Genomic DNA, 144,179 nt, shown 5'->3' with positions numbered 1-144,179 from the left:
GTGTGTGTGTGTGTGTGTGTGTGTGTGTGTGTGTGTGTGTGTTTTCAAGTGTTATTCCCATTCCTCAGAGGCCAGTCACCTTGTTTGAGACAGGGCCTCTCACTGCCCTGAAGCTTGTGAAGTAGGCAAGGTTGACTGGCTGATAACCCCAGGGATATGCCTGGCTCTGCCTCCCCAGCTCTGGGATTATAAACACAGGCTACGTGCTCTGCTATTTACGTGTATGTTGGGAATTTGTCATGCTCTTTACCAACTGCGTCATTTACTCAGCCTGTTTCCAGGCACTTCCTGTGAATCTCCTCTTCTCAGGTTTGCAGGCTAAGGCGGTTCTTGGGACGAGACAACTCAACATCTAGTGAAATAGAATCTACATTGTCTTATTTACAGATTGGGAGAAGCAGCCTTGCGTGAGGAGATAGTACAGCTGGCAAAGTGCCTGCTTTACAAGCATGAGAACCTGAGAGTGGATGCACTTTCATTTAAAAAAAAAAAAAAAAAAAAAGCTGGGCATGGTGGCGAGTACCTAGTACCAAGAGGCACGAGGTGAAGGTTGTGGGAAGGGAGACAGGTGGATCTGCAGAACTGTATGGTTTACAAGCTGATGAGTTGGAGGTTCATTAAGAGACATTGGAATCACATACACACAGGCAGCTCTAAGAGGATTCAGTGAGATAAAAAAGGGATGCAACTTGGGCATGGTGGTGCACGCCTTTAATCTCAGCACTCACGATCCTTGTGAGTTCGAGGCCAGCCTGGTCTACAAAGTGAGTCCAGGACAGCCAAAGCTTCACAGAGAAATCCTGTCTTGAAACCAAACCAAACCACACCCCTCCAAAAAAAATGTGAATAAAGTTGGGAGGAAAAATGAGAGGTTCATACATGTATGAACTTCTCAAACAATTAAAAGAAAACCAAGGTAGAGGGGACATAAAAGAAGATACCTGATGTCAATGTTTGGCCTTTACATACACATGCACACTTACTTACCACACTCACCACACTCACCACTCTCCCTCCCTCCTTCTCTCTCTCTCTCCCTCCCTCTCTCCCCCTCCTCACACACACACACACACACACACACACACACACACACACACACACACACACACACACACGACAGTCTCACATATAGGCCACAGGATATAGATAGAGCTGCTTTCAGCCTGTTTCTGAGTGCAGTTTTCCTTTGCTGGAGAACACTAGAAGTGAAGGAGAGAAACAAATGCTCCCGAAGCAGCTTCCATGACCCATTTCAGCTACTCACAGGGATCCAGACCTCAAGCATCTCACCAATGCACCTGAGTTATTACCAACACTTTCCAGTTGACAAAATTATTTCTTACCCTTATGTTTTACAGGTAAAGCAATAAAAATTATTGTCAAGGGTGTTATTCCAATTTTTAACGACTAATAGAATGATGCTGTTTGATAGAGGATTGGCAACAGAATGTACTCCCCACCACAGGCAGGGCCTCTTTATTTATTACCTCTGGGCTTTATGGCAATAAAGCCCATATTCAACTGTTGATTACCATTGTAGCAACTAATGGAAGCTCTTTTTGTTTGCTTTTAAGCCTTAGAATGCAATGTTGACCCACCAACAGTAAATTTTAATGTCCTTAAACCTTACCTTGAAGGACCAATAGCACAGAATTCTCCAGAGCCGCCATTGCTGATCTTTCAGCCGCTGGGTCTTTTTTGTCTCTTTCTCCAAGATCTGAATTTGTTGAAGGGGTTTGTTGGGGGCATGCCCCATTACAGAGACACTTGGGGGGGCCCCGCCTGAAGCTGGGGGGATTAAGGAACACATGGGAGATGAACAAGACTCTGGTTTTAACTGGGTTATTTGGTTTGTTGATGTCCAGTTTCTTGAGTTCTTTATCTATTTTGGATCTCAGCCCTCTGTTGGATGTGGCGTTGGTGAAAATCTTTAACTATTCTGTAGGCTGCCATTTTGACTTATTGACAGCGTCTTTTGCCTTTCAGTTTCTTGAGGTTCCATTTATTAATTGTTGATCTTAGTGCCTGTGCTGTTGGTATTCTGTTTAGGAAGCTGTCTCCTGTACCAATGTGTTCAGGCTCTTCCCTACTTTCCTTTCCAGCAGATCCAGTGTTTCTGTTTTTTTTTTAATTGAGGTCTTTGATATACTTGAACTTAAATTTTGTGCAGGGTGATAGATATAGATTTATTTTCATTCTTCTACATATCAATATTCAGTTAGACCAGCACCATTTGTTGAAAATGTTTTCCTTTTCCCATTGTATTTTTCTGAATTCTTTAACAAAAATCATGGGGCATTTCAGGAACAAGGCAGAAACCTAGTTCAATGGAAACTCCATGGAATCTATGAGGTGACACTAGCAAAGACTCCTAGCAATGGGGGACATGGAGCCTGAACCAGCCATCCTCTGTAACCAGGCAAGGCATCAAGTGGAGGGACTGGGACACTAACCCAGTCACAAACCTCTGACCTACAGTTTGTTCTGCCAGCAGAATGTGCTGGAATGGAACCTAGCATAATTGTCATCAGAGAGACTTCATCCAGCAAGTGATGGGGGAAGATGCAGAGTCCCACAGCCAAATGTTAGGCAGAGCTCAGTGAGTGATGCAGAGGAGAAGGAGGAGGAGGAAGAGGAAGAAGAGGAGGAAGAGGAGAAGGAAGAGGAGGAGGACACCACAATTCATGGCCCACAGAACCAGCTGACTAGGGCTCAAGTAGGCTCACAGAGACCAGGGTGCCTTATGGGTGTGACCTAGGTCTTCTGCATACATATTATGGCTTGTTCTTGTGGGATTTCTAACAGTGGGAATGTGGGCTGTCTCTGACTCCTTTGGCTGCCTTTGGGACCCTTTTTCTCCTACTGGGTTGCTTTGTCCAGCCTCCATGTGAGAATATGTGCCTGTTCTTATTGTAGCTTGTTATGCTGTGTTTGACTGATGTCCCTGGAAGGCCTGGTCTTTTTCTGAGGGGAGGTGAAGGTGGCAGAATGGGGAGGTGGAGGAAAAGATACTGGGAGGAGGAGAGGCAGGGCAAACTGAAGTCAGAATGTACTATATGAGAAAAGAATAAATAAAAGGAAAGCAAGCACAAAAACCAAGACTCTGGAGAGCAGCTTTGGAGCTACCCAAGAAGTGCAGGTATGAGTCCTAGCTTTCAAGAGTGTTCAGGGAAAAGTCCCCAACTGTTCTAAGGTTTTTATTTCTTCCAAAACAATTGGAAAACACTTTCACTGTTGTGTGCTAGGGTGAGGATTCAAACTGAGGGTGTTTACAACATGTGTGGGCAAACACCTTGTGCAGGGATTGCTCGAGAGCAAGCCAGTAAATAGCTTCCTCAATGGTCTCTGCTTCAGTTCCTGTCTTGAGTTTCTACCTTGTTTTCCCTCAGAAAATGGACTGTAACTCATAAGATGTAATAAACCCTCTTTTGTTATTTTACTTTGGTGTGTGCAAGCTAGGTGACCTGTGTGTATGACAAGGCCTTTTTTGTTATTTTGCTTTGGTATATGTCAAGCTAGCTGACCTGTGAGTTCACTGTGTGTATGATAGGACCTTTTTTGTTATTTTGCTTTGGTGTATGTAGCCTGCTGCTACACCAGGTCTTATGTAGATCCTGGTGATCTTAATTCAAGCCCTCAAGTTTGTGGGGCAACTATTTTACCCACTGAATATATCCCAAGCACAGAGACACTTCCCTTTTAGCTATGTAGGATACCTCAGAAAAGCCATTTAACCTGACTGGGTGAGATATGTTTTGGAAGGCTTCCTGAAGGAGGTGACTCATAAGCTGAGTCTGGAAGGATGGGTGACACGGAAAATATAGTAGTTAGTTTCTGTCGACTTAACACAAACTAGAGTCTCCTTGGAAGAGGGCCCTCCAATTGAGGAATTACCTTCATCAGATCGGCCTGTGGTCAAGTCAGAAAGAAAGCAGGCTGAGTATCCAGGAAGAGCAAGTAGGTGAAGAGTGTTGCTTCATGGTCTCTGCTTTCATTCTGGTCTTGAGCATCTGCTCTGGCTTCTTTTGATGTTGAGCTCTATCCTGGAAGATGTAGTACCCTCTGACCACCAGTTGCTTTTCTCATAATGTTTTATCACAGCAACAGAAAGCAAAGTACAACAAAAATTGGTATTAGGAACATGACTATTTCTGTGAGAGACCTAACCATGTTGTTTTAGGGAAGACTGGGGAAGTGTTGGAAACTGGAACTGGAAAAGCCATTGAGGCATGGAGCTTAGTGAGCTCTTCTGTGGGACCTTGAGAGATAATGTTAAGAGAAACACTGATAATGGAGGCCAGGCTTGTCAAGTTTAAGAGGGAAGCAAAGACTCTATCAGGGTCCTGTACTTGATATTATGGACTAAGGATCTTTGGAAGTGCAATCTTCACTTTGCTGGGACAGTGATGATTGTTAGCTTTAGCTGGGCCTCAAAAATAAGCTGGGATTAATACAAGACCAGAGCCATTCAAGACCAGAACCATTGAGGTGAAATCTTCTGGGAAGTATTTCCTCAGCACACACAGCTGTGGACCAGAAAAGGCCAAGTCTGCATCTCAAGCTGGCAGCCAAACTTAGTAATGTATGACTCTTCTATGTCACATTGGTTTTAGAGGTGGGAAAGATGCATGGCTGAAGGAGAGGACAGCTGAGGTTGGGCACTGTGAGAGACCAGGAGAAGCCACTGTTGAATTTACAGCCTCCGTTGTAGTAGTAGAGATGCCAGGAGTGAAGAGGTCAAAAAGAGAAACTGAGGCATGGCACCATGTGACAGGGTAGAGTCCCCAAAGAGCCCAGGAAAGGCCATTGATGAAAGTGTTGCAGTGGTGACCCCAACATAGTTGTGATGCCAGGGCCAGAGGAGAACCTCCAAGGACAGCAGCAGCTTTGAAGTGGACCTGGCCAAGGCTTTGGTTGTATGTGCTATGAAGGGCAGAGCTGGAGAGTGGGCCTGCCCAAGCCTATGGCTGTGTGTGCTATGAAGGGCAGAGATGCCTAAGCTCCCCGGATTTCAGAAAATCATGAATCAATTACTGACATCGAACACTTAGGTGTTTACTCCATTGGAGTTTGGTTTTGCTTAAGTGTTATTAATTTTATACCCTGCTTTGTCCTCTTTTGGCATCAGGGAATGTTTAACTTGTTTTTGACTTTACAAGAACTTACAGTTAAGAGACTTTGGATAGTTTAAACAGATTTCCAGAATCTTAAAGTGTTTGAAATTTTAAAACACTATGGGGCATTTAGAGTTATACTCTGTTTTATATTGCAATATTAATATGTGATTGTGGGGATAAACAAGAAAGGAAAGATTATGATTTAACAGTGATTTTTTTTTTTAATGTCAAGTTGCCAGGGGGTCAGTTGTGCTGCTTAGTTTTGACATATTGAAACAAGCAAGAGTCACCTAGGAAGAGGAAACCTCAATTGAGAAATTTCCCTCATCAGATTGGTCTGTGGGCATGTCTATGGGAACATTTTTCTTGATTAATAATTGATGTGGGAGGGCCCAGCTCACTGTGGGCTGTGCCATTCCTGGGCCTATGTTGTGTAAGAGAGTACGTTAGCAAGCCATGGAGAATATGCTGGTTTGAATGAGGATGGCCCTTATTGGCTCATTTATTTGAATGTTTGGTTTCTAGTGATGGGCTGTTAGAAAAGATTAGGAGGTGTGTCCTAGTTGGAGGAGTGTGAATTTGTTGAAGGAGGTGTGGCCTTGTTGGAGGAGGTGTGGCCTTGTTGGAGGAGGAGGTGTGGCCTTGTTGGAGGAGGTGTGGCCTTGTTGGAGGAAGTGTGTCACTGCCGTGGGCTTTGAGATTTCAAGAGCTCATGCCAAGTCTAATCTTGCTCTCTCTCTTGTGGATAAGGTGTAAGTTTCCAGCTTTTGCTCCAGTACCTGCATGTGTGCTGCCATGCTCCCCACCATGACGGTCACGAGCTAACACTCTGAAAGTGTAAGGAAGCCCTCAATTAAATGCTATGTTTATTAAGTTGTCTTGTCCAGGGGTCTCCTCACAAGAACAGAACAGTAACTAAGACAGAGAGTGAGCCAGTTAGCAGCACTCTCCATGGTTTCTGTTTCAGTTCCCACCTGAACTCAGGTTCATCCTGAGGTTTCTCTCAATGATGGACTCTAACCTGTAATGAGTAACAAACTCTTTCCTCCATCTGTTGTTTTTGATCATGGTGGTTATCATAGCAACAGAAGGCAGAGAAGAACAGCCAACTAAAGAGGAAAAAGCGTAAGAATTTCCAGTTTGGAGACAAGCAAGGACAAACATAATAAAGCCAGGTAGAGTTTGTGCCCAATGATGGGAGAATAGATCAACAGATAAGGGGCAGGCCATTTCCACGGGGTAAGTGATCCCATCAGAGGACTGTGTGACTTTCAGCAACTCCCTACACTCTTTCCTTCTCAATGTGTGAAAATTCATTAATCATAACACACGAAGCTTGGAGAGCCTGCAGGCTGTCTTGGATGAAAGAGAGCATTATCATATTAGCTAATTACATGCATTAAAATAAATTAATTTTAAAACTGGCTTAATGAGATTAGTGCATTTGTTGCTTAATTACCCATCACCACCGCGATAATAATAATGGATTTTGAACTTAGGACAGGTGACAAGTCTGTCAGTAAACTATAGAATTGAAAACCACAAGGGGTCATGTAGGGCAGAGGATCTTGGAATGCCTCTGGCCTCTCAACTTTTTGCAGTGAGAAAGGCCCAATGGGGCCACAGGGCATGTGCTCAGTTCTCTCTCAGGTGACTTTAGGGAGTGGAGTTGGAGGGAGTAGACCTTAGTGGGCTTCATCAACATTGAAATTAGACACCTAAGTCTGAGTTCTCCTTAAAGTAAAGCCTGAGTGGAAGCTGCTGTCCTTGTGGAACTCATCCAGCTGGGCTTTGGCAACGAAGTGCTGCTACCTAGCTCTTTGAGTTCCCAGCCTCACTGACACTGGACATCCTGTGTCCACAGCAGCATCTCCCACCCTTAACTTCCCTTCTCTCCTGTTTATACCCTTTATTTTCACTTCTCTTTTTTGGGGCCACATTCCCACATAAGATGCCCACACACAGACCCTTGGTGGAATGCAGGTGGAGACACTGGATGCTGGCAATGGTCCTAAAGAGCGATCCTTAGGATGGCATGATGATGGCTTGCTGAGGATACCTGCCTCATGTTCTGGAAGGCGCAGGCTCATCGCTTTGCACTTACTCTGCCTCCGCAGTGTCCCACTCCAGGAACTTGCTCATGTTACATAACGAAGCCAGATAACCTGCCTCTCTCAGCCTCTGCCCAAGTGCCATGCCAGCCAGTTCTAGCAGTTTTACATCACCCATTGTGCAATGTTTTTTTCTTCTTTCCTTTTATCTTTGTGCTCTGTGTGCAGATGTCTAAAGGCCAGAGAGGGATCTCTGGTGTCATTTCTTAGATTTCATCAACCTTCTTTTTTAGGGCTGGAACTCACCAAGTAGGCTAATCTGTTTGGCTAGCAGCAAATCTTCCTGTCTGCTTCCACAGCCCCAGGCTGCTGTGAGTACTGGAGTATTTGCTACCTCACTCACCTTTTTGCTTGGGTAATTAAGCAGTTTATGTCATCATATTTGTAAAGCAGGAACTTTACAGCTTGAGCTGTCTCCCTCACCTACACTGTAGAACATCTTTATACATGAGGAGTGTTAAGGAACCATTTCAACAGAATTAGCATGGGTACAGAGTGTCCTTTCAGGGACATATTTCAAGTGAGTGTCTTCATGTTGCTAATTTTTCCTTTTGAATCCTTTTCACTGATCAGGACCCATCGGGTGATAATAAGCTAGTATTTGCAACTCCTTCCTTGGGAGTATTACTTCAGCTAAGAGCATATTTCATTGTCCTGCTGTTTCATTATTAATCTGAAGGCAACGAGGCATCTTAGGGCAGACATTAAGTATCAATGAGTGAGACACAGGCCCTAGGAAAGCTCTTTGCAGGGTCCCTGAGTGAAAGGATGCCCCAGTCCTTTATAAAAGGGCAAAGGAATATCCTATAGTCTAGAGCATTCAGAGAAATATGGGTTAAATATTCTCGAGGTACTTTATCTAAGTATCCCTTTTGTGGGCCGTAGGGTCTCACTGATTTTCTCTGAGGTCTCTGATTACCAGAAAAGACTGAGGCTATGTGTTCGGTGACCTCTGTAATAGTTTAATGACTACAATTAGATCTCAGGCCTGATTTTCAGCATGATCTGCTGCAAACAGTGAGGGTACCCTTAGATAAACATAGGTGGAGCATAACTCTGTTATGAACTGGTAGTTGGCTCTGGGCATACCAATTTGTTGCTTTCAAGGTTTCTCAAGTGGTTAAAGAAGGACATCCTATACCACAATCTCTGTAATTATTACCCTAGACTGGTCCAGAGTCACCATTATTCACATTCTAAATCTCACTGCCTGTATTTTTATTCTGGTCAGAATTTTATCCTTGTCAGCCATTAGGTTACCACTGAATTGCAGGCATTATTTGTACTTCTGAAACATTATTCTTCATAACTACTTTGTAAGGCCACTTGTGGTATCCAGTGTCCTCATCTGTGTCCCCCCGCCCGGCCCCCCCGCCAAAGGCTTATTTGTTATTTGAGAATGTCATTCTAGAGAGGCAGTGTGAGGATTGATGAGAATCAACATAGAGGATGGGAAGTTAGCACAAAGGTGTGCTATCCTTCCCCTGCATGCTTGACTGTCTCTAGGAGGACTAGAACCCTCTAGAAGCCTTCTGGATTATATTTTAGAATCAGAAGGAAAGAAAGAAGAAATAGCTGTCTGTTAGCGTCCATTTCCCACTGCTCAGAACTGTCCTGTATTTCCAATTTACACATTAATAGGTGCTAAATGAGCTTCCAGGTGGAGCCTTATTTATGACTCCATTATGAACCTCTCATTTCCTATCCAAAAAAAAAAAAAAAAAAACAAGAAACACCTTCCCCCACAAAATACACAAAAACAAAAATCAAAACAAACAAACAAAGACAAAACTAAACCAAACCAAACGAAATAAACCCAAAGCAAAGCAAAATGAAGCAAAAAGTACCCAGTGAGACTCCACTGGAGTCCTAATTAGATGTCCCATTACTGGGAAGACTTCAGAGGCTACAGGCCAAAAATCTCTTCTTAAGAAAGACAGTTAAGAGTCCTGTTAGAACAGCTCAAACATTTGTAGAATGTGACCAGAGACCATCCAGAGGCCCTACACTCCCATCCCATTAGTATGTGAGCTAAACTATTTAAATATGCCAGTGGGTATCAACTAAAGATTGGTTCTTGTGTCTGCTTCCCCTTTCAGTTGGGCACCCTGTTTGCCTTGAACCTGCTGCAGTTCTTGTGCAGTTCTCCACAGTCTCTAGGAGTTCATACAGGCATCATCCTGTTGTGTCTGGAAGAAACTGTTTCCTCAGAGTCACCCATCCCCTCTGCCTCGCATACTCTTTCCACCTCCTCTTCCACAGAGATCCTTGAGCCATGAGGGGGAGGGGTTTGATGAAGACATCTTATTTAGGACTCAAACATTCCAAAGTCTCTCACTCTCTATGCACTGTTCAGTTGTGGGTTGTTCCTGCTAATTCAAACCTCTCTTTCACAGTAGTAGCTAGAACAGATTCAAGGCTTATACGATCTGAGATGATGTCTGATATGCTTCTCCTGGAACAAAGTAAGAACACAATTTAAAAGGCATTTATGAGTTTGTTATCCCCAGTTAGTTGCATTCAATAAATAATGAATGAATCAAAGGCAAGAAAAAGAGCTGGCTTTTCAGAAGTGGGTCTCATGCATATTTAAATAGTTTAGCTCATACACTAATGGGATGGGAGTATAGGGCCTCTGGGTGGTCTCTGGTCACATTCTACAAATGTTTGAGCTGTTCTAACAGGACTCTTAACAGTCTTTCTTAAGAAGAGGTTTCTGGCCTGCAGCCTCTGAAGTCTTCCCAGTAATGGGACATCTAATTAGGAGGGCAGTCCCCAGAGAGAAGTACATGCCAGTGTACTGCCCTCCTACTTTGGCTATGGTCATGTGCTCTGGGCCTCCAGTGCCTAGGTGGAATCCAGACTCTCTCTTATAAAAATGTGCATAGGTCATTTGCTTCCAAGAGATGGAACAGACACACCGTCCTTTGTTTCTACAACTGACAATGCTGAAGAATAAAGACGAAATAAACATATGACTATGAGAAGCAGGGAAAAAGCAGACAGGGGAGGAGCTCTGGGATCTGAGGAATGACGTAGTTCTGAGTTCCCTAGGAGATGCTACCTAGAGTCCTATGTCCCATGCAGTGTGCTTCTGGAATGAAGGGGCAGCCCACTCTCCTCAGGTAAAGGACAAAGGAAGTTCTCCAGTTTAAAAAAAAATTATTATTAATTGGAGCCAGGCAGGGTGGCACATGCCTTTAATCCCAGCACTCAGGAGGCAGAGGCAGGTGAATCACTGTGAGTTCAAGGCCAGCCTGGTCTACAAAGTGAGTCCAGGACAGACAAGGCTACACAGAGAAACCCTGTCTCGAAAAACCAAAAAAAAAAAAAATTTTTTTTAACTGTGTATGTGTGTGTGTGTGTGTGTGTGTGTGTGTGTGTGACAATTTGTGTGTGCATGTATGTGGGTGTGTATGTCTATGCTTGCACATCCTGAGGTCAGATGAGGACGTTAGGGGTGTTTCACTGTTGTTCTCTACCTTAAAGCAGGGTTTCTCACTAAAACTGAAGCTCACAGTTTTGACTGGGGGTGATATTCAATACACTCTGGTGATTCACCAGTCTCAGACCCTAGTGCTGGGGTCACAGGAACATGTGGCCATCCCTGGCTTCTATGTGGGTATTTGAGATTCAAACATAGGTCCTCACGCTGTGTCTTAAACACTCCTACTCACTGTGCCATCTCACTATCCCTGAGCATGTGTGTGTGTGTATGTGTGTGTGATGTGTGTGTGTGTGTGAAGTGTGTGTAAAAGGATGGTGTGGGGCAATCGTTATGGCTGCTCCAGGCCCTGACTGTCTATATCATCAGTGCTTCTTGGCTGTGACACTGTGCCATGGTTTTGTAAGATGTTGCTACTGGGGGGAATACAGGATACAGAGGGAACGCAGTCTCTCCTTCTCTCAAACAATGTCTCTTATATACCAGGTTGTCTTGCTTCAATTCCCCAAGTGCTCAGGTTATAAGTGGGCACCACTATGTGTGATGTTATGTAGTGCTGGGCTGGGGATCAACCTCAGGGTTTCATGTGTACAAGGCAACTACTCCGTGTCCAGCCTCCATATGGCATCTGTAAAAAATATTTATTTATTTATCATTTATTTTACGTCCCAAGCAAGTGAAGACTTGTATGAAAAAAAAAAAAAAAACTTCAAATCTCTGAAGAAAGAAATTGGAGATGTCAGAAGATGAAAAGATCTCCCATGCTCATGGATTGTAGGATTAACATAGTAAAATGGTTGTCTTACCAAAAGAGGTCTACAGATTAAGTGCAATTCCCATCAAAATGCCAGCATAATTCTTTACAGACATTGAAAGTACAATTCTTAATTTCATATGTAAAAACGAAAAACCCAGAATAAGTAAAATAATCCTGTATAATCAAAGATCTCTTGGAGGTATCTCTATCCCTGATCTTAAGCTGTACTATAGAGCAACAGTGATAAAAACTGCATGGTACTGGTGAGTCAATATAATCGAACTGAAAATCCAGAAATAAACCCACACACCTATGGGCACTTGATTTTTTACAAAGAAGCCAAATCTATTCAATGGAAAAAAGATTGCATCTTCAACAAATGGTGCTGGTCTAATTGGATGTCTACATGTAGAAAATGCAAATAGATCCATATTTATCACTATGCACAAAACTAAAGACCAAGTGGATTAAAGAAGTCAACATTAAACCGGAGACACTAAATCTGTCAGAAGAAAACGTGGGGAAGAGACTAGAACTCATTGGCACAGGAGACAACTTCCTGAACATATTGCCCATAGTTCAGGCTCTAAGATAAACAATTAATAAACGGGACCTAGTGAAACAGAGAAGCCTCTGTAGGGCAAAGTACACTGTCAACAGGACAAAACAACAGACTACAGACTATGAAAAAAATTTTCACTAACCCTACATCTGACAGAGGGCTAATATCCAAAATATATAAAGAACTCAAGAAATTAAACACTAACAAACCAAATAATCCAATTGAAAAATGAGGTACCAAGCTAAGTACAGAATTCCCAACAGAAGAATATAAAATGGCAGAGAAACACTTAAAGAAATGCTCAGCATCCTTAGTCATCATTAAAATGCAAATCAAAATAACTCTGAGATTGCATCTTACACTTATAAGAATGGATAAGACAAAAAAAAACCCTCAAGTGACAGTGCATGCTGGCGAGGGTGTGGAGAAAGGGGAACACTCCTCTGTTGCTGGTGGGAGTACAAACTTGCACAACCACATTGGAAATCAACCTGCCACTTTCTCAGAAATTGGAAATAGTGCTCTCTCAAGACCCATCTATACCCAAAAGACGCTCCATCATTCAACAAGGACATTTGCTTAGCTACCTTCATAGCAGCTTTATTCCTAATTGCCAGAATCTGGAAACAACCTAGATGTCCCTCAGCCAAAGAATAGGTAAAAAAAAAATCTGTGGTACATTTACACTATGAATACTACTCAACTATTGAAAATAAGGAAATCATGAAATTTGTAGACAAATGGATGGAACTAGAAATGATCATCCTGAGTGAGTTAACCCAGACCCAGAAAGACTCACATGGTATATACTCAACATATAAGTGGATATTAGCCATATAATATAGGATAACCATACTACAATCCACAGACCTAAAGAAGCTAAGTAACAAGGAGGACTCTAGGGAGGATGCTTAATTTTCATTCAGAAGGGCAAATAGAATAGACACAGGAAGCAGCTGAAGAGAAGGAACAGGATGGGAGCCTACCATAGATGTCCTCTGAAAGACTCCACCCAGCAGGAGATTCAAGTGGGAGCTGAGTCTCACAGCCAAACTTTGGACATAGCTCTGAGAGTCTTATGGAACAGTGAATGGATAGAAGGACCCAGAGGAGACAGGAGCTCCACAAGGAAACCAACAGAGCCAATAAACCTAGGCTCGGGGGTGGGGGTGGGGGCTGGAGGAGACTGATGCACCAACCAAGGACCATCCACGGAGAGGACCTAGAGCTTCTCAGATGTAGTCAACAGGCATCTCTGTCTCGATGTGGGTCCCCTAATTTGGAGAGCAGGGACTGTCTCTGCCATGGATTCTGTTGCTGCTTTTTGTTCCCTTCTCCCTGGTAGGACAGCCTTGCCAGGTCACAGAGGAAGAGGATGTGGGCAGTCCAGATGAGACTTGATAGGATGGGGTCAGATGGTAGGGAAGGAGGGCTCCCACTTTCTGAGGTCTAGGGGGGTAAGGGGAAAAGGGAAGGAGGGTGGGACTGGGAGGAGATGAGGGAGGGGTCTATAATCGGGATGTAAAGTAAATAAATTAAAAAATAAAAAATGATTTATTTGTTTAATCACTTTACATCCCAATTGTAGCCCCCTCCTTCCTACCCTGTCTCCCTCTTCCTCCTATCCCCTTTCCCCTACCCCTTGGAAAAGAGGAGTGCCTCCCAGGCCACCCCAGCACATCAAGTCATATCAAGGCTGAGGGTATCCTCTTTCATGGTGACCTGGAGTGGCATTTTATTTATCTCAGAATAATGTGAGCAGCAAAAGACCTCAAGCAAGTTAGACAAAGCTTATTATTTTGGCCTTAGATTTACGATCTGTGAAGTGGGGGCAGTTCAAGGATCCCCCAAAGCAAATGAGTGTTTAGGTAAGGAAAGAAAAAAAAAAAAAAAAAAAAAAAAAAAAAAAAAAAAAAAAAAAAACAAGGCAAGAGAATTACAGAGTGACACATGACGTCTGGTAGTTTTTATTGTTCACTTGAAACAACCTATAGTCAGCTAGGAATAGGAACCTCAATTGGAGACTTGCCTTGATCAGGCTGGTCTGTATGGCTGTGGCCATCACCATCCCTAATCAGGGAGGCCTGGGCTGTATAAGAAAAGTAGTTGAGCATGAGTGAACTGGAGAGCAAGCCAGAAAATAGCCGTCCTCCATGGTTCCTGCCTTTGTTCCTGCTTGAGTTCCTGCCCAGACTTCTCTCAGTCCTTTCTTCTCCAAGTTGACTTGGGCTGTATTGATCACAGCTACAGAGTGCAACCTAAAACATGAGGTCATTTTTCTCTGTCTCGACCTCGTGCTGCCAGCACTAAGAAGGGTTCCTCTACTGGGTGGCATGGCATTTTCAACGCACAACAGAATTTTCTCCTTTGACCCGACAGACCTGGGAGGCAGGTGCTTTCGGTATGGCTGTTTGTAGAACAGAAGCTGAACCTAGCAAGTTGTCCAAGGCCACACTATTAACAAGAGACATGCATGAGATTTGAACTCAGGTCTTTGCTCCTTCAGTTCCTGAAGCTTTTTTTTTCAAGACAGGGTCTCTCTGTGTTAGCCTTGGTTGTCCTGGACTTGCTTTGTAGACCAGGATGGCCTTGAACTCACAGCGATCTGCCTGCCTCTGCCTCCCGAGTGCTGGCATTAAAGGCATGTGCCACAACACCTGGCCTGAAGCGTTTTGTTACCTTGTCCAGATATTATTTCTTCTTCCAATAAGGAGTTACTTTTGTTTTTCTTCCTTTTACATACAGTGACTGCCGAGGCTGAGAGAATGGTCTCTGACTCTGAGTCATTCCTCATGTTCCAGTTCTCCAACACTGAGTGTCCAGAGCCTAAGAAGCATGGTGGGTAACAGCAGCTTGAAAGAGAATAAGATAATATGTGTGAAGGTGAGTGAGCCTCTGTCAAAGCAGGGAAAGCAAAGGAAGTAGGCCTAGGCTGGAAAAAGCACCCCCCCACCCCCGGCGCCCCCTACCCCTGCCACGGCACATTTTTTAGGCCGCTGATCCTCTGACCTCAGGGAGTGCCCTGACCTCTGCACTAGGACTTCACTGAGATAACAGGGTCAGTGCGGACGCCTCTGGAGACTAGAGGGTCCTACTGTTGGTACACAGTAGGGCTCTTCACATTTGTGGCTCATGTGGGAGCCTGGAAAGCCTGAGGCATGGGAGCTTCACTGCCTGTAAGAGGTTACGTCCTGTCCCTCAAGAAAGCCTCTTGGTCCATAGGTGGTGTTAAGGGTTTGCTATCTGGAGAGGGAAGAGTGAGCCCAGTTGCTCAGAAGGCCCCTTCCCCAGCAGAACTCAGAGAATCTAGCCATGTGGCCCAGGAAGGAGGGTTTCATCTTGACAGCAGCCGTGATAAAGCTGGCAGGCGCCTGGCACACTTAGCATGAGTAGCAGGCCACTTTATCAGCAGAACACTCAGCAGGGCTTCACTAATTAAAACCGCCCCAAAGTAAGCAGTTATTGATTTGCAAGGAGAGATTAAAACAGCTCCACGTAGAGGCACTTCTGTCCAGCCATGAGTCAGACTGTAGTCCTTGAGTTTACAATGGCTTTACTCCCAGGTGTTGGGACAGTGGCAGTGGTCAGAGTGGGGTGTCTTTGGGAGGCCCTGGAATCTTGTACTCCTGGACCAGAGGATGAAGGGATGAAGGTGACATGAAACCAGCTGTACTGATTGAGGCTTTGTTCCAATTAGGGCAGAAGGAAGCACACAAAGGGACAGTTATAGGTCACCCTGGGAAGGCAAAGAGGAGCTCACTCCTATTGGATCCAGGACCAGCAGATGGTAGCCTTTGCCTATACACTGTAGAAGACCATGATCAAGGGAATACAGGCTCAAACAACACTGGTGACTAACATGGGTAGAGTTGGGCAGTGAGAATGGGGCTTTGGCCTGGATATAAGTCTGAGAGTCTCCTGGAGTATTGGCTCGGGCACTCAGCCTGCTGCTCTTCCTTGCATTCATGGAGGGGTGGCCCTATGGCTCAGACAGTATGGTCTCTGAGAGAGGAGTGGATCTACAGATAATTCCTTTTCTCCTTCTACCTTTCCATTGGACTCTGGGGCTCAGGGCCTAGCAAGGTCCTGTGGGTGAGGATGGACCATTTCTAACCTGTACAGTCTCAGGGCCTGTTAAATGTGCATGTGTGTGCGCGCGCACGCACGCATGGTCTTTCCTAGGGATGCCCAGGATTCATTCTACTAGGTCATGACTGGCTGCTTTGATTTCCATGAGAATTTATTGGGGTGGAGTTGGTGGTCCTCACTATCTATGGTCTGCCTTCAGCTGGGTGATATATGTGGCTGTGGGCACCTGCTTCTCTGCATCTCATTCACAGCCTATGATGATAGCATAGGGCTCAAATGAATGCTGTGTCAAGCCAAGGCTTGTGGCAGGATGACGATGATGATGACAATGACAGGTGCCTGGGAGGCTGTGGGGGTCTGGAGGCTACTGTGCTAAAGGGTCCTCAGCCTGACATCTTATTTATGGGTTCATAGGGTCTGGTCAGCTTGCCTCCTCTGTGCTGTGACAATGCCACCTTATACAGAGAGCCTTCCTCCAGAGCCTCATTTCAGGCAGATGTTTTTATCTAGCAGCCATAAAGTAGGACCAAAGAAGTATTTACAATCTTGACTATAAAGTAATATCAGCAAAGGCAATATCACTGGGTTCAGGAAAAGGTGAGCCAGAAGTTCAGAAGTTCAAGACCTCCGGGCATTTCCTGGGTGGCTGATAACCCTCTCAGTGCTGAGATCTGCAGGCACCCAGCCCTATAGTCTTTGAGGCTGCAGAGGGCACCTGTTGACCCATTCAGTGGGGCTTGATGGGCCTCTATGGGCTCAAATGGTACCGCCTTAAACAGGGCCCTGGGTTGGAATGCTTCTGCCAAAGGCCTCACCTTGATGCTACGAGGGCAGGCGGATATGTGTCCCTGTTTGGGTACATGAAGGGAAGGGAGGGCATGATTATAGAATCTTCTGAAGGTGATGGAGATGGCTCAGTGGCTTAAAGCACTTGCTGCACAAACTTGATGACAACCTGAGGTCAGTCACTGGATACCATCGTTAATGGAGAGCATTAGCTCCTGAAAGTATTCTCTGACTCACACGTCCATACCATGGCTGCCACATGCATGGACGCTCTCTCTCACACCCACATCTCTCTCTCTCCCTCTCCCTCCCCCCCCCTCTCTCTCACACACACACACACTGACAACAAATAAAATGAAAAATTAAAAATAAGACTCAGCTGAGCTCTCAGTCCCTCACTGGCTGTCTGACCTTGGGCAAGTCTCTCTAGCTCTCTAAGTTCTCTCCCCGTTCGTGGAGAGGATACCGTTTCTGGAACTGAACTCTTTTTCTGACACAGAACAAGAAAGCAGCCTAGTGGCTTTCCTCTCTCACCCTCATCCTTTTTTACAGGGCCTCCTGTTCTCACGAGCGATCTGAAGGAGCCGTGGGATTAGTCTAGCATGTGAGAGGTAGGGACAGGAGCTTTGGCCTCCTAAGGCTGAAGAACTGTTTTCTAGACCTAGTCTGTGGTTCTAGGCTGTTAGGACCAGAGGCAACTTGCTTGACCTCTTTGAGCCCCGTCTCTCTCCACAGCACGGTAGGAGGAGCTTGCACTCATTTGAAGTCCTGTGCATAAATACCCAGTATTAGCAACGTCCTGTGGGAGGAGCAGCTGGGCTCACAGTTTCAGTCCACACTGCAGGGAAAGCCTCTGGAGCAGCTTGAGTCATGTGTGGATGGACCACAAATCAGAGAGCAACAGACACTTTCAGATGCCTGCTCCCACTGACCTGGTTCTGCCAGCTAGGAATGTGCCTTCTAAAGTTCACAGAACTTTGTGGTGTTGTTTTGGAAATAAGCAGCTGGGGATGAGGGCTTTAAACTCAAGCTTTTGGAGGACAGTCCTGATTCAAAACATCACAGAGTCTGTGCTTAGGGGCTCACTTATGTGCCCCCGTACAGGAAGCCGGGGAGAGACCCTGTCTCCAACAAGATGGGAGATGAGGATTAAGACAGGTTTCCCCTTTGATCTCCACAGGTTTGCTGGTGGGCATGCTCACATTACAGTCACATAGCCGAGCAAAGACACATATAATAAACAAACAAAGAAATAAGCTCAAAGACTGACTTCGTTTTAAATAAAGAAAAGCTACTAAATAATGTCCTTGTTTGGATGAAAGACGATTTTTTTTTCTTTCAATGATTATAAACCAGTTCCAAGAAACATCTATACAAGAAAATGACACTTTGAAGATGGGTGGCCTTGTCCCCTCCCCAACTTTCCCACTTTGCTGCGAGCGGTCGTGTTGTAGGATCGGGAAGCACGTTATTCAGAGTGTGCAGCTCTGTGATGAGTGACTGAACTGGGTGTCCAAACTTTTGACCTTTTGATGTGGTGTTAATGTGTGAAATGTGTTGGCCTCTGTTCACGGCTATTATGGCTGACACTCAGCCTATGTGCTGCCTGCTTCAAAATGACAACAGAACTCCAAAATGGCTCCTCAATCAGTTCACGACACATCTGGCAGTTTCCACACTCAGGAAAAGCAATGAAAGGCATACATTCTGCATGGGGAGCTCTGAAGTTCAGGGGATTATGATCAGAGACCACAGCAAACACTTCCCTAGAACACGTCTGTCCACTTAAGCACAGTAGCTATGACAACGATTGGCACTGACTATCAGAAATGCCAGGTGGCTGTGTTCCTAGCTCCCTGCCAGTGCTCCGAGAACACCAGTTCTCCTCCTGCCCCGGGAGGGGATTCCATGGCTTTTTATGAAGTGCTCACTTATCCAGACAGGATCTTTGAAAATAGCTTTGACTTGAAGTTGTTAGATGGGGAAACTGAGGCTGAGCTAACCTGTGTGTGACGTTGTCAGGGACTGAGCTTATTCAGCTCCATCAGGAAGCCCTTAAAACAAAAATGAATGGGTGTTCATTGCACATGCTCTGATAGCCCCATGTCAGAGCCTTTGCACGGGTGAGGTGGCATCCTGAGACACTGCCCTTACTCTCCTCAGGGCTGCCTTCTATCTGTCTCTTAGGCCTCAGTCTGGGGCCTCGACTCCACAGAGACTTCCTGGTCCTCCTGGCTCCCATCACTAACTGTTGTGTTTGAGTATGAAGTGTCTCCCACAGGCTCACAGATGTGAGACTTGGTCGCTAACTGGTAGGGCTATTTGGGAAGGCTGTGGAACCCCAGTACAAGGTGGAGCCCCAGTAGAGGAACTGAGTCATCAGGTTTTACAGCCCAGCCCCATTGCTGTCTACCCTCTGCTTCCTGACCGTGGACGTCATGTGACCAGCTGCCTTTGGCTCCTGCCACCACGCCTTCCTGGCTGCGGTGGACTCTCCCCCCAGGTCTGTGAGCCATAAGCTCTTCTTCTCTTAGGTCTCTGCTTGTATTTTTTTTTTCCCACAGCAGTGAGAAGAGTAATTCACACAATAGCCCATCACCCATGTCAAGGGAGGTGTCTCTTAATATTTGTAGTCTTCTGGTATCTTCTACCCACGAGAATATGGGCATCATAGTGGCACACTGACTTACCTGGCTTAGATAAGGCTTGGAATGTATAGCTGTACCAATGTTTGCTAACTGACCATGCGCTGCTCTCAGAGGACCTGCCCCACTCCACCTGTTGGGGCGCTCTCTGCTTCCTGTGGTGTTTGCTGAACTTCTTTCTATGTAATCAATGCTACCCCTTTTAATACCTTCAGAAAAATCCTCTCACCTTTGGAAGTAAGATCCCTAGGCCCTTCAGTTGGTGACCCCTGTTTTGACTTGTTTGATTTTTTAATTGTTTATTTCCTGTCTTTTCAGATCATCTCAAATGAGACATATAAATGGTGTGTCGTGTCCCTCCCCTTCATCTTCTAAAGGTGTCCCCAGCTGTGTGGCTAATCTCTGATGGCATATGTCCCCACCCTAAGATCGTGTGGGATCACATCTAGTCCAGTCTTAGTCCAAGGAACAGTGTGATGATCAGATCCACACGTCCCCAGCTTAGCTGTGTGTTCGTTGACTCTAGGTGGGAGGATGGTTCAATGGTCACAGTCAGAGACACCTGGATGTCACTGAGTTAAAATTTCCAAGGAGCCTGCTTTCTGTCCTATAGACCTCCAAAGAACCTGGGTCCCTTTCTTTAGGAGGAAGGGCCAGGTCACCCTCCCCACCCCCGCCATCTGTATTTACTTGGGTACCCTTCATCACACTCTACAAGTAGCCTGTATCTGACAGAGGGATCCAGATGCGTAAGAAGATAGAAGATGAAAAATATAGTATTAAGTAGGATAACTCAGGCTCAGAAAGGCAAATATCACATGTTCTCTTTCATATGCAGATCCTAGCTTCTGAGTTTCATACATGTGCATTTGTGTGGGAGTGTGTGTAGAGGATGGGAAGATAGAAGGGACCCATGAGGCTAGGGAGAGGGCTTCTGAGGAGTTGGGAGGGGACAATAGAGCTCACGTGGAATGAATGTGGAATGGAATAGTGCGGTCAGAAAGGTTCAAATGCACATGGGGATAAGGAGACAGGGAGAGTTGAGAGTGGAGGAATCAATCAAAACTAAGCATTAAAATGCCACAAAAGAACCAGCTCTTGCGCATGCCAATGAAGCATGAAGAAAACAAAGGAAGAATCTTGTTCCTAGGCTGTGGCCACCATCGTTTTTCTCCTGTGTGCCACTGCGGCCAGTATGCCCCACTTCAAACAACACCTTGGGATTCTTGGGGATAAGAATTGTTTGGAGCTGTAAATGACTTAAATTGGTTAGGATTTTAATTGCCTCGAAATGACTTTATTGCCTTCTGGTGATAAGAGGGCTGTAACCTCCCTCCCAGGAGGAGAACAGGTCCCCACCCAGGGGTCACCCAGCGGTCAGGGCCCTCCTGGGAGCTCTTGGAACAGCTCATCCTGCAGAGGTGACTACACTGACACCTGTGTAGTGTTCCCCCACCCCCACCATCCCATCAGCTTCTTGGGGCCATGGCAAGCCCCTGCCAGTCTGCAAGTTATGATCTGTCCCACATGGAATACCGGGGCTTGATTCAGTCTCTTTCTTCTAGTTGTGTAGAAAATCACAGTGGTGGGAGTCGGAGAGACAGGTGGTTGTAGGGTAGGAAGATGACTAATTACAGAACAGAACTCTGCCGTTCACCTAACATTTGCTGAACACTTTCTGTGTACTGAACATGGTACAAGAAAAGAAAAATCAGATAGAGCAAATACCAGGAGGCTACACATATATGGGAAATACGTAGATCACCACATACGCATTTATATTAGTATAGATACTGTACATAGTGTGTCTTCATTAATTATAAATCATATATATATATATATGTTAACTATATCAGTATAATTTTGTGTATGCAGTGGTTCCAAGCTTTGGCACCAGGTAGAAGTGAATTCTAAGTAGACTTTTGCTATGTGATACTGTGCAAGCCACATTGCCTCTCTGATGTAGTGAGCCTGTGTCATTGGATGGGTGTGAGAATCAAAGTGCTTAGCACAGGGTAGGACTTCAGAATCAGGGCCATATCATGACAGAGAAGGTTCACAGTGCTGTGGCAGTGAGAAGGAAGAACCGCCATAAAAGCTAAGGTAGAACATATCTGTGATTTCTATCTCTAAGGATAACGTTTTCCAAGCTACAGAATCACATGCAGATAACAGCGATTAGATGTTCTTTGATTGGGTCATGAACAAGATTTTCTAATTTTAGAGGACAGGAGGAGGATAGTGGGGATGTCCTTTGAGTGGAGACTTGACACAGAAGTGGAAAGGCATATCCTCAAAGAGGGGTAGGCATTCCTGGGTAAGGATGAGCAGGGCAAAGGGCAGAGATAGGAAGGCAGTCCAGGGGCCTCAGTGATGACAAGTTCCCAGTGCAGGGCTCTGAAAGGTGTTTCTTAGATAGATGGGGACAGTAAGGGCCTGTGGGAAACTTCTCCATCTTAAGCCTGCTATGCTTTACTTCCTGAATTGTCGCTGGCATCAGATATCTACATATCAGATATTCTCATTATAGTTCATAACAGTAACAAAACCACAATTACGAAATAGCAAAAAAATGGTTTTATGGTTGGGGGTTGCAACAACAGGAAGAATTGTATTAGAGTGTTGCAGCATTAGGAAGGTTGAGGACCATGCTCTAGATAGACATGCAGATGCTGGAGCTTGGCCTGGTGTCTCAGAATGACATCTGTTTTCTTTCCCAGCATCCCTAGCTTGGTTGTGTGACCCCAGAAATCTGGTTTTGAGAACTGTCTTTTCCACACCAGCTTTCCCTTTCTCCTTTCCTCCCTTCCTCCTTCCCTCCATCCCTCTTTTCTTTTCTCTCTTTCTTTTTTAAAAAAATTTTAACTAAGTGACTCCAGGGATGAGGACCTGGGCTTGATTCCCAGAATCCATGCAAGCTGGACTCTGTAGTGTACACCTGTAGTCCCAGTTTTCTTTCAGTGAGTTGGCAGAGAATTTCTGGAGACCTATAGGCTAGCCACCCCAGTGTGTGTATCTGTGGACAAGGGACCCGTGTCAAGCAAGGTGTAAGGTAAGGACTGACACATGAGGTTGTCTTATGGCCTCCATATGCACATGCGTACCTGCGTTCATACACATAAATGTGTACACACACATATCATGCATACACACAGATTAAAAAAAACTTATTGACTCTTGCATTCTCTTGTGGTCTTTATGCTAACATTGGAGCCTGTCAGAACACACCTGAACCTGTCTAAGTTCCTGATGACTATTTCCCCCGAGCCTCAGAGTTCTTGGAGAAGCTAGGCAAAGGAGGGGCCCCTTTCTCGGGGAAGAAAAAACACACTCATGATTTTGACCACTGTTTGAGGATTTTTTTGGCATTATAGATTATATATAAGGCCCCAAGTCAGAGTGGCTGCTCCAGGCAGCAGCTGAGGGGTTGAAAGGGTATTTGGGAAAATGACCCCTCACCCTACATGTTGGGTTCTTGCCATGTGCCAGAGGCTCTGACTGGAATTGTCACAGTCTCCCACAGAGGCAAGAAAGTTATTCAGAGGAGAAGCAGATGGAGAAACTTGTCTTTTGTTGCCCGAGGTTACATAGTTGGTAAGGATTTGGAAGTGATTCCTTTGTCCCATGGGTATAAGGTAAAGAAATAGAAAGTTCTTGGGAAGTGTGGGGGTTGTCCCCAAGGAGGAAGATGTGCCCCAGACTCAATGTTTCCTATATCGGTGAAACTGAGCAGCTCATGTTTCCAAGGCCGGCAAGATGTCTCAGAAGGCAACAGCGTTTGCTGTAAAGTTTATGACCTGAGTTCCAGGCCTGTGGGATTTGACAGCACATTTAAACTGGGAGTATCTACTGATATTCAATCTAGAAGCTTCCAGAACACATTTCTTGCTAAGAATGCAGGCAGTAAGTCCAGTGATAGGGAATTGATGAGAGTTACATTTGTATAATGGACTTCTGGCCATAAAGTGGGCACCTGTAACATGATTTTGAGCTTAGGTTGCTGACGGTGTGCTCCCTGCCCCCACCCCCTGACTTCAAACTCCTAGAGATCCACCTGCTTTGGCCTCCCAAGCTGGGATTAAAAACATGTACCACCACCAGCCTGCTTAAGGTATGCTTTTAAAGGGGATGCTAGGATCTTTTCCCTTCCTGCCTTTCTTTGCTTACTGGTGTCTATGAAGGGAACACCCTCCACTGTGATGTACTGTGCCACCACAGGCCCAAAGCAACAGGGCCAGCGGACTATGATCTTCAACCCCTGAAACCTTTCCTCCTTATAAAATGTTTATCTCAGGCATTTTGTCACATCGACACAACACAACAGGCTACCCAATTGCGCCTACTTGCCTTTTGTGTTAACTGCCTTTGCGTTTCTCCATCTGTTTCCAGCCTTCTCCTTTTCACCCAAAGTTATCTGGAGTCGGATTCCAATCCTCAAGGGCTCAGGGTGTCTGGGGACTTCTCAGTTGGAAGAAGTGTTCCACATCCCGTGAGCTGTGGTCTTAGTTCTAGTGTGCTGAGTGTTCTAGTGTCCCAGGGCAGGGCTGGTGTTGTGATCTTTAAGTTACAGATGGGGAAACCGAGGCCCAGAGACATGAAACCCTGGGGTCACAGAGCAAACTAGAGGGTAAGCAGAGCTGAAACCTAGGCTTCCCAATGCTTGGCTTAACTCCTGAGAAGGCCAGGAATCATTCAGATTTCAGGTGTTTTTGTATTCAGGACAATTTTTCTAGAACTTTCTCTGGAGCTCTACAGAGGTCAACTCCAACTGCCTAGCTGATGGAAGTGGCAAGGAGAAGTCTCTGAGATTTTTGGGAAGGAAGAAAGCCCATCAGAAGGCCTCCCTGGGAGTAGGAACCTGTTTGAGTTCTCAACGTCATTCCAGTGTCTGCCCCCCCCCTTCACGCCCCAGAGTCTCCTGGTTGTTCTTTACAATTGGTCAGGTGAGAACAACTGCTTCCATCTTAGAGACAAGAAGAGCCAGACTCAGCAGGACATGTGGTCTGCTTAGGGCAGTCGTTCTCAGCCTTCCTAATGCTGTGAACCTGTAATACAGTTCTTTATGTTGTGGAGATTCCCCAACCATATATTACTTCATTGCTACTTCATAACTGTAATTTTGCTACTTTATAAATTATAATGTAAATATTTGTAGAGATTGGCCAAAGGGGTCACAATCCACAGGTTGAGAGCCACTGGCCTAGAGTGTTTCTGCAAAGAAACATGAAACAGAAGAAAGGGTTTTTCCAGCACAGAGCGAAGCAGGCTAACTGGCCCTGTGTGCACAAAGAGCTCCACTGTCTTCTTTATCAATGATGCTGGTGAGGATGGACAGTTTCCCTTCCCAGCCCAGCAGAATGACAAAGACACCAAATTGTGTTTAAATTAAAAATGTTTTTTTCTATTTCTCTCCCATTCTGAGATTTTTTCATATCAAAGTCTTAAGAAATGTGCTAGATAAGGTCACCCACATGTTTGCAGGCAGAGGTCAGCATCACACGTCAGCTAACCTGGACAGAATCCGGTCTGTTCAGCTCCACGTTTGTTTTTGAGTGTACAATGCTCAGCGTTTGGTATTCAGTTATGAACGAGTGCACGGATGTGCAGCCCCTACTGGGTCTCCCCAAGCCTTGTGCTTCCCAGGCCTCATCTCTCCTAAGTAAGGGAGAAAGTGTCCTCAGACAGGTGTGTGGCTGGCAGCGGTTACAGATGAGGTCCAGAGGGATAAAGGAGAGCTGCTTACTCTGGTGCTCACATCCAGCCCTCAGGCAGCCAGGCTTCTGCACCAGGACGGTGACTTTGGCTGGTCAGACGTGTGCTGTCCTTTGTTGCCGTGGCCAGTGCAGTCTTCAGTGTCGAGCTCTGGGTGGCTTCCTGGGCTGTAGGCCATTGATGGATGATGGAGTGATTTTCTCCGAGGTCCAGGTCTGCCTGCCATCACTGAGAGAGGAGAGTAGCTTGTTCGGGAAGAGAGAAACCAGTATCTATGTTGAAGTGGCACAGATGCTGCCCCACTTTGGGTGTGGAGGTGGCAGGGCATGGGTAGGGACATAAGGCTGCCAGGTGAGAGGGCCAGGCAAGGGCTGCCGATCCCATGGGTGCCATGGGACAATGGTAATCTGGCCAGGGAACCAGCCTGAAGTGAGCTGAGTCTGAGGGAGTGAGCCGCACCCTGTGGGAGGCATCATCATGGGCAGAGCAGGGGGTGTCAGCACGCGACCCTGTCAGGAGAGACCAGAGGGGATTGGTGAGTCCTACCCTTTACCAAGGACTGTCTCTGCTGCCTGCCAGGTTCCCCCATGACTCAGGTAGCTGGTGATGGGCAATGTGACTAGCTTATCAGTCCATGCTTGGGACTGTCAACATCTTATGTGGCCCATGCAAACCTACCTGGGCCCAGTCCTCACAGGACGAATAGCAACCATCACCTCAGTCCTCAGGGCTCCACTTCTTCAGTAGCAGACCATGAATAGAATGTTCCAGATCTTAGACATTTTATCCTTGCCAAAACTTTAGTACTGACCTTTATGGAGCAAGGTGACTTTTTAACGACACACTGTGATGCGGGATTTGAGCTAAGACTGAAAACTGGACAGTCTACTTTGCAGCCGACTGGCCAACCCCTATGTTCTATGCTTTGCCCTGTGACTCTGTTTTGTGAACTGTGGAGTTTTGCACAAGTGATAAAACCACTCCCTCCTGTCACTCAAAGGGAAAGCCATCCAGCCACTTGCCCCAGATTCCATTTTCCAGTCATCTCCTTAACCTTCCTATTTCTAGAAGGATTTCCGTTGTGCTTGGGACCGTAGGCACCTCCCTCATGGTTTCCTCCTATCAGGGCCTGGTTGACATGCTCCCTGATGACTTAAGGACTGGGCCACTCACAGGCATGTCCACGTTTGAGGGCAGAGCCAGGCTAGCCTCACTGGGCTGTTGCGAGGCACTGAGGTTTCCAATCTTCTCCTGCTTCCTCCACTTGGCTCTCTGGTTCTGGAACCAAATCTGTGGTCAGGGAAAGAAAATGGATGTGTGTAAAAGAAATACATTCCAGCCAATACCTCTCCTATCTGGTATCTTTGCCCCAAACGCAGAACATTGCAGTCCCCCCAAAGAACAAGCCCCTCACAGTTTATAAAGACACATCACAGGAGGGAAGTTTGCGTGCGAGGTCTGGAGACTTCAGGGAAGAGACCAGAGCTATACTCTTCAGGATGGAAATGGGGAGGGGAATATGTGTGAGTGATAGCTGAGAAGGGCTGGGTAGGGGCTGCGGTGAACGGAGCGTGAAGAGGACTTAGATCCTGCTAACAGCTGCCACCGGAAACAGGAGCCAGCCGGTGTGTCGGACTCATCCAGTTTCCAACGTGAAAAATCTTGACTTAAAAAAAACAAAAAACAAAAAATGTGAACGCGTTTGAGTTTTTAAATGCTGTGTAGGCCAAATAAAACCCATCTGTGGCTGTTTTCCATCAGCAGGCCACCAGTTTGCAACCTCTGTGGGCCACTTGGCATCTATAGGTTGAGCATTGGCAGATCTCTGCATCCGTGGGCGCCCTGATGGTCTCTGACATGTGGCCATTTGTACTTGGAGATTCTGGGAGGCAGGTGTTGGATTCTAGACTTGATGGCAGGTGCAGGTGCTAAACACTCAGCTGGAGTACAGTTCCAAATGGGAGGAAAAGGGGAGCTGGCTTAGGCTGTACAGGGCTCTAGCCAGAAAGAGAGGAGGTTGAATAAAGAATGGCACCCTGGCCTGGATGGACCTCTGTTTTGTTTCTGAATGAGAACAAATGCACTGCATTTTTTTATTTTTTATTTTTTTACTTTTATTTTGTATTTGTAAAGGACTGATGTAGAAGCCTTTGTGTTCAGAGAGAGTGTCAACAGTCTTTTTGTTTTATTGTTGTTTTGGTTTTTTGAGACAGGGTCTCTCTGTGTAGCCCTGACTGTCCTGGACTTGCTTTGTAGACCAGGCTGGCCTTGAACTCACAGTGACCCACCTACCTCTGCCTCCCAAGTGCTAGGATTAAAGGCATGTGCCACGACGTCAGGCAAGTGTCAACAGTCTTACAGTTGAACATCACAGACCCTCTCATGCCAGCCTGGGACTTGTGAAACAGAATGTGCCTAAAGGGACCACCAGGTTTACCCTGGAGTTGACAAACAGCTACTATGCCTCCAAGCAGAGTAAAGAGATGATAAAGAGATGACAGATGTTAGATTAGGTTGGTAGTGCTGACACTATATCTGACCATAGATCCTTGGTCTGTTTACTACTGTTTCCACCAAGGGAATGTGGAAGCGTTCTATACCTAAGAGCGCCACCAGTACCCTGATAAACTACACCTGCCATTCCAAATGTTTGAGTAGCCCTCAAACTCACAGTGATTTGCACAGTTTGAAACATCATTGAGAAAAGAAACCAAAAGACTAATGATAATTGATAACACCTGCAAAATGTACAAAAAACAAATTTCAACCCTTGTAAATCAAGTTGTGTTGGAATGCCGCCATGCTTACCTCTTCCTGCCTTGGCCATGAATCCTCTCAGGCCACCGTGGCAGGAGAAATGGCCCTCTCTGACAGTGACTGTATGGCTAGCAAAACCCACGTTGGTCGACCCCAGTCCTCAACTGTTATGGCCGATAACATGAGTAACCTTTGGAAGCACATAAGCTAGGAGAGAGGGCATAGGGACATAGATGGACGGAAGTCACTGACGCCCACCCACTATGTTGCCACCCCAAAGGAGAGAGACTCATCATTAAATAATGCTAGTCTCATTTCTTGGAAAGTAACATTTGGCTGTGATGACTACCCACAAGATAAAACCAAAGGCAGTTTCAACGGGGGCAGTCCTGGAGGGCTGAGGGCCCAGCATGAGACTGGCTGGGAGGTGGGCGCTGTACCTGCACTCGAGCTTCGGGCAGGTTAATCCTGGAAGCCAGCTGGGTACGGACATGGATGTCGGGGTAGTGGGTGAAGTGGAAGAGCTTCTCCAGCTCCTGTAGCTGCTCCATGGTGAAAGTAGTGCGGACTCGCCGCTTACTCTTTCTTTCTTCTGTAGGAGAGAGCATGCAACTTGGGTCAGTGACCTTGATGACAGCCCCTTTGGGGGATGCTCATGATGCTTTGTTCTTTCTTCTCTGAGCCCATGGACACTGCCGACCTTGGAATTGGAGTTTAGCTACACTGTCTTATAGAACCCCCTCTAGGCAGATCCTCCTCTACATTGAAGTCAAGTTAACCTTCTAGAAAATTCTCTGATTCTGTACCTTTCTTTTGTTCAAATATCTTTAAGGCATACAGAAGATGGCCAACCATGGCCTGCAGACCAAATGCAGCCCATTGCATTTTTAAATAAAGTTTTATTGAAACATAGCTCTGCATGTTGCTTTTTGTATTATCTCTTCCTGCTTTTGCATTATAATGGTGGCATTGAGTCATTGGATCTGAGAGCATATGGCTATAAAGACTGAAATAATTACCATCTGGCCCTTTACAGAAAAAGTATGCCAACCTTGGCTTAAAAAGTATAGGCTGAGCATGGCAGCAGCAGGGACCCACCAATCTGTCTCCAATCCACCTGTCTAGCTTTAGTTCTATTCAGGTCTGGCTCTGCTGCTTGTGGGCCCCAACACAAAATGAAAATGCGAGGTCTCATGTTTAAAAAAGAATCAAGAGCCTTTTCCTTTATTTTCTAGATTGTTACTTTCTATCTGTTGTAAGACTGATCTATCTATCTATCTATCTATCTATCTATCTATCTATAAATGTGTATACATGCCTGTGTATGGCATGTGTGCCCATGCACACTCACACACAGAAGCCATGGGGGGGGGGGCAAAGGGTGCCCTCTGTCATATTCCATTGAGACAGGGTCTCCTGCTGAAGTTGGAGCTAAGTTGGTATGCAGCAAGCCCCAGTGATACTCCTGGCTCTGTCCCCAGGGGGTTACAGCTGTGCACGTATTATACCCTGCTTTTCTACATATGTGCTGGGGACTTGAACTCAGGGCCACATGCTTGTGCAGCTCTTGCCCACTGACTCATCTCAGCCCTTATGGTGGCCTTTCAATTTGCTATTTCATTTTGAGAGACAAATTGAGTGAGAAAACTTATTGGGTATGCTAGTCTTCCCAGGGACCTGGAGCATAAATATTCACCCCATCCTGTAACTTGGCACCTGACCTTGAATATCCTGGAAGTCCATACCTCAGCCAATCCCTTTCCAAGGTGGAAGTAGGTAGGGGCTTGGGACAAAGGAACAAGAGCCCATTCTATGGCAACAAGAGTGGGAAGGAGGCATTGATAGTGAGTGGAGGCTTCATGTTCTGATATCCTGGGATTTGCTTATGTCTCACTGGGCTTCTAAAACACAAATTCTCACACAAAATTGCTGAGAAGTTCAAGAGAGTGACCCTATATATTCAGCTCTCCTTGTGGGGCCTCTCGTTGGGTGCAGCCTTCAGTGGAACCATGGTGGGTACTCATTACTGGCATAGCCAGCTCTACCTCCATCTACCAACCTGCGCACCCATCCTTACTCAAGCTGCTCAGCTGCCTGACTTTGTAGCACACCTCATAGGCATTTCCCTCCAAACCAGCTCATGGATCTAGGGCAGACTGTTCACTTCCTTTATCCATAATTCTAATTTCTACAATTTCTTTGGGACATAAATTTAATCTTTAAAAAAAAAAAGACTTTAATATTTTATTCTTTGACCTTTACTTGACTTTGGGTGCATATGGTCCAAGGTTAGATATCAACTGATGGGCCTCAATCTATCAAGGACTCTAAGTAAATATTTTGTCTACAAAATATGATAGAAATAACATTCTGTAGTGACAATTAAAAAATTAGAGGTCCCTAAAAATTTTGTAACAGTTAATAACTACTGTCTATATTTCATGTACACACTCTCCTTCTTTCAGATGACAGAGCAAACCAGTGATAATACCTAAGCAAATGTTTGAAAAGATGAGCAATTAGAATGGGTTTATACATAGAGAAATGAAGTGGTACTACTTGCTATGATTCTGTGGCAGACAGAAAAGTAGTTGTTGGGGCTGGAGAGGTGGCTCAGTGGTTAAGACCAATTACTGCTCTGTCGCAAGGCCAGAGTTTGGATTCTGGGCATGCTCACACTGGGCAGCTCACAAATGCCTGTAGCTCTAGCTTCAAGGGATCTGACCCACCTTTGACCTCCATGGCATCATAGAGACTTGTGCACACACACACCCCAATTGTAAAAAAAAAAAAGAAAACAAGAAAAAGAAAAGCAGCCCATGAGCTTGCTCCTTCCAGGGAGTCCTTTCAAACTTGGCAAGCATTGACCATAGCTCCCCATGGAGCCAAGCAACATTGGATGTTGGTGGAATGACCAAACCGTGTGGTTTGTTTTCTGATCAGGGCTTTTGAAGACAGACCTCACATTTTCGCTAGTCTTAACTGGAACAATTACCAGAAGCTCTCAGCCCAAAATGTCTTCACTTTCAGATGATGATGGAGAGTCTGGCACCTCCCATCCAGGGAGGGCTCACACTCATGCTTGGAGGATGCAAATACAATGGGAAGGCAAACCACATTTATCTTTTTGGGCAGTGTGCCTCTCGAAGGCAGGAGTAAATCTTAGGCAACCAATACCTGGGAGAGTGTCATCAATATTTTCTCTAAATGAATAACTTGGTTTGAAACTCACAGGACAGAGAAGACACTTTGGAAACCATGCCTGAAGTTTTGTAGAACGTCTATTGTCATGTGTCAAGTAGATGGCTGGTGAGAGAGGAAGTGGACTAAAAGGAGAGGTGGCACCTGAATTCTGCAGAGGAACTGGGGTAGGCACGCCATGAAAAATGGTAGCCTAGTAACGGAAAAAAATCAACTAACATTCCTCTCTGTTTTGTGGGTTGCAGGTGTTGTCAGCAATCCAGCTCTCACTGCATGGTAGAAACTGCATCACAAGACCCGAGCTCGCTCTGCTCTTACTTACACAACTTGGACACACTTAGTTCACTCTCTGTGGTTGCTCTGGCCGTCTGTAGGGTGAGGTAGGAGAGGTGTTGAATGACAGACGACTAATGCTAAATCTACCCTGACCTTCTACAGTCCTTCTCTCCTGGGGTGTTCGCCTGGAGACCTTTCGCTGAGGAGGAAAAGGGCACACGGCAGGCGGGAGCACTTTTCCTTTTCAGAATCAGCCGTGTTGCCTCCCCCGTTTGTAGGAATGAGAGTGTGTGGTCTCACCTGTCCCTAGTGTCCCTAGTTTTATTGATAATCCACTTTTACAATCTCCTCAAAAGGCTTTTACTCCTTTTTGCTGGTTTCTAGAAGTTTTTGAGAATTCAGACGTTGAAGACTAAAGTTTCATCTCCCAATAACTTCTGTGCCACCTCTTACTGCATTTACTTATTTATTGTGTGTGTGAGTGTGAATTTGCTAAGGTGAGGATGTGGAGGTCAGAGGAAAACTTGTGGAAGAGAAGGTCTCTCAAAGATTACTGTATTTTTTTGGACTATAAGACGTACCTGAGCATAACATGCACCCAGGTTTTAGAGCTGTAAAACAGTACGAACAGCAATCAGATCATAAGGCACACCCTAATCTCCCCTCCACTTTAGGGAGCGGAAGTGTGTCTTATGGTCTGAAAAATACTGTAAACTTAGGTCACCAGACTTGGCACCAAGTGCTTTTGCTCACTGTCCCACCTTCTTAGCCATTGTGTCCCATCTCTGGTAGGAATCTCACTTTTGCCACTCCCTTTCTTTCCAAGTTTACCCTGGTTTTAAGTAGTAGTAGTAGTAGTAGTAATAATAATAATAATTTATTTATTTAAAATATTAAAAAATAAAATTATTATTATTTTGAGACAAGTTCTCATGTAGGCCAGACTGGATTCAAACCCCATTTGCAGAACATGGAGGGCTGTGGGTCTTCCTGCTCCATGTGGCCTGGGAGTAGAGGTGTGCACTGCCATACCCAGCTTATGCAGTGCTGGGAACTGAGCTCAGGCCTTCCTGCATGCTAGGAAAGCATGCTGCTCAGGTACTTCTGTGGTCCCAGGTTCATTTTTAAAAGATGTTATTCTTTGTTAGAACTGGTAGTGTGTTTAGTAACAACTGCTCCTTTTCCTGGGGAGATGTTAAGGAACATTTATTTATCCTAGATAAGAAGCCAGCCGAGAAAGGACTCCATCCAGGTTCAGCTTTGTGAGCTAGTAATGAGTTTGTTGGGGTTACTCAGGAGCGTGGATGAGTCTCAGGCCTCTGAGTCACTGGGAAATTGTACCCTTGAACATAGTTGGTTCATCTTGCAGCTGCATGATGAAGAACATATTCCCTATCCCCCATGTACAGTAGCACCCCGTAACACCATGTCTACAGGGAGGGTACTAGAATCATTGGTGACAGTGATGCCTCTCCCAGGAGAGGAGGGACTGGCACAGCCTCTTCATCACCAGTGTCCCAGCTGTCACTGTGTTCTACTTAACTTTGTTGACATGACTGTGGAACAAAGTATTCTTAGAACACCATAGCAGCTCTGCTGCATCATGGTGCTGGCCAGTCACACCCACAGGAAATGACTTTGTCATAGCATGAGCCAATGGGAACTGAGGTGGGATCAAAGGACAGGGTCACCACTGTGAGGAGCATGGTGGATAGCCCTGTGCCTAGCTTCTAACAGGCACCAAGGGCCAGTGTGTGGGTGAGGGACCCTAACTAGCCAGGTTCAACAGGATTATGTATGTCCATTCATTCACTCACTCACTCACTCACTCACTCATTCATTCATTCATTCATTCAGTCATCATAGAGATGATAAAGAAGAATTGTATAAAAACATTAAAAAAACAAAGGAGAAAATTTTAGACTGTCTGGGCAGCATGTCTTGCGAGTCTCTTGGGAATACACAGTTGTGGAGTAGAGGACATAGAAGTCAGTGTGGGGTGCAACACTAGAACACAAGAAACAAAACAACACGGAGATAGAAGGTAGGGTACCACAAAATGAGCAAATGCCTCCATTTTCCCAAAAACAAACAAACAAACAAACAAAAAACCCTTAGGCAATCAAATGCTTACTCTTAAGGGAATTCCTTAATAAAATATTTGATTCAAGTTTTTTTTTTTTTCCCAGGGATACTATTATTAAGGGATACACAGCTTTCCCCCCTCACTGCAGGACTTTGTGAGCATCTTTTGGAGGCTGGATGAAGAAGGGAAAGGATCTAAATCCAGTTCTGTTCAGTACTTGCCCTCTGCATGAAGAGGGACTGCCTGACTAGATATAGGGTGGCTGAAACACACTGTAGGTCTTGGTTTTGAACTGTATATGCTTGGCATGCATATCTGTTTCTGAGAGATGATAACGGTGATGGTGGCGGTATGAACATCTAACCACTCTAGTGATTCCTCTAAGAAACATGATGGCACCTAAAATTCACACTCAGGGGGAGATGGAGGCTGAGCTCCAAATGCACCAGCCTTCTTGGCTCAAGATGCCAAGGCTTTTCCCCCAAGACTGGACATGGGTCCTTGGGATATTGGAAGTGAATGCTGATTATTTTCTCCTTATAGCATGATTTTCTTTCTTTCTTTTTTCTTTTTTCTTTAAGTTTATTGTGTTTTTTCTTATAAAGTTTTTTTTAAAATAAAGACTATATCTTAATCATATTCTTTCCCTTTCTAATGTTGGTTTTTATTACACTTCCTTTCTTGGGAACAAACTGAAGCTAGAGAAACATCTGTGGTAGTGAGAGAAGTGCAGAGCTGAGGTCACTCCCAATGGCTGGGCTCCCAACCAAGGCCAACTCCAGTCTGGGGAGAGACAGATAGATTTGAGCCCTAGAGTCAGGGAAACACATTTAGGACCCGAGGCTGGACATCATGTGGAGAGGTCAAGTCCTTAGAGCTGTACTGTCCAAAACAACAGCTGCTAGCTCAGAGTGACTACTGAAACTAGCAGAATAGAAAGTCCAGTTCCTTAGCATGTGTCCACAGCAGGACAGCAAGTGTGGCGAGGGGCTACCATGCTGGACTGTGTGGCTGTTTCACAGCCACCCCTGTGCAATGTTCTGTAGGACAGCATTTCCTCATTTGGTTGCTTGCTGGATTCTTGAAAGAATCATGTTCTGAACCAAACTTTAAGTGTTTTTCACCATTACAGTGTCATTTAATTGTCACTAATCTACAGGAAAGAAAGTATGAGATAGGTATGGTGACAGTTTTCATGGCCTCATCAATCTGAAATATAGACCTTGACATTCTTTTCTTTTTGTCTGTGCCTAGGAAGGAGGAAGGTACCAGTGGTGGGGGCTGTGTTGAGACTCTCTGGAGGATTACTCGGAGTCGACCTCACCATGGACTTTGGGGCAGAGAGGCAAGTGCAGTCTCCAAAGGGACAGTTCAGAGGGGATGAAGGCCAGGCTGTAACTTCCCTACCATATGCTGACAGAGCTTGCCAGAGGCTAAGAAGCTTGATACCAGGTGACAGGTCCTAATGGAGCACAAGAGACAGACGCAGGTACCAGCGGAAGAGCAGTGTAAGTAGATTGTGGACAGAGAAGAAGCCGGAATGTGATGCAGGCTACGCACCTTTGAAACCTCAGGGATTTTGTACATCAAGACAATAACAATCTGAGCCCTCTGGGGAAGTTGGTCCAAGCCCAGAATGGAGCCCTTCATTGTAACAAGGGCCAGGGTGTTCTGTATCCCTGCTCAGAATGGACTAGGAAGCATCAGGCTCCATTTTCTCAAGCAGGATAGGTCACTGGGTGGAGAGTGAAGCCAGCATCTCCTTCCCAGGTTCCTGCTGAAGAAACCAGGAAGTGCAAGGCTCCATCTCTGCCCAGAAGACCATCTTCTGAGATTGACAAGAGCACCTGGAGTGGGGGTGGGGGGCAGGGAGAGGTGGATGAAGGCAGCAGGGATTGCCACCTCTTTCATGGCTTTTCTGGCCATTGTTAATTCTGGGAGCGGTGAATCATACTTGAGTGAGTCTTCAAAGAGAACGAGTCAGCAGAACTTAATTAAAGCTGAGCTGTTTAGCACATCGATCATAAGGAATACACAATTTATGCAGGTGATTAGGCCACCTAATTATAAACCGATGTTTCTGTACCCTGGACTCCCTCTCCCTGATTGCTCCTTCTCTGTGGGCTGCTAATTGGTGCTGGCTGTGCAGCTAAAGGCCCAGAGGGTCCTTTGCCTCTGGGGGAAGCCTTTGGGAATAGATCTGTCCTTGTCATCGAAGGCAACAAGTTCATCGAGAAGGAGATCTTGGGCAAATTTGCAGCCCTCCTATAGTCTGGAAATACCTGACACATTCAGGTGGGATACAGCCAGGAGACCCTCAGTGCTGGCCTGCACCACCCTCTTCTCAAGGACTTTCTATAGCTCTCTTTGTACCCACTGGATAGCTCAGATCTTCAGCCTGGAAATCAAGGCTCTTCCCACTCTACCTTTCTACCAATGGCTCCTTTCCCTAGTCCTTAATCCCAGGACTGCATCCATACCTGACCACATCTGGATGCCCCCCACCCCCACAGTTGTCCATAGGCTTTTGCCACCCCCCTCACCCCCAGTGCTTTTGTTACTTCTTTCCATGTCTGCATTACTTTGTCTAGCAAGCTCCTACGCATACCTCAAAGCACAAATCTGGCAAATGTTTCCTTCCCTCCCAGGCCTGCTGTAAATCACCCAGGAACAACACAACAGATTTGAAAAGAAACGAGTGCTAAGTTTCATCTTACAGCAAGCAGCCTTCATACTAAAAATTCTGTCTCGGTGTCTGGCACCTATCAAAATAATGACAGCAACCACAGCTGGATGGCTAGATGAAGCGCTATAGCTACATTTTCCTTCACGTTTTAATCAGTATTTCTGTTTTCTGCAATAAACACTTGTTTTTGTTAAGTAGACAAAAGAAAGGGGAAAGGACAGGGACAGGGATAAGGAGAAAGGACGTGGCAAGAGACAAGTGGGAGGAGACCTGGAGACGGCCACTAGAGATGGATTTGCTGATGGCTCCCAGTGGTGACAAGTGCAGTGACTCCTTCTAGACAGCATGCAACTGGGCGTCTTTCATACCTCCCTTTTATGACACTTTATATGTAGGAGTTCATCAGACATGTCCATACACAGATACAATACATAGACCACACACATATCATACAACACACATACAAATATACCATAAACACACATTTATCACATAAACCATGCACACATGTATGTACTCCACACATGTACCATGTGTACATTTATTTATACACACATGAATACATACACATATATACACATACCATACACACACACTCACCAGAAACACACACATACACACACACATCCTATACACCACACTCATATATCAAACACATATACACACCCCTCACACATTATACACATGCCACACACACAAAACACAACAATACAGCTTATACACATTCACACACATACGTGCACACCAGACACATACACTCACATATACCATACACACACTCACATAACCCCCAACACCATACATATAACACACATATACACATGCACATATACAACACACACGCATATAGACACACAGACACTCCCTTATGGCAGTTGTCCCCTACTGAAGTGTGTATGGCATACTGGGTGCCTTACCCAAAGCAGCTGTGTTCTTCCACTTTAGTGGAAGCCTAAGTTCTCCAAACATGGCTTTAAAAAATGCTGATGTGCATACTTAAAGGCCAAGGCTGGGTCCTCTTGGTGTGGTTGCTTGAATAGGTTTGGCCCCCATAGACTCATGTGTTTAAATGCTTGGCCTTAGGAAGTGGCACTATGGCCTTGTTGGAGTAGATGTGGCCTTATTGGAGGAAGTATGTCACTATGGAGGAGGGCTTTGAGGCTTCCTATGCTCAAGCTATGCCCAGTATGGCACACAATCTCCTTCTGCTGCCTGCAGATCAAGATGCAGAACTCTCAGCCCCAGCAAGATGTCTGTATGGATGCTTCCCACCATGATGATAGTGGACTAAATCTCTGAAACTGTAAGCCAGCCCCAATTAAATATTTTCTTTTATAAGAGTTGCAGTAGTCGGGTTGGGGAGATGGCTCAGAGGTTAAGAGCACTGTCTGCTCTTCCAAAGGTCCTGAGTTCAATTCCCAGCAACCACAGGGTGGCTCACAATCATCTATAATGAGATCTGGTCCCCTTTTCTGGCCTGCAGATGTACATGCAGGCAGAGCACTGTATACATAATATATAAATCTTAAAAAAAGAAAAAAAAGCTGGGCGTGGTGGTGCACGCCTTTAATCCCAGCACTCAGGAGGCAGAGGCAGGCAGATCGCTGAGAGTTCGAGGCCAGCCTGGTCTACAAAGTGAGTCCAGGATGGCCAAGGCTACACAGAGAAACCCTGTCTCGAAAAACCAAAAAAAAGAAAAGTTGCTGTAGTCATGGTGTCACCTCACAGCAATAAAATCCTAACCAAGACTCTTGGCTTTCAATCTGCTTTGTTCTTTTGTCTTCTGTGACTTTGGTGATATTTAGATAGGAGTCACACTGACTTTTGTTCTTCCTGAAAGAAACACACTTTCTTCTATTCCTGTGACTGCTCTGCAGGCTGTGGTCCTCGCCCTGCTTAGCACCATCTCGGGGTCATGTCCTCTCCGACTCCTTCTGTGAGTTCTGACATCTTTCGCCACACTCTCATTTTTGCTATATCATGGTGACCAACTGTCATGATGTTCTTAGGTCTGATGAGATGAAACAGAGGCTTCAGGGACAGAGTGACAGACAAGTTTCATGTGTTGTCATAATTCGACAACAATGCTTCTTGTTCTTGCTGAGAAGGTGTGTGTGTGCGTGTGTGCGTGAGTGTGTGGGTGCGTGCGTTTGTGTGTGTGTATCTACATTTCAAATGCTCCCACCACACAAACCTTGGGCCTTCCTCAACCAACTTGCACTTTGATGGTGCATGGAACAGCACATGTTGTGTGACCCAGAAAGTGACTTAGAACTTGTTTTTATTCTGTGAGGTCATCCACTTTTAGTTACCCTTTCTGCCAATAACAGAGGAACAAGCTAGGGATTCTTTCTACTAAAATCCAGCCTGATTGTGTAGTGACCAGTTAAATACGCCCAGAGTCACATGGCTCTCTAAACTGAGAGAGGAGCTGTTTTTGACCAATAAATGACTAACACCTGCCCCCTTTCCAGAAATGTTAGGATAAAATCCCCATAGGAATACACTGTTGAAAAGAAATTAGAAACTTCCATACACAGACACTACAAGCAACCTATGAATACTCACAAGAGCCTGAAGGCAGGAAGTCACCACCCTGGTGTAGAACAACAGTGTGATGGAGGAGACTCAGTAAGAAAAGGAGTCCACTCTATGCCCAAACACATGCACGTCCACTGGCCACAGCCTCACCTGACTGGTTTGAGGTGGCTATTTTATTGAAACTTTGCCAGTAGGGCCCTCCATGGGGCTTTTTAGACTTTGGACTGCCCCAAAGCCCTTTAAATCCCCCCAGAAACCTTCTGGAGATGGGGGGGGGGGCTTTTGCTACAGTTTGAATCCAGATCATCCCCAAAGGCTCACTTGCTGGAAGCTGGGAACCCCAGCCTATGGTGTTGTGAAGTTCTAAAACTGTAGGAATGGTGGCCAGTAGGTACACTGTTCGCTGGAGCTGTGCCCTGAATGGTAGGGGCAAATCCCAGCTCTTTTTCTCTCTCACCTTTGCTTCCCGGCTGTGAGGAGCATGGTTTTCCCTGCCACATGGCCCTGCTGTTATGGGCCATCATAGGCCCAGACCAATGGGGTCAAAAGATTATAGTCAGAAGCCCAGGAAATGCTGGACTAAAATAAACCATTTCTTTTCAAAGTTTGTGGTTGTAGTAGTGGTGATAGAGAGGTCGGATCCATGGGGTTCATGGGAGGCAGATAAGACCATGTGCCCCTTGGAGGAAGTACCCCCATCCAATACCACATTTACTATGCTTTGAATATGTTAGCTCATGCTTTGAACGGGTGATTAGTTTGTGGCTCAGCTCTAATACACACCTTTAATACAGGAATTTTCTGTTTAATGTAAACAGGCAATTATGTTGTGGCTCAGCCCTAGCATTTATAATCCAAGAGCTTTCTGCACACAGGGTTTAATAAAGTTAACCCTAGGTCAAGAGGTGAGCAAGAAACCAGCTGACAGGGATTGGGTAGATGGGAGGGACTTTGAGAGAAGGGTGTTTAAGACAGTGTGCAGAAGAATAAAGAGCTCTTTAGTGCTTTAAATTTTTGGATTTTAGCTCTTGGCCTTTTCCTCCTGGGCTATCAGCTGAGCTAGCAGGGTCTTTGGCTTATGGCTTTTCCTTCTGGGACATGAGCTGAATAGGAAAGTCAGCTGGGTGCTTTCTCTGACCCTCTGAGCTAGCAAGTTTTTACCCCAGCGTCTGACTCCTGAGACTTCATTGGTAAAATCGAACAATTTGGAATTCTCTTTGTTTATAAGATCAGGACAGAGAAGGGAGGAGAGGAGAAAAGGAAAGGAAGAGAAAAGAAAAAGGAAGGAGATTAAAATAAAGGGGTAGTAGTGGAAGTGAGAGACCTGTGATTAGGTGGGACACTGTTCCCCCTAAAATATGTCCAAGTTCAAGCTCTGTGTAATAGTGAATGAGACTCCCTGTAGATATAATTAAGTTAAGGCTCTCGAGATGTGATCACACTGGGCATAAATCCAATGACTGGTGTCCTTCAGAGGAGGAGGGAACCCACCCCCCATAATCAGAAGGGAGGGGAGACTCCTGTGAAGATGGGCACAGGCTGTCAGAACCACTGGCAGACAGGAAAGAGAGGCATGGATGGGATTTTCCCTTGTAGCTTCTAGAAGGAACTGACTTGCCTATACCTGCATTTCAAACTTCTGTCGTCTAGAATGAAGAGAGAATAAACATTTGTGCTTTGAAGAGATTGATGTTGTGGTGATTGGTTACAACAGCCATGGAAACTAACCAGAGGTGGGGGAGACCAAGAGGCAGAAAGAGAAAGGAGCATGGAAGAAGGCACATGGTGTTCAAAGAGTGAAGATGCAGGGCATCTGAAGGGAGAAGAGGGTTACAGGCACATACCTTGTGGGTAGAAAGGGAGGCTCTGAGAGAGTGATGGGATATTGATGCAGTCAAGTGGGGCAGATATGTATAGGACCTTGAATATCCCAGTGATAACATAAGGACCAAAGAGCCAACTATCTGCTTTTAAAAAATAGGTTTTTATCAGAACACAAATGTTCCTGTGCTTTTCACATTGTCTATAGGTACTTTCAATTTCCATGGCAGTGTAACTATCTTACTTAGAATTAGAATATTATCCTTTGCAGGAAGCAATATTGCTGACCCTCACTGTAGAATAGTTCTCAAACTCCCAGAATGCCACTCTGCCCCTAGCCAGTTCCATCAAACAAGATGGACAAGAACTCCATGGGACACTGCTCCATGGTGAATTTGGCAAGAACTTTCTAGGTTGTTGACCACAGGTTGCTATATGTGGGCAGCCATTGCCTCTGGCTTTAGTCACCATCACTTCCTTAGTTGCCTTCCTGCCCAGGGAATACACTCAGCACTTCTTCATGGAGGCAGTCAAATGAACAGCTTACAAGCAGGGGGAGGAATGTACGAGGACTTTTTAGTGGTTGGGCAATCCACACAGGCCTACGCCACTGACTAGTCTCTTCTGTACTCCCCCTTTCCCACTGGGGTTATGACTTCAGAGGTTTGCCAGTGGGCTAGCCAGAGATGACTTTGTCCTTTTGGGGCTCTGAGCCTCCAGTACTGAGAGAGGTTTTTCCTGACTAGCTCCCCCTTGACTTTGGAAGGTCCCTGGGTTTCTGGGGGCTTGCCCCTCACAAGAGGAGTAAATAGGCAGTTTGCCCCAGGCTTAGATGTTTCTACTGACTTGAGATCTGAGAGGGCCAAACTTATTAATTATGAGGGTCACCATGAGAATGAGAAGATGGAGAATGGATCTTACTCCTTCTTAGGAAATTCAAGGTGGGCAGCACCCAAGCTTAGCCTGAGGAGCCAGAATAGGCCTAGTTTTGGCTCTTCATGAACTTCAGATGTGAACATCCCCCCCACCCCTTGACCTCTCCGAGCCCCAGCTTCCTCATAGAATGCCCTGTACCACCAGGTCTGTCCTGGAAGAGAGACTGAACACAAAGAGCTAAAGGGCCAGCAGCAACACATCCTGTGTTGCACTTGGGGTCCTCAGATGACAGGGAGGCACAAGGGTGGCTGACAGGGTCTGCCCCTAGCCACCTTGTTCCCTTCCCACATGACATTGTGGCTAAACATCCTGCAGGGAGGATGTCTCCGCTAAGAAAAATTACATGGATCCTCTAAGGGTTTCCAACAACTAATTTATTGTTGCATCAGCCAAGGCATATCAGAGTTGGGAAGAACTTTATGGAGACCTAGCTCTGCTCTTTCGGTTACCACTGAGGACACTGAGGCTGAGATGGGGAAGTGATTTGTTTAAGGTCTTCCTGAACATTGGTGCCATGTCTGGGCTTAGAGGTCAGTTTTCTTGAGTCCCTCCCCTGCGTACCCAGCACGTCCCATGACTTCCGCAGGTTACCTTTGTACTTGCTGCCATATTGGCATCCTGTCTGCACTAGGGCTTGCTTCAGCTTTCCTCATCTTTACTTTTAATTTTGCATAAATACACACATTTGAAAAGAAATCCGTCAGTCTTGACCACTACAAGATAATCAGCATCGTTTGACACCATAGGAAGCTAGGGTGGCAGTAACTACAGAACTACTGTCAGTGGCTTTTCATTGGAAAGCCCCAAAGTCATAAACTGCCAAAGGGACCTGCCCCTTCTGTTAGCTGAGTTCTAACAGAAGGGCCATGTGGATTTAAACTGTGGCCAGAAATAACTTCACATGGACGGCCTTAGGCCTCCAGGGCTCCGTGTTATGCTAACTGCTCTTGCAGCTTTTGTACGTGAGTTTGGGTTTTCCTTTTCCAACGTGGGCTCACACGTATGACCGTGAGATAGAACAAGGCCTGTGAAAGTGTTGTGAGAGCCGTGGGGGCACCTTTCAATGCTATGGCTGTTATTTTGGCCAGAGCTTTCTCCTGTCTGCTCTGGGATTAGCAGAAACATACACTTGAAACATGCTAGAATCTTCAGTAGAGGTCTAGAAAATACAGCCTCTTTTTAGCCATCGGGAATCAGTGGCACCCCATCTCTCGCTATGATGGGGAGGGTAGTATTCATTTATTCAGCTGCAGGAGGAGAGACTCAGGTTAAAGCCCCTAGTGAACTGGCTTCTGGGAATCCTCAGTTGACTGGAAGACACCAGTGAATTTCTGAAAGCTGAGCCCAAGGCCTTTTTCTACCAGGGAACCAGCTAGCTCCCCTGACGGTGGTAACAATATCCCTCCTGGATCGTCTGTCCTCTTGCCTGCAGCTGAGCGCAGCAGGCCCCTACCCGCCCCCCCCAAATAAAGAACCTCTGTGGGAGACTGGCTAGGGGGAGGGCTGTATGGGGAGGCATGCTGTCAAGGGCTCCCAGCATTTTCTCAGATGAAAGGAGTGGAAAGGGGAAATACCTGGGTCTGGTGTGAGATACTCCAGGCTTGCAGACTCCTGAGATTCATAAACACCAACACCTGCTCCCACATTCCCTGAGCCGCTTCACAGAGTGAAGCTGAGATCAGATAGGACAGGGACTCCCCTAAAGTCATACAGCAGGCTAAGGCAGAACATAGACCTCCTCGTCCCCCAGCTCCCACAACTGGGAGCATCCAGTGCCCTGCCTGAACGCTGGCTTGAAGGAGAGCCTCACTTAGGTGCAGGCGCTCGGGTGGCTACAGCCTCGCGTGTGGGGAATCTGACGATAGACCCTGGCAAAGCTTCAGCTACTAGAAGCCATGTAGGCTGAGCTCAGCTCATGGGGAGAATGTACTAGAAGCGAGGGGTTTGGATACCATGCCCTGAATTCGGATTTTGTCCACTTCTTTCCTTATCAATCCAGTTATCATATTTTCTTTTTTTTTTTTTTCCCAAATGAAAAGAAAGTGCATGCCACCTTGTCAATGCACGGTGAATGCGACTGACAATTCCGAGCCATAGCCTCCTCATGAAAATGAGCTCCTACTCCGTGTGCTTCACAATGGCTTGAGCCTATGTGTATACCACAGGTCTGCGTTAGACTGAAAGGCTTAAAAAGCAGCTGGATTAGAACCTACGATCCCTTTGGATGTCACAGCCCCCTATTTTATTGACAGGGACCATTCCAGCCTTCCCAGAGAACAAAGGAAAATGACCAGAAATCACTTACCTTGGGGCTGATCCTGGGAGGGCCTCTCCAGCTTGGAACTTGGGGTAGCTGTCTGCCTGGAATCCTCTCCACCTCCACTTTGTGGTCTGGGCAGATTTCTTCTCTCCATGGGCCTCTTCAGGATTGCCTCAATGGAGAAGGACAGACCCAGCTTCTCTGGGGCCTCACGGTACCCTGAACTTTCTTCCTTCTCCATGGTCCTGGGGATCGTAGGGCCTGCTGTGGCCTGCCCTGAAGGCTGCGGGGCAGAACGCTCTGTGTGTGTCCAGGGTGATACCAGCAGAGGGTGGTGTGCTTTCCTCCTGGAGCGGCTCGGGACCCAGAGGGCACAAAGAGGTTGTGATGAGGAATCCTGATGCTGTGTGATTCAGGCACAATTCCTTGAACATAAGGACTTCCATGGACCTCGTACACTCCCAAAACTAGGAGGTGGCTTCCAGCAGAAGAGCTGGCAGGTGCTTGTCCTGTGCTCACAGGTCTATAATTGTTTCCAAATGAAGATTCAACTTTCCAGAGAGGGTCTTCCTGGAGGTAGTGGCTTTCACAGTCACCAGCTTTGACAAGGATCCTGGAGATCGCTGCTCAAGGGTAACAGAAAACAGAGTTGGTGGGATGAGGTCACTGCCTAGAGATTTGGAGCCAGCATCTGTCCACCTTTGTCCTCTCTCTGACTCATGTCCCCTTCTTTGCTGGCCTCAGACAGTCCCTGGGAGGTTAGGGTGCCACCTAGGGGCCCTAGGTGGCCAAGTGAGCCTTGATTCTCTCAGTGGCTTGAGAGGTCTTCTCAGACGCCTTTCTGGACTTCCTCAACTCAGCTTCCAGTCTCCAGACTTCCAGGGCTCCTATGCCTCTGCAGAGCTTCAGGTAGAGGTTAAAGGCAATGCTGAGTCACTACCAGACCTGTGCTTTCTTTCCCGGACCTCAGGCCTGTGATCTGACTTTCCCCCAGTGTTCTCTAGACTGGCGTTGGCTTTATTCTCCTCTCCTTGTCCCTGACTTCCAGTCACATACTGACTTCTTTAGCCACCTGTTTCTCCTTCTTTTGGGGGTCCTTTCTACTTTTTTCCTGTTTGGTCACTCTTTACCTGTTTCTGAGACAGCTCCAAAGACTCTCTGTTCAATAAGCCTCAGGCTTGGAGCTGACTGTCACTGTTCTCTATCTTGCCAGGAATTCTGTGTAACCAAGGAGGAGGGCAGGCTGATAAAGGAAATAAGTCCCCACTCCAGGAGACGAGATGAGTTGCAGGTGTTGGGGCAGAGAGTTTAGGGAAACAGCCTGGATTGGAGGATAGATACAGGATGCCTTGCAGAGGCGTGGTGCTGGAGAAATGGCCAGGTGGACGAGAAAAGCCGAAGGTGGGGGAGGAGTGGCCAGGCCCAGTAAAATGGGTTTGTTTATCAGTTAAGAGAATTTATGGGATTTGAGGAGTTTTAGAGGCTAAGCCAGGGTGTGGTGGGAGAAGGTCAGCCCCCGGGTAGTCCCTCACAGATGTGTGTTCCCTGCCTTGCCAATGTTAGAATAGGGAAGGCATTACAAACCTGTATGGGGCTTGTGGAGTAACCACAGCTCAAACCAAAGGGGTACAGGGGATGGGATAAGAGGAGGGGCTTAAGAACTCCCATAGACGGCCTCAGGCTGCTACAACACAGAGTGGCTAGTGCCCAGGCTGACTGTGAGTGTAAACCTCAGGCTTAGAATGGAGACCTCTCCATAGAGAGAGGTGGGGGTGGGCAAGGCTGCTCCCCTCTCCCTGAGGAGTAATAGTTAGAAGAGGGAGGACTTCCCTGAGCTGGGAGAGATGCGATTCGGCAGTTCTAATGAAGCAGGGTTTCCTAACAGTGATGGCACCATCTCCAGCTGCAGACTCCAAGGGAGGGGTGAGAGCAAAGTGAGGGGGTTAGAAACACAAGTGGTTTGTGGGATGGCAGCTGAGTCACATGACTGCTTCTTCTGATTGGATCCTGGTGCTTTTCTCAGAGCCAGAAAAAATTCACATGGACAGCAACCTCTCTGGTGCTCTTTTAAAAATGTTTATTTTTAAATAATTTATCCAGATCACATCCCGATTGCTATTCCCTCCCTCTTTCACCCTATTCCCCTCCCCTAGGCCTGTGACAGAAGGGGACCTCCTCCCCCATCACATGATCACAGTCTATGAGGCCTGCTTCCCCTTTCTCTGAGTGCCTCTGGTGCTCTTATATGTATTTATTTTTTGAGTTTGAAAACTTCGTTGGCATTTGGCTTCTCTCTCCTCATCTTGGATTTTTTAGGTGAGGTTTTACTTGGGTCAAGTAAAAGACTATTAAGGAGAGGTTAACAAACAGCAAGCTGGACAAATGGACAATTTGCTTACACAACAGCTAAATTTATGCACCTTGATCTAATTAAATCACAGAAAGCCAGTCCTGGGTACATTTCCATTGCTTTAGCTGGAACTGCAAGGTAGGTGTTGGGAAGACACATGCAGGTTGCTTCTCTAGGTCATCGTCTGTTACAGAGTTCAGCAAGTAATTGCCTCCAGTAAAACCTGGAAGCTGCCTTCAGACTTAGCACTTCTGGTTTCAAGGGAATGATACATTTTGTTGTGACTATGATTTTAGAAAACTATTTTAAAAAGTAACTATATTAAAAAAAAAAAAAAAAAAAAAAAAAACCCAGGCTGGGCAGAGGTGGTGTATGCCTTTAATCTCAGCACTCGGGAGGTAGAGGCAAGCAGATCACTGTGAGTTCGAGGCCAGCTGGTTTACAAAGTGAGTTCAGGACAGCCAAGGCTACACAGAGAAACCACGTCTGAAAAAAAAAATCCACAAAACCAACCAACCAAACATACAAACCAAAATAAAATCAATCAATCAATCAATCAATCAATCAATCAAATCAAATCGAATCCAGGGGCTATGGAGAAGGTTCAAGCTAAAGAAGATTTACTGCTTTGCAGAGGATCTGAGTTTGGTTCCTAGCATCCACATGGTGGCTAACCATATTTAAACTTTCAGCTTCCAGGGGATCTGATCTTTTTTAGGGATGCCCTCTTCTGGTTTCTGTCAGTACTGCATCCATACATACATGCAAGCATTCACATATACCATATAAAAACAAGTCTTAAGGAAGTCCATATGCAATACAAAATTATAAAAGACACCCTACAATACACAAATAGAACAGAGTGTTTGCAGTGGGAGAGTTTGTAACACATGTTTGAAGATACGCTTTCTTTCCATTTCACAATTAACACCCTCCTCCAAGCCCATCCTATCACTGCCTGAGGCAAGTGGGTATGATGGCCCCAAGGGCATGAGACCTGGAGAGCAGGCTTTGCCCTTTGCTGGCTGTGGCATTTGGGTGAGATATGGCACTTGAGTTAGCTGGGCAGTGCTGGAGAGCTGGTGGTGTGGGGGTGGGAGAGCGGGCAGGCCGACCAACTCAGCTATCACACAGACCCAGGGCTTTAAGCTGGCCCACCTCAACATCTATCTCTTCTATGAGCTGCTGGAGCACATGAAAGGGTTGGCCCTGCAGATCCAAAGCTGCAGGATCTGACACAGGGCAACAACGGAATATTCCAGAAAAGCCCTGGTGAGGATCCAGTATTAACAGTGTGGCAGAGGCCAGAGATCTGGAACTAGAGGACAAAAGGGTATACTGTGTGACTCACCACAGCTTCCACAGTGTGATGTTTTTGTTTTTGTTTTTCTTTTATTTTATTTTTGGGGGTGAGGTTACAAGGGCAGATATGATGGGACAGGGAGATGAGTGGGATTGGGGTGCATGATGTGAAATTCACAAAGAATCAACAAGAAGTTAAAACATGTCTTTGAAGGCACTGGTCAGTGCTCAGAGCAGTCCATGGGCTCGTACTAATAAGAAATCTTGTGTTTAGTCTCAACTGGATCTAACAAGTTAGTCCCTTAAATGCTTCAGCAAAGCCTCAGGAAATGCATCTTCTAATTTTTGGACTATGCATACAGTTATAACCACTTTGTTTTCAGTATTTAAAACTTTAAAAAAGCTGGGTGTGGTGGCCCACGCCTTTAATCCCAGCACTTGGGAGGCAGAGGCGGGTGGATCGCTGTGAGTTCAAGGCCAGCCTGGTCTCCAAAGAGAGTCCAGGATGGTCAAGATAACATAGAGAAACCCTGTCTCGAAAAACAAAACAAAACAAAAAACAAAACAACAAAAACTTTAAAAAAGTGGAAACAAGCCAGATCCATAAAGCAGTGCATAGGTTTAGAGTTTCCGTGGTGTTTGTATTTTAAAAAGAAACCGCAGCAGGCTACCAAGATGAGACTAGATAGATAGCCTATGACCATATAGCGGGGGAGGAGGTCCCCCTCGGTCATAGACCTAGGGGAGGGGAATAGGGTGAAAGCGGGAGGGAGGGAGGAACAGGTGGATATAGGTGAGGGGAAAACAACTGAGATATAATCTGAATAAATAATTAAATAATAAAAAATAGACAACAAAACAAAACAAAAAATAAAATAAAAAGAAACAGCTTCCTTATAGCGCCTCAAGTTCTGATGGAAGGCTTACAGAAACTGGGAATAAAGACCAGGAGAAGCAAGTGCAGAGTGCTGATGTCCTTTGGAAGCCAGTGTGTTCTTTGAAGACTAATGGTGGACAAGCTCCATTCAAGTGAGGTGGGCTGTTTCAAATACTTGGAGCTTCACATAAAACTTTTTGAAAAACAATTTCATTTATTTTTAAAAGGAGCTAAGTGAGGGGTGATGGTGGTGCACGTCTTTAACCCCAGCACTAGGGAGGCAGAGGCAGGCGGATCGTTGCGAGTTCGAGGCCGGCCTGGTCTATAAAGTTAGTCCAGGACAGCCAAGGCTACACAGAGAAGTCTTGTTTTGAAAAACAAAAAAAAAAAAAAAAAAAAAAAAAAAAAAAAAAAAAGGGCCCCACACCCGCTCACATGTTCCTCTCACTTGGTTGTCATTCCCAGAGTCAACCGGCTGCAACTCTCTCCTTTGATAGCAGAAGAGAGATAAGAGGTCAGTGTTGTTATACTTGTTGGCTTATTTCCCTCTTTGAATTCCTTTGATTTTGTTTTTCCATTCAGTGAACAAGGCCCATGGGCAAGTTAACAAAACACCCTTTTTGTTCTAAGTGTGGTGGTGAATGCCTTTAATGCCAGCACTCGGAAAGGCAGAGGCAGGCTGATCTCTGTGAGTTTGAGGTTGGCCTGTTCTACATAGTGAATTCCAGAACAGCCAGGACTACATAGAGAGACTCTGTTTTAAAAAAACCAAAAGCCAAAAACCAAACCAACCAAACAAAATGAAAAAGAGAAAGAAAAGACTCTTCTTTTGCATGTGCAAAAGTGGGTGAAGGTGTATGTGTGTATGTGTGTGCATATGGAGGCCAGACAGGGCCTCTCACCGAACCTAGAGCTCATTGGTTGGTTAGATTGGCAAGCCAGCAATCTCAGGCATCCTCCTGTCTCTGCCTGTGCTATGTGGGGATTGCGGACACCTCCAGCTTTCCACATGGGTACTGGACATCTGAACTCAGATGTTCATGCGTGCACAGCAAGCACTTTTTCAATGGAACTATCTCCCCAGCCTTCTGTGGTGTGGACCTGGATGCTGGCTCTTCCTCCAGACAATCTCTTGGCCCTAGTCCTGACCTCTGGACCTTTTATCGTTCACATGTGTATGTATATCAGCTAGCTCCCAAGTGTCTACACATGCCCAATGCTACCCAGCTATAGAGCCAATGAATGCCATCATTCTTTGGTGAATCTCCCTCTGACCTTTTTAAAAAATTTTTTTAGTTGACAGAAGAGTACAGGCAACATGGCCATCTGGATCAAGGACAGCTCTGAGGACCAGGAGAGGGAAAGAAAGGAGGTTACAATTGTTTGTAAGTCCCTCCCAGCTGTCTCAACTAGTCTGATCCAAACACACACAAGCAATAGGCCAGCCCTGTGCAGGACAGTGTCTTAGCCTCATTTTGTAGCGGAGCAATGAAGGTTCTGTTTTTCCTCCTATGTCTTTTGATATGCATGTGTATCTGCATGCATGTGTGTCAATTTATGGAGGCCAGCTAGCTCCTCAAGGTCTGTCTATCACAGCATCTCTCACTGGGGCATAGGGCTTGCTGGGCTGGCTAGCGAGCTCCAGGGATCCACCTGCCTCCACCTCCCCGGTGCTAGGATTACAAGTGCATACTACCGTGATTGGCTTTTTATGTGGGTTCTGGGCATGGAACTCATCTTCCTACTTATAAGGCAAGCACTTTGCCAGCTGAGCCATCTCTCCACTCCCACCTTCTGGGATTTTCTGTGACTCGGCCAGGGCCCTGGTGTTAGTCATGGGGCAAGCTGGACTTCCATGCTGAGTTCTGAAGCCCCACTCTGTGTCTCTAGTGCTTTCATGACCTTCCAAGGCAGGACTTGGAGTTGGTGTTGAATAGTGAGGAGGCCACACGTGGCAAGAGAGAGCCAGATGGAACCCTGAAGTAGGGATGTGTGCATTGCACATGGAACACTTGTTTCTGCTTTCACTGACGTGAAAGCAATTTTTGAGAGAGACTTATGAAGAACTTGACAGAAAGGTAGGTCTGAGCCATCTGTTCATTCATGCACTCAACAAATATATATATATATATATATATATATATATATATATATATATATATATATTTTTTTTTTTTTGGTTTTTCGAGACAGGGTTTCTCTGTGTAGCCTTGGCCATCCTGCACTCACTTTGTAGACCAGGCTGGCCTCGAACTCACAGCGATCCGCCTGCCTCTGCCTCCTGAGTGCTAGGATTAAAGGCGTGCGCCACCACGCCCGGCTCTCAACAAATATTTTTAAAGCATCCAGGGTTATGCGACAGACAGGAAAGGAGAGCAGAGAAAGAAATAATCACAGTGAAAAAAGATAAGTTCCCTGCTCTCAGGGAGGGAGTTGGCCTTGAGGAGAGAGGAACAACAAACAGGTAATAAATACATGGATGCCCAGTGTGACCTCTACAATGTTGAAAGATACACGGAGGCACAGTGGGACTCTGAAGAACTGTTCATGAGTTGAGCAGTTCCAAGCAGAAGTGGTTTGAGGTCCTGCTTCAAGCAGTGTAAAAGGTGGGATCGCCTAGTCATGAAACTCATAAATAACATGCTTGGTTGGTTCCAGTTATGAGCCTACCTTCTTCTGTTTATTTCATGGGGAAGCTCTTAGTTATATGATTGTGTTTGTCAATTGCTTCCTATGATTTTTGTCTTTTTATATTCCAGGCTTTTACAAGAAATAACTCCAAGTTGCATTTTTTCTTTTTGGCAGTCAGGAAGGTTAACGTCACTGGTGAGACTCACCTGGCTTTGCACCTCAAGCCAGCTCTGTTTGGATTTACTCCACCAGTAATAAAACTGCAGAGCAAAGCAGGGAGAGACACTGCACAGAGGCCCAGCCAGGACAAAGAGGGGCCTTAGCCCTTTGAGTTTTACCCCTGGCAGCACAGTGTTCTCGGTAGTATTGTGGGCAGGTGCTCTCACACCAACTGGACTGCAGGTAAAGGGGGTGGAGGGCACACAGACCTGCCACAAATGGATCCAGTCTATCTGGGGTGCATGTTGGGAGGCCGGGTGCCTCAGAGTGAGCTCTGTAAATGATCAAACTCCCACTCCCTAGAGGCTAAGCAAAGGCAGCTCACTAACTCACTGAGAGAAGTGTGCAGGTGGGTGGTGCAGGTTGGGGTCACCCAGGTGCAGGAACATGCAAAGGCCAGGGCTTTTACCTCCTCTCTTGCCACCCCCAGTATGATGATCTACTGTATCTAAATGAATTGAAGCATTTATTCAATTAAAAAAAAATCAAAATTGTGTATCTTTATGGCATATGCTTTGAAATATGTATGACGTGGAAAGGCTGAACTGAACTAATAGAAACAACTCACACACTTATCATTTTTCATTAATGTATTAATTTAATCTCTTTACAGCCTGATCTCAGCTCCCTCCCTCCTCTCCTCCCAGTCCTACCCTCACACCCCTCTCCACATTCCCCCTCTTTTCTTTCTCAGAGAAGGGGAGGACCCAAGGGGTATCTACCCACCCAGGCACCTCATGTCTTAGCAAGACTAAATGCATCCTCTCCCACTGGGCCTGACAAGGCAGTGGAGGCAACAGAGTCAGAGACAGCCTCTACTTGCATTGTGAGAGGACCCACAAGCTGCACATCCACTATATATGTAGGATGTGTAGGTCCAGCATGGTGGTTCAGTTTCTGTGAGCGCCCGTGGGTCCAGGTGAATTGACTCTGTAGCTTCTCTTGTATGGTACTTGATCCCTCCAGCTCCCTCTAGCCTTCCTCCCACTCTTCCACAGAACTCCCCAAGCAGGCTGTTGTTTGGCTGTGGGTCTCTGCGTCTGTTTCCATCTGCTGCCGGATGAAGCCTCTCAGCACACAGTTATGCTAGGCTCCTGTCTGCAAGCATAGTAGAGTATCATTAAAAGTGACAGGGGATTGGCTCTCTCCCATGGGGTGGGTCTTAAGTTGGGCCAGTCACTGGTTTGCCATTCCCTCAATCTCTGCTCCATCTTTATCCCTACACTTCTTGTAGCCAAGACAAATTTTGTATCTAAGGTTTTATGGGTGGTGTCCCCCTCCTTCCACTGGAAGTCCTACCTGGCTACAGGAGGTGGCAACTTTGGCTTTTTAACCCCCACTGCTAGAAGTCTCAGCTAGTGTCACCCACATAGACTCCCGAGAGCCTCCCCTGTCCCAGAGATGCCTTCCCAGTACCAATTTCCATTCTCTTTCCTGGTCCTGTCCGCTACCCCCAAGCCTCATTGGAGCACACTTAGCGTTTTTAAATAACTTATTATTTTTACTTTACGTGCATTGATGTTTTGCATCCATGCATGTCTGTGTGGGGGTGTCAGGTCTCCTGGAACTGGGGTTATAGACAGTTGAGAGCTGCCATGTGGGTGCTGGGAATTGAACCCAGATCCTTTGGAAGAGCAGCCAGTGCTCTTAACCTCTAAGCCATCTCTCTAGCCCCCACATTTAGCATTTTTATGCTAAGAACATTTAGAATTTATTTCTAGAGATTTTAAAGAATACAATACATCCTTGTAAGCCAAGGTATACTTTTAATTAGTATATACTTTTATACAAAACCAATTTATTTCAGTATATTTTCATACATGTATACAATGTACTTTGATTATATTTACTGCTTCCCCCCAATCGTCTGCCCCTCCTCCTGCTGCCTGCCTTTACTGATATAGTCTCCTTTCTATTTGAAGTCTAGATTCTATGGATGAATGGAACCATGTCATATTCATCTGAGTCTAGATTATTTTGCTTAACATGGTGATCTCCAGTTATACCCATTTTCCCATGAATGGCACAATTTCATTCTATTTTTTACATTTAATTTTATTTTATGTATATTGGTATGAGGGGGTCAGATCACGTGGAACTGGAGTTACAGACAGTTGTAAACTGCCATGTGGGTGCTGGGAATTGAACCTGGGTCCTTTGGAAGAGCAGACAGTGCTTTTAACCACTGAGCCATCTCTCCAGCTCCACAATTTCATTCTTTTACATGGTGGAATTATACTCCAATCTGTGTAGCTCAACACATTTTCTTTACCCACTCATCCACTGATGGACAGCTACCACTGAGTAGGGGTGTTGGCGGTTATGAATGGAGCCTTAGTAGTCATGGCTACACAGGTATTTTATTATGCAATAATATATAGATTGCCTATATCTATTTTTAGGTGTTTGAGTAAACTGATTTTCAGAATGGCTTTACTACTTTACATACCTATCAAAGTGTAGAGAGGTTTCTTCTTCCTTCTTACTCTTGTTTTCTTGATGATATAGCCATTCCAGCTCAGGTGACATAGGTTTGACCTAGGTGAGGCAGAGTTTTGATTGGCATTTCATTTTAGGGTAAAACCATTGAACACTCTTTCATGTACTTACTGGCTATTTCTACTTTTGAGAACTGTGTTCATTTTATGTGTTTACTTACTAGATGGAGAATTTATATTGTAGGTAGTTTAATTTTTTGAGTTCTTTATATATTTTGAACATTAGTCCTCTATTAGATAAATACCTGTGAACTGATTTTCTTCCCTTGTGTAGGCTATCTCTTCATTCTGTCAGTTGTTTCCTATGCTATGCAGTCTTTTTAATTTCACATAATCCCATCTGCCAGTTATTGAAAATATTTGAAGCTATTGAAGTCTTTTTCAGAAATTCATTGCCTATGCCTCTATCTAGAAGTATTTTCCCTTAGTAGTTTCAAAACTTCAGATCCAATACTGAAGTCTTTGTCCAGTTTGGGGCTGATTTTTGTACAGGGTGAGTATAGTAGTTGTCTTTAACTGTCAAATGACCCAGCCTCGGGATAATGGAGTCTCAGTTGAGGGACTATCTATATCAGATGAGTCTGTGGGTGGCACCATTCCCTGGGCTGTATAGGGAAGCTGCCTTAAGCAGGAGCCTGTGAGCAAGCAGCAAGTGACGTTGCTTTATGGCTTAAGGTTCCTGTTTGAGTTCTTACACTCACGTGCCTCAGTAATGGACAGTGACCTCAAAGTGTAAGCCAAACACACCCTTTCCTAAGTGGTTTTTGGTCAGAGTGTTTTATCACAGCAACAGAAGGGAAACTAGAATGGCCAGACATACAGATCTGGCTATATCTACTTGTGGATTTCCATTTCCCACAGCAGCATGGTTAAAGAAGCCATCTTTTCCCTAACGTATGTTTTTGGCATCTTTGTTAGGAAGCATATGGCTGTAAATGTCTGGGCTTATTTCTGCCTTTTCTATTTCTTGTTGGTCTGCATGTCTGTCTTGCTCTATTGCCCCGATGTTTTTGTTCTTCTGACTCTGCAGTATAGTTTGCCAACAGGTATTGTGATATTTCAGCACTGCTCTTTCTGCTTAGGATAGCTTTGACTCTTTGGGGTCTTTTGTGGTTCTATGTGAATTTTGGATTGTTTTCTCTCATTCTGTGAAGATTGCTATTGGAATTTTGATGGTGATTGCATTGCATCTGTAGATTTTTCTTAGAAACATAGCCATGTCACAGTAATATTCTGCTCAGCCACTGCTTGCAGAGGTCTTTCTATATTATCGTGCTTTCTTCAAGTTCATTCTGGGTTTTCATTGTAGAAGTCTTTCACTTCCTTGGTTAAGTATATTTCTAGCTATTTTATTTTATTCTTTTGAGGCTATGGCTGCTATAGTGTGCCAGCAAGCAATTCCTAAATCTTTAGTCCTTAAACAAAAGTGAAAAACACACAAAAAAATGGCATCAGTTTGGATTCTATGGCTTGGATCTGGTTTGTCTCCCAAAGGTTCATGTACTGGAGACTTGGACCCTAATATGGTGCAAGAGGTGTGATTTAGTGGGATTAGGTTACTGAAGTCACTATTCTTAAAGATTTATTTATTATTTATACAGTATTCTGCCTGTGTCTGAGCCATCAGGCCAGAAGAGGGCACCAGATCTCATTATAGATGGTTGTGAGCCACCATGTGGTTGCTGGGAATTGAACTCAGAACCTTTGGAAGAACAGCCAGTGCTCTTAACCTCTGAGCCATCTCTCCAGCTCCTGAAGTCAGTATTCTTAGAAAGGACTAGTGCTTGCTTCTCAGGACTGGATTAGGTACCATGAGAACAGATGACTATAAAAATGAGCTTGGTTCTCTTGTTGTGCATTTCTGCTTTCTCTATTGCCATATGATACTCTCTTTCTCTCTTCTTTTCTCTCTCTCTGTCTCTCTCATCACAGGACGCAGTTTGATGGCCCTCAGCTGAGGCCAACAAGATGAGGCATTTCAAATGTGATGTTTCTGTCTCCAAATCATTGATTCCCCAAAGTCTCTTCCATATAAATCCTCAGACTCAGAAATTCTGTTATAGCAGTACAAATATCAAATTAGGCATTGCCCACTGTACTCTATTTATACAAAAGATCCAAATATTACTATTTCAGTGTGTAATCAATGTAATTTTTACATTAAAATTATTTATCATTGAATGTATGTGTGAGTGTGCATGTGTGTGCTTGTGTGTGTGTGTGTGTGTGAGCCCACGTATGCAAGCACCCATGTGTACTATGCATGTGTATGGAGGGCAGAGAACAATTTTGTGGAGTTTGCTTTCTCCTTCCACCTTCACGTGGACTCAGTGATATGGTTTGCATCTCCTGGCAGGAAGTCCCTTTGCCCTCTGAGTCATTTTTCAGGCCTTCCATATAAAATTTTGAGTGGAATGTTTACTGTCTATTTTTTAGTGATACATTTGCAATCTGATGTGTAGTTTGCACTGAGCATGCCTTCACTTTCACCTGCCAAATTTCCAGAGTTGTGTTGCAATGTTGTTCATCTTCTCTAACTCTATAGCATTGTCTTGTGTGGATGTGCCCCACAGGTAGATAGTCCCATTTGTAAAGGGCTATTTTTCCATCCTCTACCACATATCACTTTACAAATGATAGACTCGCTGGGTTACTTGACATGCCAACTAAGTCTCCTGTCAATTTCCCCCTGCTTCAAATTGTAAGTCTGGACTTCGCAAGCTGATATTTTGTACAAGGAGCCCCTGGGTTTCAGGCACACTTATTCCACATGACAAACCTTTTCATTCATATCACTTGTTGCAAAACTTTGTCAGGAATGATATAAGAATTACAACAACCATGATGGATTTTGGCCTTTGAATCAATGGAGTGAAACTGATTATGGGTCAAGTTGCAGAAGCTGGGTTAGTCCCCATCTGGCCACAGGTGCTGATGTAGAGCTCCCACCTTAGCACAGTGTGAGGCCAGGGTGGCCAGAAACACATAACAATTACAAACTCAGCACCAGTCCCTGCCCCCTTTAGTGGGTGTTTTATGGCTTGAGAGGTTTTTGGATGAGCTGAATGAATAACTCTTTGCTATGGGGAACAGGAAACTAGAGGTCTTTTCTATGCAGATGACATGGTTTTATTGTCACAAACCAGGAATAGCCTCATTAGTCTAAAAGGAAATGTGGCTCATGATGAGTTGCTCTAAGCCCCCTGATTGCCGTTTTTGGCAGATGTCTTCCAACATTGACTTGGCTTTTATTCAACAACCTGTGATTGCCTTAACTCATGTAGCCATTTAGGCTACATTTTCCTCCTAAGCTGGTCAAGGGACTCACCAGGAAGCTATATTTGCTTAACATTAGGCATCTTACTGACGCAGTACTTGTGCTTTTCTAAGTCCTTCTTGGGAGATTAGTAAGCTGTACTTTGAAAAACATTTAAGCTGAAATTACTACGATTTGGCTTGATGGACTGCCACCTTGTTTCTTTGTGATCAAACCCGTCGTGATCATCTCAAGGAAATCAATTATCCACAGGCACCCACACATGCACTCTCATGGGTATTCCAGTAAGCATTCCTACAGGCAGTCCAATGGGTATTCTCAAAATCATGTCATGCCATGTGCGTTCTTGCAGATATCTCTCAAGGTACTTCACAAATACCCACACATATTCTCACAGATGTTGTAACATATTTCCACAATTATATTATTCTCACAGAAATTTTCATAGGCGTTCCCATAAGTATTCTCCCTCTCTCTCTCTCTCTCTGTCTCTCTCCTGTGCGCCCTCTCTGTATGACAAAGGAGGCCAGAGGTTGATGTTAAGTGTCTTCCTCAATCTCTCTCTACCTTGTATTTTGAGACAGGGCCTATCGCTGAACCTGGAGGTTATTGGTTTGACCAGACTAGGTGGCCAAAAAAAAAAAAAAAAAAACTCCAGCAATATTCCTATCTTTGCTTCCTCACTGTTAAAATCACAGACTTGTAACACCAAGCCTGGCTCTCTACATGGGTGTTGGGGGATCTGAACTCACACTTGTGATTATAGCCAACACATTACGGACCACGCCCCCAGCTCCACTCCCAATAACTGTTCTCACAGACATTCAGCAGGCTTTCCAACAAGAGTTTCTGCAGATCCTTTGCAGGTATCCGCACAGGATATTCGTGGTATTCTCACAGGAACTATGCACAGGTCTTTCCAAATAAATCGTTACCCATGTTTCCATACTTCCTTGAACATTTCCACAGGTATTCCTTAAGGTATGCTCATAGTGAGGTGGGTGTGTCTGCACGTGCCTGTACTCACAGTGCTGCTTGGCAGAGACAGGAGGCCCCCTGGGGGTTGCCAGAATCTTGAGAAAATGGAAACCTCCAGGTTTAATGAGAGACTCTGCCTCAAAAAAAAAAAAAACAAAACAAAACAAAAAACAAAAAAAAAAACCCAAAAAACAAAACAAAACAAAAAAACAAAACAAAACAAAAACCGAAGTGGAAAGTGACAGGAGATAACTAATGAGACTGGGCTTGGTCAGGGTGGTATGGCAGTAGGCAGAAGAAGGTACCTGTAGCCAGCCTCCGGCCTCCGTAAGCTGAGCTGTGTCATATTGACTCCCCTTTCCCCACCTTCACCATGATATTTATCAGTTTTTCTTCCTTTCAAAGATATGCTAGGTTGAATATATTAAAAGTCTTCTAGGTTTTTCAAAGATGAGGCAGGGGTGCAAGTAGATGCTGTGTAAAAAACTCAATGATTTATTTACCAAATTAAATGCCTAGTGAGTGTGGGATGCTGGGGCTAGGCCTCTTCACTGCCTGTCTGGAGTCTTTAGGAGGTGCTTTTCTCTGTGGGGAAGTAACACGTTCCTCCTCACACCTCTGCCTCTGGCTAAATTGTGACCACAGAGTTTCCCATAAATATTTTCTAGATGCAAGTTGATGAACTTGAGGGGCTGCAGTCCAGGTAAGGGAAAAACCACTTTGGTACATGTGAATGTGTGTGTGTGTGTGTGTGTGTGTGTGTGTGTGTGTGTGTGTGTGTGTGTGTGTGCATGTGTGTGTGCACTTGTGCATGTATGCATGTGTGTGTGTGCATGCTTTTCACTTGCTATCACTAAACCTTAGTTTTCTAGCTCTGTGAAATGGGCTTGTTTGAACCTGGGACCAAAAATGTACCATGATTACTAGTGTGGCCTACATGATAAGTAGCCCTAGGTTTGAATCCCAGCTTATCTGTGAAGCAAGAGGTAGGTTCTCTGTGAGCTCTTGCCACCTCATCTACAGAATGATGCACAAGGCAGTGACTGCCCAGATGATGCCTCTCATGGAAGCTGAGACAAAGCACAGCACCGACAGAGCCAGTGAGTGGCAGAGTCAGTGCATGACCCAGAGATGTGCTTCTTCCTCAGCCCCAGCTGAGCCTGGAAAGGCCATTGTGCCCAGCTGTCACCACTCTGACTCCAGACCTTCTTGCAGCTGTCTCCCTGGTGACAGTTGCTATGATTGTCTCAAAGGTTCAGCGGCTGCTACCCATCACATGGGAGCCCACACACTTTTCTGTCTGGAGTCCTTTTGACCTACAATTTATTAGGTTTGTTGTCTGTGATGAGTCCTCAAATGAGGCGTAAATTAAAAAAGATTATAAAGGATCCCTGGGGTCCGAGACGGATAAATCGTGCTGTGAGGTCCATTTATGGATCAATTATGATACACTGACATTTCCACCAGCACCACTGTGTAGTGACATGTGAACAGGTCTCTGATTCATACTCTGGAAGTAAAGGGAAATGCCAGCTGAGTGGCAGGTTATGTGGCTGTGATTACTTAGCCTCGTTTCTTATGTACCCACTAGCTGCCTCATCCCCAAAAGTATGACTTAAGCATAGCTCATGCCCCTTTGCCTTCTTCTGCATTCCAACAGTTTCCCTGGGTAGATGACATGTACACTCACTCACTCACTCATTCACTCACTCACTCACTCATTCACTCACTCACTCACTCACTCACTCACTCACTCACGCACTCACACTCTCTCTCATTCATTCATTCATTCATTCATTCATTCATTTCTATATTCCTTCCTTCTGTTCCACCCTTTTTGGATGCTTAATGAGATCCCATAGATCTTTGGGAAGGTGCCATAAAAAGGAAGAATTTTCTTGGCTGATTTTGATTTGTAGGTGTCAGCAAGTCTACCTTTTAGAGCTGATGACTGGGGTGTGCTAGTAGTAGAATACCTTTCTAAGATGAAATAGGGTAAGTGCCTTGTCCAGGCTCACAAAGCAAAGATGGTGTGTCTGTTTCTTCTCTTGTAAGATGAACTGTTGATGAAGGCTGCGTGACACAGGTTGGTCTCAGAACACCTTGGCAGAGCTTCTCATAGACGATAGTGCAACCTTTCTTTAAATGGATTCTAGAAGGGTTCTTTGGTCCTGCTGGACTGTTCTCAGAGTGGTAGCATTCAATAGAAGATCTGGAGGGGCCTTCTAGCCCACACAGGAATTGTAAGCCCCAGAAGAAACTTTGCCAAGGCCTAGGATCACCTCTGGAAAGGCCAAGATCCACAGCAACGGGGTCTGTCACCTCTGATTCTGCAACACAGACTGCCAGAATTGGGGGGGGGGGACCCTGAAGCCACCTCCCCTATAGAACAGACACACAGAGGGAAAACACCTGTTTGGCCATTGTGAAGGGCACAAGTGGTTCATGTGGGACAATCCCAGCTTCCTCTCTTGATCTTACCACTTGCTGGCTGTGTGAGGTGTTTTAAATAAAAAAAGAATTATTATTATTATTACTCATGACTCAGTTTTCCCTATGTCTTCAGTGGGATAATGAATTCCCAGGTCATAGACTTGCTGTGGTGATCTTATGTGCACATGAACATAGCACAGCCCTTGGGATGTACTGGAGCCCCACTGAAGCATTCAGTTAGTATATTTTTATGTCTCTGTGTGGTGGGCATCATGCTCACCTCATTGAGCCCTGGATTATTTGGGCAGCAGCCCTTAGTTCGCAGGCCTGAGCCTGGCTTGGTTTAAACACAAGATATTTGCATCAATCCCTGACTCCTTTCTTGTCACCCTCACACCTATCACTAGCAAATCCTTCTAGACCATCAGATTCACTTGGGCCTCACCCACCTCCTACCACCACAACAGTGGACTCTGCACCACCGTGTCACAGACAGCTGCAGTTTGTCTCCCCACTCTTCGTTTCCAGAAGGCAATATCTGGCTGCCTCTGCTCGAGAGCCACCCTGCTCCCATGAACCCAGATGATAGCTGATGGACCACCAGGCTCTGGGAACCCTTCTCTCCCAGGGCAGCCTTATGCTCCTGCTGTACTGTCCTCTTGGGTGTTCCTGTGTCTGGAATGCTTGTCCTGGAATAGTTGCAAGACTGCCAGCTTTTCCAGCTGCCACTTTCTCAGACAGACGTGCAGACTCACCCTGGCCCTGATACCCTAACATCTCCTTTTCTTTCCTCACTGAACTTCTCACCTACTTACTGAGCACGTCTGTGGCTTAGGGCTCATCCCCCATCCTCCCTCCCCAAATTGGACTGTAAGCCTACAAGAGTTGTTGTTGTTTTGGTTTGTTTGTTTTTGTATCCTCAGTGTATCGTTCTGCACAATAAAGACGTATGTATTCATCAAACAAAGAAATTTGGGCTGGGGACATGTGTCCATGAGTAAAGGGCTTTCTGTGTAAGCATGGGAGCTGAGTTCTAGTCCCAGAACCTATGTTAAAAGCCAGATGCGGTAGGCATGGACCTGTAATCCCAGCACTGGAAGACAGAGATGGGGGGGGGGGCCTGGAGTCTTCAGGCCAACCAGTCTAGTCTAATCGACTTCCAGTTTTAGTGATTGGCCCTGTCTCAAAATGTTAAGTGAAAAGTGACTAAGGAAGACACCTAGCATCAACCTCTGGCCTACATACTCACACACACAGAAGTAAACACATATACATATACCCACTCACACACTTGTTCACACACGAACTCACAAATGCACACACATACATTCACATACAGATACACACACATGCATACACACACACACAACCCACTCACACATATACACACATGCACACACACATATTCACACACACATGATCACATGCACAAACATACACACATGCATGCATGCACACACACACTCACACACATGCAATCCACATATACACAGCAACCTGAAGAGGCTGCTTCAGTTTTCCCTGGCCGGGGCCATCTCTTTGAGCACAGAGATATTTACGTATTTGTGCCATAAGCTTTGAATCCCCTATGTGAGTGAGAGTCCTGAGTGATCGATGTCAGCCCTTTCGGCCTCTCCTTATACTGGACCAGCTCACCTTATGCCCCAACTAGAAGCTGAACTTTATGCTGAAGTCCATTAATTATATCTTCTGTTCAATGGCATTTCATTTTAGTTAACTGCACTTGTTTTTTTTTTTTTTTTCAGAGTAGACAAAGACAAGATCCCGTTTTTTGTTTTTGTTTTTGTTTTTTTTTTTTTTCTGTTTCTGGCGGAAGTTTTTGACAAGATGGTATGATGCCATGTTAGGATAGACTTCCCTTATTAGATCATCACAGACCAAGCAGAAAGAGCGTTATTTTTGCAGGATGCTGAAGGACTTCATAAGTTTTCCTAAAGGCCTCTCTTAAAGCTTTGGTATTTAAATTATTCTCTTCTGAGGTACTTACTCATTATCCTCATTGATTCCTTCTGAGTTAATTACTGAGGGTCAGACCCTTCTACACAGCCACCAATGAATAAACAGCATTTTCTGGGTACTCACCATGGCCCATGCTCTCTATGACTGTTTACTATTTCTTTCAATGGCAACTGCACATGGAAGGAAACTGAGGCACAGAGAAAGGAAGTAACTTGTTCATGATGTCACATCACAAAAGGCACTTCAGGATTTGAACTGCGCTGAGATACACTCATATGCTGCATCCATCATCTCAACCACCTGCCATCCTTGGGAGATCAGCATCTTCAGCTGGAGTGAACGTACATTATGTGTGTGTGGCATCCTGGGAGGTTTGTGTCCCACCATGAATGCACCTGACTTGTGAGTGACCCAGTGATATCATGAGGTGTGTAGAGAGTGGGGCATTTGAGGGAGCTGGCCACTTCATTTGATATGTGTGTTTAGGTACATGTGAAGGCCAGAGGACAATGTTGAATGGCATCCTCAAGTGGCATCCATCGTTTATTCCTCTGGGGACAAAGTCTCTCACTGGCCTGGTGCTCCCCAAGTAGGCTGGGTGGCTGGCCATTGAGCGCAAGGGACCCACTTGCTTCTGCTTCCCCAGCACTGGGATTAAAAGCATGCGTGCCATGCCTGATTATATTTACAAGCCATGGGTTCCAGGGGTTAAATGGAGGACTTTGTGCTTTCAAGACAAGTGCTTCACCAGTTGTGTCATCTCCTGGGGGGAGGGGTCCCTCCATTTGGAACCTTTATACTTAGTAAGGGAAGACATCACATGAGAACTCCTTAAGGGACTGATGGTTCCATAGCTGGCTGAGCTAAGTGCCCAGGCTGTAGCCTTAGTTCATTCTTTGATAAAGTGGAAAGCCAGTCTCGAGGAACAGGCATGTCAGGGTCAGGGTTGGGGTCCAGGAGTAGCAGAGGGAAGGAGATATCAAGACACCAGTTTAGCTTGAGGTCCACACGTACCTTGGGCCATGCTTCTATAGGGGAGAACTAAGGAATTTCTACCATACACCAGGGAGAAAGATTGGCAAGTCACAAGGAAGCTGAGGTGTAGTGTGGGGTCTGTTGCCTTGGCAGCCAGATCTACATGGAATTTGAGTGTGTAGGTCTGATTGTAGAGATTGCACTGCCTCCTCCTTACTGGGGAAATATGCATTAAAGAGTTTGTGGGTATAGGAAGGATTGCTGAGGAAGGCAGACAGGTCAGACAGGTAGCAGGCTGTGAGAGGTGGGTGATGATTCCCAGGACACACTGCTTAGATCCTCCAAGCCCATATTTTTGGAAACGCATTGTTTTCCAGAGATGAAAAGAGGTTGGCTCTTCAAATGATTTGATCCGTGTCACTCACAAAACTCTGAGAATATGTCACTCTCTAGTTTCTTTTCTACTAGGCTCAGAAAAGTCAGATTGACAAGATGGTGTAGAGCTGGGTACAGCAGAGGGATGGAGTAAGGTTTCCATTACAGTCTCTGGGATGGAAAGGGAGTGTGTTTCTTGACTCATGTACCAATTACACACAATGTATCCCATTACAGGGATAATAGGAAATAAACTAGAGGTGCATCTGCTGCCCTGGCCTACATATTCTTCAGACATGGCTAGCCACCTCCTGGGTGGGCCCAGGAAGGCTGAGATGTGGGTCAGAGCATTGGCTCACCCACAGTACATTAAGGAGGGGACATGTGTGCAACTCTGTCATCTACCTCTGTAAAATGATCTAGAGGGCTGGGGTACACAGCATTCTTTTTGAGGTCTTGCTTGAAGTCATTAGTGATATTTTTCTTATCATTCCTACTGCAAGGTTTCAGAGCTGTGGCCATATGTTTGGAGCCTATGGTCAGGCACAAGAGGTTCTCCCTGGGTCACTGAAGCCCTGCAGGTGCAGAGTTTTGCAGGCTGTGGAAGTGGGTTTTAGCCAGTTCTATCTGCTGATTCTGTGTTTCACATATGATCTTTGTAGTCCAAGGCAATCTAGGAGAGAGGGGAATGCAGTGGGGGTGCAGAGCACAGGGAGTCCACCTGGAAGAGAGCACATAGCCAGCTCATGGCATCTCACTTACCTTGTGTCACTCCTGTCCTCACTCCTCAGTCTCCTAATCTGCCTACATCCCCTTGCCTTCTCTGTTCCCTCTCATCCACTGCCTAAGTTGGCTCCATTATGGCCATGGGAAATGGTCTTAGGAGGATATGGACTCTAGAAGGTATAAAAATGCCTATCAGCTTTCAAAGGAGCTTTGCTCTCTTCAGAATCCAGGAAATGCAAACCAATTGACTAGACATTATTTTACAGAAGTCAGGATGCTTCTCTAGGCAGCAGGCATCTTTGTTCACTTTGAGTTTATTTTTACTCAGCATGCAACTCTTTGGGGGATGTCTTTTGGGATATTTGGAACTATAAATGATTCAAAATTTGTCTTTTAACCCCCCACCCCCACCCCCTGAAAACACTCGAATACTGAAACTGGGCCTCAGAGACAATGGTCCCCAGGCAGCTTCTTGGAGCCACGCTGCACTGCAGCTAGAAGCTGGGAGATTCCAGTTGGGACCACGAATGTACATGGAAACAAAAAGACTCTGATGCGACGCGGTCGTGAGAAGCATTCTGTAGGTTGGCATGCACAGCATGACCGTTCCTGACTGTGACCTTGGCGAGCATCTTGTGGGCACTGCATTTTGCCACAGAATGTCAGATCTAAAAGTGCAGAGGCTCTAGGGGACTGAGGGGAAAGAGAATGGATTCAGCTCCGCTTGAAGGCGCTGAGGAACTCATGCAGTTTTCTTCAGCCCTGGGAACCTCAGCTTCCATGCCTATGCCATGGGCATATTTGTGTTTCCTCTGCCTGGGTCACCACTCAAGATTAGTTGAGTTAACACATGCTGAGGTCTAATCACAGAGACAAGGACAGACCAGGAGTGAAAACCCTGCCTTTAGATGAGGAGGGAGACATAATGTACGCAGATCAGCCCCGGGCACTCTCAGAGTAGCTTGTCCACTGGGAACTTGTACAGCATTCATGGAACAACTAACTGAGGAAATAGGGACCTGATGAGGTAGGGTCCTGATTAGTGGATGTCTCTGACTGTCATTTTGGGAGTCTTCCGTTTTCTCTGGTCAAAGTAGTGGTGTGTGCAGGTTATCAGTGGAATCAAGGCTGTGAATAGTTCTTTACCAGTGGATGCAATGCTAAATCTGACCTGTAGAAGGCACTGTAGGAAAGGAATTTCTCTTGGGAATCCTGTTGTGGTTTCTTGCTGCTGGTGCTGGCTGTGAGCAGGGCCTTCAATACTAACCTGTGTCTCCCTGCTAGAGATGGGAGTGGTGTGGGGTGGGAAGGGACTCAGCTCATGTTCCAGGGACAAACAAGCAGTGTGTGTTGTCCTGCCTACTGAGATCTGAATGTGCCCCACGCCCCCATATTCATGTTGAAACTTGACATTACAATAATATGGAAGCGATTCAGTTAAGTCCTGAGCAAGCTTGTAAAAGGTCCCTTTGCTCTCCCATCCCTTCCCCCACACAATGTCATGTTTTGCCTGTATGTACGTCTGCATTACATGCATGCCTGGTGCCCATGAAGGCCAGAAGAGGCTGTCAGATTCCCTGGAACAAGAGTTATAGAAGGTGTGAGCCTCCCTGTGATTTCAGGGAACAAAAGGTGTGTGTGTGTGTGCACCAAATGTCGATCCTTTGAAAGAGCAGCTAGTGACCTTAACTGCTGAGCCCCTCTACCAGACTTCATGGAACATTTGAAAAACTCATAGGGTCCAGCAATTAAGACACCTTCTTAGAAATAGAGGGCAGCCCTCACCAGACACAGAATCTGACATAATCTTGATCTTAGACTTCCCAGATTCCAGAACTGTGATTCTAGATGTATGTTAATCTTGTACTGTGCATACTGAGCACAATCACCTGGCTTGCACAATGTGTACTGAGCACAAATCACCCAGCCTGTACTGCTTGGTTGTGGCAGCAGCAACCAGCAAATGAACTCCTAATTTGACCACCACCGCCACCACAATCATAGCCTTTCAGGGAGGACTGAGCCTGCTTTGTGCTGGGATGGGGTGACTTTGAAATGTATACCTCCTTTTCTCTGCCTCAGTCTTATTGGTGGAATCTGCATCTCAAAGCATCGGTTTCTGTTCGTTATTGTTAGTTGTTAACCCTCTTCTTGCTGCTAGATAGTTGATAATTTCTAGTGTTAAATTCCTGCTAGTATTTTCAGTTGTAAGCCTCACCTTTAACGGCTGAGCCATCTCTAGTAAGCCGGATGGTGGCAGAGGCAGGTGGATCTCTGTGAGTTTAAGGCTAGCCTGGTCTACAAAGTGAGTCCAGGACAGCCAAGGCGACATGGAGAAACAACAACAGAAAAGGTAAATTCCTGCTAGTTTCATCTTCTGATGAGACCCCAACATCTATAAGGTAGCTGTGGGTTAGAAGGAAGAGTATCAGGCCCTCGGGGGAAAGAGACCCAGGGTTTCCAGACTGTTCTGACATTGCTTAATTCTCCCTGTCTCCCATTCTTTCTTTCTGGGCCTCAGAGAATGGTTTCGGCTTGGTGACGCCAGATGCTCACTCCAGCTTTGCTCACATGCTATCAATGAGTGTTTTTACATCCTTCTTTGTGGCAAAAGTGGGCAGCCTTGGAGAGATGGAAGCTTGGAGGGCCCAGCCTTAGTGGGGGGTGGGAGTGGCCTCGATGGGGGACAAAGGCACTAGGCAAGTGTATTAATGTGAAGTCATAGGCAGGAAGTCTTGGTATGTCTTTGCCTCTGAGGTCCCAGTTGAGGTCAGGCAGAGATCAAGGGAACTGGGAGACTCAGTTTCCTTGGTTGTGTGGGGTCTTCACTCTTATCTCAGGGGCCACAGGAGCAGTGGACTCAGGAGACTGCAGCTCAGTCTCTGTGGACCACCACCTACTCAGAATTTACAAGAAGAATGTGGACAGGCATCTTGCTGAGCAGAGGGGGTCGAAGCTAGTCCTGTGGCGGCCATGGAGGCGCTGTACAGCATGCTGCCTCCCAGGAAGCTGAGTGACTTGATTCTGTAGGCTGAAGATGTCCTTTGACCTCAGATTCCTAGATTTTGATTCAGAGCTCCTGGCCTAGCCCTTGCTCTGAGCTTCAGTGTCCCTGTGTGAAGTGGGATAACAGTTTTTCCACACCTTGGTGCCTCTGAAAAGTAGGTAAATCCAAGTGTGAGCCCTATGGGAGGCCCACTGATGTGACAGTGAGCATTTATTAGCACACTTTGGCTCAAATTCCAACCCAAACCTCCATGACTCCTTTCCATCCACTGGTCAATTCGAGGCCATACTTATTACCTTGTGCCCAGGGCAGCCAGAATGATTCTCTGTGTTGCTGGGTCTTAACTTCCAGGGGCTGTTGCACCAGATGACCACCAAAAGTTGTGTCTTAAAATCACAGAAATAAGCCTGGCATGGTGACACATGCCTTTAATTCCAGCACTTGGGAGGCAGAGGCAGGTGGATTGTTGTAAGTTCGAGGCCAGCCTGGTCTACAAAGTGAGTCCAGGACAGCCAAGGCTAACACAAAAACACCCGGTCTCGAAAAACAAAAACAAAAACAAAAACAAAAACAAAAATAAAACAAAACCCCTACAGAAATGAATTCTCTTAGTTCTGGCATGTGAGACTTACAGGTTAGAGGCATTTTAGTTTTATAGCTCTCTTAAGCACAGCAATTAAGCTTGAAACATAACTGTAGCCCTCACAGTCTTCACCTGGTGGAGGAGCAGAAGAAAGAGTAAATTCACTTCCCAAAGTCCTTTCTAGAGCAGTGCTATTCTACTGGCAAGGGTTCCAATGCTGATACACAGAGGACTATATTCCAGTGTATTTGGGGGTACGGATCTTCAAAGCAGAGCAGGTCCCTAGGATGATTTTGTTACAGCCCTTGTTAGAGGCTCTGATGTTGCCAGCAAGTCTTGATCCTCTTTGGCTTGTGAATGCATCATTCTCATTTCAGTCTCTGTTGTCACATGATCTCCTCTTGTATGTCTATCTCACAGAAGGATACAGTCATGTCAGTACACCCACATGACCTCATCTGACTTCAATCATGCCTGCAGGAATCCTGTTTCCAAGGAAAGTCTTGGGGGTTAGGAAGTCTGGAAGCTCTGACCTCTCACATTAAGTAAGACCTTTGGCCTGAAGCCATGATCTTGTTATTATGAAAGAAATAATCACAACGAGACCTGATCATGTACTGCATGATCTGGGAGAGAATTCATGCTTGTAGTCCCATTATTCTAGAGGTAGAGGCAAGATTTTCAGAAGTTCAAGGTTTTCTTTTTTTTTTTTTTTTTTTGGTTTTTCGAGACAGGGTTTCTCTGTGTAGCCTTGGCCATCCTGGACTCACTTTGTAGACCAGGCTGGCCTCGAACTCACAGCGATCTGCCTGCCTCTGCCTCCTGAGTGCTGGGATTAAAGGCATGCGCCACCATGCCCGGCTCAAATTCAAGGTTTTCAAGGAGGTCAGCCTCAGATACACAAGACCTTGCCTCAAAAAACAGAAAATCACAATTATCATCACTTCTGAAGCTCAGAGAGGAGGCAGAGTGCACGCAGGCCCTTTGTAGGGACCCTGGGCAGAGCCACGGTCTGTCCTGGGCACCTTCCTCATCTGTACAAGTAAGACCTGTAGTGGCATAAGTCACAGCCAGTGTGATAAGAAGGAAGGTATTATGCTTGCAGGAGGTGGCTGCAGAAGGCATCAAGGAGAGGCAGAAATGACACCAGGGTGGGGCTTGTTTTCCCATGGCTGGTGACAGTTTGGGAGCTAGGCTCTCAGCATGTGTGGTATAGACACGGCCTGCCCAGGCCATAGGAGGAAGCGAGCCACTGACTTTGAGGCTACCAGTCTGGGCCCATCTGGTTGCTCCTGTCAGCTCATAGGAGTCTGCTGGTTCTGCTTGTAAAATGTACTCCAATCAGAAGTCCCCTAGAACTCTGTGGTCACCACTACAAACCACTACTCATTCTTGTGGGGACAGCCATGACACTCTCTCCTCTGTGGTCAGTTCCTAACTGGTGACCAGATTGGTCTATTTAAATAAAAATCAATATTAAACCCTGTTTCCAGTATCTAGAGCCTTCTTGAGCCTAGAAGCCTCTTCTTGTCTTCGCTTCAGCTGCTCTAGTCTCCCTCCCTTTCACCACTTTTGAGCTTCCCAAGTAGAACCCCACTTCAGATACTGCTGGGACCCTCCATATAGGAAGTCCTTCCTTACATCCCGCCCCCCTCCATCTTCAGGACTGCTGTTTGTGGACTGTGTTACTTTTCTCATTGCACACCCAAATACCTGACAGGAAGCGACTTTAGAGGCAGGAGTTTGTTTTGGCTTATAGTCAATTACGGTGGCAGGAGGGTGAGGCAGATGATCCCATTGTGTCCATAGCCTCAATGCAGAGAGTGACAAATGCCATCGTTCAGCTCACCCTTTCTTTGTTGTCGAGTCTGAGACTACAGCCTAAGAAATGCTGGCCACACGGAGTCAGAGTGTGTCTTCCATCTTCAGTTAACTCGTTCTGGAAAACCCATGCAGACACGCCCAGAGGTGTTTGTTTCCATGGTGATTCCAAATCCAGTCAAGCTGACAATGAAGATTAATCACTGAGTTCCTCCTTAAAGTCCTGTCCTTGCCCTACCTGTCGCCATACTCATTTTCTGAAATCCTTGCCCTGAGCTGACATTGTCCTGTATTCTATTCTATGCACTCCCCTGTGTGTCCCCTCTGCTTCCAGAGCAAAACCAGCTCTAAAGGACCAAGCATTAGACAGTCTCATTGCTGGCTGCTCTTTTAATTCCAGGAGCAGACTGTGGGATATGGGAGGAGTTTGAGATGCTCTCTGTATGGGTGGAAGCAGCTGTGAGGACACTGGGATCTGGAGCAGGTGTTGGGGAGGGTACCCAGGGACTCTACCATAGCCTCAATTCCACTCTTGCCTTGCCTCAGTCTTGATAAATAAACATGTCTTGTTCTCAAAACCCAGTCTCCGCTTGCCCAGGTTGAGTGAAATGCCTATGTGTGTGCTTAGCTGTGATGCATTCTGAGAGGTTGATATTGGAGAGGATAAACTCAGTTTCTCCCCTAAAGTCACACAGACAGGGTGAGGCTCTGGGCAGCATCGTGGACTGAAAGAGGGCTCTCTGGCTTTCACTATCCTCTGCCAAACAGCCTGGCTGGCACTGGGTTGAGAAGCTATCAAGGAAGAGTGTACCTACCGGTCTGGACCTCTTACTCTTCTCAGTGGTGTAGGGAACAGAATTGGAGAAGACTGATAATCACAGGGTGTGGGCTCTGCGAGTGGTGTTCCTCTCTTGAGCCTGTGCTGTGAGTCTTGAGTAGAGATGCTAAGCTCATTCCACAAGCATGGTCCATATGCAGATCCTGAAAGGACCTGAGTTTGGGATTGCCAAAGCCTACCAGCAAGCTGGATGTGGCATGCTTATATCTCAGCACTCTGGAGGTTGGCAGAGGAATGGAATTTGAGTCCATTGAAGATTATAAAGTGAGATCCTGCACAAAACAAAACAACTGTTCAATGGTTCCAGGACTCTTTGGAACGGTCACAACTCCTCCAGTGAAGTCTGTGTAACAAACATTACCACAGAACCCAAGGCAACAACCCCTACTAAAGGGAAAAGCCTCCTGGAAGTGGGTCTAGTGTTCCTGCCAGGAGTGACTAATTGCAGTCCCTCTCTTTCTCTCTTCTCACTCATTTGCTTTGGGACATCCTGACTGTTTCTGGCTTTGTTTTTACTTTTCTTATCAAAGAACTTTTCAGATGTAACTGTGTTGCTAGGTGACCCTTTACTTGAAACTGCAGCCAAGGGTCATTCAGTCAAGTCTACCACTAAGTTCTGCCCCACTTGTTAATAGAAACATGACTAAAAATTAGTCACCAGTGAATAGTTCATATTATGACTTACAAATAAGGTGTTTGAGTAAAACTCCAGATAGTGGTGGGTGAACTAAAAAACAAACTGTCTTGACTCACAACTGTTTGACATAATGAAAAAAAAAAAACATTGACCTTTGATAAAGTGGACATATGCACTGATACCAATCTAATGACTTATAAATAATTGTTCAAGATTGATGACAACATAATTACACTACATCCTGTATTTTTAAATTGTATAGAAAAATACTGTAACCATTTGAGTCACCCCGTTTTAAAATGTGTATATAAACCTGGCTTGCTTATCTCCAAAATACACTCAGACTCAAACTTCTCCTGAGTTGGCCTGTTTGTCACTCACCTATCTTTTGCCCACTGACACTTCAAGAACCCCTGTTCCCAAGGACCTATACCCGACTGAGACGGTCTGCCACACAGAACTTGAGTTTTACAATTTTGACTTCCACACATCCCTATGGCTCTTCTTTACCCTGCAGGTATGCAGACCCTACTTGAGATCACTTTGTCTGCAAGCCAAGAAAACCTCATCTCAACCCACCTCCAGCAAGGAGCTTGATCCTCTCCACAAACAGGTGTGGAATCCTGCAACTTCCCTGCCCCCAAAAGTCACCTGCACATCCCAGGAACCATCTATTAACTCTCTAGAGACAAGAAGGAGCTGTCAGGTATCTATGAGGCCCTTGGGCCCACAGATTTGGCTTTCTACTGCCTCAATATGGTCTCAGAGGAAGACTGATAAAGGGACTCAAAGAGTTAGGGACCTAGCAATGGCCCTTTCCTCAGCCTCACAGCTTAACAAACCACCAGAACAAACTTGCCCACAATGTAGGACAATGTAGGAGCCAAGCTCGAAGTGGTTGCAGAGGGGACTAGAGTTGCCTGGGTGGGAGTCTTAGCCATGACACCTGCATTCTGTGGAATCTTTAACACAGGATTTGTCTCGCAGTGCCTCAGTGTCCTATTCTCCAATGTGTGTCCAGCTACAGCGCTCAGCTCAGAGGGTGGTAGTCAAGATCTGATGAGGTGCATGTGCCAAATGGAGAAAAGTACCACAAGACCCCTCACCTGACTTAGCCTCACTCATTTCCCAACTCCCCTGCAGGACAGCACCCAGGCAGTAGATATAGGCAAGAAAGACTATATTATCTGGAAAGATCCGAAACATAAGGCTGAAACTCAAAGAACATTACCTTTTTAAAAAATTTCGAGACACAGTCTAACTCTATTCTCCTAGCTGGCCTGGACCTGGCCATGTAGAACAGGTTGGTCTTGAACTCACAGAGATCTGCCTATCTCTGCCTCTCTAGGGTTGGTATTAAAAGTGTATGCTATTACACTTTGCCCAGCTGTTTTAAAAATACATGTGTCATGTGTGGTGTATGTGTGGTGCATGCATGCAAGTGTACAAGTATATGAGCCTGTGTACATATGTGCAGAGACCAGAAGAGAATATTGGTTGTCTTCCCTGTCACTCTTTACCATATTTCCTTATACAAGGTCTCTTATTGAACCAGAAATTCACCCTTTTGTCAACAACCTTCTGGAATCTGCCTGTCTCTATTCTTAAATGCTGGGGTTACAGGCACGTGCAGCCACACCTGCTAGGGATTTGAACTCAGGTCCTTATGCTTGCACAACAAGCACTGTTACCTATTGAGCCATGTTCCCAGCTCTTAAAATAACTTTTAATAAATTAAAACTAAATACTCTATGCAACATTATGGCTGAGTTATTTTTCATTCTTGGTGTTATATAAAAATTTTATGTGCCTCACACATGATTTGTCAGCAAACCTTCCACATGGCCAGATAGCAAGAATTTCAGGGTTCTCAGTCTGAACAGTCTCTGTTGCAGCCGTTTAACTCTGCCCTGAACCTCAAAGGACCATTGGCAATGCTGGCAGAAGTCTGGCTACAGTCCCATCGAATTTTATTTGTGGAATTTGCATTTCATAATTTTCATGTACCATGAAATATTCTTCTTCTTTTTATTTTTTGACAGCTTAAAAATGTGGAAGAATGTTCTTAACTTGTAGTCTTTGTGTAAAAACAGGCCTTGGGCTCCAGTTTGCTGGATCCTGTGTGAAATTCAATAAAATGTGAGAAACCTGTTTTACAGATTACAAAGTCAGGTCCAGAGAGCTGTGGAAACGTCTTTCACAAGAGAACAGAATCCTGAATCTGGGAGGCTCTTAGCAATAGGCTTCATCCATCTCAGGGGACCCCAAGCACTACAGACAAGAAGCAGGGACAGGTGGCTCTCCCAGAACTGCCATGAGCCCTTGACTTTGCCTAGAGGTTGCTTGGTGCTTCATGTTTCTTTTTAATCATAATTTTACTAATTATTTGAGAATTTCATACAATGCATTTAAATCATATTCTGTTCTCCCCTCCCCCACTTGTTCAATATCTATCTCCCCCTTCCTTGCCTGCCCAACCTTGTGTTTTTATTAAACAAACAAACCAGAAAACATTGAGCCAGATGTGGTGGCACACACCTGTAATCCCAGCACACAGGGAGGCAGAGGCAGGTGGATCGCTGTGAGTTCAAGCCCTGCCTTGCCTACAAAGAGAGTCCAGCACTTCCAAGGATACAGAGAGAAACGATGTCTTGAAATACCAAAACCCAAACCAAACCTAACCCAACCAAAACAACAACGACCACCACAACAAAACAACAAACAACCCCGCCCCACAAACCATCAAGTCCATCTGTGCTGCCCATAAACTCTTGGGTGTGTGGCTGTCCACTGTAGTGCTGTCTACCAGGGCCCACACAGGAAACACTGACGGGGCTGGGCGTGTAGCTCAGTTGGTTGTGGGAGCGCCGAGAAATCAGGAGGCCCTGGGTTCAGTCCTCAGCACAGCGTAAAAACAAGGTGGTTATGTGTCTGTTAGTTCAGTAGGCTGAGGCAGGAGAATCAGAAACTCAGGGTCATCCTACGCTATATAGGGAGTTTAAGACCAATCTGGGATATATAACACTGTAGGAAGACAAGAAAAAGAAGACAACAAACAAACAACAAAACAAACAAACAAACAATCCAAAAATCCAAAAAATGGATGGGCGATGAGCCTAAACATGCTAATTGCGAATTCATTTTGTTTATCATCCCTCTATGCTTGCTATTTTCCAATGCTCCAAGCTCTTTTCATGTCAGGGAAGAAGGTATCCTTCAGCCCTATAGTCTGCGATCCCCAGCTCCTCTTGGGTGGGGACATCTGCTGCCTCCATGAGTCTCGCCTGACGTTGGTGCCAGGAACCGAGCCAGGAGCCAGGAGAGCTCAGCTCCCAGTCTGCAGCCTTCTTCGGCTGCCCAGGGAATGCTTTCTGCTTCTAGCCCTCACCTCCGCTCTGCATTCCTCTCCTAACTTCTCTCGTGCTCCTGCGCGCTCTCTCTCCACTTAGTGGTTCATTTACTGCTCAATCTGTGATTAATTAAAACAATTTAAATAACTGTGCTGATGCTAAATTCATTTACAGCCACCTCCGCTGTGCTCAGCTGCTGGAGCACAAGGGAGCTGCAGCACTGGGCTTCAGCAGGCGGCCAGGGGGGCACTGTGGCCTCAGCTTTAACAGAGCTGGTGCCCTTAGCTGGGTCGACCAGTTGGGCGCTAGGAACCTACCTTTTACCTTTCTTCCACAGGGCCCTACAGCACATTTTCAGGCTCCAGGGATGCCTGGGATAATCCAGAATAGGAAACACCAGGAAAACAAACGTCTTTCCTTTGTTCTAAGACATATTGGAATGCATTACTTGGGCTCCTTGGGCCCAGGGAGTGGAGGGTTTGCTAGCAGCAGGGAAACAGAGCCATAGTCGGTGAGAGGAAAATCTAATAGGCTCTTTTGGTAGGAGAAGGGAGAGTTTTAAATCCTGCGACTGACAACCTTGTAAGCAGCGAGGACACAAAGGGAACATGTAAAGAAAAGGCCAAGTGAGGAGGCATGGATGGAGCGGAGGACCAGCAGAACCCCCTCCATCCTACAGAGCTGGCAAGCTTTAAGCTACCCTGCTTGTTATGGCAGCAGGAAGCAGTGAGGTCAAGCTGGGCAAGACACCAGCAGGCAGGCAGGCAGACTGACGCTGCAGGCACTTTGCTAGATGCAATCACTAAGTCAGCCGTATGCTTGGGGAACGGTAGGGCTACAGTTAAGCATTTACTGGTCGGCCTGTCTACCCCATGTCTAGTGTCCTGTAGTCCCGAGATCATTTTTGACTGGGGATGAGACAAAGATGGGCAGGCGTGGTGGGTGGGAACAGGCAGGGCCTGAAGATAGGAACACACTTTGGGACAGGCCAGGCTTACACAGAATTTCAAGACCTTGTATTTATGGCAGCTATCTGCCTTTCAGTTAACATATGAAACAATATGCATCAAAGTGACTCTGGGCAAGCCACTCCTTTTTCTCAGTGGGGGTAGATTTTTGACTCCTGGAGACACCTGGGCAGATCTGGAGATATTTTTGTGTTGTGCTGCATAGGGCACGCTGTTGGCATGGAGTGCGTGGGCTATCAGGGTTGTCAGCTCTCCTAGCTCATCTCCTCCCACTCTCCTGCTACCCACTTTCCTCCTCTGGCCCCAGTGGTTTCTGAGACGTGTTGTGCTTTCACTGGCTAATGCCAGGATCTGGCCAGTCATTCCAATACGCTGTACCTTTATCAAATGCCTCCTCACAAGTCTTCTTATAACACCCTATTTGAAATCACAACCCCATGCTTTTTCTGTGCTCATCCAATGCCTCTTCTAACTTAGCTTAAAAAAAATTAGATAAGATGTTGCAAACTGATCCATTGGCCATGCCTCCCAAGTTCTAGAAATATAAGTGTGCTAACACCTTGCTAAAAATCTTTTTAAAAATAACAATTAGTAGAATATGCTGCTTTCTGACATATAATCTTTTTTTCTTTAAAGGATTTAATGTATTTTAAATTGTGTATGTGTCTGTCCAGGTACCTGCACATGAGAGCACTTACCTAAGGAGACCAGGAGAGGGAGCCAGACCTCCTGGAGTTGGAGTTACAGGTGTCTGTGAGCTGCCCACTGTGGACCCTGGGAACCAAACTTGGGTCCTCTAAGAGCAGCGTGGACTCTTAACATCTAAATAATTTCTCTAGCCCTATGTTACTTATTTCTTTAAATATATATTTATTTATTCATATGAGTGTTTTGCTTGCATGTATATCTGTATGTCACACGCATGTGCGGTGCCCATGGAGGCTGGAAGTGGGTACTGGATTCCCAGCAACCAGAGTTATAGATGGTTGTGAGCCATCATGTGTTTGCTGGGAGTCGAACCCAGACCTCTAGAAGAACAATCACTCCTTTTTTATTATGTTTCTTTTTTAACTTATACATTTATCCTTTTAACAGCCCTATATTGCTTTTCTTATAGGTTTTGGTTTTGTGCCTGTCATCAACAGTTTTTTTCTTTGGTTTCTTTTATTGACTGATGAATTCATCCTGCTGAATATGTCTTGTGCTTGATGCGTGGGTGTTTAGATTGTGTGGGCACACTCAAGAGGCTGTGTGATCATCTCGCCCAGCAGTGTTGTCTCAGTGGATATTTAGAATGTGTGGGCACACTCAGGGCTCCCAGAGGTCTGATGGCAAAGAAGCCAGTGTGGCTCTGTCTAACTTAAGTCCCTCAGTCTTCCTTATCCACAGAACCTGCTTCCTGTCTGTCTGTGTCCTGCCATCTGACAGTTTGTAGAAGATACTGACAATTGCTGTTCTGTTCCCATCTTGCCCGGGGAATGTATGGATGAAGATCCTGTAGATAAGGGTTGGAGCTTTGGGACAAATTTGGAGGTGGGAGCCAGGTGTGGTGGCTCACGCCTTTAATGCCAGCAGAGGCAGAGGCAGGCAGATCACTGTGAGTTCGAGACCAGCCTGGTCTACAAAGTGAGTCCAGGACAGCCAAGGCTGCACAGAGAAACCCTATCTCAAAAAACAAAAGCAAAAGCAAAAAATTGGAGATGGGGCACACGAGTGCGCTCAGAATAACTGTGTAGAGTAGTGGTGTCAGAGCCTATCCTGGATGGTTCTGCACAAGCCCTGAATCCTGGCTGCCTAATAGCTAAGCAGAAGCTCAGCTGGGCAACATATGCCTGTGATGTCCTTTAGGGCACCCTGGATATAAGCTACAGCCTGCTTTGCCTAACCAAACAGGAACCTGGCAGTGTTAGTGTGTGGAAGGTCGGAGTGTATGAACAGAAGACATGGCCAGACTTCTCCCTCCTTGGAAGCATTTTGTGAGCAGCCAGGCCCAGATGGACATGGGCTGGGAGATGCTGAGGCCCAGACTTTGTGTAGGAGACCAGTTGTGAGAGCTGAGGGCCAGATAGGCACACTGAGGTTGTGTTGACGAGAAGATGGAGACAAGGACAGGTGGATGTGATCATTGTGGCCATGAGAGAAACTGAGAAGGAGAGATGGGCTTAAACCCTGGATGAGTCAGAACCTTATGGGAACCTGGATGCTCTCTGGATACTGGCTTTAATAAAGCAGGACAACACTATCCCTGGATGTGCCCTGGCAGGGCTTTGGATGCTCTATCCACACAGATATGTGCCCAGGACGTTAAGATGCCAGCCAGTTAAGTTGTCTGATGGTGAAGGCTGAGTCCTGTGAAGAGAGGAACCTAGGCTTTTGTAGGCAGGGCAGCTTAACATTGTGTAGAGCCTCTTTTTGAGGAGCCTTAATCCCATTCATCAAAGAGTAGCCCACAGCCTGACCTGATCAGCTCTGAATGGCTCACCTCTTCCTTCCCAATGTCACGTAGGTCAAGACTTGAATGTTGGAGAGAGAATAGTCAAACCACAGAGACCTCCACATTGCTACTGTGGTTCTGGGGTGAAGGTGGGAAAAGGCAGAAACTGCTTGAAGACTGAAGCACTGTAACTAGAGAGGGTCTTTGAATGTGGCATCAAAACTCCCATTCGCCTGCGTTGGCAAGCAACAACCTCAACACCTTGTGCCCCTCCTCCCAAGGGGAATGAGGGCTTTAGAAACCCCTCAGGGACCTCTTTGGGGGTGTTTTAAGACCCTCAAAGTCTATTTCTACTCTGGTGTCAGAAGCAATTTGGATACCAGGAGTAGAAGTGACAATGTCAAATTCACAAAGATGAACACAATCAGTGTCCACTAGACATAAAATATGAGTTCTAAGGTCCCACCCAGAATAGCTTAGCTCTTTGGGAGAGATGAATGGGGTTTGAACAATAGAAAGCACAGAATCCAGGCTAGTCAGATAGTTTATTACACAGATTTTTAAAAAATACTCTTAGCTCTTGAGGATTTATTTGTGTTTTTAAGTCTCTCTCTCTCTGTGTCTCTCTCTCTGTCTCTCTGTCTCTCTCTCTGTGTGTGTGCACATTAGGAGGTGAGAGTAAAATCTTGGGTGAAGGTCCTTAGGAGCTTTATACCTTTTCTTGAAGACAATGTCTTTCATTGGCCAGAGTTTCAATAAGTAGTTTAGGCTAGCTGGCCTGCAAGCTTCCAGGAAACTTGTCTCTGTCTCCCATCTTGCCATCACTGGGCTTAGGGATGCCTCACCACTGTGTCCAGCTTTTTGCATGGCTTTTGCATATCCTGAATCAGATACATTCAAGGCAAGCTCTTCACTGAATGAGCTCTGCCCCCCCCCCCCCCTCCAGCCTTCTTGGGGATTTAAGACATAGCATGGCTCCTCCTTTGAGCTGACCAACAGGACTCTGAAGTGATTCCTCACCATTTCACCAGGGTTAGCATTACTTATTGAAGCTCTGAAGATTATGCTGGGGAGTACAGAATAGCCCTCCTCTTGTCCCTGCTGTTATTTAATAGCCTCCTCTTGCCCCTGCTGTTAGACAATAGCCCTTCTCTTGCCCCTGCTGGTAGTCAATAGCCCTTCTCTTGCCCCTGCTGGTAAGAGGCAGTGCTGACCCTGAGTCACGATTGGAAAGTGTCCCCAGGTGGCATCTCAGTGGGGTCTCTGAATGGAGTCTGGCTTAGAGTCCACTCTAGGATGTCCCTGATTCTATCCTCAGCTGTGTTCTAGTAACAGGAGGCTCTTGACTGCCTTTCCCACTCCAGGGATGGCTTATGTTACTGGGATGTCCTCTTTGGGCTGTTGCTTTCTTTCTTTTTTTCTGAGCCAGAGGGTGTAGGTGTTAAACCCACAGATTCCAGAAAGACCACTGACCCAAATCATGGCTAGATTAATTAAAGCACCTCTCCCCTGTCCCCCACTGTGTGTGTGTGTGTGTGTGTGTGTGTGTGTGTGTGCGCGCGCGCGCGCGCGTGCATGCACGCATGCATGGTCTGTCTCTCCCTAAAGGCAGGGTTCAAGAGATCAGCATTGGATGTGGGGTGGGATAAGGATTTTTATATTTGAGGAGTAAGGGGTTTCCAAATGGTGAATTTACAAGAGCAGAGAAGAACAGAAACATAACAACTTAGTTATAACAACCTCCCGAAACAAAAATATGGTTGCAACGTGCTCATAAGAAGATGCTTATAATGTGTTCATAACATCAGGTGTTTATAACAAGGTGGCCATAACAAGGTGGTCATAATAACCTTTTGAAACAAAAGCATGGCTGCTGTTTCCTGGAACATGCAGTACAGAACTATTTATTGTTAAGGTCACAGGTATAGCATAACCCAATCCTCGAGAAACAAGATTTAATCACAAACAAGTTTGTCTTTACCATAACACATCTTTCAAGCCTAAGATGGAGGCAGGCTGGTTTATCATGGGGAACACAGAACTGAGAGCAGAACTGTTTCCTCCAGTTCTGTCACTGAGAACTTTTGTGGAGTCCAGTCCTCTGCCAGTTTCATGGAGACAGTAGTAATCAAGACAGAACCAGAGAACTTCCTTTCCATTACAGACAAGACCTGCCCACAGGAATGGCAAACCAGTGGGGAAGAAGATGAGAGGAGAGATACCTTAGTACAGGGTTTCAGCAGCCCCAATAGAGGGCAATCCAAGAAAGAAGGGAAGTGGGCATCTGTATGGGTAGGGAGTAGAAGATGGAGAAGAGAACCTAGTGGAGGGGTAGGCTGATTTTGTGTGTAGCCTCAAAGTTAGTCAGGTGTGAGAGCTTGGAGACAAGATCTTCCAATCAAGAGCAGAGAGGATATCCTACAGGACTGGCAGGCTGGGCCCACGGAGGACCAGGAGAGATTGGAGTTCTAAGAACCCAGAACGGAACAGAGGCTCTGTTTTGTCTGCCAAGGTTCTGATGCCACTTTTGGTGATGTGGGCTTTCTCCTGAAGACAGCAGTCTGTTTTTTGGAAGGGACAGGGAATAAATATTTTTGGCTTTCTGAATTATTCAGTCTGTCTGAACTATTCACTGTTGTCATGGTAGCAAGAAAGTATCCATGGACATTCTTAAACAAATAGGCATGGCAGTGCTCCAGCACAAGTTTACATAGGAAAATAGGTGATGCTGGACTTAACCCATGGGCTGAGGTTTGTTGACCCTGCTGTAGATTGTGGGGAGTCATGGAGGGTTATTTTTTAATTCTTCTCTTACACAATGCATCCCAGCTGCAGTTTTCCCTCCCTCCACACCTTCCAGTTCTGCTACCACCGTCTCTTTCTTGCAGATCCACCCCTCCTCTATTTATCGTAATAAAAGAACAAGCCTCCTAAGGGATATCAACCAAACACAGCATAACAAGATACAATAAGATTAGGCACAAATCCTTATACCAAGGCTGGGAAAGGCAACCCAATAGGAGTAAAAGAGTCTCAAGATCAGATGAAAGAGTCAGAGACACTTTCTCTCCCACTGTCAGGAGTCCCACAAAACACCAGCTTAACAACCATAATGCATGCAGAGGACCCAGCACATATCCATGCAGGCTCTGTGATTATCAATTCAGTCTCTGTGAGCTATGAGCCCTGCTTACCTGATTCTGTGGCCTGTGTTCTCCTGGTTCTTGACCCATTTGGTTTCTACAGTTCTTTCTTCCCCAGTTCCTAGGGTTCCCAAAACTCCAAGGGGAGGGACCCAATTGAGATCTCCAATTTGAACTCTTTCTCCACCTATGTTTGGCTGAATCTGCTCCCTTAGCTGTTGTGGAAGCCACTCTAATGACAACTGGACTAGGCTCCAATCCTAGGTCTCTTGGATATCCAGCATCCAGTTCCTGGCCAACCAGGCAGTGTTGGGCATGAGCTCCTTTTTGCGGCGTGGGCCGCAAGTTAGACTGATTTTGGTTGGCCACTCTGTCATTGCCCCAGAACATCTTGCAGACAGGGCAGAGTGCAGGTCAAAGGTTTGGTGGCTGGGTTGGTGTCCCATCTCACTGTTGGAAGCTGTGCTTGGTTAAAGATGGGTGTTATAGGCTCAGTATCCTCTGTTACTAGAGGTACTTACTAGGGCCATCCTCATAGATTCTGGGGAGTTTCCCACTCAAGAATGTTTCCACATGCCCCACCCCCAATTTCAGTTATCTCTCCCTATATTCTCTCTCTCTACTCTTACTTGATTTTTCCTATTTTCATCCCGCACCCACACCCAGTACGTCCAAAAACATCTATTCTATTTACCCTTCCTACGGAGATCCATGTGCCCCTTTAGAGCCCTCCTTGTTACTTAGCCTTTCTGGGTCTATGGATTATAGCATGATTATTGTTTATAGTTAATACCTATTTATAGGTGAGTCAATGCCAGGTTTGTCCTTCTGGATCAGTCAGACAGTTAGCTCAGTTGGGATGACTTTTTTCTAGTTCCATCTTCATGATGTCTCCAGGAGAACACTGCCCACAGAATCAAGTAAGCAGGGTTCATAGGGGCTCACAGACACTGAAGCGGCAATCATGATCCTCATGGGCCTGTGTCAGGCCTTCGCATATGTTATGTTTGTTAGCTTGATGTTTTCCTGGGACTCCTAACAGTGAGTGAGAAGGTGTCTCTGACTCTTTCATCTGCTCTTTCAACAGCTAATACTCCATTGCGTAAATGTACCACATTTTCTTTATCCATTCTTCAGTTGAGGGACATCTAGGTTGTTTCCAGTTTCTGACTATCATGAATAAAGCTGCTATGAACATAGTTGAGCAAGTGTATTTGTGCAAGGGTGGAGAATCCTTTGGGTATATGCCCAAGAGTGGTAGATCTGGGTCATCAGGTAGATTGATTCCCAGTTTTCTGAGGAACTTCCATATTGAGTTCTACAGTGGCTGTACAGTTTGCACTCCCACCAGCAATGGAGGAGTGTTCCCTTTACTCCACATCTTTGCTAGCATGATCTGTCATTTGTTATTTTTATCTTAGGTATTCTGACAGGTGTAAAATGGAATCTCAAAGTCATTTTGATTTTCATTTCTCTAATGACTAAGAACGTTGATCATACCCTTGTTTCTCAGACATTTGGAATTCCTCTGTTGAGAATTCTCTGTTTAGATCTGTACCCCAATTTAAAATTGGATTATTTGGTTTGTTGATGTCTAGTTTCTTGATCTCTTTATGTATTTTGGATATTAGCCCTCTATTAGATGTGGAGTTGGTGAAAATCATGTCCCAATTCTCTAGGCTACTGTTTTGTCCTACTGACAGTGTGCTTTGCCTTATAGAAACTTTTCGGTTTCATGAGGGCTCATATATTAATTATTGATCTTAGTGCCTGTGCTATTGGAGCTCTGTTCAGGAAGTTGCCTCCTATACCAATGTGTTCAAGGCTATTTCCCACTTTCTCTTCTAAAGATTTAGTGCATCCAGTTTTATGTTGAGTTCTTTAATCTACTTGGACTTGAGTTTTGTGCAGGGTGATAGATATAGATCTATTTGCATTCCTATACTTGCTGACATGCAGTTAGACCACCACCATTTGTTGAAGATGCTTTGCACCCCCATTGTGTATTTTTGTAATGTAATGTGATATTTATTCATTTATTTAAAACATATGATGATAATTTTTAATTGTGCTATGTAGTTATATTCTCACTTCACTGTGGCCTAGAAGGATTAAGTGACCTGGTCATAATCTCTTATCTAATATTCAAAAACAAAAAAATCAAGTACTTGACTGATTACTTCTAAAGTTATTACATCCAAAAAGAAAAATCCAAGTATTTGCGCCACTATTGTGCCTATTATATATAACATAGTCACAAAAGTCCCATTCTTATTAGCATATGTTATATCATTCTACACAGATTAATTAATCAATACTTAGGAGGTTCTATGTTAAGTTTCTAGCGATTTCTCATCTAATTATCATTGCAGTTTCTTTAATTTTGTTGTTGTTGTTAAAATAGACAAAGTTGTTGAATAGCCAATGTACTATAAGAAAGAGCAAAGTTAGACAACTGATACTGTCTCACTTAATACTCATGGTAAACTGAAATAACTAAAACTATGTTGTTCTCATGACATAGTATTCAAACTGGCAGGAAAGAGCCTAGAATTGGTAATTCCAACTAAGCTTCTGAGGCTTTAGTCTTTCAATATGTACTTATTTTTACAGATCTTTTGTTTGTTTGATCTTTTTTTCTTTTTTTACATATATCTTTATATTATTACACATATGTACAATAAACTACCTATAGCAAGAAGAACCATGACACAATCAGGAATTATATAAATGTTAAATTCTTAGTGTTTCGGTTGTTTGCATTTGACAGCCTTGAAAAAAGCATCTCCCCTATCCTGGTGCATCTAAAATTCTGAATGGAAATCAATGTCTATCATATCTCATTGCTATCAACTTAAATGATCTATCTAGACCTAAAAACATCTTAACCTCTAAAGAACTAAGCTTAATTGTAAAACTAAACTATTTGGTCTTCAATCCCATCAGAGACATGAGAAGGAATAAAATTAATTACCTGAGTACATGAGGAATGCAGGTTAGTAGCTTTCTAAATCGGAAGATGACAGAGACAATTTGCTACCTGAATAGTCACCCAAAACACTCTATAATGTTGGAGCATCATCTTCAGCCTTCTGGCCCAATATATCTGACAGACATATTTGTGAGGCAGAAACTATTGAGGACTTGCCTACTCTGTCTTGACAGAGTTTGACCGTCGACTCTGCCTGAATCCAAGCTTGCCCTTTTTAAGGCAGAATTATCTCTGTGGCAGAAGTGAAGACATTTCCCCCAGTGACTGATTTGCCACATCTGAAGCCATCTCCATAGGAGGTTCTTTGATGCTCATCATCCTCTTTGAGGTAGGCTGGGTGTTGCCAGGGGTTAACCTGTCTCATTGTCAGTGAATCTTTAAAATAATAAAAACATTTTAAATGCCATATTTTGAGGGTTTTAAAGACCTTGTCTAACTATTTTACCTTATCTTTCTATAGAATCATCTCTATCTATGGCACCTAAGATGTATATTCTTGTGATAAAAATAGACTAGTAATTGATATGACCATGGTTTGATCAACTTACAATCAACTTGTATAACTTATTTATCCTAAACAGCCTGCAATAGCACTTTCAAAGTAAACCTAGTATTATAATCGAGATATATGGGTACAATACCTCATATTAGAGTAGAAATATATCTAATGTGTGTGAAGAATAATCTTACATTTGAATTCTATACCACTGTATCTAAAATTAAACTTATTTTGCATCCATATACAAAATTCTATACCAGTTACTTAAAAATAACCTTGTGAGTGACAATTGAGGAATTAAGTTGAGGAGTAGATTCACTAATCTACTTTTTGTTCTATCTTCCCTATATATTTCTATATTCCCCCTTCTTTCTTTTCAACCCCTTTCTCCATATCTAAGAATGGGAGATAAAGGAAAACAGAGACATCCTTCAGTCCAACCTGTTTTCTCTCTAAATAAGACCAATAATAACTTATAGCCAGCTCCCACTGAAAATAACGCTCTATATCCCTAGAAGGCAACCAAAAACCTACCCGACACCCCTTAAAGGTAGTGGGGCGTTGTTCTTTTAAGGTTTCTTCTGGCTGATTTGGGATGAATAGTACCTTTGTAGACACCCAAATAAATTTGGGGAAATGGTTAAACAAGCTCGGAATAGCATTTGTGGTCCAGTTTCTAAATATTGAAACCCCTCATTGTGTATTTATGGTTTATTTATTAAGAAATCATGTATCCATAGGTATGTGAATTTATATCTGGGCCTGATTGAGTTCATTGACCAACATGTCTGTTTTATTCTAATACCATGCAGTTTTTATTATTATAGCTCTATATAGTACAACTTGAAATCAGGGATGGTAATACCTCTGGAAGTTCTCTTATTGTATAAGATTATTTTAGCTACAGACTTAGTTTCAATTTCTACTGCTGTGATTTAATGCTAAGCAAGTTGAGGAGGAAAGGGTTTATTCAGCTTATAGTTCAACATTGTTGTTTATTAACAAAGGAAGTCAGGACAGGAACTCAAACAAGGCAGGATCCTAGAGGCAGACAGAAATCATGGAAGGATGCTGCTTTGGCTTACTCAACCTGCTTTCTTATAGAATCCACAAGAAACCAACTGTGGGTACCCACCACTTTGCCGAAGGTGTTTATCAGTTGTAGCATTTCTTTGGTAGAATTTTTGGGGTCACTTATATATACTATCATATCATCTGCAAATAACAACACTTTGACTTCTTTTCCAATCTGTATTCCTTTGGTCTTCAATTGTCTATCACTCTACCTCAAGTACTATATTGAACAAATATAGGGAGAGCAGACAGCTTTGTCACATGTTGAATCATTCCTTCCTCCCTGGGATGAAGCCTGCTTGGTCATGGTGGATGACCTTTTTGATGTGTTCTTGGATTAGGTTTGCTAGTATCTTGTTGAGTATTTTTGCATTTATGTTCATGAGGAAAAATGGTTTGTAATTCTCTTTATTTCATGACCTTCGTGTGATTTAGGGATCAAGGTGACTGTGGCCTCATAAAGTTAATTTGGCAATGTTCTTCTGTTTCTATTTTGTGGAATAATTTGAGGAGTATTGGCATTAGCTCTTTGAAAGTCTGGTAGAATTCTGTGCCAGATGCTTTATATCTGGCCCTGGGCTTTTTTCTTTTTTTGAATGGGAAACGTTTAATGACTCCTTGTCTTTCCTTATGGGTTATAGATCCATTTAAATTGTTTATATGAACTTGATTTAACTTTGGTAAGAAGCATTTATCAATAAAATTATTCATTTCTTTTAGATTTTTCAAGGTTGTGGAGTACAGGTTTTAAAAATATAACCTAATAATTCTTTGGATTTCCTTTGTGTCTGTTGCTATAGCTCCCTTTTTATTTCTGATTTTGTTGATTTGGATATTCTTTTTGTCTTTTAGTAAATCTGGATAAGGGTTTGCCAATCTTGTTGATTTTCTCAAAGAATCAACTCTTTTTTCATTCATTCTTTGTATTTTTCTCTTTGTTTTTATTTTGATTTCAGCCTTCATTTTGATTGTTTCCTGCCATCTATTCTTCTTGTGTGTGTGTTGCTTCTTTTTTGTTCTAGAGTTTTCAGGTGTATTGTCAGATTCTTAGTATGAAATCTCTCCAATTTCTTTATGAAAGCACTTTGTGCTATGAACTTTCCTCTTAGCACTGTTTTCATGGTGTCCTATAAATTTGGCAATGTTGTGCTTTTATTTTCTTTGAATTTTGGGAAATCTTTAATTTATTCCTTTATTTATGCCTTGACTCAGTAGTCATTCAGTAGAGAGTTTAGTTTCTAAGAGTTTTTAAGCTTTCTGCTTTTGTTGAAATCCAGCTTTAATCTGTTGGGAATCTGATATGATGCAGGGGGTTATTTTAATTTTCTTGTATCTGTTGAGGCTTGCTTTGTGACTGAGTATGTGGCCAGTTTTGGAGAAAGTTCCATGAGGTGCTGAGAAGAATTTATATTCTTGTGCTTGGGTGAAATGTTCTACAAAGAAGTCTCCCACTATCAATGTGTAAGGGTTGAAGTGCGATGTAAGGTGTAGTAGTGTTTCCTCTACAATTGTGTGTGACTTTGAGTTTGGGGTATGATGTTAAGAATTGAAATATCATCTTGGTGGAATTTTCTTTGATAAGGAAAATATGAAGTGTCCATCATCAAATTTTTTTTTTGATTAATTTTGTTTTGAAGTCTATTTTGTTAGGAATTAGAATGGATTCACTAGCTTGTTTCTTAGGTTCCTTTGCTTGGAAAATCCTTTTTCCAACTCTTTACTCTAAGGAAAGTTTTTCTTTGATGTCACAATGTGTTTCTTGTATGCAGCTGATATATGTGTCCTGCTTTCACATTCATTCTGTTAGTCGGTGTCTTCTTATTGGGGAATTGAAATTGAGAGACATCAATGACTAATGATTGTTAAATCCTGATATTTTGTTGTTGTTGTTGGTAGTGTGTGTTTGTATGTGTTTCTCTGTGTGTCTCTTCTTTTGGTTATGCTGGCATGAGATTATTTATTTCCAGTATTTTCATGGGTTGGAGTCTTCCTTCTATTACCTTCTATAGGGTTTGATTTGTAGGCAGATGCTGTTTACATTTGTCTTTACTATGGAATATTTTGTTTTCTTCATTTATGTTGACTGAAAGTTTTTCTGGGTACTGTAGTCTGGGCTGACATCCATGGTCTCTTAGAGTCTGAAGGACATTTTCCCAGGTTCTCCTGGCTTTTAGAGTCTCCACTGAGAAGTTGAGTATATTTCTAATAGCCTTTATATGATACTTGGCCTTTTACCTTGAAATTTTTTTCATTTAATTAATTTATTCAGATTACTACTATATTTTTATCCCATCACTTCTATCCTCCCGTTCTTTCCTCCCTCCTGCTTTCACCTTATTCCCCTCCTCTAGGTCTATGACCGAGGGGGACCTCTTCCCCCACTATATGGTCATAGGCTATCAAATCTCATCTTGGTAGCCTGCTTATTCTTTCTTTGAGTGCCATCAGGCCTCCCACCAAGGGGAGGTCGTCAAATATGGGGCACCAGAGTTCATGCTAGAGTCAGTCCCCGCTCTCCACATAAGTGTGGAGAATGTCCTATACATTGGGTAGATCAGAGTAGGGGTTTGATGTTTACCACTTGTATTATGCTTGGGTAGTGCAATAGTTTGAGCAGATCCCCCCTGGGCCCCGATCCATCCATCATGATGTTCTTCTTGTAGGTTTCTAGGACCCTCTGGATCCTTCTATTTCCCCATCGCCTATATTTCTCTTACCTAGAGTCCCAGTAGAATGTCCTCACATCTATCCCGATCTCCTGGTAAGTAAAGGCTTTTGTGGGACATGCCTTTTGGGCTAGTGCCAATTATAAGTGAGTCTATACCATGTGAGACTTTCTGAGTCTGGATTAACTCACTCATTATGATCATTTCTAGTCCCATCCATTTGTCCACAGATTTCGGGATTTCCTTTTTTTTTTTTAATAGCTGAGTAGTATTTCATAGTATAAATGTACCACAGCTTCTTTATCCATTCTTCAACTGAGGGACTTTTAGGCTGTTTCCAGGTTCTGGGTATTATGAATAAGGCTGCTGTGAAGATGGGTGAGCATATGTCCTTGTTGTGTGGTGGAACATTTTCTGGGTATATTCGAAGGAGAGGAATAGCTGGGTCTTGAGGAACCCCTATTCTCAATTTTCTGAGAAAGGGCCAGATAGATTTCTAAAGTGGTTGAACAAGTTTGTATTCCCACCAGCAATGAAGGAGTGTTCCCCTTTCTCCACCTCGCCAGCATGTGGTGCCACTTGAATTTTTGATCTTAGCTATTCTGATGGGTGTAAGATAGAATCTCAGAGTCATTTTCATTTGCATTTCTCTGATGACTAAAGACATTGAGCATTTCTTTAAGTGTTTCTCAGGCATTCAATATTCCTCTGTTGAGAATTCCTTGTTTAGTTCTGAGCCCCATTTCTCAATTGGGTTATTTGTTTTGGTGGTGGTTTTGAGTTCTTTATATATTTTGGATATTAGATCTTTTTCAGATGTAGAGTTGGTGAAGATCTTTTCCCAGTCTGTAGGCTGTGGCTTTGTTCTGTTGACGGCATCTTCTGCCTTACAGAAGCTTTTCAGCTTCATAAGGTCCCATTTATTAAATGTTGACCTTAAGGCCTGAGCTGTTGGTGTTCTGTTCAGGAAGTTGTCTCCTGTGCCAGTGTGTTTCAGGTTTTTCCTCACTTTTTCTTCTAACTGATTTAATGTCTCTGGTTTTATATTGAAGTCTTTAATCTACTTGAACTCAAGTTTTGTGCATGGTGACGAATATGGGTCCAATTGCAATTTTCTACATGTTGACATCCAGTTAGACCAGCACCATTTGTTGAAGATGCTATCCTTTTTTCCATTGAATAGATTTGGCTTCTTTGTCAAAAATCAAGTGACCATATGTATATGGATTCATTTCTGGGTCTTCAATTTGATTCCATTGATCAACCAGCCTATTTCTGTGCCAGTACCATGCTGTTTTAATTACTGTTGCTCTATATAGTACAGCTTTAGATTGCGTATGGAGATTCCTCTGGAGGATCTTTTATTGTATAGGATTATTTTTAGTTATTCTGAGTTTTTTTTGGTTTTTTTTTATATGAAGTTGAGAATTGATCTTGCAATGTCTTTAAAAATTGTGTTGGTATTTTGATAAGGATTGCATTGAATCTGTAAATTGCTTTTGGTAAGATGGCCATTTTTACTATGTTAATTCTCCTGATCCACGAGCAAGGGAGATCCTTCCGTCTTCTGATGTCTTCTTCAATCTCTTTCTTCAGAGACTTGAAGTTTTTTTCAAACAAGTCTTTCACTTGCTTGCTTAGAGTTACTCCTAGATATTTTATATTGCTTGTGGCTATCGAGAAGTGCATAGTCTTCCTAATTTCTTCCTCTGCATAACTGTCATTTGTATAAGGGAAGGCTACTGACTTTTTTGAGTTAATTTTGTATTCAGCCAATTTTCTGAAAGTGTTTATCAGCTGTAGGAGTTCTCTGGTAGAATTTTAGGGGTCACTATGTACACTATAATATCATCTGCAAATAAGGATAATTTGGCTTTCTCCTTTCCCATTTGTATACCCTTGATCTCCTTTTGTTGTCTTATTGCTCTGGCTAGAACCTCAAGAACTATATTGAAGAGATATGGAGAAAGTGGGCAACCTTGTCTGGTCCCCGATTTTAGAGCAATTTCCTTGAGTATCATTCCACTTAATTTGATATTGGCTATTGGCTTGCTGTATATAGCCTTTATTATGTTTAGTATGTGCCTTGTATTCCCAATCTCTCCAAAACTTTAAACAAGAATGGGTGTTGGATTTTGTCAAATGCTTTTTCTGCATCTAAGGAGATGATCATGTGTTTTTTTTTAATCAGCTTGTTTACTTACAGCTGTGTGTAAGTTCCCCAGCTGTGGGTTACATTGATGGAGTTCCATACATTAATCCATCCGTGCATACCTGGAATAAAGCCTACTTGGTCATGGTGAATGATATCTTTGATATGTTCTTGTATTCATTTTGAGAGTATTTTTGCATCAATGTTTGTAAGAGAAATTGTTTTGAAATTCTCTTTTGTTGTTGGGTCTTTGTGGGGTTTAGGTATCAACATGACTGTGGCCTCACATAATAAATTTGGTAATGTTCCATCCATTTCTATCTTTTGGAGTATCAGTATTAGCTCTTCTTTGAAGGTCTGGTAGAATTTTGTGCTGAAACTGTCTGGCCCTGTGCTTTTTATGGTGGGGAGACTATTAATGATTGCTTCTACTTTTATAGGAGAAATAGGATTATTTAATTTGTTTATCTGATCTTGATTCAATTTTGGCCAGTGGAATTGGTCAAGAAAATTGTCTATTTCCCTTAGATTTCCAAATTTTGTGGCATATATGCCTTTAAAGTAGGATCTTATGAATGATTATTTGTATTTCTTCAGTGTCTGTTGTTATTTCTCCCTTTCCATTTCTGATTTTGTTGATTTGGATAGTGTCTCTCTGCTTTTTAGTTAGTTTGGCTAACAGTTTGTCCATCTTGTTGATTTTCTCAATGAACCAGCTCTTGGTTTTGCTGATTCTTTGATTTGTTCTCTTTGTTTCTAATTTATTGATTTCAGCTCTGAGTTTGATTATTTCCAGACATCTACTCCTCTTGCGTGTTTCTGCTTTTTTTTTCTAGGGCTTCCATATGTGTCATTAAGTTGTTTATGTGGGATGTTTCCAATTTCTTTTTAAAGCACTCGGTGCTTTGAATTTTCCTCTGAACAATGCTTTCAACGTGACCCACAAATTTGGGTAAGTTGTGCCTTCATTTTCATTGAATTTCAGGAAGTCCTTGATTTCTTTCTTATTTCTTCCCTGACCAAGGTGTCATTAAGTAGAGAGTTGTTTAATTTCCATGTGTCTGTAGGCTTTTTGTTATTTCTGTTGTTGTTGAAGTACAGCCTAAGACCATAGTGATCTGATAGAATACAAGGTATTATTTCAATCTTTTTGCTTTGTGACCTACTATGTGATCAATTTTGAGAAGGTTCCATGAGGTGCTGAGAAGAAGGTATATTCCTTTATGTTTGGGTAAAAAGTTCTGTAGCTATCTGTTAGGTCCATTTGATTCACATCATTGGCTAATGATGTTATTTCTCGGTTAGTTTTTGTTTCAATGACTTATCCTTCAGTCAAAGTGGGGTGTTGAAGTCTCCCATTATTAGTGTGTGTGTATCGATGTGTGGTTTAAGCTTTGTTAATAGTTCTTTTACAAATGTAGGTGCCCTTGTATTTGAAGCATAGGTGTTCAGAATTGTGATGCCATCTTGGTTGATTTTACCTTTGATGAGTATGTAGTGTCTTTACTCATTTCTTTTGATTAATTTTGGTTGAAAGTCTATTTTATTAGACATTAAAATGGCTACACCAGCTTGATTCTTGTGACTGTTTGCTTGGAATATTTTTCTAGGCTTTTACCTTGAGGTAATGTCTATCCTTGTATCTGAAATGTGCTTCTTGATTGCACAAGAATGTTGTATCTTGTTTATGCATCCAATCACTTCGGCTGTGTCTTTTTATTGGAGAATTGAGCCCATTTATGTTGAGAGATATTAATGGCAAGTGACTGTTAAGTCCCTTAATTTGTGATGTTAATATTTGATGGTTACAGTAGAGAGTTAGTGTGGTTGTGTTTTGGTGATGGTGTAGTTATCTATTCCCTGTGTAGATTTGGTTCTGGGTTGTCTCTTTGGGGTGGAGTTTTCCTTCTAGTAACTTCTGTAAAGCCAGTTTTGTGGAAAGAAACTGTTTGAAATTGTTTTTGTCATGGAATATTTTTTTCTCTGTCAATGGTTATTGATAGTTTCACTGGGTATAGTAGTCTGTCCTGGCATCTGTGGACTCTTAGGGTTTGCAGGACCTCTGTCCAGGCCCTTATGGCTTTTATCATCTCTGCTGACAAGTTGGGTGTAATATTGGTAGGTTTGCCATTGTATATTACTTGGCCTTTTTCCCTTGTAGCTTTTAGTATTTTCTTTGTTCTGTATATTTTGTGTTTTTATTATTATGTGGCTGAAAGATTTTCTTTTCTGGTCTATTCCATTTGGTGTTCTGTAGGTCTCTTGTATGTTTATAAGATTCTCCTTCTTTAAATCAGGGAAATTGAGTCGGGTGTGGTGGCGCACGCCTTTAATCCCAGCACTCGGGAGGCAGAGGCAGGCAGATCGCTGTGAGTTCGAGGCCAGCCTGGTCTACAAAGTGAGTCCAGGATGGCCAAGGCTACACAGAGAAACCTTGTCTGGAAAAAACAAAACAAAACAAAACAAAAAAAATTAGGGAAATTTTCTATGATTTTATTGGAGATATTTTCTGGGCATTGGAGTTGTGTGTCTTCTCTTTCTTCGATGCCTATTATTCTCAGGTTTCATCTTTTCATGGTGTCCTTGATTTCTTGGATATTTTGTGTCACGAATTTCTCAGATTTAGCTTTTTTTTTTTTTTTTTTTTTTTTTTTGATGGTTGCTTCAAGTTCTACGATTGTTATCTTCTAGTCCCGAGATTTGTTCCTCTATTTCTTGGATTCTGTTAGAGAAGCTCATCTCTATGTTGATTACTTTCTTCTCTAAGGTCTCTTGTTCCTGTTTTTCTTCTGTCTGTGCTTTTATCACTGTTTCCATTTTCATCTTCAGATCTTAAACTCTCTTTTTGATTTCCCTCATCTGGTTGTTTGTATTTTCCTGATTTTTTCCCAGTGCCTCTCTATAGGCCTCTTTTATGTCTTCCACTTGTTTGGCTGTGTCTTTCTGCATTTGATTATGAATTTTATTCATTTCCTCCATTATCATCTTCATTACTAAGGATTTGGGGTCATTTTCTTGTATTTTGATTGTGTTGCTTTCTTTGGGTTAGCTGGGATCTGAAGATGCTGAGTTGTTTTGATTTTTGTTGTTTGTGTTCTTATGCTGTCCTTTAGTCTTCTTGCTATTTCTGATGTTGGGTGGTAGTTTCTGGTGTCCTTCACTGGTCGTTGAGAGTGGATAGCTGGTGAGTGATTATAGGTCATGTGCCCTTGCCTGTGGGGATCAGAGAGTTCTTCTCTGGAACTGGCAGATGACCTGGTTTTCTGCTCCAGGAGACTTTGCTCTACATCTTAAGCTCCTGACTGGGTCAGCAGAGGGAGGCTTCTGCCTGATCCCGTTCATACTACTGAGGGGATTCAGAGCAGCTGTGTTTGGGCTGCTGTTTAATTTTCTGTCCTGACCCCTCTGGGCAGTCCAGCCTCTCCCAAGCATGTGAGAGACCCCACCGGACCTTGGGGACTTGCTAGGCTAGGTTTTAACTGCCCATCTGTGGAAGCATGGACTGCTATGGTTGATAGATAGGTTCCTATCTGGACCTGTTCAGACAGCAGGACTGTGGTGGTTCTGTCCCTGCCACAATTCAGACCCTGTCCAGACCCCTCAGGATTGTCCAGGTTGGCTGTGAAGACTGTCTGGGCTGGGCTTTATCTGCCCAATTGTCTAGGCCTGAACTGCTGTGGCCCACAGTCAGGTTCCTGCCTGGACCAGTTTAGATAGTAGACCAGTCTAGATTGCACACCTTTGGTGGTTCAGTCCCACTGAATTGTGGCCGCAATTCAGACCCCCTTCCAAACTCCTCAGGGCAATCCCACTTCTACCACATGTGTGAGAGTCCCTGATGGGCCATGGGGACTGTCCAGGCTGGGTTCTATCAGCCCAATTTTGTGGCTTGGTCTGATGAGGATGGCTGCCTGGCTCCGGTGTGGACCTGCTCAAACCATGCGCTATGGCTGTGCACCGTGGGCTTCTCTGCAGCCTCCGGGGCTCTCTGTGGACTGGTACAGGGTGGGTGGGGGTGTCTGAGGACATATTCACCTGCTTCCCTGAGACTTCCCTAGACCAGGAGCTCCTGTGTTCCACTTTCCCACACACTGCGCCTCTGCCTTGAAACTTATAATATTCATTTTTTGTTATTTTTATTATAATGTGGTGAGGGGACTTTCTTTTCTGATCCAACATATTTGGTGTTATTTATGCTTCTTTTATCTTTATAAGCATCTCCTTCTTTAGGTAAGAACATTTTTCTCATATGATTTTTTTGAAAATATTTTCTGGGACTTGCAACTGGGAGTCTTTATCTTCTATTTCTATTATTCTTAAGTTTGGTCTTTTCACAGTGTTCCAGATTTCCTCAATGTTTAGTGTCAGAAATTTTTTTTTTTTTTTTTTTTTTTTTTAGCTATAACATTTTCTTTGACTGATGTCTGTATTTCTTCTATCATATCTTCAATATCTGAGGTTCTCTCTTTTATCTCTTGTATTCTGTTAGTGATGTTTGTGTTTGCATTCCTGTTTGTTTATCTGATTTTTCATCTCCAGGATTCCCTCAGTTTGTATTTTCTTCATTGTTAATATTTCCATTTTCAGGTCTTGAACAGTTTTATTGATTTTATTCAACTCTTTATCTGTGCCCCTTTGTCTTTCTTTAAGGGGTTTATTTTTTGGGGTTCACAATTTCAGAATCCAGGCCTTGACTCACCAGGAGCCCTTGTGACTTGAGCCTGTCAAGTGTGGTTTTCTGGCTCTTGCTAGTTAAGCTTACATCTTCAGATAGCTCAGAATAGATGCTCAATAAATGCTTGATGAGTGGATTAATGAGTCTCTCCATCTACGGTTGTCTCTGACCCATGTCTTACCCTTTGATGCTGTAAGATACATGTGAGGGTAACATATTTGACAGGCTCTTAGGGATGAACAAGTCAAAAGAAGGAGCAGGGAGAGAGGATGTGATTGGCCAGTTTTGTCTAGGTGCTCTCTTACCTCTATTTCTTCTGGATTCCTCAGGCAGAACTTTTGCCATCAAGGCAGGTGGGTTTTTTGAGGGAAGTACAGTACCAGTCACAGCTTGGTGATGAAAGGGTGAGAAAGTCTATCAAGTAAAAATAATTTCTTGTAGCTATCATAGGTCCAAGGCCACTGTTCTATAATGATGGTGTCATTCATGCAAAAGCAAACATTATTCAGCTTTAGGGTTGGTATTTATAGTGCTAATTTCAGGGTCATTGAGAGGACACTATTTCTTGCTTTTATGTTTTTCCACACCATGTTATTGAGTGGCTAAAGCTTAGTGAGGTTACAGAGAAAAGGCAACATCCTTTTCCATTCATAGCAGGACCCTAATTTTAATTCCACATAGTAGTGGGGTCACTGGAGTCATCCACTTCCCCTGTCTGTATTGTACATTGTTGTGCTATATGGGCAATGATAAGAGGGTGACTTTGACCTCATGAGCAGTTCATCAGCTTGCCACTCATGGCCTCTTGTTGCTTCAGGACCCACCAAGGGGACCACCACACTATACAGTGCATTTACTTGTCATACATCACCAGTCTCTTCTGGTCTGCAGTGCTGCGCAAGACGCCCTTTGAGAGCACCTTCCTCATCCCGATGCATGCTCAGCTTTCTGATTTCCCCCCCTAAAACCTCTTGATTTCTTGGGTCCACACAGGACATCACACTATCTCACATTGCCTGTGCCTCAGCTGCGACCTCACTGACATGTCTTATTTGTATATTTCCAGCATCTTTCACACAATCTGTGAACATCCCAGTGGCCTGTGGTCAACAATGATATCAGAGCCCCTCAGAGCCCTCCTCCTCCAGGGTTAAATTTTTCAGCTGCTTAATGTACACATTAGGGAAGTTAGTCAGTTTGGCGTACTCTTAAGAAACAGAAAACTCAGATGCCTTCAGCAGTGAGCACAGTGTGGTACCTTTCCTATAGCGAAGTCCTGGGGCTGGAGTGCCAGCACTGGGTTATTTAGCATCTCAGTGAGCTTATGGGGACTTTGGCTCTTTCTCTCATTTCTCCCCCACTTTAGTTTTCCTCAGGGCCCAAGATGACCAACTTTCCACTTATATGCCCTCATCCACAACTGGTAATCTGATGATCAGTGTGTCCTTTTTTTTTTTTTTTTTTTTTTAAGGTTACCATGCCTCAGTGTACTTGGGAACACACATATAGCAAAGTGTTACTGCCTAAGACTCTTAGCCTCAGCCTCAGTCATTGGATTCACCAGGCCTGAATGACATGGCAGTCACACTATGCAGCCTATATAGGGAAGGCCACCTTTCTGGGTATGAAGAAAGAAGAACGTACCATTAGCTCCCTTTTCATCATCTTGACCAAGTGTAGACTCTAATATCCACATGCTCCTGAGGCTGCTGCAGCATCTAATAGGTGGGTAGGTAGTTAGACAAGAATGGCCACTTGCAAAGTGGGGGTTTAGTCCCTCCTACCTATGTTCTGGAAGGAGCAGGACACCTACCTTACACTGATGCCATTAAAATGAATTGGGAAAGCCTCTTTCAACAGCTCATGTACAGCTGTTATTCACTTTGCTGCTGTTACATTTATGTTAGATGTTAGGGGAAGAAGATGAAGCAGAATTCCCATTTCCTCATTCTCAGAAAGGTGTTCTTTCCCCCCATATAGTGTCACTCAGAGATTGGAGTGAAGGGTTAGCCATTCCAGCAGACTGGTTGTAATCTAGAATCACTGTCATTTTTGCCAGAGCCAGCAGACTGAACACACACACACACACACACACACACACACACACACACTCTCACACATACATAGGCACATACATACATACACACATATATACACACAGACACATACACGTATACTTACACACATGGACACACACACATACACACATATACACATACACACACACTACACACACGCGCACACATACATACATACACACACATACATGCGCACATACATACATACACACACGTACACATGCACACACACACACAAACCGGCAGGGGGGGGGGTGCCGTGAAGGGAGGTAGGGTGGAGATGCTCACATGCAGTGAAAGCAATTAAGGGAACCAGTGCACTGACACAGAGACAGCCTGTCAACTGTGCCAAGTTGACAAATTTTACATTGTAAAAACAAAAGCAGGAGCTTAATTGCCTTCCTCCCCAATGAGTGTCCCTAGTACAGCATGTCTCTGCAGCTGGGGAGTAGAGATGATGTCCAGCCAGTAAACACTGAGCCCATGCTGATAGAGGTGGCCACAGGAGACCCGTGGTGGAGAGGACCCTGTAGACAGGAGGAGAGCAGTGTCCACTGTCCTCAGAGGCTGGTCACAAAGACAGCTGTGACTTGTCTTGCCTTACCATGCTTAGGTGATGGCTGAGATTTTGTGTTTCCAGGTGGGGATCCATGCTGCAAGTACCAGCCTGTTCACAACCCTCTTCCTTACAATGATACTGGCATGGGCTAGCCCAGTGTTGTCTGATCTGCAGTCTGACTGACATCCTCAGGTCATTGATCTAAGCATTATGTATCTTCACAATCTGCCCATGTCCTTTCTTGTGGACCCTCTACTCTATCCTCTGGACTCCTTAGCCTTCACTTTGTCTTGTGCTCAGGAGAGCTTATATTCATCAAATATCCTCTGACATGACCTCTAGTCCATGCTAGGAAAGTGTTCTAGATATACTGAGCAGAATAATGCTACCACACATGCTAGTGGGATTATAGAAAGCATAAGATGGAATAGGGAGACTTTTCCTCTGTACAGGGAAGGTGATGTTCTAAATATTTCTTTATTATTTATTTTGGAGCCAGCGTCTCACTATTTAGTGCTGGCTGTCCTTGAACTCACTCAGGCTGGTATCAGACTCACAGAGATCTGCCCTATCTCAGCCTTCCAAGTGCTGGGATTAATATCATGAGCCACCAAGCCTGACCAGTGTTCTAAGTCTTTACATCAGCTGACTCCTCATCTTTGGATTGTTTTACTGGGGAAGAATACTCTGTTTTCCACACAAGAGATGAGGCTATAATCAAGCACAGGGAGGTAATTTGCTGCAGGAAACAGCTGCAATTGGATTAAAAGCCATTTTGGCCCCAGAACCATTGTCTTTGCTCCTGTGCCACACTGAAAGCCTTCTAACGACAGGCAGATGCTGTGGAGATAGAGCATGCACTGGGGACCTGGAGGAGAGGCTCATGAGGGAGGTGCTAAACAGTACTGTTCCTTTTCTAGAGAAGTGGTGTAGGAATGTCCACTCAGCAAAGACTCGGTCGGGTGACACAGCCATGCTCCATGGTCCCCAGTGTTTGTTGTCTGTTTCTCTCCACAATACTGAGTTAGGGCATCAAGACTGAGCTTTAACAACAGGTCACTAAAAATTTACTTAGTCATTTTTGAAACAGCATCTTAAATTCTGTAGCCCAGGTATGCTTGGAATTGCCTTTATAGCTCAGGTTACCTCAAACTTGCAGCAATTCTCCTGCCTCAGCCTTCCAAGTACTAGATTACAGACATCAGTTACCATGTCTGGCATTTTTTAAAAAATGCAAATTATTTTTTGTTACTCTATCTCCTTTTACCCTTAATAAAGTCCACCCACAATTACCTTTTACCTGTGCCATTAAGAGAATGTCTATGTGGCTTTGAGTGCAAATGCCTGGCCTAGGGTTGGAATTCTGAGAGCCCTGAGTTTGTCCCAGGCTCTGTGGTTGGCTGCAAATGGCTGAGATAGGTGTGGCCTTCTCTCAGCATTGCCCTCTGTTCTGAAAAGAGGCAAACCTCCATGACCTAGCTTTGATGATCTTGTCCACTTGGAAAGCCTGCCGACATTGTTAACTTCATGGCATATGGAGTAACTGATGCCATGTCAGTAGAGATCAGACTCAAAGAGCCTACCTACACATAGAGTTCCAGAGCCCCCACCCCTTCCCACACTTAGAACTTCCCACTTTATCCCATTCTCTTAGCCAACATGGTAGCTCGCAGGCCACCATGAGCAGCTTAGGCTTTGGTCACAGTGTCTGGGAGGAGCAAGTGTTCTGTCTGTCTGTGGGAACCTTGCCTGAGTGAGGTTCTCCCTGGTGTTCACTGTAGTTATTTTGTGGGCAATGCCAACTGGTCAGAAGAATGGCTTCCTAGGGTCGGAAGGCAAACACTTTTGAGTAACTTGGCCATTCTACTACCTGCTAGCCTTGGTGAAGTCACTAAATCTTGCTGGACCTCAATTTTCCCACCTCCATATTTGTTGTATTATCAGGGAGTCCATGGTGTGCATCTGAGAATAGCGTTGGGAGAAAAACTATATTCTGAGACCAACAAGTAATGACTCGTTAGTGTAGAGGAGGAAGATGAATCCCAGGCATGAAGGGACTCTCCTGGGTGTGCATCGTAGAGTGATGCTAACAGCACCAAGATGGAAATCTCGGCAGGGGTTGGGGTAGGGCGGAACTCCAAAGCAGCAGGAGAAATGGAGTGGCGAATTGGAGTGTGTGCATGTGGACCCGGAGTTAAAGTACTAGATGCAGTTCTTGAAGTAGAACACATTTTCCCAGTCATCTCTGTGTTCTCCAGATCTGATAGCACCTACACAACAGGTGCTCAAAAAATATTACTAGGCACCAGTATACTTTCTTACTATGTTCTTTGGCTTGTCTCTTACCTGACTGGCTAGCCACATGTTGTATTCCTATTCTGTACTTAATTCATGCAGCCTATAACTCCTTGCTCCAGAGTAGGAGCTGTGGATCTCCTTAGGGCAGCATGGCAGTAGACTTACCTCTGACTGTATTGCCTCCCATGTCAGACATTGCTAATTGATTACAGTACTCTGCCCTCTGAGTCTAGTCCTGGATTCAGATCTTTCTCCATTACCAGGCAGTACCAATCAATAAATACCAGGATTCAAAGCAAGTATACAAGCCATTCTTGCTCCAGAGAAGCCAGGGTTCTATCTGTATCCAACTGGCTCCTGAGTCTTTGTTCAACTGGATCTGACCCATGATAGCATGGCCCCTGCCATCTGCTAGGCGTGCATTTTGCCAGTAGTTTTCTGGCCTATTTTTTTCACACTGGTGGCTCTTAAAAAATATTTTCCTAGCAGCAAATGGGTGTCTTCCTGCTGGGAGGAAAGGAGAAGACGAATTAGCAGCTTCCTGTCTGAGAACTTCTACTGGAATTGATTTATCTCGGCAGAAAGAACGCAGCATTTTCCTTCCAAATTAATATGCAAATGAGTGTAAGCAACACCTCCCACGGGCAGGTTCAGAGCGCAGCAGTATTATCTAGGAACATTTATTAGCACTATTAATAGAGTTCACCGCTCCCACCCTTCCCCCAGCTTTTATTGCCATTCTAATTATGGACCATTTCTTTGCATTTTATTTTATTTTCTGGGTTCTGGTGCAGTCTGCTGCTGTTACTTGGTTGGAAAGATGTTCCTTGGGGGAGAGGGCTGTGAAAGTGTGTGTGGGGGCATGACCTTCATGATTTCTTCCTTCCATGACATCATTACCTCATTGCTTTCCATCTTTGCAATGGCTTTTTTTTTTTTTAAACACTTCTGACACATGGGATCACAGAGAGGAATGCAACTGAGATCTGCTGTAACTGAGCAAGTTCAGGAAGGCTTTGGGCTTTTCATGAGCAGTGATACCAGAGGGATGTTTCCTGGGAATTCTAGACTCTCCAGGGGACCCATAAAGTGGACCAAACAGGGTTGTAGGTGGTCTGTACAAATAAATCCATTTTTTTTTGTCTTACCAAAGCTTAAATAAGCAACGACGGCATATCTGTTTCCCCCAGGAGAAAATCAAGGCACAGAGAGGCTAAACAACTTGCCAGGGTTGATGGAGCATGGCTTCTGATCCTTACGTCCAACCTACTGTCCTCTCCTGGGCCTCATATTGCTCTCCTTTCCTATGCAAGCACTTAAGCCCTGCTTGGGCAATTTCTAAGAGGCCTGCACTGGAAGCCACAGTCTTTCTTTGAGTAATAACAGGACACTTGGGGTTACAGATTTACACCTGTAGAGGACACAGGCTTCTTAAGCAAATACATCCTTTGGCTATTGCTAAAGGGAGTCTGCTTTTACTTAAAGTCACAGAGCCCCAAACCTCTCACACTGCCCCACAGCCCTCTACCTTACTTCATTCTATGCGGCTTAGCTGGGCTGGGGTGACACCCAGCCTTACCGGTGCTCAGTGTGGTTCAGGTTCAGATGGGAACCACAATGATTAATGGTACCTCCTCACTCCACACCCTCTGAAAGAGATGCTATTTTTGTCTTCAGATGAGACAATTAAGTTATTAGCTAGTGAACCTGATCAAGGTCCTGGGCCTTTGTTTTGTTTCGTTTGAAACACGATCTTGGCCTATACCTCTCCCTCCTCCCCACCCTCCAACAATGTCCCTCTAGTGGCCCTGATCTTGCTGTAATCCTCTTGCTGTAGATTACTGGTGTGAGAATCTGGTCTTAACCAGCATGAGTTGCCTCTTGTTTGCCAGTTTCTGGAAGATGACAAGATAGTTTTTGTTCTAGATGTTGGCAGGAACCCAGGACCTTTTGTTCTGTCAGGGTGGAAACTCCAAGAGGAGGGGCATGTGCATCTCTCATGGTTGGACCTCCCTTTCTTTCCAGCAAGTTTTCCCTACGGCAAGTTTTAAAACTTAAGGGAACATTGGGCGAGAATAATTTCTCCCATCTGTCTATCTATCCTTCCAGCCAGCTAGGTTTCACTCAGAACCGTGGCTTCAGAGACACCAAATGCAGATACTGGGTGCGTTATAACCAGGAGAAAGGTGGGCTTGCTCTGTCACTCAGCATTCAGCCATCGCTATGCGTCTTCATGGGCAGGGGAGCCCCTAGGTTCTGGGTGGAATGCATATGTGGCGGAGGCTGAAGGTGTTGGGTGTGGCCACACCATGCAAACCCAATGCTCCATCAAAGCTAGGCTCATGTTAGTAGCTGTGGGACTGGGTGTATATGTTGAGGGTTGACGGACATAGACAGTCTATATCAGGGGAGGCATTGCTTAGAGGACAGGCTATCTGGGCTCGGCTCTACCAGGAATTTTATCTCAGCTGTGATCAAGTTACTCTCCAGGTAGAAGGCCCATTTCCAAGCTGGAGACAGAGTGGGGGCTGAAAGAGCCATAGTACCACATTCTTGGGGTTCTACTCCCCCCGCCCAGGTGGAAGCGGTGTGATACTCTGTGTAAGCATTCTGACTCTGAGCCTAGGAGAGCCCACTAGATCCGGCTTTTCTTCTGGGTCACCCTGCCTACACCTTGCCAATGGATACCCTGCCTACCTGTTCAGAGTAGGTTTTGTTGAGGTAGCTGTGGAAGGAGCAGCAGGTGCTACAGGTAGAAACCTGCTAGCAAGGGAAACGTAGAAGGATGAAGAGCAGACACAAATGAGCAATGAGCAATATTTCTCTTAGATTTAGAGCCACAGGTCATTCTTCCTTTAACAAGGGAACAGATGTGACCACTGGGGTTGGATACCTGAATTTGAGACCAGAGCACAAATCTCCCTGAGCATTTCCACTTCAATGGGAAGGCATTTTTGGTGAAAACCTGAGGCCATTGGGTAGGGATATATCTCTGAATTCAATATAATATCTCAATCTTTAGATAGGTAGTTCTGGGGTGCTGGGGAGGCGGAATTAGGTCTGAACAACAGGGTGGCCTTCCTGCATGGAGCCTGGAGAAGCTGGGACATATAAGGATGAGGTAAGGGTGGGAACTCTAGAGGAAGGAAAGGGAATGCTATGAAAAATTACTAGGGAGTGATGGCTCTCATTATCTTTATACAAGAGGATCAGGCTGTGCCACACTCCTCCCCTTGAGGCTTGAGGATCTATGCAGAGGAGGAAGCAGAAAGGTTGTGAGAGCCAGAGCTGGTGGGTGACTCCAAGGAAATGTGTCTTCCAGGCACAGTAGAGCTGATGTGCATATGAATTCACAAAGACTAAGATGGGCTTTACCAGACTGCACAGGTCAAACCAGACAAAATAGCAGCACAAGGAAAGGAAGTGCACACAAGTCCCACCCATAACAAAAAAGCTATTTTGCAATGGATACCTGCTAGAAAAGGCAAAACCAGTTTTCTTCAATGGAGTGACACGGGGTCTGTCAATGACAGTCCTGGGCAGACCCCATGCCCAGAATTGACTGGCCAACACAAAATGTCCTTTTTATTTAATTTTTGTTTTGTTTTTGAGGGAACGAGGGCAGAGGAAGGAAGGGAGAGAAGGAGAGAAAGAGGGAAGGAGGGAGGGAAAGAGAGAGTGGGGGGAGAAAAAGAGAGGTGGAAAGGATCTGTAACATGCTGCGGAGGAGAAATATGATCAAAATATATTGTTGGGAAAATTTTTAAATATAAAATAAGAGCAACAGGGGGATACACAGAGAAGAAAAAGTATCTGTCCCAGGGGCTAGCAGCAGAGTACAAAGTGGGACTCTAAATTCAGTGAATTCTTAGGTCCCGGCTCCTTACAGCCATCCAGCCCTTCAGCACTGTTGTCTGCCCAGCACAGGAGCCTTATCACTTAAAAATGGCGGACAGTGGAATCCACTCAGCAGCCATGGGAACCAAACAGCACTGGGAGGATGGCGTCAGTGACTGGCATTTGTTTTCTCCAGATTCTGGAGGCTGGAATCCCTCCAGCACTAAGGTTGGAGTTGGTGTCTTCTCAGGTCTCAAACTTGTAGATGCTCACTTTTCTCATGCCTTCTTACACAGTCTTCCTCCGTGTCTGTATCAAACCTCTTTCTCTTTCTGTTTTGGGGGGGCCAAAAATCAGAAATTCCTCCTTTGGGTTTGGTTCTTGATCTCATTAGTAGAAGAATTTAGGAACACACTCAAAAAGAAGCACAAGAGCAATATTATTAGAGTTTGAAAGAAGGATGAGGAAACTGAAAACTCCTGCAGCTCTTGGGAGGAGGAGGAGGAGGGGTACGAAGACATCAAGGCATGTCTTTGGCGGTCAAGGTGTGTGAGCAGGTGCATGGCAGGCAAGCAGCCATATGGTGGAAAGAGTTGGGGCAGCTTCAGAAAAAGTGTGAGAAAACTCGATTCCCACAAAGCATCTTCAGGGTTTTAGGCCAGTGTCTGAAAGAAAAATAGAGGTAGAAAGTAGGAAAAAGGAAAGGTACACTTTTCTGAGTGTACTTAGGAAAGTGGACAACCACGTGGCTGAGTGTCTGTGGGTAGCTGCACGGAGGATGGGATTTTGGGCCTCTAGCAAGCCCATTCTTTCTCTGGCACTAAAGTATATTTCTTCATGATTCCAATGTATATGGAAGACCAGCTGTGACATCTAGCCTTGTAGACTGAACACCTACTGGATTCTTAGACCTTCCATTTATAGGCAGTCCTTGTTGGATTGGGTGGGCCACAGCCTATAAGCTATTCTAACAAATCCCTTTCTTATATATACAGAGAGATTCAATCTACAAATTCTGTTCCTCTAAAGAATATAATATAACCCCATGCCTAGGCTTTTCTCTTGTTTTGGCATGACATCTAAGAGAACATAATCGTTTTAGGCAAATTGCTTTAATTTTCACTTCTGTCAGAAGACTAAGATCTTGATATGATGGTTTCACATTTCATCTTCTGTGTAGCAATATTGATGGAGAATTAAGGCAGGTCCTCTATGCATTGCTTAAGCCTGCACAGTGTCCCCCTCAGTTTTCTTTGAATGGACTTTTCCCAAAGTCTCCAGGCAAGGCTAGGTGAATTAGCACTTTCCAGTTCTTTTTTTTTTTTTTTAAATTTTTTTCCAGCTGTTTCTTTTTTTAAATTTTTTTATTAATTTATTCTTGTTACAGCTCAATGGTTATCCCATCCCTTGTATCCTCCCATTCTTCCCTCCCTCCCATTTTCCCCTTATTCCCCTCCTCTATGACTGTTCCTGAGGGGGATTTCCTCCCCCTGTATATGCTCATAGAGTATCAAGTCTCTTCTTGGTAACCTGCTATCCTTCCTCTGAGTGCCACCAGGTCTCCCCCTCCAGGGGACATGGTCAAATATGAGGCACCAGAATAGCAAAGTAGAAGGATCCAGAGGGACCTTAGAAACACACAAGTAGAACATTATAATAGGCAGATTTGGGCCCAGGGGTCCCGCTCAAACTTAGGCACCAGCCAAGGACAATACAGGTGGTAAACTTTAAACCACTACCCAAGTCTAGCCAATGGGCAGAACATTCTCCACAGTTGAGTGGAGAGTGGGGTATGACTTTCACTTTCCAGTTCTTAAAGAGACAGTACCTCTGTCTGGATTGTTGCAGCTGTCTCATCTCAGGGCCTTTGAGTTTCTGACTCCAGCAGGTGGATCCTTCTGTGGCTGATGTGGCTGGTGAGAGAATCATTCAAGGGATTACTGGGACCTGCTTTTAAGTTCTTCTCCCAGGCCTCTGCAGGGCAGAAGATGAAGGAAGAGCTGAGCACCGGCTTTTGTCTGAACAGGACAGATTTTGTGTATCTTTCTGCAACATGGTGTCTGGCTGTTACTCAAACTCTTCTTGCACTCCCTTTTCCTCCTCTGTCCTCACACCTCCTAGGAGGATGCCCTCTCTGCTTCCTCTCCCTGGAAGTTTCTTTCAGTCACTGGGGACTTGCCTCTTGTGAAAGCTTTGATTTTTAAGACTGGCTCAGAGGAAAGAGCTTAATTACTGTGGACTTTGTACCTCAGTTACTTTGGGAGACAAAGTTTAATAATTCATAAGAATTAGGACAACTTTTTTTTTCTTCCAAGTTAGGTTCTGCTGACCAGTCCCAAATTTTCTCTGGTTCATCGCATCTTCTAAGTTTGCTAGAAAAGATCCCCATAGGCAAGGTGTGTGACTCAAGTGCTCCCATTTCCTCCTCACAAAAGTAATTAACTTAACACAGATAAACCTTGGGGCTTTGTGTGTCTCAGTCTCAACACTGAGACATACAAAGAAAGGCCCTCTGTCACCAATCAATGTCACTCTGTTTCTGTCCTGTTTATTTCTGTCTCTTGATAGAATGTCAAAGGACATAATCCAATTTCTATTTGTCCCTTTGAAAAGGGGTCGGAGATACCATTGATAATAAAAGGAACTTTTGCTTTTTGTTTCAGAGAAGGGAAAGGAGAGGGAGAGAAAGAGAAAGAGAGAGGGAGAGAATTCGTTCTGCTAATTTGCGTGTGTTTTAACTGAGCGTGGTGGCTCATATCTGTAATGACAGCCCTTGAGAGACTGCAGATGTGCTGGCTCACATCTGTCATGCCAGCCCTTGGGAGGTTGTATGGTGTGCTGGCTCACATCTGTAATGCCAGCCCTTGGGAGGCTGTATGGTGTGCTGGCTCACATCTGTAATGCCAGCCCTTGGGAGGTTGTATGGTGTGCTGGCTCACATCTGTAATGCCAGCCCTTGGGAGGTTGTATGGTGTGCTGGCTCACATCTGTAATGCCAGCCCTTGGGAGGCTGTATGGTGTGCTGGCTCACATCTGTAATACCAGCTCTTGGGAGGCTGCAAGTGTGCTGGCTCACATTTGTAATGCCAGTTCTTAGGAGCTGCAGATGTGCTGGCTCATGTCTGTGATGCCAGCCAGCCCTTGGAAGGCTGCAGATGTTCTGGCTCATGTCTGTGATGCCGGCCCCTTGGGAGGCTGCAGATGTGGTGGCTCACATCTGTAAACCAGCCCCTGGGAGGCTGTAGGGTGTGGTGGCTCACATCTGTAATACCAATCCTTGGGAGGCTGCAGATGTGCTGGCTCACATCTGTAAACCAGCCCTTGGGAGGCTGTAGGGTGTGCTGGCTCACATCTGTAAACCAGCCCTTGGGAGGCTGTAGGGTGTGCTGGTTCACATCTGTAAACCAGCCCTTGGGAGGCTGTAGGGTGTGCTGGCTCACATCTGTAATGCCAGCCCTTGGGAGGCTGTAGGTTGTGATGGCTCACATGTGCCAGCCCTTGGGAGGCTGCAGGGTGTGGTGGCTCCCATCTGTAATGCCAGCCCTTGGGAGGCTGCAGGTGTGCTGGCTCACATATGTGATGCTTGTTCCTTGGGGGCTGAGGCAGAGCTCCTGTGACTTTGAGGCCAGCCTGGCTTACATAGTGAGTACAGACTATTGTGTGCTATACCAGTTTCAAAACAACAAGTAAAACAAACAAGCAAAACTAATGTTTTATTATCAGCCATAAGATAACTCTCTATTTTAGAACCACTCAAATGTGGGATGCATGAGGCTACATAAGCACAAGGAAGAAAGGGAGGAAGGAGGGGATTAGCTAGGAGTCTCCTGCTTTAGCCTACGTTTGCTTCTGTCTCTCTCTGTGTCTTTGTGTCTATCTGTCTATGGCCCCTCCACCCCATACAGACTGCCAGAGGACCACTCCTGGACCACTCCTGGTGTGCTTTGTCTCTACTTTTTTCTTTTGAGACATGGTCTCTAACTCAGTCTGAAGCTCAGGTTCCTGGGATCTGCCTGTGTACACCACTCAGGGATGGAGTTACGGGTGTGTGCAGTTACGCCTGGATTTTACACTTGGATGCTGGGATTTGAACTCAGGTTCTTATGACTGTACTGAAAACTCTTTTGCCCACTGTGCCATCTTCCAGCCCTATTGGTTGCCCCTGAGAACTATAAGAAATAAATAGAAAAAACAAACAAGCAAAGCAAAACATTTCTGTGAGTTTTGTCTGTGTCATTAATAATTCTTTTCATCTTTCATTTCTTATCAGCTTTTTTATTCCATGTACATGAATTGTTAAATTTTATATGCCCAATATATTATAGTTACAGTTTTATCTCTTATTTCACATTTCTTCTCAAAGGGAATCATTATTTTGAATTCGGCTAGTACTGCTCTCTTATGTTTGTGTTTTATCTTACAGTTTTGGTTTTGTGAGACAGGCTCTCACTATGTAGCCTAGGCTGGCCTCTAATTTGTGATCCTCCTGCCTCATCCTCTAGAGGTCTGGAACTGACCTGCACCATCACACTTGGTCTGGTTTTGCATTTTTCACTACCTATGTTGTAAGCAGAAAACTCCTAGGCTTTTCTGCACCAGGGTAGTTGGAGGGAGGTGACAAGGGAGCAGTACAAACCAAATATGTACTATAAATGAATGAAAATTTCAAAGAATAAATAAAAATATTATTTAACGGAATCATACAAGAAAGAACTGAAAAAGAGTCCATGCATATCTTAAGAAATTTAAAGCCTCAGTCTGTGTGATATCCGTTTTTTCTTAGGAACGTACAGAAAGAACATATAGAAAGAAGTTGGTTAATGGTACCGACTAAGACAACACTAGATTCAGCATGCAGAAATAAAATGAATATTGGCTTTTAAAGGCTTTATATGTAGTGGCATTTTTGTCTGCACATGCCTGTGACTACATTCACAGAAGGCATTCAGATGTCATCAGATCCCCCGTGTGGTGGTTAAAATGAGGATAGTGCCATTGATGCATATAATTACATACTTAGTCCTCAGTTGATGAATCATTTGGAAGGATTAGGAGTTGACTGATCCCTTGTTGGAGGAGGTGTGTCACTGGAGGTGGGTTTTGAGCTGTCTAAAGCACACACCAGCCCTTTCTCTCTCTGTCTCTGTCTCTCTCTCTGTCTTTGTGTCTCGGTCTCTGTGTCTCTCTCTGCCTCTCTGTGTCTTTGTTTCTCTCTGTGTCTGTCTGTCTGTCTATCTCTCTCTCTCTTTCTCCCTGCTGGCTACCTGCTGATCAAGATGTAAAGCTCTCACCTCCTGCTCCAGCACCATGCCTGTTTGCTTCTCACCGTGACGATCAACATGGACTAACCCTCTGGCACTGTAAGCAAGCCTCCAACCAAGTGCTCTTTTCTATAAGTTGCCTTGGTGACAGTGCCTCTTCAAAGCAACAGAACAGTAACTAAGACACCCTGGAACTGGATTTACAGGTGGTTGTGAGTTGTGAGCCACCACTTCAGTTCTAGGAACCAAACTGGGCAGTGTCCTTAACTGTTGAGCCATCCTCCCAGTCCTGGCTTTTAAAAAAATTAACAAAGGAGTTATTATCTTAATAGCAAGAGTATGCATACAAATGTAACAAACAAATAACAAAACATGTGAACTAGAGAGCTGGTGTTTAAGAGAGCTTACTGCTCTTCTGGAGGGCTAGGGTTCAGTTTCTACCAGCTATATGGTGGCCCATAGCCGTATGTAACTCTAGTTGCAAGGCATCCAACAGTCTATTCTAGCCTGTGCAGGCACCAGCCATGTACATGGTGCACAGACATGTATTCAGGCAAACATTCACACACAAAATAAAAACAACTTTAAAAAACATGTGATGCATACAACACAAACCAATGAGTCCCTTTGGAGTGATTGCTTTTGCAGAGGCTATTGATGCCAATGCAACCTGCTCACAGCAGGCTCTGCAAACACAAAATCTTCATGAGAGTGTTCTGGCTGAGACTTAAGCACCCGTGGGACTGTTAGGTTGGCAGTATTTACGAAGAAACATTTCTTAGTTTATATATTTGCTTTGACTCAATAACACTGTGGCTTGGGGGAGGCTCTGAGCTCATGGGCCAACCATATCTGTTTACTTCTGTCTTGCTTCTACTGTTTGTGTTGTGCTTTTTAAAAAAATATCTTTTCAGAATTCTGTATATGAGCATCACTCCCATCTCCCCTCTCTTCTTCAAACTCCTCCCATGTTACTCATATAAATGATTTCTTCTTTAATTATTATTGTCCCATGTATGTGTGTACACATGTTTACATGCATATACAATCTACTGAGTCCATTTAGTGTTGGTCATATGTGTCTGAAGCCAACCTCTTAGGATTGGACATCTTATGCAGAAGCTTGCTCCTAGAGAAAACTAATCTCCCCATCTCAGCCGTCATTGATCCCCTGCAGATTTTTATCTATGGGCAGGGCCCTGTGGAATTTCCTTCACCCACATTGGCTTGCCAATTGGTGGTGTTGCTATGTTGGTCTGCTTTAGGCATCCATATTGTGAGACTTCTTTCTTTCTTTCTTTCTTTCTTTCTTTCTTTCTTTCTTTCTTCTTGTTCTTTTTTTTCTTTCTTTCTTTCTTTCTTTCTTCTTTTTTTCTGTTTGTCTTTCAAGACAGGGTTTCTCTGTGTATCCTTGGCTATCCTCGATTCACTTTGTAGAGCAAGCTGGCCTTCAACTCACAGTGATCCACCTGCCTCTGCCTCCTTTGTACTGGCTTTAAAGGTATGCACCACGATGTCTGGCTTTGTTGAGATTTCATGTGCTCATTTTCCCTGTTGTGTCCAGAACACACTACTTAGCAACAAACATCCCAGGCCTCTGGCTTTTGTAGTCTTTACACCAGTAAATGAAGATTCTCATTAGTGCAATGGAACTACAATCAATGTTGTTCCCCACATATTCTGGTTTTCTCAGCTTCGTCTCCTGCTTACATTCCTGTGGCATTTATATTCTTCTCTCTCTCTCTCTCTCTTTTTGAGACATGGTTTCTCTGTGTACACTTGGTTGTCCTGGACTCACTTTGTAGACCAGGCTGGCCTTTAACTTACAGAGATCCACCTGCCTCTGCCTTCCAAGTGCTGGGATTAAAGGCATGCGCCACCACCACCCGGCTACCCTTCTCTTGAAAAAAAGTGAAAAGAACATTCCATGAAAAAAATCTTCATTGCCTGCTCCTCATCTTCTTCCTCCTTCTCCATCTCTCTCTCTCCTTGTCATTCTGTAACAGGACCTCACAACATAGCCTAGGCTGGCCTGAAACACATGACAATTGTGTCTCAGTCTCCCAAGTGCTGGGATCACAAGCTACTATTACAGCTGGCTTGAGAATATTCTGAAAACATAAAGCATATTTTCCTTTCTCTCACCCCATGACTGGTCCTCTTAATCTTAATACCTTTGTAGAAACAGCATTCATTCCCTCTTGTCTCCCTTAACTTTCACCCACTCATCCTGCCACTTTCTTCCTGACATTATCATCTGTGCAAATCCTCTATTTCCCTCTTGGCTTGTTGTATAGATCAAGGTTAGTAAATGTCTTCTTTAAAGGGCAAATATCAATGTTTTAGGTTCAGAGCCCTTTCCTTGAACTTTTGCAGTACCCATGCCCACCAATATGGCCCAGGCTTTCAGTTCTTTCTCAGTCATGCCTCATCCATCACTCTTCCATACAAAATCTAGAGTTTAAACATTTTTTCTTGCAAACTTCAAAACAAGACACTCATGCAGCTATTAAAAAAAAAAAAAAAACAAAAACAAAAACAAAGGCTTTATTTAGCTCAGTAATTAGTGAAAAGATCAATAATATATTAAAGCGTTTCAAAGGAGAATGAGTACATCCACACATGGATGCAGAGGTCAGGGGTGTGCTGAATTGGTTGAATTAGCTAACTCTCTACCAGGCAGGGCTTCTTTGGATTTTGCTTTCAATATCCCTTTCCAGTTTTGAAAATCACCAAGGATCTCAATAAGCTTCTTCCTATGTACCGTCAATACTTGCTGTGTAAAATGTTACAATAGAAAAGTCCTTTTAGTGACACAATGCAGAAGCTCACAGTTCATTAGCTAACACAGCAATGACAGCAGCAATCTGAGTCAGGTAGCCCCAGGACAGTGTCACTACAGACTTGTGAGAAAGTGCAAAGAACAAACAAAGCCTGATAGAATGAATGAATCCCTAAGGCATCTTGGGGAGAGCCCCAGAGGGGTCAGGTGATATTTTGACAATCACTGTCATTGACCAGTGATGTTTAATGGTTGGGGCTATGATCATTATTATTTTTCTGCAGAGCAGAAATCAATTATATTTTTGCCGGATAAATTCATGTTTATTGTATCAGACAGCAGCTATTCATTTCTATCCCCTTGAACTTTCAACAGCTTTCACCCTGATGGAGTACAAGGAACCTGGTGATGGATGCCTGCCAAAGTGTTTGTCTTGGTAGGAGCTGATAATCCCCGGATACCTGGGAGGGAGGGCACACTTGAACTACACTGGAGGGAGAATCTGCACTTGACCATTTTCATTTCCAAATCTTTGTCAACTTTTTCCTAAGACCTGGGACCTTTTTCTTGTATCACTGGGATAGGACATCATTTTGGCTCCATTCTGGTGTATTCTCTGTGTCAGAGCCCTTGGGTTCTTCTTTTGAAAGAGCTCCTTTTGGTGTGTGTAAGTTGAAGAATTATACAGTTAAAAAAAAAATCACTGGGCTCTTTATTTCTCTCAAGGCAGTGCATGGAGAGGTGCAAGGGAGAACATCCTGGGATCTACTCTGGTGGCATTGCCTTCCCCTGAAAGCCTCTTCCTAACCCTAACCCCTCCAGAAGTCAGGGGGTTTTCAGTGCGATAGGCAGAGTAGTCGTGAGGGTGGAGAACCAAAACAGCTTCAGTCACAACCACAAAGTAGAGGCCACATCAGTTTGAGGTCTCAGGTCTCAACTTGGCAGGGAAAGGTTCATGCTTAGATCTCAGAGTTTCAGGGGTATGACTTGACGACTCTATTTGGAAACAACTAGAAGACTGGTACAATGAGTGTAAGAGAAGTCATCAAAGTTCATCCCTGGTAAGGCTACTAGATAAAGTGGCTCAAAAGTCCTGTACAATCCAGGGTTGCTTTTGGGTACAAAGAGAAGAAAACTTCTCTAATGGCATAAAGAGATAGTGAATTGTGTTTTAAAATTTTATTTATTTATTTATTATTTATACAGTATTCTGCCTGGGTATATGCCTACATGCCCAAAGAATGCAGCAGATCTTATTATAGACAGTTGTGAGCCACCATGTGGTTGCTGGGAATTGAACTCAGGACCTCTGGAAGAACAGTCAGTGCTCTTGACTTCTAAGCCATTTCTCTAGCCCCAGGGGATTGTTTTTAAATAGACCAAGTCTCGTACTTTCCTTACCACATAGGCTCATGCCATATCTTTGTTGTATTGTTGCACAGTGGCTTCTACATCTCCAAGAGCCTCCTAGTAAGTAAGAAGAGGGATAGGGCAGGGAAAGGAAAAGATGGCAACAAGGAGACAAGGGAAGCGCGCGCACGCACACACACACACACATACACACACACACACACACACATCCTTACACACACACCTAAAAGGAAATGATATTCCCTATCCTGGGTTCTTCTATCTCTCATTGGCCAAGACTGTGTATGTCACCCTCTAGAATGGTGGAAAAGTGATTATTTTAGGTTCTTATCTTTTAAAACTGAGGAGAGTAAAGACACTGGTTAGACACAGCTTTGGATAGACAATTCAGTATCTTCCCCAGCCCCTACTGAGAAATATAAAGGCAAATAGACTTGACTCTGTACTCAGAGTGAGGAGCCCAGCCAAGAAATATGGATCTTTAGTATGACTACCATCAATGTCCTTCACAGATACATCCATACCTATTGCTCTCCCCAACTTTCTGCAAGCAACCTGTTGTTTCACGTTTCTGATTTTCCTCATGCTTCCTGTCTGCCTGAGTGGTATGTCTTCACTATGCCTTTCTATGTCCACCATGGTGGACATTCTGAGTCCCAGACATATGGAATATTGAAATAAACAAGGTCATCACAGTTGTGTCCTCAAGGAACTGGTGGTTCAGTTTTCCTTGACTTCTAGCCTACAGTTTTGATTAGCACCAAATAAACAGCACACTCTTGATTGTCTGTGGGCACCCATGGAGGTAAGGCATTCCTGATTGGCTGTGGGTAGCTTATAGAGGTCAGAATTCCTCTGTGCAGGTTAGAGAGCAGCAAACTGTAGCTGGAAACTTTGAATGAATTGCCTTTAGCACCAAGTCTTGAGGCTGGAAGATGTGGAATTTGAACCCACTTTCACTTGATCTAAAATCCCCCATGCTATGTTGTTTCCACAAGTATTTTGAGTTAGAAGACATGTATTTGGGGGCTGTTTGGTGGCAGCAGAGGTTGAGATGTCTGGTCACACACTGCAGTGATGAGGTGAGCTATTGCACACTGAATGCTTACCATGTTGCTAGAGCTTTGCTCAGCCCCTTCCTGTGTTATCCCATGAGAAATTACAATGACCAAAGAAGAAATGAGGACCATTCTCACTTTTCTAATGGAGAAGTGAGAGGTTAGGGAACCAGACCCAGATAGGAGAGGGATAGTACATGACACAATCCATTTGGGATGCCATTTTCCTCATGCCATTTTGGAATGACTGGGATCTGAGACAGTTGCAAGACTCCAAGTCTTGACTTATGTAACTTTCCACATTTCTATGAGATCACAACTCTTGAGCCAGATTCCTGCTGGCCTTTTAGGTCAGCTGATTTGAGACTTAGCAATTGACTTTACCTTGTACTTGGGGTGCTTTCTATTATTCTTTTTTGTATAGATGATTCCCCCCCAAATCATTCAGAATTTGCCTTAATGGTTGTTACTTCTTCAAAGAGAACTGTCTAAATTTGATGGTCCCCACTTAATCTCCCACTTACTTTGTCAAAAACATTGCTTGTTAGTGTATCATTTCTGATGTTTTCTTATTATTCATAAACATACTTATTATTTATCTCTCCTACAATTCCTGTCCCCTGAATTGCCTTTTCTGCATCCCAAAGGCCTGGCTTAGCGCCCAAAACACTCAATAAATATTTGTTGGGTGAATCAATAAGAGGCCACCAGTTAATTAGGTCATTTCCAGAGACACCAATATCATCATTAGATAGGGATAGAGTTCTGGCCTGGAAGATGGTGGACATCTGGTATCCACATGCTGGCCTCAGCTGCCACTGAATGATAGCCCCTGCTAGCCATCAACAGATGTGCCTTCATTCTCTGGGCAGAGACCCAGGGAGAAGCAGTCAGGGATCTGACCTTGCTGATATGACCTCTTAATCCACATGGAAGAATTGCATGTCTGACTCATAAAGGAAGGAGATGTGCTTCCAAAGGAATCTCAGGTCATGGAGTGGAAATGACCTCTCTGCAGCATGGGAGGCCGGATGTAAGTCTTAGCGCAGTCAATTAGGAGTTGTGTGATCTTGGGTAAGTCAGCTCACCTCCTTGAGCTTAGTTTTCAGCTCCATAACAAAGCTGGAGATACAGTGAGAATATAATAATAACAAACCTAGAGATACTGTCAAAACGTCCAGCAAAGAGCATTTCTCTCTCTCCCTCCTCTTTCTCTCCTTGCCTTCTTCCTGTCCTGGTGTATCACTCTCTTCTAGGTCCAGACTTGCCTCTTACACTGTGACTAGCAGGTTGATGAACACCAAAGGGAAGGAAAGAACTGTTGGATCCCATGTTTCTAGACTGTGTGTGTTAAAGGCATGACAGGTTGGGTTTGGATTTTTTTTTTTTAAGTCATTGTGGGACATTTAAAAAGATTTATTTGTGCTTTTATGTGTGTGCATTCTCTCTCCCTCCTCTCTCTCTCCCTCTCCCTATGCTCCTCCCTCATGTGTGTGTGTGTCTTTGTGTGTATGTGTGTTTGTGCATGTGTTTATAGAGGTGAGAAGAGGGTGTAGAATCCCCTGGAGCCGGAATTACAGTTGTAAGCACCGCAGTATTGTCACAGTATGGTTGCTGGAAACAAACTCAGATACCATGGAAGAGCAGCAAGTGCTCTTAACTTTGGAGCCATCTCTCTGGCCTCTGGATTTGGAAACAGTTTCCATACTAGCTGGCCTATTTAGGATCACCCTGGACCAGCAACCTTGGGCCTATCACTTCTACCCTTTAGGATTTCCTTTTCATTTTAAGTAATTAAAAGACTGCATTTTGCTGGGGATGGTCACATGGCTACTATGCCAGGGGAAGCTCTGTGGACTCTTGATGGGTTAGTGACAAGCCTGCCATGGGGAGGGATGGCACTCTGTACTAGCCATCTCTGTGTCTACATGTTACTTTAGGTGTTTTTTTGCAGTGACTCTAGCTGAGTTGTCACTGTGTGACAATCAGGAGGCAGATGTAGCCTAGTATGTTGTCTATGGCAAAGGGGCAGAATGGCATATGTTTAAGAGTCCATCTCAGGGCTTCAACCTTCAAGTTCAAGGAGTAGCTTCATGTTTATGGCTTGCCATACCATTAGTGCTTGCTTTCAATTTTTAAAAAAATTTATTTATTAATATGAATGTTCTATCTGCATGTACACCTGTGTGCCAGAGGAGGGCATTAGAGGATATAGGTGGTTGTGAGTCACCATGTGGTTGCTGGGAATTGAACTCAAGACCTCTCCAGCCCCATTGATTTCAATGAAAAAAAAAATGCTCAAACTATAAAAAGATCAGGTAAGGTAGTGTTTGTCCAGTCAGGAACTGGTATGTGTGCCCATGACCATGCCAGGGCCTGTGGGTTTCGCCTCCCCTCCCCTCCTCTTTTCTCCTGTAGTTTTCAAAGATGATGGAGACAATTGTCCTGGTTGCTTAGTAACAGCATATGGAGTCAGGGCAATTCTGATTCTTCAACCAAATGCTGCCTTTCCAGGAAGCTCATCTAAATCTCCTAGGGCTAGGATCAACCTTCCTTATTTTGAATGTTTGAAGTAACCAGGAAAAATATCATATCTGTCTGTTGCAAACAGAAAAACTGTAAAACTTATGATAAACTTCCAAACTCTCCTTGCACTCCAGTGATTTGAAATAATCATAACGATGTCACCAATAACTAATTTTTATGGGATCTTTGCTATGTATTAGGTAATGCGGTGGGCACTTTCCGTGCAGATGATGTCATCTCCACTGTCAGTTCTGGAGGGAAATATACTTTCTATTTAATAGGTAAAGAATAGGCACAGAGAGATTATTTCCTCAGATTTCAATGTGAGCTGGTAAGAGCTCAGAGAGAGAAAGCAAATCTGGCTTGTACATCTGGATTGATGTCAACCACAGGGGCAGGCCTGAGGCTTAACTCCAGTTCCTATTGCACCATGTGCATGCTCTTTCTTCTTCTCTTGTTGTTGTGTCACTAGGAACTGCATATCTGCTTCTCTTGGGCACCATGTAAGCAAGTCCCTCGCTACATCCGATGGGCACACGTAGCACTACATTGCTCAGCATCCCTAGTGTACATTTCTTAACACTCCTTGTAGTCAGGCAAAACTATGTTATGAGCTGTAGCAGATAGATAAAGACAGAGTGGCTTGCCTTTGCTGGTGACTTCCCCTCACTAGCCAGCTCCCCCTGTTCTGTTTTCCTTTCCCTACTAGCTGGGCATGGAAGTAGGCTCCCTTAATCCTAGTACTTCAGAGGCAAAGTCTAGCCTGGTCGACTTAGCAAGTTACAGGCTAGCCAGGGCTACAAAGTATTTCCAAATTAAAAAAAAAATCTAGCAGAAGTTGAGGCCTAAGGAATAGAGAAGCCACGGGGTGGCAAAAAGCTGGTCTCTGAACAACTGCATGGCCCACAGCTAGTTCCTCTCCTGCCTGGCACAGGCTGCTTAGGATTCTAATGTGAATGCAAAACAGATCTGCATCATGTTAGCCCTCCTAAGGTTCTGGCAACAACCTACCTTAATTAATGCGGCATCCCACTGGCCCTGAGCACCACCAGCTAGCTACTCTGCATGCATAGGACTTCTAAGTGTAGATGTGTTAAGGCACACTGGCACAGTCTACTTCCTTTCTGGTTAGAACTTTCTCATTATTGAGTCTTTAATTCATTCAGCTAACCTTTACCATGTGTACCACAGCTATCTGTCACCATAGATATTATTGAAAGGTTGTGAGTTAGACAGTGTATTGGGTTGTTTTGCATTGCTGTGATTGCAGTACTGGATAGCCATGACTTAAAGGAAGATGGATTTATTTTGTATTTTGGTCTGCGGTTTCAGTCCATCGTGGAGGGAAAGGTGTCACAGAGCAGCTCAGAACATGGTAGTGGCAGCCAATGCAGAGGCTGTTCACATCACAGTGGACTGGAAAGAAGAACATCTCATAGAAACCTGCAGAGTCCTGCGCCCAGTGATCTACTGCTGCAGAGAGGCAGCCAGCTCTTCATGCTGCCACAGCCTTTCCAACAAACATCATCATCCAAGGAGCAAGCATTCAAATCACGAACCTGTGGGATTCAGATGAAACCACATCAGACAACTGGCATCTGTTATTTCCCAGTGTCTTGTGGTCTTGAGTAGAGACTGGGCTTAGGTGGGCCCTGGGCTAAGGGGTCATTCAAAAGTCATTCTCACCTGGAGTGTGATTGGGGAGAGGGGCCACTTTCTCACAGAGTTCTTGGCAGGATTGGTTTTCTAAGCTGCAGACCTGGGGGTTTCAGGATGGCTATTCACAGAGGCCATGCACAGCTCCTTAGAGGCTGCCCAAAGTCTCTTGCTGTGTGCTGTTCCCATGATGTGGCTGTTTACCTGCTTGAAGCCAGCAGGACAAAGATGGCATATTTCAGTCACTGTCCCATGCTGTTATAAACACCATTGTTATAAGCACCTTGTGGAGGAAAGCATTTATTTGGCTTTCATGCTCCATCACAGGTCACTACTGAAGGAAGTCAGGCCAGGAGTCAAGCAGGAACAGGTAGGAATCATGGAGGAACACAAGTTACTGGCTTGCTCCCCGTGGCTTGAAGAGTTTTTTTTTTTATTTTATATCACCCAGGACCACAGTGGTCTGGGTCTATCCACATCAATTATCAATCAAGAAAATGCCCCAGAGGCATTTTCTCAATCAAGGTTCCCTCTTCCTGGATGACCCTAGATTGTATCAAAATGACAAGCAACAGATGAGACGAGGATGATGATGATGACGACGACGACGAGGACAACAACAACAACAACAACAACAACAACAACAAATTAGTCAGGACAGTCACAGACTCACATTGTGACCATGTGTGTCTGTCAGCTTCAGTAGAGTCAGCTGCTTAGTTAGGGTCGCTTGTCCTGTCTCTGGACTCCTAACCACTAGCCACAGAGGTGACTTCCATTGAGCGCATAATAGCGTGTCAGGGGGACAGTGCCCTAATGTTTGTAAGTTTAGTGGTTCATTGAATCTCTCTTTCTATTTTACAAGTGTCACTTCCTCCCTGTTAGGGCAAACCTTTGAATTCACGGTCCAGTAGGGCATAACCGACAGGTGGAGACCACCTGGCAGCTACTGTGTCCTGCCAGGGCCTGGAACAAGTTAGTGATTGTCATTGAAGCTGGGTATAATGAATTACGTGACTTTTGTCTGTTTGCCTTTAATTTATCAAAATTATCACAGAACTTGAGCATGATGAAGGATCGCTGTCAAAAAAAGGCAAATAAGGTGAGAGTAGGTCTTTAAACATCTAAGCAAGAAGGATTGAAATAAAACAGAACCAACCTCAGCCGTGCTCACTCAGCACGTCTGAGGCACAAAGTCATTTAAACCTCATAAGCATTCTGTGGGCTCATGTAATATACTCATTTTTCAAAAGAGGAAGCTAAGGTTCCGAGAGGTTAAGTAAGTTGCTCAAGGGCACACAGCTCATAAGTGGCAGAAGCAGGAATAAAACTTGCCTCTGTTTGACTCCAGGGCAATGTGTTTGTCCTAGGTGCTTCCAGAGTGAGCTCTCTCACCTTTTCTATGCAAACAATGCTGTAAAATCTCATCTGCATATGCATTTCACAGCAGGGGACCCACTTCTGGGAAAGCTTAGCTGAGGGTTCTGAAGAGAGGTTAGGGCAGAGAGGGAGGAAGTGGGGGATGGGGCCAACATTAGTTTTCCTTAAGACTTCTTGCAGACTGTGGAGAGCTTCCATGTTCAGCTTCTAGAGCTGTTAGCAGGTCCCAGCTTGTCTCCTGAATGGTTTTACTTTCCTTATCCACATTGTTATCTTCAGAGTGCCTGGTCTTTGCTCTCCATGGTCAAGTGTCACCTCCAACAGAAGGTTTGTTCCAGTCTGATCCACCCTAAACAAGGCGGTGAATGGATGTACTAGTTACAGCCTTCTCTGGGATCTGTCAAGCAAGACTCCCAGACAGAAGTTACAAAGCCTGGTAGTGTTGGCCTCTGCACACTCTTTTGTTTCTCATCACATCATTGTGCCCTTTCTATCCACATAGAAATGTTTTCTTTGCCTCCAAATGCTTCAAGGTCCTTTTGGTCTCAAGCTCAGCCTGGACCTTTTCTCTCATGTCCCCTGCACTCCAGAGGCCTCCTTTGGAATACACTCTTCTGAGATTCCATCTTGATTTTGCTTTGTGGAACTGACATTTTCTAGCCACACAGCTTAGCCAGTGTGTTGATGTCCCAAGTCCTTCCTGGCCTTGGTAAGTCTCCTCACAGACTGCATGTGACACAGCGGTGTCAGACCTGTGCAGAGCTCTGGGATGTTGATGGAGCTGCCAGGAGAGAGGTTTTCTTCTGCAAAACTGGAATTTGACATCAGTGGAGTTTGGGGGAGGGCGTAGGGTATGGGAGTGGGTGGCAAGTTGAGGGTGGACTTATTTTCTCTGAGAAAGATGACTTGAGAGTTAAGCTTACAGTGGAGAAAATCAAACCCAAAGACAAAGAGAGGCTCTTGCTGTGTCATTTCAGCATCTAGACCTAATTTAATTATGCCCAAAGCATGAGCCCTATTCTTTTCAGGCCCTTAGCCAACACACTGTCTATTTTATTTTGCTCCTTTTTGTTAGCTCTCTGTCATCTGGAAGGGACTAGCCCAACATGCCACTCTTCCCAATTACCACATAAGGTTCTTCCTCTGTACTTATCTTTTCTGGAACAGTCTTAACTCTCACCTTATCAGTGGTATTTATTGAGCCCCCACTATGCCCTAAGTGCTGGGGATTCAACACCGAACAAAACAGATAAAAAAACCCCTGTCCTCAGGGGACACAGACTCTAGTGGAAGAGAGGAGCAGCCAGCAGCATAAATAAAAGATGTGGCTTGTTAATGGTGATAAAGGTTAAAGAAGAGATAAAACCAACAGGGGAGTAGAAATCCCAGCTCAGAGTGAGAGAGCGGGTGAGCATAAGTTTGGTATAGGAGGTTCAGGGAAGGCTCCACTGAAGTTGAGGCACGTGAGCAAAATCCCGAGGGACACTGGAGATGATCTGTGTCGCTGTCTGCACTCCAAGCAAAGGCAGCAGCATGTTTAAGATGGGCATGTGCCGGCGGGTTGCATCTCTATAGCAATCCCCCTTTGTCTTTCCATCGCATACGTAATATAGAATTAGAGGTTATGACTCTGTCTCATCTCTGGTTCTGTCTCTCTTTTGTGTGTGTGTTTCAGTTTGGATATTTTAAAAATTGTTTTTAACTTGTGTATGTGAATGTGGGCATGTGCATATGTCCTCTGGTTCCCACAGAGGCCAGAAGAGGGTCTCAGATCCATTGAAGCTGAAGTTACAGGGAGTTGGGAGGCACCCAGTGTGGGTGCTGAGAACTGAACTCTGGTCCTCTACAAGAGTAGCAAGTCCTTTTAACTGCTGAGCCATCTCTGCAGCCTCTTGATATTTTATATGGATTTGTCTTCATGCTGGCTAGTTTTCACTGCCAGTTTGACTGGCGTTTGAATCACCACGGAAACATACTTCTGGACATGTGTGCATAGATGGCTCCAGAGAGGTTTAACAGAGCAGGGGAGATTTACCTTGAATGTTAGTAGCACTGCCCCATAGACTAGGGTCCCCGACTAAATGCAGAGAAAAATGAGCCGAATACTAGCGTCATCCCTCTCTGCTTCCTGACTGTGGTCACAATGTGACCAGCTGCCTCAGGCTCCTGCTTCCAAGTCTGTCCCTCTGCAATAGTCTGAACCCTCAACTGGGAGCTCAAGTAAATCTTTGTTTCCGTCGGTTGTTTTTGTCAGGTCTTTTGTTATGGTGATGGGAAAAGCCAGAGGTACACTCTTCAGAGTTACTGCTTCTGTCTTCAGTAGAGCCTCTTTTTTGTTAGTTCACCTGTTGCCTCTTTCATTTTAGTTGTCTTTTCATGTTCTAGATTTTCTTTTAGTTCTTTCTATAAATCTTCATCTTTAAAAGTTTTCTGACTATTCATCTTGTTTTTATTTTCTTTTAAAATTCTTTTAAAAAATATTAACTCTGTTTATGTGTGTGGATGTTGTGGCTCCATGCATGTTTGTGTGCCACATATGTGCCTGGTTTTTGTAAAAGCCAATAGAGTTACAGACAGTTGTGAGCGGCCATGTGGGTTCTGGGAATTCAACCTGGGTCCTCTGAAAGAGCAGCCATTGCTCTGAAGTGTTGAGCCATCTCTCCAGCCAATCTTTTAAGATTACTTAAGATGTCTGTGCTTGTTCACTCCCACCTCTGAATCTACCTCTGTCCATTATCTTTTCTCTTGACCATGGGTCACATGTCCTGCTACTTACAATGTCTCATTAGTTTTGATTAAGTACTAGACATTTTGATTGAATGAACAATAAGAGATGAACTAGATAATATGTTTTTTCTTTTTTTTTTCTCCCATGGAAGAGTGTGGGTGTCTCTACAAATACCACAGCCAATAGTTAAGTAACAATCTGTGTGAGGAGAGAGGGAAATCTTATTCAACACAACTTAGTAGCTGGTTTTGGTTCAAACTTCTGGAGTTTGACATGAGCATTTATTTTAGACATATTTTTAGCACAGCACAATTTTGGAAAAACATTTGTTGGTGTTAATGAACCCAGTCCTATGTACACAGTGAACTTGAGACATGTTTACATTGAAACTCTTTGTAAAGTTCATGTGACCTCTTCCATAAAAACAGTTTCTATAGATGCCTAAGAAACAATGTTCAAGATAAGGATCTGGGATAGGCAAACATAAAAGTCTGGGAGACTCAGGTGAGACCTGGCCCTACAGATAGCATGGAGCACCAGGCTAATCCCCATCCCAGAGCCCAACTTCCTTTGCTGAGACTGTTGAGGGACCAGTCCTTCTAGATCATCAGAACTGTAGCTAGAGGGACTTGGTTTGCAGCTTTAGTGACTTTTGACTGATCTCCAGGCTTAACCTAAGCAGTGTGCAGAACTGCAGGATTCATCTCTGCCTGCTGTTAAGCCCCCTCCCAGCTGCTTACTCAGCGCAGTCACTGTTGGAGAGAGTTGCTGGCCTAGGAGATTTATTACTACATTTTGGACTCTTCCAGATTCCAATCTGTCATGCCAACCCACACTGTCACAGAGTCGGGCTGGCTTGTCTTTGCTCCAGCCAAGTTCCCTGCCTGTGGTAGTCTTGTTTTCTACCTGAAAGGCAGGCCCAACAGCCCGTCCTGTGGATGACAGTGGCACCTGCTCCTGCCTCACTGAGGAGGGGCTCAGTGTTCTATGACATACACCTAATCTAAGAGTCTTTGCATCCTTCATTCGTGACCTAAAGCATGGTGTTTTGTCACTGAGTTTCTAGTGCCCATGATGAGAACAGTAGTACATTCTGTTCAGAGACAACTGTGGCATTTGTAACACTGACACAATTCTTCACCACCACGGGGTCATATACCAGGTGTGTTGCCCCTAGAAGCACAGCCATGTGCAGCCCAGGGCCTGGCAGGTTGTGCATGGTCAGGAAGGACCCAGGGCTTCTATCCAGAGCAGGCCAGGAACAGCAAGGTGGGGAGGATGATCACAGGCTGGGAGCTGCTCACAGCTAAGCTGCAGGGCTGCATGCGAGCACATTCACTTGTTCATCTGAAAGAGGGCTGCTAAGGCCCAGATCTTCGAGGCTTTATCTTCTGGTTCATCGTGGTTCAGAGCAAGCACTGGAATTGCTGTGGACCATGGAGATGCTGAACTACCCCCCTCCCCACCAATTCTGCTCCTGTGCAATAGGGGAGTCAAGTCTAAGGGAGAAAACTGAGTCTGCGAGTCTAAGCTGCCTTGAGAAAAGAGTTTGCTGAGAGGAAACTACTGAAATTCAAGCTCAACAGCTCTTGCTAGGGGAAGTAGGCCCAGAGAAGTGCACAGTTCCAGGGAGAGCCGAGACATTGTCTGTAGACTCTGTTTCTTAACAATTAAACTTTATTATACAACCCAACTAGCTTACACAAGAGGGAAAAAAGGTTAAAGGGAAAAAAGAGTGAACCTTCTGGTATCCATTCCACAGGACGGGTCTTTACGTGTCTCTGGCCTGCATGCTGGTCCAGCCTGTTTGCTGATCCATGTGCGCTCAAGCCTGGTCTGAACCTGCTGCTGCTCTCTCCTCTCCGCCTGTCTGTGTCACGTGTGAAGGGTGCTCTCCTTCTCCCATTGAAGGTCGATTAGAGAAACAATAGTCCAGGTGGAGTCCCCAGGTCTGCTTCCTGAATTCCAGGCCTAGGATGGCTCCATTCAGTCTATCACAAGGTATCCATGGTGTGTCCAAGGATAAAGCCCACCAAGATTGCTTTCAACTGTGACAAAGCTTACAGTCTTTCCCACAATTGTCTACTTAAAAATGATTCATTGACCTTTATAAGTGCTTGCCTGCATGCATGTCTTTACACTACATGTGTGAAGGGCCAAGGAGGTCAGAGAGGGCATCAGAGCCTCTGGAACGAGAGTTAAGTGGTTGTCAGCAACTCTGTAAAAGGTGCTAGGAACTGAACTTAGGTCCTCTTTAAGAGCAGAAGTGCTCTTAACCAATGAGCCATTGTCTCCCCAGCCCATTTTCTGCTTAATCTTTATCACCATCTCTTTATTAATGTTCTCTGTGTTAAGCATTGTGCTACACTCACATATACTCATATATATAATACATAAAATATATCATTTATAATACACATACTATATTATGCATTTAATACATGATCTATTCCTGTTTGGTAGTATGATGAGTGAGTAGATTATTGGGTAGAAGCTTTCAGGAAAGCAAGTTTCTGGTTTGGCCAAGACAGAACCAGGAAGTTGGCTGTGATACTGTATCTCTGAGAAGTGGCAGGGAAATTTCAACCATAGTACCTTAATAATATGGCTGCTTGCATGTATGTGCATAAAACCTAACCACATAACTCCTTTGAAACAGAGTACTAAATGCTATTTAGCCAGTGATATGCTTGGATTCAGACAGGTTGTTCAACTTGCTTCAAGTTCAACAGCTCAGCATTGAAGGATCCAGGCGGGTGTCTGCTCCCCAAATCTGTGATTTCTCCCCCCCCAAACATCTATTTATATGACTTTAATTGTCTATCTCTTCTGTGCTGGCCACCATAAAACCTCTCTACAAACATTACTTCTAATTCTCTGAAATTGGTAACAGTCATTTATAAGCATGGAATGGGGATTTAGAAAATAGGCTTTGTGAAGTTCCATAGCTAATACACATGAGAATTAAGACCTGATCCTAGGCCATTCACCCCAAACCTGGGCTCTCCCACTGAGCTAGGTGCTCTTTCTCTGTGTACGGTCTGTTTCCTCCTCTGGCACCAGGGCCCTAACCTCTGTGGCTGGTCCTCACTGAGCTCATTGCACTGGTAGGGTTCAGCAGGTGGGTACAGGAGAGGAAGTGGGGAGTCTGAACACACTGTAGGTTCTTGGTGGTTGCATCTCACTCCCAAGTTTCTGGAAGGTACCTCCTTTTCCAGGCTTCATCTTTCTATTGGGTTTTGATGGATACTTTCCTTCATGCCCTTTCTGCCCTAGGCTTGAGCATAGCCAAGGGTTGCTGTTCATCCCTAGAGTCTTAGCCTCCCCTGTGGGTTCCCTGATTCCTGCTGATCTCTGCCTGTTCACTCTGGTCCTTTCATTAAAAACAATTGGTAAAAAATGCCAGCTGAGTCAACCTCTGCTTCCTGCCAAGTCCCTGACTGATGTGATTTCTCCCCCAAGATCCAAACTCAGAGAATAAGATTTCAACAGTTAGTTTGGCTCAGAACTCACTTTGAGAAAATGTTTATTTCTTTCCAGAGAAACAGCTCTCATCCTGGTATCATGACACTGTCTTCTTCAGGTTACCGCAGTTTGACTTTGGGTTCTCAATGCCAGCAGGAGCCTCACAAACCCTCTTGTTTCCAGGCGTCTGGTCACTGGGCTTCCAGGAAGCAGCCGTGAAAGCAGCTGAGAGCAGATGGAATCTAGGGAGCTGCTCCTGGGTATTGGTGGGAAGGAGAGGGACAGATGTCTCTTCCTGTTATCTGTGGGAGCCAGTCTTGCTTGAAGGATGATGTGTGAGTGGGATCTTGGCTGGGAACCTTCAGGCGAGCAACTCGCCAGTCTGTCTGGGCCAAGACAGGAGAAGATCTGGCCAAAAAAAGCACCAGAAAGTCCACTGTGAGATTGTGTCTCCTAGAGATTAAAGGCAAGCTTGCACCATGACCCTCCAACAATATGGCTGCTTAAAGCCTACCTGAACAACAACAAGGCTAATGAATGTGTTAATAGAAGGTGGTGGATCTCATGGGGCCCCACCCCTAGTCAAAGATCTGTAGGCAACTAAGGGATGTGGAGAGCAGGAGAAAGAGTTTTCAGCCCTGAAAACACACATACAAGCAACAGAATAACAGAGAAAAGGGGCCATGACTTTGAGAAGGAGTAGGAAAAGGAGAAGGAGGAGGGGATGGAGGGGGGAGAGCTGGAAATACAATTATATTTTAATCTTAAAAATCTGGCTAAATGAAACTGGTCTTGGCTTGGAACTGTTGTTGCTTGGCTCTGTGACCAGTGTGTCCTTGTCCACTGTCACAGGCAGTTCTGGGCTGCTTTATTTGGGCATACAGCAAAGCTGGGAAGCTCATCTGGGAGCTGGAGCTGGGGCAGATGAGTCGGACTAAACCACGGGGGGGGGGGGGGGGGGGGGGACTCTGGCAGATGGACAGATGGGCTTTGCTCCTGCTCGGGTTGGGCTGGGAAAGGATTTGTGGAGGAAGTAACATGCAGGGCGTCCCTGTTAGCACTACTTGGGATCAAAACCACGGAGCTTGAAGAGGCAGGACTGAGATGGCAAACACAGATCTGTGTGCTTCGAGGAGCTTTTTGAATGTCCTGTCTGCATATACTTTTGCCCATCAAGTGACACAGTGCCTCACTGGCAAAGTTTATGGAAAGCAGGCAGTGGTGCCTCCTTCTTTCTCAAGTACAGTGTGTGTACAGAGCAAGGAGCAAGCACTTGGTGAATTCTTGAAGTCTGAGGTTGCAGCATCTTTAGAGGGCCAGCTTGCCCAGCTACCTTTGTATCCATATAAGAGAATCAGGTCCACAAAGATGGAGGGGCGTACTACAAAGCCTGCAGCGCCTTCCAGCTGGTTCCCACAGTGTTATGTATGCTCCCAGTCCTAGCCTCCTATTTATCAAAGCAGGCTCGGCCCTTTGTGTAAGCCTGGAGTTCCCTTCCCCAATTTGTGCAGTCAATGATGCCTGCAGGCCAGAAACGTGCAGCTGGCTCTCCCACTCAGAGAGAGTCCAGCTTCCTGCCGTCTTTTCTAAGTGTGAAAAGAGGGGCTATTGCCCGAGACTTGTCATCTGGAATGACATTTTTTTTTTTTTTTTTTTTTTTTTGAGTTCAGAGGATGTCATTTAGATTTGGTCAGTTTCTTAGTCTGTGAAGTGAGAGTCCCAGTGAGTATTTAAGAGAACTGTTCCAAGGATCAAACAGACAATGGACGTGGAGAGAACACAAACTTAAAACAATTTATTACCAAGAGAGTATGTGGTGCAGGCAGCAGGTTTGCAGAGAGGTCGGTGGGGGACCCAGTTACATGGGGCTTCCGGACAACTCATTTGAAGCTGGCATGCACAGGAAGTTTGTATGTTTGTCTTAAAGAACATTTATGGAATTCTGGTGTCTTTGCTGGCGGAGACTGTGAGGGAATTAGCTCTTGCATTGTTTATTTCTTGGTGCCCTATAGCTTTACATAATGGTGCTGCGGAGAACAAAGGCCTATGGGCTAGGAGATGGCTCAGTCAGGAAAGTGCTTGCCATGCAAGCATGAGCCCCCATAAACCATGTTCTTTTTTTTTTTTTTTTAAAGTGTGATGATGTGTGTTTGTAATTCCAGCTCTGGGAAGATGGAGACATGTGGCTCTCTAGGGCCCACTAGCCAGTGAGCCTGGCCTAGTATGGTGAGCTCCAGGCCAGTTAGAAACCCTATCTTAAAATATAAAGTGGATGGCACCCAAGGAGGGAAACATGCGCATCCACATGAACATATACATGCATGTGTGCATGTTCACATGCACACATACTCACATACATACCAATGCAAATTGGCCTTCACTGTCTTTGTGGGTCTCAGAGGCCATCTTAATATTAGCCCTACCATCAGCATGCTCAATGTGGTCCCTATTAGCCATCTCACCATACCTTGGCTTGACTTTTATTTTGCTAGAAAAATACAGAAGTTCATCAATGGAATCTTGAAACCAGATTTGCACACCAGTACCCCATAGTTATGAAATCATGTACCTCTTCGGACTTCAATTTTCTTATAGTAAAATGATAGCAACACTTACAGTCATCCTATCTAATGATTACAAGAAAAACTTACAATCAATAGTGCATATGGAACATCACGGGGCTCATTTCCAATGAATAACCTGTAAATAATATGCTGTGCTGTTAGTAGCAGTGGTTTGATTTGCAGAGTTTCCCAATATGTTGAATTGTTATCTGTGCTGTAAAGTCTTCATGTGGGGTGATGACAAAAATCTATGTTGAGCCTTCATGGGTGTGGCACAATCTCCATGGCTCTACTGGTGTCTGTGAAGAAGCATGGCCTCTGCTCTCTGAGGGGGTTGACATATAGCTCTGGTGAGAGGGCAGGCTGGGGAGCTTTGGTCCATATCCAAATGGATGACCTGTGAATTCTGGCTCTTTGGCATTTGAGCTTATACAGACCTCTGAGCTCACTGGCCTGTGACTGGTGTGACAGTACATTATGAAGGCTTGGGAGTGATCTCGGAAGCTCTTACTCCAGCCTGGGTGGTGGAGCTGCTATCATTGGGACAGCCAGCTGTTTTCCAGAGGAAAGCAGATGGAGGGAGAATCCACTTCAACCTCTGTGTCCATCAGCCACAGTTCCTAGTGAAGCCCATTGTCAGCAAAGGCCAGAGTGGCTAGAAGAGGAGTGTGTGTGTGTGTGTGTGTGTGCAGCCACAGTTAAACATGCTACTCCAGGTATAGATAGTTCCCACCATGGGAGCTTGGGGGACAATCTAGGTAGTTAACTTGGTAACATCATGGGAGGAAAGGAATCCAAAGAACAGCCATGCACGGAGCCTGCATTTCTAGACACAGCTTTTCATTCTAAGGGACCTAGGGCATCAAGCTCCATAAATGGGGGGGGGGGGTTTCTTGCATACAAGCTGTCCGTCCAGCAGGACCAGTAATTACAGGGTCGCGAGGGGAGCCATACCTGAAATGATGGGACAGAAAAGAAAGAGGCGAGACCAAGTAGCGTTCTTATCAAGGTCCGTTTATTGAATCAAAAGCAAAAGCTTATATGGGGTGGGGGCAGGAACTAAGCAGTAGGAGAGGCCCAAGAATGTCTAGCTAACTATCTCTCAGGAAGTCCCGAGCTAACCTGCTAAACAACATCTGCATAAGCTGAAAGGAAGTTATGCAGAGGCTGAAAGAAGGAAGCTAGCTTTGGAACGGGGCATCAGTATTTTTTCATAGCCAGTAGGCTTTTAGCCTTGAATGACCCCGGGCTGGCTCCAAACATCTCGCCCTTCCTTATTAAGTAGAAGCAGAGTGAGGGGGGGGGGAGTAGAGGCCTGACCCCCCTCAAAATGGGCCTTGCATTAAGAGGTCAATGCATGGCCATTTTTTCAAGTCTCACATGTCCCCAACCTCCCAGACGTGTTTGCAGGGGACAGGAAAAGGATATTAACATCCTTTATGCGAGTCAGCCTGTATGCAATCAGGCATGCTCCTCAGGAATCTACCGAGGTGTCTGGCATGGTTCCCTGCAGTGCTTAGCCTCGCACCCTCTCAAATGAATAAATGACTCAAGGCCTTAGTTCTCAGCTTGTTGAAGTCGAGGCCACTTTTAGCTGCATTATCAGGGGCGGCATGGTCATCCACCTTGGGGTCGAGTCGTTTGAGCCTGTGGTAATGAACCTCCACATGGGTGGGTCCTTTTATGGCAGAGTCTATCTGGCGTTTGACAAAGTCAGTGATCTTTCTGAAAGCCCACGGTCCAAAAGCTATTAGTAGCAAGAACCCTATAAGAGGTCCCAGCAGTGAAGGGAGGAGGGTAATCCGAAGAGGAGAAGCAGAAAACCAGTTTTCATACCAGGATTCAGCTTTATCTCGCTCCTGCTTATGATATTCTAACCTTTCTCTCACCTTTTTCATGCTATCTTCTACGATCCCGGTTTTATCGGTATAGAAACAGCATTCTTCTTTGAGTGCTGCATATAATACCCCTTGTTGTAAAAACAGCAAATCTAGCCCTCTCCTATTTTGCAGTACCACTTCTGCAAGGGAGGAAAGCAAATCCTTTAAAGCTTCCATAGCAACCTGTATTTCAGCAATATCCTTATCTATGGCTGTACTAAGGTGGTGATAGTTTTGATTGGAGATCACTAAAGAGGAAATGCCTGTCCCAGTTCCGACAGCCCCAAGCCCCAGTAGAACCACTATGGTTGCGGCCATAATAGGCTTGTGTTTGATCCTGGATGGTGTACCCGGAGGAGTCCAGAATTTGAGAAACTCATTTGTAGAATAAACTGTTAATCGAGGAAATAGCTGAACAATCACACAGTAATCAGATGGTTGTAGGAAGGGCTGTACCACAATAAACGGGGTTAGGCCAGTGGAACATGCCAAATAATTATCATTTGGGGCTACCAGGTAGGTGGAGCCGCCACTGACCTCAAGGGTCTGATTACAAAAAGGGGAAATAATGGAGGGTAAATGCATCCTGGGTCCCCTGATGCAGAGCCCCATGACTGAGACTTGGGCCAGGGTCGTGCCTTCCCTGGCTTCCGGGTTCCGGCGAACCAGGGAGGAGTCGTTAGTAACGGTAAGATCACCAAGGATAGCAATGCCCTCATAAAAAAGGGGGGGGGGGGAGGGAAGTATGGTAACATAACCAACAGTCATCTGCAAGGTTGGGATGAATAGTGTGCAGGGCAGACCAGGATTCATTAACCATGGTCAGGATAATATTAATAGAAGGTGAGGGACCGGAGGTATGGTGGGTTGAAACAGGGTGGTATGGGGTGTAACAGTGGCTGTTGGGTGGCGTGCACCTGTATCAGACCACTGGTTCTGTAAGACCTGATTTAGGCCAATGGCCACTGGTTTTGAATTGGGAATGGTCTTGAGTAATTTAATTTTAAAAGTGAGGCCAGGATTATATCCAGACACATAGAGCATAAGTCCCCATTCTAGACCTCTATCCTCCCATGTGGCTTGCTTTCCTATGTCAGTAAGGTAATCAATCACAAGGGGGTTACACCATTTACTACAGTCACGAGTACCAGAGGGGTCCTTTCTTTTAACAGTTATATAATCCCAGGAAGACGAGGGATTTCAATAGGTATCTCTCGTGGTCTCACAGGTCCAGGAGGAGCAAAAGAAATCATTGGAAAAGCCACACTTATGTCCAAGGGACCGATCTCTGTGAGTTCCTGGACATACATAGATGGGAGTCATCTGTAATAGGGTCCTGACCTATTTGTTGCCACAGCCTTCTAGCCTATACTGGGTATTGGCGTCCACTGGCTGTTTCTGTGGCATAAAATGGGAGGGAGTTCCCCAGGCCTCGCTGGACCCCAAGGCCAGCATACATAAGTCCAATTCCAAAGTAGGCCAGGGTGTTTGATGAGTGGTAGAGGAAGAGCAGTTAACGATGTCCCCTGCCCCATTCATAATTACCCAGGTATAGTTGTACATCTGATATGAGGCAGACAAGGCTGCACGTCCGAGGCAGGCCAGGAGCAGGAAAAGGCTGAATGAAGTCATAGCACAATTAAAGCCTTTCCTCAGGGTGTTCTTCCCTGGGTGAATCAATCTGTTGAATTAGGTGCCCAGGCAGCCAATGGGCATTCCTCTCCTTTGAGTCATAGACACAGGCATGTCCCTTTCCCCAAATAAGAATAGGGTTGGGACCCTGCCACTGTGAGGTGAATGGATCTTTCCATAAGGCTTAGGTATAAGTCTGAGAGGTTGTAGCATGCCATAAGCGATCCCCCTCTGTTCTGTGATTTTTGTCTAGGGTAAAAAAATTTTGGGGCCAGAATGGGCCACCTGGAGGATGGTTCCTATTGCCAGATGTACACTTTGGGATACTTTATGGGCAAAGGGGGTCAACATCAGCACAGTGTCTGATATAATCATTAATATCCGTTCCCTTTGTATGGCCGCACAAGATGGTTTTACATGCACCATTAGCATTTTCATAAGCAAGCTGTTTTAAAAGCTTATTTTCAGATTCGTCTGGCTCCAAGACTCTCTCTGCGGTCTCAAATAGACCTGCAATGAAATCACTGTAAGGTTCATGGGGGGCCCTTGAACTACTTTGGTTAACAGGGTGGTGAGAGAGCCCTTCCCTGGTAGAGCATGCCATGCCCCCATGGCTGCATTTTTCATTTGGGCAAGAAGCCTGGGAGGTAATGTCACTTGCTTTGTTTCTGAAGAATAGCAACCCTGCCCCGTTAATTTATCAAAAGTCCAGGAAGAAGAAGTGGACTTTCGTTGATTATTTTTTGCTGTTTCTGGACAGCGGTCCATGAAATCAGCTTTCCAGAGTATATATTGTCCATGCTGGAGGACCGATTGGCCAAGTTTGAGCCATTCTCCTGGGACGAGGTAGCCCTTGGGGGCAAGGGAATCAAGCAGAGAGAGAATAAAGGGAGCGGCCCATAGTTTTTAACCGCACTATGGAGTTCTTTCAGGATCTTGAATTTTAGGGGCTTAAAAGTTGGATTGGGGTCTGAAGGGGAGGGGTCAGAGCCCCCCTGTTCCTCATCATCTGAGCCATGATCATTGACCGTCTTGTCACCCTGTGGCGGAGAATCCTCAGTAGAAGCCTTGGAGCCAGAAGACTCGTTGGAATTGGCTTGAAGCCGAGTCATCACAGGAAACGCTAGCATAGGGCGTTTTTTAGAGGGGGCCTTGGGACGCTGAATTGTGGCCCCTGTCATGGGGGAGGGCAGTAGAAGAGCTTTTCGGAGGGCATCTTCTGCTAGAGAGAGCTTGGACAGGGAAGGATATAAAGGCTTATTGGAAGTGGGAGGGTCATCCCCCATGTCTACGACAACAGAAGGGCAGGGGGATTTTAGGGGCTGTAACGACTTGGAGCCGCGCGACTCCAGGGAGGCCAAGGAGGTGGAACGAGATAAGTGCCGAATTAAGGCCTCAGCTGAAGCAACCGCAGAAGAAATGTCAGGGGTATCAGAAGAGATAAGATCTTTAATTAAAGTCCAGTAATTAAAAGTTTGAAGAGGAATAGTCTCAGGACCATGTTGGGAAGAATAGGAATCTAACTCTCGACGAACACGGTCCCAATGGTCAGGATTAATATTAGGACCATCAATGAAACCAAGGACAGGCTTGGGAAACAAATAAGAAAAAACGTACAAGGTCTTTTTTCTTAACTCTAACCCCTCTTTCCCTGAGACAACTTTTAAGGTGGCGAATAAATTGCACTTCCTTTGAGAGACTTTACCCATCATATTGACAGAGATGAACACTTACCTAAGTGCGGAGAGGTCCTGTGAGCGCCAGGCCCGCACTGGAGACGATCGGAGGTTCTTTTAGTTTGACCTCGGCGAGAAACTTGACCGCCGCGGCTTTCGAACTATTGCCCACGAAGGGTCTCTGTCTCGGTAGAGGGCTCATACCTCGTGGCCACATTGGGCGCCACTTGTCCCGTCCAGCAGGACCAGTAATTACGGGGTCGTGAGGGGAGCCATACCTGAAATGATGGGACGGAAAAGAAAGAAGCGAGACCAAGTAGCGTTCTTATCAAGGTCCGTTTATTGAATCAAAAGCAAAAGCTTATATGGGGTGGGGGCAGGAACTAAGCAGTAGGAGGGGCCCAAGAATGTCTAGCTAACTATCTCTCAGGAAGTCCTGAGCTAACCTGCTAAACAACATCTGCATAAGCTGAAAGGAAGTTATGCAGAGGCTGAAAGAAGGAAGTTATGCAGAGGCGGAAGGAAGTTATGCAGAGGCTGAAAGAAGGAAGTTAGCTTTGGAACGGGGCATCAGTATTTTTTCATAGCTAGTAGGCTTTTAGCCTTGAATGACCCCGGGCTGGCTCCGAACATTCTATATTTCTTTTGTTTTGGGCATGCTGAGTGCAGCCTACTGTATGTCTTACCTGAGTCCTAGAAACAAATGGCTATCCTGTCCAATTATTTCACTAAGTCACTTCTTCATTTGCCCACTACATGAAACTCATTCTTTGGGCATATAGTAAATTCTAGTAAAATTAGATTTTCTTGATTTCTTTGATCATAAAATGGGAATTCTATATAAAACCAACTACTGGGCTGCTGCAGATTTGAAGTAAGCAATCAATTTGCATAGGGCTTTTAGCACAAAGCCTGACAACAGAACATGGACAACTCATTGCAAGTTTTTATAATCAGTAGGCAGGAGGTGCTGGGTTGTGGTGATGGAAAGGGGAGATCTCCATCAAATGGGAGGATGCCAAATTATCAGTGAAGTATGTTTTGGGTATGATAGCCATGTAGAAGGGTATTCCACTAGCCTTGTATGGGGCAGGCAAAGCTGCTTCAGAGTACAGCACCATCCACTGGGGTTTTGAATGATGGATAACAATAAGGGGTAGGGAAATCTTTTCCTGAAGTCTTCCATTGCTGTGTATCAGTCTGTGTTGGCCCTTTCTCTATGTCTTAAGATGGGGCCATTGATCGATCTGCCAGGAACTGTGAGCTGTGGCCCAGGTACCAGCTCTCACTGCTTTGTTGGTTCAGACAGAACTCTGCCGGCTTCCCTGGATTCCTGCATGCTATGACCTCAGGACCAAGCCTATTTAGCTTTGATTTTTACACCTCCCCTAACAGTCCTTAGAGTACTTTGGCTGCATTCCCCTCAGGCCTGCCCTGCTTTGTGAACCTGTACCTAGTTTCTACAATCCTAAGGTTTGCCAGAGTCACAACCTTCCTGCTTGTTCTGCAATTTGACCAGGAAAAAGATGCCCTGATACTGGGATGAGTGCCCTGGGGACTTGTTGTGGAAAGCCATTTTTATTGTAGTATGAATGAGTAAGGTGCAGCGATAAGCTCAGAGTGCAGGTGTGCTGGCTAGTCTCATGTTAATTTGACAATAGCTCGAGTTATTGGGAGCAGATCTGGATGTAATTTTCTTAATTAGTGATTGATTGTGGAGAGCTCAGGCTATTTTCAGTGTTGCTATTCCTAGGGTGGTGGTTTGGGCTCTATAAGAAAGCAGGCCACTACACAGCACCCCTCCAATGGCCTCTGCATCAGCTCCTGCCCTGTTTGAGTTCCTATTGTAAGCTTTGAACTTTTTCAAACCTACTTTATTTGGGGTTCTTTAATGCTTTCCAACCCACTTGCCCTAGATAGGAGAGAAAAGAGGTTACTGGGAACAAGAGAAGTAGACCTTTTTACACTCAGTTCCTTAGAGTGATTCTACTCTTCATACTCAAGATTTCAGCAGACCTGTTAAACAGCAAAGCAGCAATTCAGTAAAGGTGACTGCAACCGCAGCAGCTGGAACCCAGAACCTTGAAGTGTTCTCTGGAGCAGTTCTTTCTAGGAGCAACTCAAAGCAGAGTGATGAATAACAAAACAGTGGAAATCGATGCCAAGACCCCAAAACCCCAGCCTCTTGGTTTGGGCTCATATATTTATCCCCTTTCAGAGTCTGTACTAGGATATGTATCAGTTGGCAAAGACCATGCCCCCACAAGAGGGAGTTCCTCTTCTAGTGGACAAACATCACGTGCTCTCTCACAAGTCTGTTTCCAGTGGCCAAATACTGCACACTCTCACACAAGTCTGTTTCACTTCCCACACTTGTGGCCAAAATGAAAACATGTTTGCATTCACTACATCTTGCCCTGACTTCCTTCGATGGTGAACAGTGATATGGAACTGTAATCCAAATAAACCACTTTCTTCCCAAGTTGCTTTTCTGTTATGGTGTTTTGTCACAGCAATAGAAACTCAAACTAAGAGTCAGGTTGTACTAATTCACATCAACCTCCACATTTCACAGATATTCCAATCCTTTGTCCAAGGATCCTTCCTTTTTATCCTTCCTTCCTTTCCTTTGTATTTGAAATAGGGTCTCACTCTGTACACTTAGAATCACTATGTAGCCCAGGCTGGCCTTGAATTTATGGCCCCCTGTCTGCATCAGTCTCCTGAGTGCTGGGACTTCAGGCATGAGTCACTATGCCCAAACGGACTTCCATTTTTTTAAGTACTCAGCAGGTCTTGGGATGCTTTTCTTTTTTCTTTCTCCCTCCCTCCCTCTCTCTCTCTTCTTTTCTTTCCTTTCTTTTTTTGTTTTTTGAGACAGGGTTTCTTTGTGTAGCCTTGGCTGTCCTGGACTCACTTTGTAGACCAGGTTGGCCTTGTACTCACAGGAATCCACCAGCCTCTGCCTCCTGAGTGCTGGGATTAAAGGCGTGCACCACCACAGGACTCTTTTCAATGCTTGACCTTGTTCTTGTCTTTTTGTTCTTGTGGGAATGAAGAGAGCCGCAAAGTTCCTCTCTTCATGGGGTTCAATTGGAGTAGAGGTAAGTGAGCCAAGTAGTATTAAGCTCTGTGAGGGAGATGGCATGTGCAGTGCGTGACAGCGAAGAAGGAAATTCCTTTGTCAGGGGGCACCTGTGCCAGGAGGTGAAATCATCCAGGGACCTGAAGGAGCAGGAGGAACATCCTTCTCGCATTTCCAGTGGGAACATGTTGAAATATGTACCTCGAGAAACTAGCTCTGCCCACAGGATGCAGGAAACAGAAGTCCTCTGTCCTACTCCAATGACTCAGTGACATGACCTGCTCCCCCCTGCCTGTGGGCCCTTTCTGCGGGGCCATATTCTTTAGCATGTCCAGGCAACTGTGGAGTATCAGGCAGATTTCAAGTCCTTCTTGCTTACAGAGGACTGTCTCCACATAGAGATCCCCTCCAAAAATCACAGGGTGGGCTTGTGAGCATCCAGGTGTCCAAGTCGGTCTTGGGTGTGTTGAGAGAAGAAATTGTGCTGAATTCAGCCTTGTCCCCCATAGGTAGCTTGATACATTAGTAGAAGGTGCATGATAAATGTGTCATAGATGAAAGAATAAGTGAATGAGCTCCCTGAGGGCAGGGATTGCGTCTCACTTTTTGTCCCCCTCCTGTCTCTCTCTACCCTGCAGTGCCTGGCATGACTGAGAAATGCTTATGGAATAAATGATTATTTTAATTACTCAATGAGTCACCACAGGGTTCCTTTAAATAGCACTTATTCTGGTGCACTTAAATGTTCATTTATAAATAATTAACTATGTCACCAGGAGGTTTGGAGAGAGAAGACATGCAGGATGTGGGAGGGCTAGGAGGAACGCTGAGAGCTACAAGGTTAGGCAGGACAATGGGGAGCAAAGAGGGAGGGCCGTGGAGCTGCTGTCCCGGGCACAAGACCCTAACTAGGAGAGCATCAAGCTCCCACAACCACAGATACACATAGTTCTGCTATGTTGGGTTGTTGTGAGTACCATACATACTCTGTTACTGCCCAGGGCTGGGAACTCCAATGGTGCTTGTGGATAAGCACATGTCTTCAAAGGGCTTCTGGCCAACTATGTCTTTTGTGGACCGTACTTCCTAGTATTTTCCAATCTGGATTCTGGATGCTTGCACAGTGAAGCTCATCCTCCCATACCAGACCCTGGAATTCTAAGAGGCCACATAGACACCAAACGTCCTTTGGCATGTGGAAGCACCAGCATGCATCAGGCCATGCTCCAGATATGTGAGTGTGACTTCAGGGACAATACTGAGAGCAAAAGAAGAGCAGTCATCTCTGAGATTGTGTAGGTCTTATAAATGGTGGCTGTTTTAAGTACTAAATTAGCACTGATAGCTGAAACAGAAATATCCAGAGAGCTGCACCCTACTAGCATAAGCTACATGCAATGGCTTTTGCGCATCTTTATTCTAAAGAGAGCTGGAGGGAAGATAGACCATTGTTCTCATATATTTATTAGAAGCTTTTGATATGTCACATGACTCAATGGTGGTAATAATAATGTTAATAATGTTAATAATAATAATAATAATAATAATAATAATAATAATAATAATGATGATAGTAATGGCACCATCAATGTTTTTTTTTTCCCTCACCAGGTGTTGTATTCAGGGACTTCTAAAACCACTTCACAGAATCCTAAAAACAGCACCATGAGGTAGTACCCTATAGGCAATATATATTTGTGCATAGGTGTTCATTGGTATTAGTGGGGGCTTGATTGCAGGAATTGTAGATACTGAATTCTGAGGTTGTTCCAGTTCATGCTATAACATAGCAGAATTTTGCATAGACTTTGTACAGTCCACCAATGTGCAGAAATCACTTCCAAACTTCTTACTGCTTGATACACTGTGATGCTCTGTAAAGGACTGTGTTATTATATTAGTCAGGGAACGATGACATGGGGAATTCTATGCATATTCAGTCCAGAAGCAGTAAGAAAAAAATCGCTTCTGTTTGTGGTTGGCTGAATCTAATGTAGGCAAAGCCCATGTGTCTGGAGGCATGACTGTATAAAGAATCTGAGTCACAGAGAGGTTACGCAGATGTTACACAGCCGGGGTGGGGCTGGTGTTCCAAGTATCAGCTGGCTAACTCTAGCCCCTTGCCACTCATGAAGGGAGTCCCTGGGCTAACAACACGGATTCCACCCGGGAACCCATTAGATGTACAGGCCCGCCCCTGCCCCAGCCTCAGCTATTCCGTATCTATACGGTAAAAAAGATCCCTAGGCAGCTCCTGCCCATACACAGTTCCAGAAGTGTTAATCCCAAGCACACTTCAGCTGCTTCCTGGCTGGTTAACAAGTTCCCAAGTGACTCCATTGTTTGCTGAGTGTTGACAGCCACCGGCTGGAGGGAGCAACCTTGCTTCCAAGGGACCTAGATCATAACCCTCCCAACTCTGGGAAGCTTGTAAGAGCTTGGCTTTGGGGTTTGGGTGCAAGCAACTTCATGAAAGTAACACATGTGTCTGGTCAGGCAGACAAGCCAGAAACTGCCACCCCCCAGCCCCCACATCACTTCAACACTCTCACCTGCTCATCTATAAAACAGGTGTGGAGACACCCAATTCATCCCCACCATCCCCAGTATTTCATCCATCCAAGGAAGCACCAGGTCCTGTGATTCCACTTAAGGATTCTTGGGCAGCATCCCTGGTCAGGTGATCCAGGACCTGGCCACTGTCTGCACAATGTCAGATGCAGGTGAACTTGTGTCATATTGTTGGGCTTGTGTCAGCCCTGGAAAGATCTGGTGCTGGTGGTGTGTGTCTCTGCTCTTATATACAGTAGGGCAAGGAAGACAGGGATTCGGGTGCTTTATGGGTTTTCTGCTCAGTTTGGGGGGGCTGAAGATTAGTCTCTTCTGTCGTGGTAGCTGGGTGGATATATAGTATTTCTTCGAGCCAATGGGCAATTCTTAGCTGTGGGACAGGTGCTGGCTATGTAGCCTTTTTTCCCCCCTCATGGCTGGGGACTCACAGTGTCAGGAAATAGAACTTTGAAATGGAAAGTTCTAGAATCCCAATAGGAGAGATGCCTTTTGTGTTAAGATGAGGGTTCAACCTGGTTCTCCATGCTCCATATTGAAGACAAGAAGTTAGCATGGATGGACCGGAAAATGGCTAGGTAGGGCAGAGTGGCAGGGAAGACCCCCGCCTTCCATGTTCATGGAATAGCAGCTGTAGATGAGACTGAAGGGGGCTGGAGAACTCCTGAAACAAACACAAGAGCCCTTCCTTGCAGCCTGATTGGCCCCTCACAATCTGCCTTCTGGATTTTTTTCTACAAAGAGGCAGACATGGCACACATGACTGGTTCATCGCAGTGCTGGAGTTTGAGCTCTGGTTTGTCTGATTTGTAAATCCCAGGCTCCCTTCCTTGTGCCATACTGCCTCTCTGCAGAAGCGGCAAAACTCAGAACTTGCTGCCATCCTCAGATCCTCTTGGCTTGCCAACACCTGCCTGTCACTCCTGGGCATTGATGGATTTCTGCCTCCTTCCCTGGCAGGGCTCAGTTGAGCCCTGTAGCTTGGATTTAATTACACAATTGAAAAGACAAACAAATTAAAAGAGGAGTGTTGCTCTGTAAACAGCCTCCTTAATGACTCTGAGGACAAAGCTGCCTCTCCTCTTCAGTACACAGGTCCTCCAGTGTCTCAGATGCCTGGATCCTGACTGAAATCAGTAAAACCTATGATCAACAGAGACAAACACGTACACCTCACAGCCAAGTCTCATCTGGACTGCCCTAAGGATGACACAAATTACTGTAACAGTGCTCTGAGGGTGTCTTTGAACCAAGCTTGATAGCATGTTAGGAGCTTCTGGGAGCTTCCTCCAAACCCTTAACTCAGAAACACTGGTTCTCTGAGCCTGGGTCAGTCTAGGTGCATAGTAATCAGACATCTCCAAGGAGATGATGGTCAGGAGCTTGTCCAGCTGTAGATCAGCAAGAAAGTTGGCATCTGCACTCAGCGCTTGTTCCATACCTCACCTATCGTGTGCTGGGAGTTTTCTTTACTCTTTTCTTTTTCTTTTTGTCTTGACAGACATAGGGTGTCAAAATTTAGCCCAGGCTCGAGCTGAACTTGTTATGTAGCTGAGGATGACCTTGAAGTCCGGATCCTCCTGCCTCTACCTCCCAAGTGCAAAGATTATAAACATGCACTACCACGTTCTGTATATGAAGTGTGGGGGTTAAATCCAGGGGTTCATACGGTAGGCAAGCCCTTTGCCCATTGAGCTATACCCCAGCCCTACTGTTGGGAGTTGATTCTTCAGTGACAGGGATATGGGATTATGGCAGCCAGGGATGTTAATTTCCCAAGAATGCTGAAAACCAAGGGGACATGAATGGGACCCGGTTTCCTTGGGACTGGTGATGCTGGGGCTTGCTCCCTCTGCAGGCTCTAGGGCAGAATGTGTTCCTGCCTCTCTAGCATCTGGCAGTCACTAGGGATCCTGGCTTGGAGCTATGTTGCAACAGCCTCTCAGTCTCTGCCCTCAGCATCACGATGGCCTCTTCCCTGAGTATTAGTATCTCATGTTTTCATATAAAAACACCAGGCATTGGGTTCTGGCCCATGCCCATTACTGTGATTTTGTGTTAACTGTAGAGGTTCCTTGGCTTCTGGTGGCTCTAAGCACCAATAAACCTGTTATAAATTAAAAATGCTGAAATGGCATAGTGGGGTTGATACACTTGGCCAACCAACCCTGGCTGTTCACCTTTGTGACTGTGGGATCTGGGCGGGGAGTTCAGAGAGGGGAAAGTCAAGTTAAAATATACTGTACAAAAAGTTTAAAAAAGAGTGGAGAATCATGCAGGTGATCATTACTCTGACAAAGATCAAATCAAAAATTGAGGATGGTCTCCTAGTTAGCTTCAGCTGTCAACTTGGTACAGTCCAGAGTTATCTGATGGAGTTTGAGTTGGGGATTGACTTGATTGACTCATGGCCATGTCTGTGGAACATTTCCATGATGGCTAATTGATGCTGGAGAGCCTGGGCCACTGTGGGCGGAACCACCCCCAGGCAGATGGGCCTGGGCTGAGTTAGAAATGTAACTGATTGAGAGCTGGAGTGCAAACCAGTAAGCAGTGTTCCTCCATGGTCCCTGCTTCAGTTCCTGCCTGCAGGTTCCTGCTTTGAGCCCCTGCCCTGACTTTGCTCAATAGTGTACTGTGACCTAGAAGTATAAGATGAAATAAACTCTTACTTCCCTTAACTGGTTTTAGCAAATGTTTTATTCCAATAGCATAGAAGTAAACAGAACAATCAGCTTCTATTGAATGTGTATTACTTTAGCAGTGAAGTAAGGTTAAAAAAAATTAGCAAGTCAGATTTTCTATAGTCATACCAGCAGAGGATTGCATTTCGTATTTCTTATGTATATGTGCCTGTCTGCGCATGTGTGTGTGCATGTGAGAGTGTGTGTATGTGAGTGAGTGTGTGCATGAATGTACATGTGTATGTGTGTGTGCGTGTGTGTATGTGTGAAGATGCACATGTATATGCTTTGCATGCACACATGCATACCTATATAGCAAGACCAACAGATAGTCTCAGGTGTCATCCTCAGCTTCTTTGAGATAGGGTCTCTCACTGGCCTGACCAGTTATGTTAGGCTTGCTGGCTGGAGAGCCCCAGATGTCCTCCTGTGTCTGCCTCCTCAAGGCTGGGGGATTATAAGCATACCACTAAGTCAGGCTTAGAGGTTTGGAGATGGAACTCAGGTACCCAAGATTGCAAAGCTAATGCTTTACCAACTGAGCTATCCCTCCAGTCTCAAGACTGTTTATTTACAAATAAGGTCACACACTCTAGGCCATGGGTTGATTCAGGTCTTTTGGGGGGAGAACACTTTACAGACCACAGAACTAAGCGATCTGCTTCTTCATCCTCCCCAGCTCTCCAAATAGTGGTAGGCTCTTCTCAGCTGCTAAGAATCAGGGGAAAGCTGTATTCTTAGAGAAGCCCCCCCTGGCTCCTCTATCTGCATTAAGAACCCCTTGCTAGCCTAGCCACACACCCTTTAATGTAGCATGGCTGTCTGTCATCTGTGTGTTTTCCCAGAGATGAACTCCTTGGAGATTGAGCCTGTTGGTCCTGTTCTGGGGCTGACTCAGCTGTGGTGGATGCCGGCAGATGCTTGTTAGAGGGTACAGGACATCAGATAAGGAGGCAGAGAAGCAGCCTCCCCGCCCTCCCTCCTGATTACCTGACCTCAGCAGGGTCTGGGCAGCTTGAGGCCTGAGGAGCCTCATTCACAAGAAGAGGTCCATGGGGACTCTCCCAAAAGACCCTCATTGTGGGGGCTATATCTGTCTATCTCGATTGCCATCTGAGTCTCTACGCTGCAGGCCCCTTCCCCACGTAGCCTTCTCTTCTCTCTTGGGGGCGGGGCTCTGGAGCCGCAGTTTCCCACTGAACTAATTTGGGCCATTTTACTCTTCTCAGCACTTATGAAGTGCTCTTACCCCCAACTGTTTCTTGTTCTTCTTCCCAACTCTGCTGCTATGAAGCAAGGTCAGGTGCTGGAGGTACCCAGTGAGTCTAATTATCCAGGAAAGTAATTAACACTTCTAATAGAAACTGCCACTGCTCATTTTCACCGGGGCCACACAAAAGCAATAAGGTAAAAGAGTTTTGTAATTAAAGACTCGTTATTGTCTGTTCCCCATTCCATTCTGTAGCTAATAAGTCTTTTGCAGAGGAAATGAGTGCACTGGGCTTCACCGAGATGGACAGGGCCCCTGCTGGAAAAGCCTGTGATGCCTGTTTCTCCCGCTCAATTCCCTCTTCATCTGGGGACCTATCTTCTGCCTTCCTCTTCTAAAAAACAAAACAAAACAAAACAAAACAAAAACAAAAACAGGCTCTTTTGAAAAATAAGGAGAGAGGCCCATTAACTGGCCAGGCATGCTGTATGCACACACTAGAACATCACACAGAATCCCACCAAGATGCACAGTATTAATTAAATGCGAAGTAAACTCAACAAAACAGTTGGCTCCAATGTCTCCATGTAGCCGGGAAGTGCTAGAACAGCGAGGATGGGAGGGCTGGGTGCA

The 144,179-nt window shown here is 44.9% G+C and overlaps 1 protein-coding gene across 1 annotated transcript; it reads right to left on the bottom strand.

Annotated features, from left to right (window-relative positions):
- Positions 1 to 25,496: 25,496 nt before the first annotated feature.
- On the bottom strand, positions 25,497 to 133,609 carry Isx (intestine specific homeobox). The gene is made up of 5 exons (XM_051169310.1): positions 133,235 to 133,609; positions 43,834 to 44,071; positions 28,422 to 28,573; positions 26,398 to 26,514; positions 25,497 to 25,733 (listed from the first exon to the last, which is right to left on the bottom strand). The coding sequence occupies exons 1-5, from the start codon at positions 133,607 to 133,609 to the stop codon at positions 25,497 to 25,499; spliced, it is 1,119 nt and encodes a 372-aa protein (XP_051025267.1).
- Positions 133,610 to 144,179: the final 10,570 nt, after the last annotated feature.

Source organism: Acomys russatus, chromosome 26, assembly GCF_903995435.1.
Source record: "Acomys russatus chromosome 26, mAcoRus1.1, whole genome shotgun sequence".
Lineage (NCBI taxonomy): Eukaryota > Metazoa > Chordata > Mammalia > Rodentia > Muridae > Acomys > Acomys russatus.
Note: the sequence above shows the minus strand (reverse complement) of the source record. Positions and strands in the feature narration are given on the sequence as shown.

Excerpts from the sequence above, each read along its gene's own strand:
- Isx (XM_051169310.1), bottom strand. The coding sequence starts at position 133,609 with ATGGGGGATGACCCTCCCACTTCCAATAAGCCTTTATATCCTTCCCTG. Across the intron at positions 28,574-43,833 it reads CTCCCAGGATCAGCCCCAAG|AAGAAAGAAAGAGTAAGCGG; the intron begins GTAAGTGATTTC and ends TCTCTCCTACAG. Across the intron at positions 25,734-26,397 it reads CCTCAAACGTGGACATGCCT|GGTCGCGTGCTGACACCCCC; the intron begins GTGAGTGGCCCA and ends CTCTCCTGACAG.